Raw genomic sequence first — 144179 nt, forward strand, 5'->3', positions numbered from 1 at the left:
TTTTAGGCATTGTGTATCTCAAATCACACATGCTCCATCTAGAACCTAGTGGAAAAGAGAAGTCTTGGAGTCCCAGGCAAGAGCAGTGATTCTGGAAGCCTATGCCAGACACTGCATCAAGCACTTTGTATACCTGGTCTCATAGGATCTTCTCAGCAAGCAATATGAAGTGAATTCCACAATGTATATTTTACAAGTAAGAATGGTGGGACTTCTAAATAGGTCAGGAAAGATGCGATTTAAGCTCAAATGTACCTTTTTGCAAAACCTAGGCTCTCATCTGTCATGCTTCTCATAGCTTCTGAGCATCAAGTGAATACCGGGTGATTGTGACATACACACAACTTCCTCCTTCCCCTGTGGAGAATCTACACCAGTAAATGTGTTGACTCAGCCTCCCTTCAGATTTTCATTTCCTCAAGATGGAGAGTAAAATGCACCAGTCTGCGCTGTCTTTCACAAGTTCTACAGCCTTGGGTAAGTCATTTTACCTTGTGGATCACAGGATAGAGATTAGGAGGGTCTGTGAAGTATAGAGGTTGATAGGGGTCACTTCCAGATCTTTAATGGGATTTGGTGCTATTTTCACTGGCCCCCAAGTGCCAGTGTAATGATATTATAGGGCAAAGACTTCAATCCCTCTCTCACAAATGACACAAGACAAGCTCAGTATGTCTATTGACTTTCAAAATAATTTGAGGAATGGATCTCCCGTGACATGTTAGATGCCTTCTTGACCTTTGCTTTCTGCTCAAAGTTTCGAACACCAGCCCTTCCTCTCCTGATTTTCTCAATAAAGTGAAATGAGCCTTAGTTAAGTGAATGAGTACCCATTTAATATATGTGATTTAATTAAGCAATAAAGAACCAGGAACTGAAGATAATTCTTAGTTAAAACTGGGAAAGAACCCTCAAATTAATGGGTTGTTGCAGGCATGTAATAACCTGAGAACTTTGCTCCTGTGTATTTCATGCTTGGGAAAGCAGCCCCGTGATGTCCTGCCAGCCACAAAAAGAGACTCTAACCAGGCCATAAAGCACAGAGGGGTTGGTTTGACCCAGAAAAGAAGGGACTGAGACATGGCCAGTAGATGATGAGTCTCCTGCTTTGTGCTCATTCCATTTCACAGCACCTTTAGAGACTGAGAGAGCAGATCTGATCAGCTGTAAAGCAAAGTCTTCGTTTGGAGCCCACAGTGGCAAGGGGGTGGGAAGTTGAAGAACTCTGGTTTTCAGGTAACTTTCTCTCTTCCTTCCTTCACTCTGTTTTTGTCTCTCCCTTGTTCCTTCCCTCTCTGCCTTTCCTTCCTTCTTCCTTTAAAAATTTTGATTATAAAAGTAGCAAATACATAAAGGAGCCAAACTGCATATAATTGGGAGAGGCATAAAATATAAGCCTTTGATCTCCACTCTTCCTTTCTTTTTCTTCTCCTTTTCTTCTTTATTTCAATGTTAAAAACTAATGAGAGCGAAAAGAATTATTGAGAGCAATGGATGCCAATTGTAGGATAATGAAATAATATAGAATCATTGGAAATTTAAAGGATGTTTATTTAATTCTCATTCATCCTTCCCATCTCTTTCTTCATCTTCTTTCCCATTTTCTCTCCTTTCCCCACCTTCCTTCAATTTATAAAAAATAGATACAATTTGAAAATATCTAAACATTTAAAAATATGTAAATCACATAATCACTGTAAATGGATCAAGCGGTATAGATTGAAATGCTGTATACAGGAAAAGCCCTCAGCTTGCACCTGCTGCTTCAACTCACCTTGCCATTCTTGGTATAACTATTTTACTCGTATCAATGGCTATCTAGTATTCTGCTGGTAAATGACTCATGATTTATTTATTGAATGCCACGTAAGTAAGTTTCTGAAATATATCTTGGGATTTTTATAAAAGTTTTGAAAAAGTGAAACAAAGATAAAAATTAGATTGTTATTGCAAATTCCATTTTATAGGCAGTGATCATATCCATTTCTACAGCACTTAATACTTTGAAAATTGTCTTTGAACTATCATCTCATTTGATCTGCTTCTAGAGCAGCTCTGGGAAATAGGAAGATTGTTATCTCCATTTTTACACATAAGGAAACTGAGGCCCAGGGAAATGAAAGAACAGAAATACACATGTTCTCATGGCTAGTGAGGGTTCTCAGGCTGGACCACTTAGAACACTATAAATTTAAGTTGCATTTAATGCTGCCAATCATGAGAGATTTAGCCATCTCCTTAATTTCTGTGCTTGTACTTTAGAAAATCCATCCAGGTCATACAAATTCCCCTATTATTTTAATGGAAATGACAGTGGAACACTTGGTAAATAGGAAGAGCTTGATTAATGGCTGGTGCTCATAGCAAGCCAGAGTCACAATTGATTTTCTAATTGGATTCAAGTTACATTAACTGCAACGTGAGTATTTTCACTCAAAATCCCACTTGAAAATTGAAAACAAAACAAAACAAAACAAAACTATCATGCTGCTTTATCCTATAGAAAAAGGGATGCTTAAATCGCTAGTAAATCTTTCAGGAGTATATTTTATTTAAAATCAGAAAATGCCCATTGACACCCTGCTGCCCAGTTTTTGTAATATGTTTCATTATGATTTGTGTCTATAATACCATTTTGCTTGGAGAAAAGGGATATTTTCAAGTGTTTCCCAAATAAAAGGCTTTACTTGAAATTAATTAAGGGAAGAAGCTGGATGACTGTAATGAGATGTGGTCAGGTTTCTCTAAACAGAACAGCTTTAAAAATAGGAATGAGTTGATGAGTTACTTTGGTTAATAAGATGTTGCACAGTGTTCTTTCAATCCTGATTTGATTATTACACCATGTTTGCATTTATGAAAATATCACATTGCACCCTACAAATATGTACAATTATTATGTGTTGATTAAAAAACTAAAAAGGTAAAGTTTAGACTCATTAAAACTGCAAGTAGCTGGGCTAAACTTATGTAAGTTAAAGTTGAACTCATGAAATTTTTGGAATACCACATTTGATGTCTGTCTTTCTTGCTGGGCTAACTGCCCCACAAGGTCTCTGCCTTGTCTTCCCAATGCTTCCTTCCCCATGAGTCACATAGTGTCTGGCGCATACTAGGAATCCAGTGGCATTTACTGAGTATACGGATAAATGTATCCTTGATATTGCAGCCAGACTGGGTAACTCAGGCAGACAGCTGATACAGGATTGCCTGACCTGGCTTTAAGTTTAGGAGTGATGTGAAGAGGAAATGTGATCAAAGGGAGCTTTGAAAAGTTTAGGGAAAGTGGAATTAAAACATTAATTTGTTTTGGTTCAATTTAAATTACTCATAATTATCCCGAGAAATCTGCATTTCTGTGAACCTTTTAAAAAAGATTTATTTATTTGAAAGGCATATCTATCATCTATCTATCTATCTATCTATCTATCTATCAAAAGGGAGAGAGAGAGAGAGAGAGAGAACAGAATGTTCTTTCATCTGCGGTTAACTCCTCAAGTGGCTGCAATGGTCAGAGTTTGCCAGACTGGAGCCAGGAGCCAGGAGCTTCATCCGTCTTTCCCAAGTTATGCATCCAGCTTTGCTGCTCCCTCAGGCACATTAGCATAGAACTGGATTGGAAGTGGAGCAGCCAGGACTTGAACTAGTGTCAATATGGATGCCAGCTTTGCATATGGTTACTTAATATACTATGCTACAATACTGGCTCCTCTCCAAACTTGTTAAGGTACTCTTGTATACATGGTTTTAAAATGTTTTTCACAAATTTAAGTTTGCCCTTTAACTACATTTTACATGAACGTTTGGAAATAATTTTTACACTCAAATTGTTCTGCATCTGACTTGGACATATTTTGGACTTTTTTTTAAACACAGATGGAGACAATGGAACGGCACATCACTTGTCAGAGCCTTTATGGACTGATTCTCGTGTTGAATTTTTTCTTTCTCTCAGGTAAGAAAATGTATTTTTATTTTATGTGTTTTATTTTATTTTATTTTCAATGTCTCAAAAATAAACTGAAGAATATTACTAGTAGAGCTTCGCTGGGCTGGTTCTCAGTAACCTCTGTTTATTATGAAGTAGGAAAAGCTCCAGCAAACAGTTTTCAATATTATTTTGATGGTTAGCTGACTGACTTGGACTTGAACTACTCTACTGACTTGGGCATTTCTTTCTGCAACTCTGAAATGACCTTTTGCACACCTGACAGAGGACTTGGATTTTGTGGCTTTTTCCTGTCATACAGAGTGCTGTATTGATACCATTATGATATCTTTCTTTTTTAAGGTCAATTATTTATTTGAAAGGCAAGGTTAGAGACAGACAGAAGAGAGATCTGCTGGTTCACTTTCCAACTGGCCTCAATTCATGGGGCTGGGGCCATCCAAACAGGAGCCAGGAGCTTCTTCTGGGTCTCCCACATGGGTGCAGGGGCCAAGGACCTGGCTACCCTCTGCTGCATTCCCAGGCACGTTAGCATGGAGCTGGATCAGTAGAAGAGCAGCTGGGACTCAAATCAGTGCTCGTATGGATGTTGGTGCTGTAGATGAAGGCCTAACCAACTACACCGCAGCACCATGAGATCATCTTTCTGTCTCCATCATAACGATATTGGCAAGGATCATAGAATACGGAGGGAGAGCTGCTAACTGATTCATAACAACAACCAGGCATACATTCTGGAAAGACCCAGATCTTGCCTAGATTCTGTGATAAGGATGGAGATAGAATCGTTGCTTCCGTATCACAGGGAACAGAAGATTAAGACAGCTCACTGAAGTACTTAATTATTTGGAGATTTAAAGAGAAGCTTGTCTTCGAGAACTGCAGTGTTGCCCGTATTAAACTAAATTTGCTCATTGAATATATCCGTCTTTGGTTAAAAGGTCTTACATGTGAATGAGCTATAATTTTTGATGAAATTGACCTGGGATTTAATTTGACTATTCCTCTGATTTGAGAGCAAATCTGGAAAAATGCTAAGTCATCAAAGTCATCCATAGCAAACACTGAGTTCTCACTATGTTCAGGCCTGATCAGAAACTATGATTCTTACAATACAGGTTGAAGTAGGGTCTTATAGGGCACACTAACATCTCTATGACTTGGCCTTGCCTACCTGCTGAGATGTTGATTTATCTTTCCCTTGCCTGTTTCCTCACAGGCAGGAAGCTGTTTTCTCTATCTCTTGATCAAAAACATCCAATGTAAATATTAACACAGAGGTTAGGAACTCAGTATACTACATATGCTGATTTAATACATCAACACAATTTGAAATTATAAAATTGAACATGTGTAGTGATGATGTATATGACACAAGTCTAACGGAGTTTTTTATTTGTGTATGCATGTGTGTGTGAAGGGTCAGAGCACAGAACAGAGTGACATAAGAGTTGAAGGATATAGAGGTTTAGCACAGTTGTGGGGTAAAAGAAGAGTGTGTAGTATGTTAAAGCTTGGATGGGTTTTGTGAGGAGTCTTTGGTCATAAAAAATATATTACATAGATTTTAAATCAGCAGAGGTTACTTTAAAGCAATTACAAGAGTTTCCAGACTGGTTAAGGTTCATATTGTGAGTCAAGGCAAAAATTCTTTTATATTATAGAACAATTAATGATTAAGCATAATTGTTACTCAGTTGGTGAGAAACTCATCACTTTCTTCCTGGAAATAGACAATTTTCTCCTCGAAGGAGTGGTATAACTAACGTTCAGTCCCCCTTCAGGCTCCAGATGAGTCACCACTCTTCCAACTGTAGGGGTCACTGTGGGGGAGAGAGTAACTCCAGATCAGATCAAGCAGGGCTGACTCAGAAATGCCCCCAACTGGATAGAACTAGCGTGAGAAGGAAAACCATGGTCACAGAGGAATACCAAAGGAGAAATCAATCTGTCATCCCACCCAAGGGACCAGAGCAAAGCCATCAAGAACAGATGAGGACTGGGCTCAGGAACTGAGTAACTGTTGAATGGAGCAGGAGGTAAAAAATAAAGTAGAAACAAGTGGAGTAAGCCTACAACTTAGTTCTGGGTAGAAGCTTAATTTCCTCATTCTCTGTCTTAACCTGCTTGGGCCACCATAGGGAAGTGCCACAGACTGGGTGGGTTAAATAATAGGCATTGATTTATCACAGAGAGGTCCAAGATCAAAGTGCCAGTTGATTCCTGATGAGTACCCTCTTTTTCTAGGAATAGTAGATGGGAGAGGGAGAGAGGAAGGGAAGAGAAAAGGTAAAGAGGAAAAGAAAGAGAGAAAGATAAAACGGCTTTCTTCCCCTTATTATAAGGGCACTAAATCTCATAATGGGGTCTCCACCTTTATGACTTCATGTAACCCTGATTATCTGCTGAAGTCCACACCTCCTAATACCATCATAGTAAGAATCAGAGGGCCAATATATTAACTTTGCGAAGAGATATAGTTAATCCATAACATATTCCTTACTGGTGCATGAATGCTGCCTAATAGTTGGCTGAGTCTGGCTTCATGTAACAGAGCTAGAATAATTGTGCTAAAGTCTCTTCCATAACATGATGCATATGTGCACAGGCGCACACACATGCATGCGCACCTCATATACCAAGTGAAGTAGGACTGGTTTTGCTAGGAGAAAGAGTGTAACATGTTTCTGGACATTCCTGACATGGGAGGCTAGAGTATTGTGACATATAATCCTAGGGGTTCTGAAGCAGCCTCTGAAGTGAGTTCCTGTAGGGAAGACTTTGGTCAGAAGTTCTTTCATATGCAGGGAAAACTTGACCAGGAATCTTTTTAACAAAGGCGATGATTCAGAAGCCACCTCAGGAAATCTGTCCTTATGCTATAGAGATCTGTTTGGTCAGGGTCAGTCTGGATACCCTAATAGTGGAGCTGTAAAAGTTATCTCAGACGTGTGTGTAGCCAGAGGGCCAGGAAAAGCCTCATTTTTCTTTCTGAGGAAGTAATTTTTGAGAGATGAACCTTAAGCAGAAATTCCAAATTTTTGAATTAACTCTACAACTGAACTGTTCAGTGTGGAAATGCCTCATACTCCACAGTACGCCTTAATTCACAGAAATAAAATAAAGGGGTCAGTGCCATCATGCAGTAGGTTAAGCCCGCATCTACGGTGCTGGCATCCCATGTGGCTGCCGGTTGGAATTCCAGCTGCTCTACTTTTGATCCAGCTCCCTGCTAGTATGCCTGGGCAAGTAAAGGAGGTCGGCCCAAATCCTTGGGCTCTAGAACCCATGTAGGAGACCAAGATGAAACTCCTGGTTCCTGGGTTAAAAACTAACCCAGCTCTGACTGTTGTGGCCATTTGGGAAGAGAACCAGAGGATGAAAGATCTTTCTTTCTTTCTCTTTCTTTCTTTTCTTTCTTTCTTTCTTTCTTTCTTTCTTTCTTTCTTTCTTTCTTTCTTTCTTTCTTTCTTTCTCTCTCTCTCTCTCTCTCTCTCTTTCTTCCTTCCTTCCTTCCTTCCTTCCTTCCTTCCTTCCTTCCTTCCTTCCTTCCTTCCTTCCTTCCTCTCTCTCTTTCTTTCTTTCTCTCTTCCTTCCTTCTTCTTCTTTCTCTTCCTCTTCTTTCTTCACCCTCTCCTTTTTCTTCCAAATAATAATAAATGCATCTTTAAAAAAATAAAGAAGAAATTCTTGGACCCGGCAGCATGGCCTAGCGGCTAAAGTCCTCTCCTTGAAAGCCCCGGGATCCCATAGGGGCGCCGGTTCTAATCCCGGCAGCTCCACTTCCCATCCAGCTCCCTGCTTGTGGCCTGAAAAAGCAGTGGAGGACGGCCCAAAGTTTTGGGACCCTGCACCCGCGTGGGAGACCCAGAAGAGGTTCCAGGTTCCCGGCTTCGGATCGGCGCGCACCGGCCCGTTGCGGCTCACTTGGGGAGTGAGTCATCGGATGGAAGATCTTCCTCTCTGTCTCTCCTCCTCTCTGTATATCCGGCTTTCCAATAATAATAATAAAATCTTTAAAAAAAATAAAGAAGAAATTCAGTCCTTAGTCACACAAACCATATTTGAGGTGTTTAGTATACATGATGTGAATACATGAAGTGTCTGGTTGTCTTCATTTGTCTGGTTGTTACCATAATGGAAAGTTCAAATGTATAGTAGAGGCCTTAAAATTTTTGTAGAATACATGTTGTGAAAAACAACCTATATGTGGCACCAAAATACACTTACCTTTTAATTTTCATTTTGAATTTTTTTGAGCAACCTTATAAAAATTTTCATTATCACAGATTGTTTCTGCATAGTGATATTCTAGAAGTTTATGGTAATTGGCTCTTTCAGAAGACTTTAAAAAATGTTATTGTAAAGGCAGATTTACAGAGAGAAGGGGAGACAGAGAGAAATCTTGCATTGGATGGTTCTCTTCCTAAAAGGCTGTGGCAGCTGGAGTTAGGCTGATCTGAAGCCAGGAGTCATGAACTTCTTCTGGGTTTCCCATGTGGGCCTAGGGTCCAGAAAACTTGAGTCATCCTTTGCTGCTTTCCCAGGCCATAAGCAGGGAGCTGGATGGGAAGTGGAGCAGCCAAAACATGAATCAGTACCCATATGGGATGCCCGTGCACAGGTGTAGGATTAGTCAATTTAGCCATTGCTCTGCCACCTGAGAAAAGACATTTGTATAAACCAGATTCATTGAAATATGGTTTACATGCCATAAACTCCATCATTTAAAGTATACAATTAAGTGGTGTAATGTCTTTATAGAGTTGTGAAACCATCACTACAAATTTCAGTACATTTTCATCACTTCCTCTGCAAAACAAAACAAAACAAAAGCAAAAAACAAAATGAAACAAAACAAAGCAACCATATTCTGCTTTCCTAGCCCACCCAACCCTGTGCCTCAGCCTTAAGCAATCACTATTTTTTGTATGTATCAGCCTGCTCAGGAAATTTTATATAAATGGAATCATGCGATGTGGTCTTTGTGTCTGGCTTCTTTCTCTTAAGAGAATGTTTTAAAATTTACCCCAGTGTAGCAGGTGTTAGTACTTCATTTCTTTTCACTGCTGAACAATGTTAAATTATATGAATAGGCCTACCCTTTTTCTATTCTAGATTTGATGGATATTTGAGTTGTTTCCTTTATGCTATTATTAATTGTGTTATTGTCAATACTTCTGTGCAAGTTTTTACATGGGAATATGCTTTAATTTCTTTTGGGAATATAGAAGTGAGATCACTAACTCATATGGTAGCTCTATAATTGCCATTCTGAGAAGTGCACAGATGATTTTTCTGAGAACCTACGTTGTTTCATGTCAGTAGCAATGGTGTGTGAAGGTTTTTGATTTTGCTACATCCATGCCCCACACATTATTTTCTATCGTTTTGGTGATAGCCATCATAGTGCGTATGAAGTGATAACTCACTGTGATTTTTAGTTGTACTGTATTCTAACTAATGATGTTGAACATCTTTTTATGTGCAAGAACAGACATTTGTTTGGTGATACTCAGACCTCTTGGCTGGAAAATTACACCTGCCAGACTCTGACACATACATTCCTTTCCTTTAATTACTGTTTTTCAAATACATATTTCCTTAGTTGACATAACTGTGATCAACTAAGCAAAAAGACACACCAGAAAGCCTCATATGGCAACGTGCTTTTGAATGACTACCTGTCTGTTAGGTGGGTGACCTACGTCTTATATTTTGTCTCAGGTCAGTAGATTGTAGAATTTTCATTCATTCACCATGAAAGTGTTGATGGGGAATTGCATACATTGAAGAGTAGGTCTGGAATGTAGTTGCTCTTAGTATTCATCTTTCACATATAAATGGGCTTCTGAGATCCCTGGCTTGAATATTTAATTACCTATGTACTTTGGAGTTAGTCTAGAAGGCTATAGCTCAGGCAAGCTGTTAGCATCACAAGACAGAGACCTTGGTAGGGAGGCAGAAGGCCTTGTAATTTCACCAATGAGCGATAATCTGCAGTCCTTCCCCTTCTGAAAATGGAACCTCTTTAACCCAATTACCGAGCATAGAAGTTATCAGGTATACTCTTTTTTTTAAGATTTATTTATTTTTATTACAGTCAGATATACAGAGAAGAGGAGAGACAGAAAGGAAGATCTTCCATCTGGTGATTTACTCCCCAAGTGAGCCGCAAGGGCCGGTGCTGCACTGATCCGAAGTCAGGAACCAGGAACTTCTTCCAGGTCTCCCACACGGGTGCAGTGTCCCAAAGCTCTGGGCCATCCTCGACTGCTTTCCCAGGCCACAAGCAGGGAGCTGGATGGGAAGTGGAGCTGCCGGGATTAGAACCAGCGCCCATATGGGATCCCGGCACGTGCAAGGCAAGGACTTTAGCCGCTAGGCCACGTCGCCGGGCCCCAGGTATCCTGTTTCTTCCATCCTTCACAGTCAACCCATTTTTTCAGTTCTTTTCTTTCATTTTCTTACCATCTCCACTACCTGTACTATGTTCTGAACCAACATCATCTCATCTTTGATCACTTCAGTAATTTCCTAAATGGAATCCCTGCTGTCACTCCTGTTCTGCTAGTCTATGTCCAATGTGGCAACCAGAATGACACTTTAAGATGTCAAGTAAGATCGCGTCACTTTTTACTCAAAATTCTTCAATAAATTTCCATTATGATTAGAATACAATTCAACTCTTAATAATAAGAACCCCAAAGCACGGCATCATAAATTCCTTTACTGCCTCCTGGCATTTCTTCTACTCACTCCAGATATGCTGATTTCCAGCCACTCCTTGAACATGCCAAGAATAGTTCCATAACTCAGACTATTTTTTTGTCTCCAGGATTAAGCTACACTGGCTTGGTTCCAGAGGCTTCTCTAACTGTACTATAAAATGTGGGCATTCCTATCCTCCTCTTCCTTATCTTCCCATTAACGTCAGCCAGTTAATTTCTTTGAGTGCCTTATTTGGGAATAGGTTGTTGCAAATGTAATTGATTAAATGTCGTGATATTGTAATAGGATTGACATGGGTCCCTACTACAATATGAGTGAAATTCTTATCAAATGAAGAAATTTGGATTCAGACATGAACACAGGAAGATCATCATATAAGGATGAAAACAGAGATTGGAGTGATATACCCACAGGCCAAAGAGTACCATGTATTGCCAGTAAAGCACCCAAAGCCAGGAGAGAGATGTGGGACAGATTCTCTTTCATAGCTCCTAGAGGGAATCAGCTTTGCCAATACGTTGGCCTCAGACTTGTAGCTTCCAGAACTGGGAGCGATTAGTTATCTGTTCTTTAAGCCATCCAGATTGTGGTCCTTTCCAAATGCTCAACAAGCACATGAAAAGACGTTAAACATCATTAATCTTCACAGAAATGTGAATTCAAATCACAGTGAGATACTGCTCCATACCCTCGTGAATGACAATAATAGCAATTATTGTCACAATAAAAAGTAGAAACAAGTGTTGAATATGGAGAAATTGTAACCCTCCTACATTGTTGACAGGAATTCAAAATAGTATAGCTGCTGTGGAAAACAATTTGGCCATTATTCAATGCATTAAACAGAATTTTTATGATCCAGCAACTCCATTACAAGATATACTTCCCAAAGAAATGAAAACATGTGTTGAAACAAAATGAAGGTGAAGGTGTTCATTGTAGCAGTGTTCAAGAGTCATAGTTAGGCACTACCCAAATATGCATCAACGGATGGATCAACAAACAAAATGTGATTGTCTATACCAAGGAACCCAAGTGTACACTTCATGACAGTCATAGAAAATTTAATTAAAATAATTAAAAGATAATTATTTTGGTGCAACGAATTTTGAAATCCATGCATGGAAGTATTATTCAGTCACAGAAAGGAATGAAGCACTGACTGGAAAAGTTCAGACACAAAAGCACATGTATTGGATAACTATGTTTCTTTGAAATGTCCAGAATGGGCAAATTCAGAGATAAACAAGATTTTACAGGTTGCTGGGGACTCAAGGGATGGGGAAATGTGAAGTGATGGCTTAGTGAGTTTGGGATCTCCTCTGGGCTGAGGAGACTATTCTGGAGCTAGATAATGGTGATGGTTGAGTGCCATTATGGATGTGCTAAATGTCACTGATTTGTGCATTATAAAATGGTGAATTTTATGTTATGTGAGTTTTCCTGGTATCAATAAAACACCAATAAAATAGTGCTTGGTGTTTCTGGTACTATATCACAGCATTTAAGTGAGATTTGTGATAAGATTTTTCCTAGTATGGAACATAAAACCACATATATTATAATGTTTAGCAAGAAATGCAAGAAACCGAATGTGCTAAACAATATAATTTCAGCTATGAGCAAAACCTGTACGCAAAGAAAGCCAGAGGAAATAAACACAAGTGCTCTGAATGGTTGTTTCTGGCTGGTGGAATTCTCTGGATAACTTTGTTCTCATGATTTTTTTCTAGTACTTTCTAGTTTTTCAAAAAAAATAATCCATGTATAGCATCACTTTTAAGATACAAAATTGCCTCTCTTTTTTAAAGCAGAAAAAAATAATCAATGTAATTCAAAGTCAAAGAAAATGATCACAAGATAGTGGTGAGGAAGTATCAGAAAACATGCTTTGGGGCACAGTCTTATCATTTGGACTTGAGAATTGCCAGAAAGCAGATGGCAGTATCCCAGCAGACATCTGCAATGGATAGCAAAATTGTATGCATGGACCCAAGTGGCCCCTGAAGCAGGCTTGGAGAGGTCCAGAATAGAAGTCAGTCCGCTGGCCAGGCAAAAGGAGCAAGTCTCTCCCCGCCTCGTCCTAGTCCCACTTCCTCAGAGCCCAGTCCGGAGATGTAGGAGAGCTAAGGTAAGTACAGATGTGCTTGCATGTGTGATGGTACAAAAGAGGTAGTGGCAGAAGGAAGGAGCTGCTTATAATGACTTTGGCCCACAGTGCAGCTGACATTCCCATGTCACTTGACAGTTTATAATTATTGTCACATACATAACCTGCATGTTGGTTGGTATGGCCTCACTTGTTATATTAGCCATGTGAGGTAGTCAATTATTATCATCAGTTTATCATGGAAGAACAAGGCATAGAGAAGTGGCATCAGTTTGTTTTAACATTTATGTTGTGCCCAGCATCTGCCAGACACCATCTTTAGAGTTTCACATGCATTAATTGCTCACATTTACGCAGCTAATAGTGGCAGAACTGATTCTCAAATCCAGCTATTAGAGTCCACCACATTACATTTGTGCTCATGTCTAAGCAGAATTTCTAGCAAAATTCATCTCTGAAGGTCGCCAGTGATTCTGTCCATATGTCCATCTGTCCAATCATCTATCTTTATTTCTCTCATTATAAATTTAACATATAAAAATATTGCCTAACAAATAATATAGAAGGTAAAAGTCCTCCTAGGTCCCAATCTAAAGATAATATTTTTAAATCTAAAGATAATTTTAAATATTATTTTAAAAGTAAATAATTAAATTTAAAGATAATATTTTATACATATTTAAAGATCACATTTTTGTTGTGTATTCTTCCAAATGTTTTCTATGTGCCAACATACATTTTGCTCATTTTAAATATAAGGTAATGAGGGAAGTTAAAAAAGCTGTGGAAAAAAATTGAAAGTTCAGTTTATTTGGTGTGAACAGTTAAAATCCATGCATACAAGGAGTATTCAAAAATTCATGAATGATATACACTATGAAAAATGTATATGTGCATTTCACACTTTAATTTGATTTTCCCATTAACTTTCTAAAGTAATTTTATATCGTAATTATACTTTTGTGACTCTGATTTCACATAATATTAAGCCTTGAAAATCTCTCCATGACTCTGTAGATCTACCTTGTTTTAATATTATATTATATGGAAGTAGTAATTTTCATAACCAGACACTTCTTCATATGCATACGTATTTTTCAATCTTTCTTATTAGAAACAATGCTTCAATAAATATCCTTCTACTTGGATTTTTGTATGCATGTCTGTCTAATTGTTAGAAATGGAATTTATGGGTCAAAAATGAACACACAATTAAAATTGTCATAGAAACGAGTAAATTGTTCTTCCCAAAATAATACTTAGTTGACACTCTCACCCTAAGTATGTGAATGAGCTTGCTAAAACTGGGTATTCTGACCACTAAAATGTTATTAATCTAGTAGACACAAACGGTATCATTATTGTTTCATTTTTTTGTTTATAAAGCATGAGATGGCAACTTTTATATTACTGGCCTTTATATTTCTGATTTTGTTAATTGCTCATTTCTATCCTTGGACAACTGGCTTTATGCTAGCATATTGTAGAGAGGAGAGGCTCTTGTAGAACCTATAATAATATGATACATTGTCTTTCAGAGATGAATAAGTTCTGGAAATTATGTTTGCCATAAAACCTGTTCTTAAATGTATTTCACATCACTCTGGAGGGCTGAACTAAAACGTCGAGGTAACCAACAATAATTAAAGCTTGGGTTTCATAGCACTTATCATCACGTGGGATTAACTATTGATTTATAAACCACACAAAAGATGACAAGCTGATATAATTGCAACACCCAGGAGCAGAAATAAGCATCAGTTTAGCCACCATGGCCAGTTCAAAAATAACTCCCTGGCAGGTGTGCAGCATGAGTTCCTTCATTATGGTTGTGCATATTTGTGTGTACTGACGAGTCTGTATATGAGTGTGTGGGCGGGCATGTGTATTTGCTTGTTTGCTTTTGGAAGACGACCAGTAGAATAATGGAGAAGGCACTTTATGGCCATACAATCTCTGGGAACTTTAATTTGGAGACTATCCCTTAGAAAAAGGGAAGCATTTCATATATAATTTCTTTGGTATTTTCATTTCCTCTTTTCCAAATGTGGACAGATACACTTTCACTAAAAGGAAAGAAGCTGGATTTTTACGGAAGAGCAGAGAAATATGTAAGCGTGATCAACATTATTTCTGAACTCAGACGATTCACAGCATGCACTGATTTGGTATTAACGGAGCATCAGTTAAGTTATTGGATGGCCTTCTCCTATGTTACTAACAACACTCACTTGGTCAGGGAAGACATAGATCTTGGACTTATGGGAGACCACCAGAAGCTAATATTATATATCTTCAGCAAGAACTTTTATATCTATTACCAGTTGACTCCATTTCAATGGCACACAATATGCTTGATACGGGATGGTGTGAAGGGCAGATTAGAGCTACTTTTCACTTGTTCCAGGATCCAATTCTGGATCATACTCGACCATTGGTTATCATGTTTCTTTAGATTTGAATCTGAAATAGATCCTCAGCCTTTTCTCATCCTGCACAACCCAGATATTTTTAATGTACAGTCAAGTTCCTTTTTACAATGTCCCTCCATATGTGCTGTTTTTTTTCCTTAGTGCATCACATCAGTGACAGATTCATGGTGGAAACTTGTCCCTTGTTCTTGCAGATAGCTTTGAGTCTGGAGGTCTAGGCCTGATTTTTCCCATTCCTTTAATTTCTGGGGAGGTGTTTTCATGTTATATGAATGTTTTCTTCTCACATTTTCACCAAAAAATTTTACATGTATTGATGGCAAAGTGATTTTTAAAAAAAACTGTTATCTTTCTACATGTGTTAGTTAACATTTTTATTTTTAATTACATTAATTTATCATTCCACGATACAGTTCCACAGGCTCCAGGATTTCCCTTTCCCCTACCCTTAAGTCCCACCCCCCCATCGATTTCCCACATAGCATCACAATAGCATAGTCCTTCACAATCAGTCATAAGTCCATTATTCTGCTATTTAAGTGTATACTTACATTGTAGGAATAGACAATGACATTTCATTGTAAGAAATTACTTTCTTCCTCATTCATTCATTCATTCATTTGTGGGTTTACTCATATGACCATGAACTCATGGATTCTAATTATATTCAACAATCTGGTCAAATTGGGTCCAGATTCAGTCAATGGAAGCCATCTAATCACACTCTTATATCCTTTTGGCATATTTCCAATATTCTTTGAGCTTTTCCTTACTTTCTCCCAAAAGATGCTTCAGGCTCATCTTGTACTTTTTCTTAGTCCAAGAATGAACAATTTTATTAAGGAGCCCTGGTTCCTTTTAGCACAGCATGGTGTTTACAAATGAAATCATTTTTTTTCTTATTAGAACATTGTTTTTATTAGAGAACCATTTGGAATGAAACTTTTGCAAGAAAATTGGCTTCTTGAGATTACTTACGTAGGCTTCTCTATCTTGTTGAGAAGGAACTATAAGGTTGTTTTTTTTTCTGCACAACACCACTCTTCCCTTAATTCCAAGCTTCTTCACCATCATGAGCAGCAACTGTCCTGTAGCATGGGTATGGTGTGGCAATAGCATCAAGATAGGTTTGCTTTCTCATCTCCTGGAATATTTGTTTTTTAGTAGAAGGTCTTATTACCGTTCTTAGATTTGCTTGTGAGGGGTGATTAGGGTGTGAGTGAGAGCTAGTTCCATGCCTCGGAGGGCTCTCACAGACTACAGGGATATGTCCCCACCAATAGAACAATGTTTGAGTTCATGTCAGAACTGCATCACAGAGGACTTCTGCGTCTTTGTGGTCAGAACAATGCAAAGTAATCAGGAAGTGAGTTTCTGGTGTTGCTACCTGCAAGAATTTGAGGTTTTTTTTTTTTTTTTCTGACGTACTGAAAGTAAAAGATTAGTAGTTATAGCTGGCTGTAATTGCAAACTTTAGCTAGGAACTAGGAGGCTAAATTTGAATAGTTCACCAAAAGAAGGCAGAAGAAACTTCATCTTCAATCTAAGGAATCAAAAGTATGGCCCTATTAAATCCATGGGCTTAGCGGCGATCTTTGAAAATCTCATCTGGTTAGCTAATGGCCATGGCCCTCCCTTCCACTTTGCTGGTAAATAGTTAAATCTAGCTGATGTGTTAAATAGCTAGACAACCCTTACTTATTTTTCTCTTTTGAACATTTTCAGTGTGTGGTCCAACTAGTTGGTCTGATTGACTTCTTGTGGGAATAATACACATAACAATCCAATGCAACAGACAAAATAGCAAGGGAGAGAATGGAAATTGAAATAGCAAGGGAGAGAATGTTCTCTGTTCTATTCAGGTTTCTTCAAGTGTTCTTTCTAAATATCAGAACAGGATTTCATAACCTGAGGGCCAGAATGGATTGAAAGAATTGACAAAGCCTTTAAAATTGTGTGTACAGCTTAAAAAAATGAAGAGGATTTCTTTCTGAGGACAGTCTATAGTTTTCATCACAGTATGATAGCTGCCTCCTTTAACTAAATTCTTGCTGTGTGCCAGACATTTTATAGATGAGAAGTGACTCAGGGCTTAAGTTGATAGCCTATAGTTAGTTGCCAATAAAATAAGTAGTGGACTTTTTTCTGGATTACACATCTCATGTTATTTTTATCTCCATACAACTCAGGAGTATTTCAAAATGATCTGTGATTCCAATGGGTTGTGAGCCACTGTCTTAGAAGCTTCCTTGGAAGGGAATTTCTAGTGGCAGCAACCCATCTGGGGAAATGAGGCTATCAACTGCTTGTTGCTAACCTTACCACAGAAGGATCTGTGATACCATGGGATTTGCCCTACTTTTGTTTTGGCTGTATAATATCTAGGAAAAGGCAGAAACATGAATACATGTGAATGATTACAACATGTCTAGCTTTAGCTTTTGCCTAATAAATTGGTATTTATTGTCCAGAGAATGATTATGACCTTTAAAAATAAATTTTAATGAACTCATTGCTAGGTTACTAATCTCAATAAACCTATTTACAGATGAATTTTAGATATACAAGAACAAGGCTTTTGGGGGAACATTCACTGAAAAACATGACCCATATATTGGCTTAATAAATAAGCATTCACTATAGCTGAAGGTGTCTTAGGTATACTTAAAAAGCACAGTGATAATAACAGTAAAGTTCTTAGTCATTAGAAATTTAGTTTAGAATTTGTTTTTATGCTTTTTTTTCCAATTATTTACTCTTGTGAATTAGATGGATTTAAACCATACAAAAGTATGTGAAGTATAAATTAAGACCTACATCTACACTGTTCTCCCCATAGAAGTACCCGTGTTTAAAAGTTTTCTTTTCTCCTATGGGTTTATGATAAGTGTGTGTGTGTGTGTGTGTGTGTGTGTGTGTCTGTACATGACTGTATGGTTGAGCAAAGCAGGAATAATATATATACAAACATAGATATTGTTCTAAATTTTAATTTATTTCAACTTAATATTATCATGGACAAATAGGTACATTTAGGTATGATTTCAATGATGCCTATATTGCATTATGTAGATGTAATATAATTTATCTAACCCACCATTAATGGGCATTTAAGTTGCTTCCAATTGTTGCAGTTACAAATAATACTATAATAAATTCCTTTATCTTAATATTGGCTTTCAGTATCATAGGAGACTTCCTTAAGAGCAGAATTTATCAATAACTTATTGATACATCAAAATGATTTTTTCTGTTAAAGTAAAATTAATATATAAAATAGAATATATATAGCAAAAAAGGTTTAAAGAAATAGTATGTAACTCAAAAGGAAAAGTATCCTTTTACTTTAATTTTTTACCCCAAGCATCCTGCACAAAAGTAATGATTATTAACAATTTCTTATATCCTTGAGGAAACAATTTGTAATTTTGTGTAATTATAATTTTTAATTTCATAGCTGGAATAATTACATTATTAATAATTATATTATTATATATACTTTCATATAATATAGCAGCAATCTGATTCTTTTGGGAGGGGAGTAAGGGTATAATGTAATTTATTCAAGAAATCCCATTTGAAGGACTTCGAAGTTGTATGCAGTTTTGTGTTGTGACAGACGTCTACCACACGTTAGAAGGAATGAATGGTGACATAAATGTCTTAAATCAATCATTAAGGCCTATGCCTCCTCTCTGAGTGTGAGGAGCACAATTTTCAAACAAAAGACTTGTTCTAATTTGCAAATGTATGAAGATGAAGAGTGTTCTAAAGATATGTGGATTAAAACTAGCTATACATTTTTTAAAATTTAGTCGCATTATTTAAAAAATATTAAACTGTTAGTCTTAAAGAGAGAAAATATCTCGCTCCAATGCCCAAAAGCAAACAGCCAGACCAGCCTGAAGCTGTAAACTCCGAATTTCCTGAAGGTCTTCTGTGTGGGTGGCAGCGCTACAAATACTTGAGAATTCTGCTGCTGCCAGGGGTATACATTAGGAGGAATCTGGAATTAGAAAAAAGTCCAGAACTAGGAATTCTAATTTGTACCAGAACAAAGGGTTCCTGTGTCTATGGGATCATTGATTTTCTGGGGTTCATTAATTGATTTAATATTCCAAAGGATTTGAATTCCTCCAGAAATTAGCTATTGCAAAAATATTCAGACATGGACTGTATACTTTATGTACTTTTTAAAGGTCTTTTTTTGGTCCTCTATTAATCCCTCTTTTCTTTTTTTTTTTTTTTTAAAGATTTTATTATTATTGGAAAGCCGGATATACAGAGAGGAGGAGAGACAGAGAGGAAGATCTTCCGTCCGATGTTTCACTCCCCAAGTGAGCCACAACGGCCGATGCTATGCCGATCCGAAGCCAGGAACCAGGAACCTCTTCCAGGTCTCCCATGCAGGTGCAGGGTCCCAAAGCATTGGGCCGTCCTCGACTGCTTTCCCAGGCCACAAGCAGGGAGCTGGATGGGAAGTGGAGCTGCTGGGATTAGAACCGGCCCCCCTATGGGATCCTGGGGCTTTCAAGGCGAGGACTTTAGCCGCTAGGTCATGCCGCCGGGCCCAATCCCTCTTTTCAATTATCAGCTCTGATAGAAAGAATTGCATAGCTCTACTAGCTAAAAGACAATTTGGCCATGCCCTTGTACATCAATTTTCTGTGCTATTCTCGCTTTTCATAGTGAAATATAAGCATGAACTGCTCTGTGGTTTGCTCAAAGCCTGCTTATTGGTATTTTCACACACAGGTGACATTCTTCTGTAGAATCTAAGATGGAAGCTCTAGCCTCTCTCTTGATCACAGAGTTCATTTTTCATGTCCTTTCCTGGAGACTGAATGCAGACACCGTTTTGAAAAATCTTTCCCCTCACCATCTTAAAGATACTCATTACACATCGTTTTTTAAACTCTACAGACAGATCTGTTTGTGTCAGGTTCCGGTCACCATCGTCTCTCAGAAATCTGATCAACATACTGAGTTATATTTACAGAAGTCATGATTGAAAAAAATAGGTATGATAAGTTGACTAGAACAACATAGAGATTTAATATGAGGTGATATATACGCAACTCACAACTAGCATTTGGTACATTAGTAAGTGCTCTGCTTAATATGCTATTGGCAGGTACATCTGCGACAAAATACTTCATAAATATTCAGCTATTCTATACTTCTGTTCTCCAACTCCCAATGATTATAATAATGCAATTTTGTCCGCATTGGAAGAGCAAATGGTAATTAAATTCACAGGCCCACTGTGAATTAACATGGACTATCCCCTGTTTTACTGCACAGGGACAACAGTCCTCATGTAAATCACTTTGGAAGTGATCACTTGTTCACAAACGGGAGGCAGTAAATGTGGCAAACATGTCTGCATGCTCTCTTATAATGGAGGTTGAGCATACTGCTGCTGCTGTTTCCCCAGTACAAATGGAAATTTGATTATTGCTCAGCTTCCTGTACAGTGTGCACTCTGACCAATGCTATTTTAAATTGATCTTTATTGAAATAATTAGTCTTACATGCAGTCACAGATCCCTGGTACACTTTGTACAATTTCTTCCAGTGGAAACATTTTGTAAAGATGTGGTACAAGAGTACTTCAAAAAGTTCCCAAATAAGAGGATTAAAAGTTTAAGTTCACCTTGGCACAAAGAAAACTTTGAAATCCAAGGATTGTTTCTCAAAATACACATTTCTATAAACGTTTCAAATTACACTTCTATAAAAACCAGAATATTGATATTGAGATGTAACTTGTCAATTTTATTCAGATTACTCCAGTTTTATTTTGTTTCATAACCACATCCACCTCCTTGCTGCACTTTCCCCCTACTCTGCTCCATTCTCGCATACCGCTATCAACTACTAATCTGTTCTTCATTTCTAGTTTTTTCTCATTTCATCAAGTTACAGAAATGCATTCACACTGTCTGCAGCCGTTATGGTATAGGGTTTTTATTTTTCCTTTGTTTTGTGTATCAGTAGCTTTTTTTTCCCATTTGTTTGCTGAGTTCCTGGTTTTGCTTAGGCATATACCTGTTGAAAGACATATTGCACTTGTTCCTATTTTTAGCTATTATACAGAAATGCTGTTAGAAACATTTGTGTCTGGGTTGCTGTGTAAACATACATTTTCATTTTCCAGGAGTAAATAGTGAAGATAGTAGTGCATTACCTGGCCTTTGTGGCAGTTGCATGTTTGCTTTTATAAGACTACCAGACTGTTATCGCAAGTGACTGCATGGTTTTATATTCCCACTAGCAATAAGTGACCCAGTTTCTCTGCATGGTTGCCAGTATTTTCTGTTGTCACTACTTTTTAAAAAAAATTTGTCATTCTTGTGACTGTGTTGTGGTATTTCATCATGGTTTTAATTTGCATTTTGCTGGGAACTGGTGATGTTGAACATTTTTTCCTGCCTATTTGCAATCTGTGTATCTTCATCAGTGAAATTACTGTTCAAGTTTTTATTTCTTGAGATAATTAAATTGCTTTATTTTTGAGTTTTGAAAATCATTTATATATTGTAGTCCCTTGTTGTGTATGACTTGTGTAAATATTTTTCCCAATGTGGACTTTTGGTACCACCTGACAAATAGTTTCTTCTTTTGCTTGTTTTTGCTCCCCCATAGATTGAGAACATAAACTAGTTGTCTTGTATCTGGCTTATTTTACTTGACATGATTCCCTCTCAGCCCAGGGCAGTGGTTCAACTGACTAATCCTCCACCTTTAAGTGCCAGCATCCCAAATAGGTGCCAGTTCATGTCCTGGTTACTCCACTTCCCAACCAGCTTCCTGCATGTGGCCTGGGAAAGCAATAGAGAATGGCTCAAAGCCTTGGGACTCTGCACATGCAGGTTGACCCAAACGAAGTTCCTGGCTCCTGGTTTAGCTTCATCTGTTGCAGTCATTTGGGGAGTGAACTATTGGAAGTAAGGCCTTTCTGTGTCTTCTTCTCACTGTAAATCTACCTTCCCAGTAACAATAAATAAATCTTTTAAAAAATGCAATGTCATCCAGTTTCATGGATTTTGATGGAAATGGGAGAATTTCATCTTTTTAACAGTTGAATAATATTCTATTGTGTGTACACACATGTATCTCCTTTACTTTCATTCATCTGATGAGGACCATCGTGGTTGATTTCATATTTTGGCTATTGTGAACAGTGCAGTTATAGACACGGTGGTGCATGTAACTGTCTGATAAAACATGTTCATGTCTTTTAGGTACATATCCAGTAGTGGAATTACTAAATCATGTGACAAGACTATAAGTACATAGAAAATCTCTACACTGTTTCCACAGTGGCATAATTTACATCCTAACCAATACTGTGTAAGTGTTCCTCTTCCTCCATATCCTCACTGGATGGATTTAGCCGTTCTGACAGTGGAGAGATAACTCATTGTGGTTCTGATGTGCATTTCACTGATGAGTAGTGCTGTGGAGTATTTTTTCATTTACTTGTTGGTCATTTGTAACTATTTTTTTTTAGTAATGTCTATTGGAGTCCTTCACCATTTCTCAACTTGATTGGTTCTTTTATTTTGTTGTTGAGTTTTTTTGTTTTTTTTTTTTTTGTCGCTGACATAGTTGGGCACTTTGTAGAAATTCAATTGGCTATTGGTTTTGATGCCAAGTACCATGGTTTTCTAATGACTATAGTTTTCCGTATACTTTGAAGTCAGGTACTGTGAGGCCTTCATCTTGATTACTACTACTACTATGACTAGTATTAGTTTCTATTACTTTTGGTTAGGATTCCTTTACCTATTTTAATTTTTTTTACGAGTTTGTATTTTTTGCATGGACTTCTACATATTTACTATGTCATGTGCAAGAAGCTTTCATTTAGCTCAAGATCACAAATATTTAAAACTTTTTTTCCTTAAATGTTTCGTATTTTAAAGTCTTATATTTTGAGGTAATTTTTGTAGAGAAGACTGCTTCAATACTATTTGTTTAAAAGGTCATCCTTCCTTTATTGAACTGATTTTTGCCTTGGTCGTTTCAGTTGAGCATATTTGTGTGGATCTGTTTCTCTGTTTTCTGTTTCATGCACATGCATATTTATTTCTCTGCTAGTATCAAACTTCCTGATAGTTGTAGCTATGTGGATAAACCTTAATTTTGGGCAGAGCATTTCCTCTCATATTATTCTTAGTAAAAATAGACCTAGGTATTCTATGCCTTTTACATTTTGTGAAAATTTTAGAATCATCCTGTCTTTGCATAAAACTTGTTTGAAATTTTTATAAATATTGCATTATATTTGCATATCAATTTTGGGAGAGTTAATGACATATTCATTATGCTGAATTTTCTAACCCATGAACATAGTGGGTCTCTGCCTCTTTTTTAGTGTATTATTTATTTCATTCATTAGTATTTCATGATTTTCAGCATGCACATGTTTTGTTAGGTGTATTGCTAAACATTCTATTTTCACTGGAGAAATTATGAATCACATTGTGCTTTTTATTTTATTTTCTGCATGTTCCTTTAAATTTTTTCTAACTATCTTGTAGAATTTTACTTTATTATTCAATGATACAGTTTGATAGGCCCTGGCATTTCTATTCCCCTCCCAAATCCCTTCCTTCTCTCACTGATTTCCCCTGTATTATTATAATAGTATAGTCTTTCATAAACAGTCCTAGGTCCATCATTCTGCTATTTAGGTGCATTTTGACATTGTAGGCATGGACAATGATAGAGAGTCCAGCATACTACTGTCAAGATACAGTCAACAGCTTCTTTGGGAGCCCATTTTTGATTTGCAAGTAGAGATGCACACCGCATTGTATCTTCACATCTGGATATGATAGTCTCTGTGATGCAGTTACTATACATCCCCTTAAATGAAAATACATAAAGCAAAATCAACAACCGGGAGAAAATTTAAGATGCCATGAAGTTAAGTAACATGCTACTGAAAGACCAAAGTGTTGCTGAAGAAGAAAAAAAAGAAAATTGATACCTTCCTGAAGTAAAAGACACTATTGTGAAGTGAGGAAATTAATAAGAAAAACAAACACGTATTTTGAATGAATTATAAACAATAATAACAACCCCCTGAGATGTAGTAAAAACAGTATTGAAAGGGCTATTGGTCTTTTTTTTTTCATTTTATGACACAATTCCATAGGCTCTGGGATTCCCCCAACCCCTTTCCAAGCCCCCCCCGCATACTGATTTCCTCCATATTATTACAGCAGTACAACTCATAGCCAGTCATGATTCCATCATTGCGGGCATGGACCATGCAAAGAGTCCAGCATCTTATTGTCCAGATAAATGCAACAGTTTCATTGGGAGAACATCTTTGGTCTGAAAGTAGAGCTGGCAGAGTATCATTCCCTCGAATGAAAAGCCATTACACAACTTCAACACCAGTAAGAAGCATGGAAATTTACAACATCATGAAGTTAATTGACATGGTACTGATTCTTACATTTTACTTGAAGGTTGCCCTGTATCTGAGAGAACATAGATATTTGTCCTTTGGGATTGACTTATTTCACTGAGTAGAATGGTCTCTAGTTGGGACTATTTGGGTGCAAATGGTAGAATTTCATTCTTTTTAATGACTGAGTAGTATTCCATGAAGTCAATGTACCAGAGTTTTATTAGCAGCTCCTTTATGGGCAGGCATCTGGATGGTTTCCATGTCCTTGTTATTGTAAATTGTGCTGCTGTAAATATAGGATTACAGATGCCCTTTCCATATGCAGACTTCATCTATTTCAGATATATTCCCAGAAGTGGGATAGCTGGGTCATGTTGCAGGTTTATTTGGCGTTCTCTAAGCACTCTTCATACTGGCTTCCTTAGTGGTTGTACTCGCCTACACTCCCACATCCATGTTAGCAGATGTTAGTAGAGTTCTGATTGTAGGCCAGTCTCACTGGGAGTTAGGTGGAACCTCAATTTTACTGAAGGAAAATGTTACATATTTGGGGTTACATATTATGCTTCAATACGTCTATAGTTTTTGTAATGTCCAAGTAAGGTAAACATGTCTGCCTCTTTATCACTTACATGATGAGAATATTAAGGATTTTTTTTTTACTATTTTGAAAAAAATACAGTATGTACTATGTTATCATTACCTGTTGTAGTGATAACTCATCCTTGTAAAGCATCATTTCGACTGTAAGTTAGTATCCGTTAAACAACCTACTACAATCTCTCTCTCCACCCTAATTTCCCGATTGTCTGGTAATCACCACTATAGTAAAAATGAGTAAAATTATATAGCACTTATTCTTATGTTCTTGACCTATTTCACTTATAATTACAACCCATAGTACCATACACATTATTGAAAATGACACTGTTGCATCCTTTATGGCTTAATTGTATTTCATAGGCATATACATTACATTTTGTTTATGCTTTGATACACTGATGGACACTGTGGTCGATTTTCTACTTTGGCTATGTAAATACTGCTGTAATAAACATTGGAATTAACAGATTTCTTTCATATGTTGATTTTGCTTCCTTTGAATATAAATTCTAAATTGAGATAGCTGGGTCATATGCTATTTTTACTTCTACTCTTTTTTGGAGGAACCTCTATAGTGGCTTTGCTAATTTGAATTATCACCAATAGTATGTAAAGTTTCCTTTTTATCTACAATCTTACCAGAATTATGTTTCATCTTTTTGCTAACAGTCATTCTAACTGGAGTAAGATGATTTGCATTTCCCTGCTGGCTAATTATATTGAGAATTTTTTCATTTGTTTATTGAGCATTTGTATTTCTTCTGAGAAATGTTTCTTTAGATTCTTTGTCTGTTTTTTTTTTATTTTTAATTATATGACAGTTTCATAGGCTTTGGGAATCCCCCTCCCCCTCCCCCTCCCCTCCCCCCTGGTGGATTCCTCCACCTTGATGCAGCATTACAGTTCAAATTCAATCAAGATTCTTTCCTTGCAAACATAGCTGGACTCCATGATTCTTTGTCTGTTTTAAAGTGTGTTGTTTGCATTTTAGTTTCTGAGATTTTTTTTTAGTTCCTTAGATATCCTGGGCATTACTCCTCCGTTTGACACATAACTCACAAATAGATTCTCCTCTTCTGTCAGTCATCTATTCATTCCACTGGGGATTTTCTATGCAAAACCATTAATATGGCCCTAATTCTCTGCTTTTGAGTTAGTTGCCTGTGCTTTGGCGGTCTTATCTCTCCCCCAAATATTGCCTATGTCAATCATTTGCAGTATTTCCTTATGTTTTCCTCTAGTACTTTGGTTTCTTATATTTTGCTTTTTCACTTCTGGAATCTTTATTCTGTTCCATTGGTCTAGGTGTCTTTTTGTGTGTGTCAGTGACATGCATTTTTTTGTAGGTATAATTCTGTAATATGTCCTGAAAGGAGATGTTGTGATGATTGTAACTATGTTCTTTTGGTTTGATACTTCTTTGACTATTTGGCATCTTTTGTTCCCAAATGGATTATTTGTCTCTAGTTTCCATGATGAATGGCATTGATATTTTGATAGAAATTTTGTTGAATCTGTGAATTGGTTTGGTAAATATGAACACTTTAATAATATTACTTCCTTCAATCCATGACATGAAAATGCCTCCCATTGTGCTTTATGTCTTCTTTGATTTCTTCTATTAATAGTTTAATGTAGGTGAGAAGATTCCTGGGGAATTGAAAACGAGTAGTCTTTTCTACAAATTTCTATTCAGCTTGTGTCTTCTGCGGGGGTTGAGAGACTCAGATCTGTTGAGGAAGGAGAGAGATCCCTTTGGCTGCTTCTTTTGAGCAATCTCCATCAATCCTCCTTACTGATGCTGTCAGGATTGATGTCAGCAGGATCCCCATTTGATCTGGAAGAAGAATTAGTCCATTTGGATTGTATTCTATTACTCAGTTGAACATTGGGAGACTTAGAACCCGAGCTTTTCTTTTATGCTGAGCCAGGAGAAGCAAAATTCCCGTAACTATGCCACTGCTCTGCTAGGGAAGGGTCTCAAATCAGTTTGCTTTCTTCTACCCAGCATCTTTTATGGTTCTTTGCTTGACTGTTATGTAATTCTCACGATTTTTAGTTGTACATATTGGAGAGATAAAAAAGAAAGATGAATCTAAACTCTCTGGCTCAGGCTAGAAGTCTGTATTGAGGTGTAATATCACTTCTTGAGCAATGGAAACTTCTGAATGTTCATGTGTGCGTGGACAAATAGTATTCAGAAAAATGATGGGCATTATATGGCTGGCACTGGAGCGAGCATAGAACATTTTGTTTTCTAAGCAAACATGCATAAAGTCAATGGAGATAAAAACATCACTTAGGAACCCTCCCCACACAAAATTTCCCACCTCATATGGAGAAAATAGAAAAATTGATGTGTCAGAAGCTTAGTGAATCTCATTCATTAGAAATGATGGGTGCACAGAAAGTCTGAATTATTGAAACCAGGGAAAAAAGATTTCAGGTAGATGAAGACAAAAATGACACTCATAAATAAATTGTCCAAATTTTGTGTGAGGATATATTTAAAATTAAATAATGAGCATATACTGAGCAAAATTTTTGAAATCCATGCATAATTTCTTTGGAAGATATGATACATGCCTCCATGAAGTTTCTGAAGACCATCTCATGCTCATTATCTGGTTAAATGACACGCTAAGTGTTTTGGACATGCTTGTTAACCCATTGTAAATTGTTCTAGACTTAGGGTTTCAAGGTATCTTTAATTCTACTGATCTTGATTTTGAAAACTTACTGATGTTTGGTTGGATTGTCTTTGTGATATGAGCAGATTTTATAGGCTGTGATTTGCTAATTGAGCCGTTAAGGTCAATGTAGAAGTTTCTATTTAGCATTATGTTTCCTGCTAGGTTTATGTCTCAGTGTTTTGGAAGATTGCTGTTTTGTATACTGTTCAGCACTTGTAAAATTGGCTTACAGCATTTGAATTTGTTTCTGCTTAGTTCTTTTGAGGATATTCTCTTCATTTTTTCCTAACGGGCTTTGAAGGCTTTCATGTAAACTGAGGTCATGTACATATGGGTGATGAATCCTGAGGTATTACCACATACTCTATTCCTTCTCTAGATGTTTCATTAATGAAAAAAATGTCATCTCAACACTGACCTTCTCTTAATTTCATCCGTTAATAACAAGACTGAATATACCTGGTTTAATAAATGAAGACGTGAGTTTCATTCAGAAATATGATTGAGGAAAAATTAGATACAGCAGCTCTTTTAGAAAGAAAGCTTGCATTTGAACTCTTCAGTGGGAAGTTTGTTGAAATGCACAAATCCAGGTTTTAGGCTAAAATGGAACTATTTGAGATGCACTATTTTCGGTGAAATAGCTGGTACTTTAAAAGTACCTGTTTGGAAATTTTGTTCAGTTGTGTTGTTTTTATTTTACAAAATCGTATGGCTTTTTGAAAGGGCTATTGAAAGTGTTAATAAGTGCTGTATCTATAGTTAGACAATTTCTGATAAAAATATTATGTTTAATTCCCATTTCATGCCTTCTAAAAGCGTTTCCCATCACTTGTTATGTATTATTTCTATTTGTGGTCTTTGCACGCTGTATCAAAGAAGATAACCTAGTCTTTAATATTTAGTGATTCATTGTTTCCTAAAAAGTGAATATAGCTGAATCATTAAAGGAGTGGGACCTTCTCTCAACAACTGGTTGCCCTATTCTTCAAATGTGTTGGAAGCGACATGTTAACAGAGGTTTGGTAAGCCAATTGGCTGGAGTAAATCCATCTTCAAAAATGGAAACTGAAATTATGACAATGCTTTTACTTATTTTTATGCAAAATTTGTAAGGAATGAGGTTGAAATAAATATTATGCTGCCAAAATACATATCCTTCTTTTAAGGTCTAACAGAATGTGAATTTCTGATCAGTTGAATACTGTGTTAAAAAGTTGTTAATGTAGCTGTTTTTTCCTTTTAAAATATGTGCACATTATCAAGTTATGTACAGAGTCAGTTGCAGGTTTCTGATTGTTGCTCATTCTATTTGTTCATAACCAGAAACTCCTAAAGAACGTCCTTCACACATCTTAGGATTTCTAGATTGGCAAGTTTAAAGTAATCTTAATGCTCAAGACAGTGAAACATTAATAGATTGCCTACTACTACAGTTATTCCTATATCATAGGCAATATACTTGTCAGGTGTATAAATCAAAATTCTGATTTCCCTTAAGTAAATATGTGTGATTTCACTTCGAGTATTCGAATCAGAGATAGATTGTGATTCAGCCTTGAATTTTACTATGCACCATTCTTGTTTTACCACTCTGCCACCACTACAAATTCCACTTATTTAAGTTGAATTTGACATTTTATACTAAGTAATGCTCCCTTTCCAATTTTCTTATTTCCGGTGAATATCACTACTATTCTGTGAGTTGCCAAAAGCAAAATTTGAGTTCTCTTAAATTTCTCAGTTGTTTTATTTTCTACTTTTAAGGTTCATTTTTATTATAATTGGAAAGGCAAATTTACAGCGGAGGAGAGATGAGAAAAAAATCATTCATCCACTGGTTCCTTCCCCAAATTGCTGCCACCATTGGAATTGAGCTGATCCAAAACCAGGCGTCCGGAGCCTCTTCTGGGTCTCCCACGCGGGTGCAAGACCTCAAGTTCCTGGACTGTCCTCGACTGCTTTCCCAGGCTGCAAACAGGGAGCTTGATGGGAAGTGGAGTAACCAGGACATGAACTGGCACCCATACGGGATCCCAGCACTTGCAAGGAGATTAGCCAGTGGAGCCATTATGCCACGTCCCTCTGTTGTATTAAATCTCTTTATTTCCACACACTGTTAATTTGTACTTTCCAACAACAAAAATTTGTAGGTTTAGGGATCTTAACATTGTGTTCACTTTGTAAGACATCATTATGTTTTACTTATTAAGTTAGCTTACAGGTATATACTCAACATCTACTGTGTGGCAGGCACTACATTAGACACTGAAGAGAGCAAGTAGATGTTGAGTACTTTATGAGAAATGAAGTCTGTTTGGTTCATGATTTTGGCATCCAGAAGCGCAGTATCAGTATCTGTTTGGCATCTGGTGAAGGCCTCATGTCCCTCTACACATGGGAAGCATAGGGAATGGCAAGTAGGTACCTGTAGAAGTGATCACAAGGTAAGAGAGTGAGCTGAGGAAGCTTAACTCTCCTTATAGTAACTTGAGCTCATGTTAATTCACTCTAATGGAGCTACATTAATCTCTGTGATAATGGAAACCTCATGGCAAGGGAAAAAAAGGCCTTTTCAATACTGCATTACTGTAAATACAGAAAATCAAATTCATCATGAGTTTTGGTGGGGGTGGCAGCAAACCTCCTAAAGAGTCTCTTTGTTTTCAGTTTCCTGCCACTCCAAAACATTCTGTACATTGCAATGAAAATCATTTTCATTAACAAATGCTTTTCTTTTTTCTAAGATTTATTTATTTATTTTTTTAAAGATTTATTTATTTTATTACAGTCAGATATACAGAGAGGAGGAGAGACAGAGAGGAAGATCCTCCGTCCAATGATTCACTCCCCAAGTGAGCCGCAACGGCCAGTGCTGCGTGCCGATCTGAAGCTGGGAACCTGGAACCTCTTCCGGGTCTCCCATGCGGGTGCAGGGTCCCAAAGCATTGGGCCGTCCTCCACTGCTTTCCCAGGCCACAAGCAGGGAGCTGGATGGGAAGTGGAGCAGCCGGGATTAGAACCGGCGCCCATATGGGATCCTGGGGCTTTCAAGGCGAGGACTTTAGCCGCTAGGCCACGTCGCCGGGCCCATTTATTTATTTTTATTACAAAGTCAGATACACAGAGAGGAGGAGAGAGAGAGAGGAAGATCTTCAGTCAGATGATTCACTCCCCAAGTGAGCGCAACGGCCAGTGCTGCGCCGATCCAAAGCCAGGAACCTGGAACCTCTTCTGGGTCTCCCACGCGGGTGCAGGGTCCCAATGCATTGGGCCGTCCTCCACTGCTTTCCCAGGCCACAAGCAGGGAGCTGGATGGGAAGTGGAGCTGCCGGGATTAAAACCGGCACCCATATGGGATCCCGGGGCGTTCAAGGTGAGGACTTCAGCCGCTAGGCCACGCCGCCGGGCCCAACAACTGCTTTTCATCAACTCATTCACCTCATTCAAATATTTGCTTCCTTATAACTGATACAGTGGTTCAGAGCATAGATGATAGTCCTTGATTTGAATTTCAAGTGTGAATTTGAAAAATTCATGCAAAGTTTGTGACACTCAAACTCTATAGGTGGACTGGAGATACAGCATTCAGCACCATAGTATGTGGCTTGTAGTGATTGCTGAATGCATGGAAGCTCTTATGGTACTTTCTCTCGTCTGTCTCCCCAGCATCACCTACAGGTCCCATATTAACCTGGCATCCTTTCTACCACTTCAAAAATATCCCTGACCACTCTGAGCTAAGCTGATCTTATACTGCCCCATATTCTTTGTCACATGCCTTTGATTTTTTTCCTACTCAAGTCCTATCATTTCTCAAAGGCTTGCATCTTCTACTAGAAAGCATCCTTATCAACTTGAAGCCAGGTTTGATCTATCCCACGATGATCGTCCATTCACTTTCATTTAGAATGTCATATACTTCACTTCTCACTTTATTATAAGTCTATGTTTATTTTTAAAATGTTACTTGAATTTCTAAAAAATATTTCCAAGAACTGAAACATTTCCAATAATAATATTAATTATTTGAGGGAAGAAATAATGTCATAAACTGTGCATTTTTCACAGGACTTAAAATGGTTTTCACAATATTTGTTAAATAGTATGGGTTTGAGTCATAAATTAGGTTCCAGTGGTCTTCAAGTTATATGGTCGTATGGGATGCACTGACAATACACCACAGTGTACAGTGTGGGAAGAAAATAATGTATCTTCTATTGATATTTATTTTTTATCACATCATTTTGATATTTTATTTTAGTGTATGATCATAATGTGCATATTATAAATTCATATTGTATACACACATATACAATATACACATGATATTTGTATATACGTTTATATATGTTTACACACATATGTGCTATATACACGCATGCATATACAATTATATGTGTATATATATAATACATGTTCAAGAAGTTTTAATTATGGAATGCAAATAAATTGTTTTAATCTATAGTTTTTTTAAATTTATTCATTAATTACATTGTATTATGTGACACAGTTTTATAGGTACTGTGATTCTCCCCACCCCTCCCCTAATCCTCCCCCCATGGTGGATTCCTCCACCTTGTTGCATAACCACAGTTCAAGTTCAGTTGAGATTCCTTCATTGCAAGCATATACCAAACACAGAGTCCAGCATCTTATTGTCCAGTCAAGTTCAACAGCTTCTTAGGGAAACCTTCTCTGGTCCCAGGGGGCAGCCCACGGAGCAGCCCACGGAGCCTAGGCAGGTCCGGGAACAGCTCACCACGTGCACGTGGTAGCCGCCGTGTGTATCCAGGCATGAGATGCTCCCGGTCCTGGGCCCCCGGCAGCCTGGCGGCTGCCAGAACTCCTCTATAGTTTTTAAGTGAATTATAGGGATTTGACCAAAACAAAGTTAACTGTATTTTGAGCACTTACTGTGTTTTGGTGCTATTCTAAATATTTAATGCACAGTAACTCACTTGAGTTTCATAACAGTTTTGTAAAGCAGCTGTTATAATCCTCATGTTGTTGAAGAGCAAGTCGAAGAACAGAGAGGGTAAGTAACTAGTGCAAGTTTACATCCCGAGTCAGTGATGGAGCCAGTGTTCAGAACTACACCCATTTGAATCCAAAGCTGATTCTCTCTCTTCTGGAAGATTTTTAGTCACACAGTTCAGTTTATTTAATTGACATAGAATTATCTAATTACCTATTTCTTAAGTGATTCTTGGCGGTTGTGTATTCCAAGGAATTGTTTCTTTTCCAAAGTCAATCCTGCTAATTAGTGCATTTCTTCAGTACATGCCTATGTTCTGGAGTGCCTATACATTTTCTGGAAATGCTGTAGAATGGATGTCCTCTTACTAACAGCTTAACCAGCTTGAGATGAGAACCATGCAGAGGTTTCAGAGAGCAGAAAACCACCCTAAAAAAACCCAAAATGATCAAGTGACTTGATTATATTTGTGATAACCCTCTTAAAAATGAAAAGAAATTGCAAAGCTCGTTCTTTAAGATTCGTCCTTGATTTTTAAGGCTGAATCTAAAGTAATACTTGTTTTCTGATTTTTTCAGTTGTTTCTGAAAATATGACAATTCAAGAAACAAGTACAAGTCTTTTTCAACAAATATATTTGACAACTCTGTCCCAAATTACTGGACTAGACTCTCACTGCTCTTCAGTGAAGTCTAAAGGCTTATTTTTTGTTGCAAATGATTATATGACATCATCCTATTCCTTTATATCTTCACCTCTGGAAAGAACAACTGCACAAAAACTTAAGACATTAATGACTAAGGCAACTACATTTGCATCAAAAGTGTCATCTACTTCAGCAACCATTCCTCTACCTACCAAAAGCATGTCTATAGGCGCTACTAATAATAATTCCAGGAAAGCAACTACAGTTCCTTCCTCAGAAAACACAAGTACAACAAAAATGGTTGAAACCATGATCACTGAGACATTTCATCCAAATATGGCTACTAATTTTCCATCTACATCCAGATTTATCAAGAATTCAATTACTCAAACATCAGTATTCAAATCTCAACCAAGCATTACGAAACAAATATCTTTATCCTCATCTACTGATTCACTATTCATGCCTACAACCTCTTCACCCAGATATAGATCCACCGATAGTGGGGCACGATCTATCTCCACAGCATCCACAGCCGATGGGGCTAACCCCGTGTCCAGAGTACAACAGACTTTTTCTACAATGGCTCGGCTGGGGGCTGCATCTGCAATCCCTCCTGAGTCTGCGCTCATCTCCACATTTACTCCTGTGGTTTCTGCATTTCCTAGAAACCAAAAAGTGCCTACATTGGTAACAGCTGATACAAAAATAGCATTTACAGTTCATTTGGTGACATTCTCAATGAGGCCTAGTCAGACCATATCCTCTCTAAGAACAGCTAAGGCAAAATCAACATCTACAAATGTACAGGGTATCTCTTCATCTGGAGCCAACAATCTCATGTTTACCTCAGTGCCAGAAAACATCTCTGGGGCCCTTTCTTCTGTGATATTCCCCACATTCACTGGAACTCAGAGTCCACAGCCAGATATTAACTGTGAACCAACACACAGAACTTTAAGTCCTGGAATTGCATTTGCACCTACAGCTGGTGAACACATGATTACTCTGACTTCCATAACAGCTTCCATACCCAAGGCATCTGAGTCAGATCTCACATCTAGAACTGCCAATATGACAACTTGGACTTCCAGACCAGATCAGACATCTATGAAAATAACCACCTTGCTTACATTTATGGCTAATGAAAATTTCACATCAATATTTCATGGGGGTACTACTAATTCAGAATATTTATCTTCAGCTACTAATATTATAAACCTATCAGAAACATACACAGCGAGTGAGGCTATCACTACTACTGACACTACTGCAGGAAAATATACAATAGCTCTATCCAAATTGACATCTCCACGATCTTCTAATTTCTCTGCAGCTCCCCAAATCCAATCTGTAACTAATATGCCTAAGTTTAAACTTACGACCTTACTACTAAAAACCAACGTTATGCCTACAGTAGTTGCAAGTGAACTTTCTTCACTAACAAAGAGGACTATTATTCCAGCAGTAGGTGTAGCATCAACCCTTACTGTTAAACAAAGTTTTCCTACTAAAGAAAGCACTTCTGAGATTACACAAACAGAAACAAATGATGCAAGTGTGTTTGCAGATATAACAGTGCTTATGCCCAAATCTACAACAACAAAAAGACTCAATGTTACCATGACAAAAAAAAAAAAAAAACAACTTCCCCTTATCTTAAGGGAAAATCAGCTAAGCAGACAGTAACTGAGGTTTCTGCACTTTCAACAGTGCTGGAAACAACAGGTGAATCAGCACAAATGTTAACTTCAATCACTGATTCCCCTTTTCCTGACACAGACATGTCGACTATCCCATCAGACGATGAAAGTTCACCTACTAAAGTGGAAGGAAATTGGCTGTCAACAAAATGGGTGAGTAGTACATGTGAGAGTTCATCCAAGGTACCTACAGAAATCTTTCATTCCATCTACACCTATTCAGCACATTGGACTTCTGAAAATCCCAGGGGGAATTCTGGGAGCACACACACATTGCTAGAAGCCCTGAGTGCTTCTGCTACAAGAATATTTGGGGACAATTTCACCACCACCTCCACAGACATGCCAGCTACATCCTTGCCTGCTGGTATCTTACAGACTTCAATTACTCATTCCTCAGCACTTCTTACTCCTGTCCCCTCCATGTCCTTACTGCCAATTAATCTCTCTGCTGTTACCTCGGTGGTGATATCTGAGCACTCTACACTGATCAGGGATTTTTCCACATCTGTGCTCTCAGACATCTTGATTCTCTCATCAGCTACAGTGATCACGGCACGGGTAGCACCATTGGTTCAGACTGTTTCCATACCCAATGAGACTTCGGCTACCCATTATGACTCAGTTCATATCACTTCAAAGGCCACAGTGACCTCAGCCAGGATGACAATCACCGCACTGCTTGTTCTCACAAAAACTTCAATCCACTCACTGAGAACCCACACTCCTGTTACAAGTAAGGCTATCAGCCTTCTCCCATCACCTGCCACAGTAACTCCATTCACACAATTTAGTGTCTGCTCAAAACTTCATCCTGACAGCATTCCTACTATATCCTCTACTCCTATGACATCAACTAAGTGTGAACTGGTAGTGATTCAATTCTTATATTTGGCAGAGGAAATTTCCACCCATGCTCTAAGCTTCCTATATACTTCTAGCGCCAGTGGAGATCTGGTTACTTTGACTATTGGCACAAAAGAGAATTTTGCTACTGATAAGACCAGGCCTCTGAACACTTCTTCCCACAAGCTTACTACTTCTGTAAACATCCACATTTCTCAATCTTCCACACAAGTCTCCATCCTACTGGGGACGTCCTTCTCTTCCTTATCTTCTAACCAAAACCACATGATCACCTCCCTAGGAAAAACTCCCATCAAGAAATTCTTTCATTTTTGACTTCCAGGTTGTTTCAAACTTGGACATGATGAATGCAAGATTTTCTCGGACTCCCCAAACTTCCAGCCATAAAACAAATTCATCTGCAGAAATTCCACTTGAAACTCCACCTGTTGGGAACCCAGCTTCATCTCGCACTTCTGGGAGGCTAGTTTTCCCTTCACAAGATCTTTCAATCAGTGCTTTACTGTATCCTGACAAAGAAAGCACAAGTGCCTTTTCAGTACATACACCCAGGACTATCGAAGTTGTAGTAAGCTCCACCCTTGAGGCTCTGCCTATCTTACAGTGCCAGGATACTTCATTTGTAGACACCACAACTTCCAGGACAATTAGAATATCAAAATCTATGAACATCAACACAACTCTTTCAGACTTCCTTTCACTTAGGACTCAGCCTGGAGTGATCTTAGTTGCTTCTTCCATTTCTGAAAGCACACGTACTTTTCCCAAGCCCTTTTCTCAATCCACAATTGGACTTTCTAATAGCAACTTCATAGGCATCACTACTGATGGAGTCACTGCAGCCCTTTATATTCCAAATGCATCTACAGCAGCTGTTGGTGAGGCATCTAAGAAAACATACATTCCTACGTATCAAATGTCCTCATTGCCAGTTAATGTCACTGCCCTGATCTCTAAACAAGTTACTGACACTACTGTTATACCAATGACTAAGTCTTCTAAAATAACACATCTGGGTTGTTTGAAAAGTCCCACTACAGACACTTCTGCTGGACCCATGTCTGAAAAGACCTTGAAGTCAGTTAATGGCTCTACAGCAATTTCTCCTAATAATTCTTCAACAGGCAAGTTGTTCTCTACTTTATTGCCTTCAGTTATCCCTAGTACTACAATGACAACAAAAATATCTGCATTGGATTTCACATCTGTAGCATATGTTAGGTCTACTTCAAAAGGCACAATGGCTTCCTCTGCTTGCACTGCTTCAGAAATGACAGAGGTACCTTTCAGGATAATACCTACATCACCTTCTTCAACAGAGTCAATTTTTAACTCTGTAAAAACCATTCCAGTGTCTACTGTGGATGGGATAGTGAATGCACTTTTCAACATCACTGCATCTTCTGTACTGAGTTCTAAGAATACTGATATTTCCTCAATTCCAAAGACCAGCTTTTCAACATTCAAATCTACAATCCAATACTCATCAACAACAAATGAGACTGCAACTGAAGATACATTACCAGAGATTGTTAACAGTCCCCTATCCACTATGAGCAATGGTAGAATGACAGATAACGCAAGTACTTACTCCACGATGGCTGTTCCTGAAAATATATTTTCACCTACTGCTTCAGATAATTTCCACACTTCCTTGAATACTCAGGTTTCCCCATCTTCCCCATATTTGATTAGCTTTAACAGAACTCCAGGATCCATAAAATGTATGAAAGCTGTCATCTCTACTACAGAAAAGTTGACTTTGATAGAAAACACTTTCAAAGCCCAACTACCAAAAATTGCTACATCTATGAATACACCTATTGCATCCCATTCATTCTGTTGGGCATCATCATTTTATTCACCTCATACCACTGAGACAGAGAACTCTACTACAAAGACTTCTTTTCTTCCAACATTCCAAATGGTTGAACTCCCGTTTCTGGTGACAAGAATTACATCTTGTAAAACCCAGTCTCTGTCTATGACTTTATGGAATATACCCACAAATAAAGATTCTCAGCTTTCAGTTTCTACTACAACTCATGCACCCACATCCAGCAAAGTAGAAACAGAGATGCTATACCTTGCTACGTGGTCTTTGTCAACATTCACAGACTCTGAAATGGGCCCAATATCTATAGATGTTAAGGAAACACCATCAATTATTACACCACGAATTTTTCCTCCTTTTGGGTTTTCTGATGACCTCTCTTTAGCAACATCTTCAAGAACTAACCCTACCACATTGGCTGATTTTAAGAACACATTTGAGAAAATAACCACATCTGGAACTCCTGGGACTGCACCCTTCTCAAATTCTTTTGGTACCATTGCAGGATCTATAAACTCAAAGGTTACCACTTCCTCTGCGCTGGCTTCGATTTTGTTTAGTTTCTCTTCAGCTTCCTCTCTGACAACTGTATTTAATGCTCTTCATGTTATGACTTCCAAGATAATAGAGGGGTTAAAATCCACATTTAGGACTTCTGAAATGATACCAACATACTCATTCAATAACTTTACAACACTACCCTTTGTTAGAGCTAGCAAAATGATTCCTACACCTACAATGGATGGTATCGCTACTGGCCTCCCAGTTTCTCTCCTTATGCTTATGAAAGTCACAAATGACAGTGTATTCATTCCCACATCCCCTGAAACATCCTCCAGAACCACTGAGACTGCCAATTCCAGGACTTTGTCTGAATTTCCGTTCATTAGTGGAAAGAGTATATCATCATCTGTCATTGACTACACCCTTTCTATTGGTTCCAAACATTTGCCTAGCCCCACAATCACACCTGCATGGAGCAGAATTCCAGCTGTATCAGCATCTCTGATTTTAATTCTTCCTAAGTTCACACTGGATTCTCCTATAAACATAGCCACTATCATATCCACTGCTATTGGACCCGCATTTCCACTCATATCCACTGGAGTGACACATAATTCCATACCAACGGTGTCTCCAATAGTCTCTCCTTCTTTTGGGACAACTTGGATGGACTCCATGCCTTCTTCTCCATCTACAGAAGCATTGATTTCACCTCTTGGCAACACAGGTACAGACACTGTTCCATTATGCAATGTGTCCCTAACAGAATGCATGCCATGTATCCTTGAAAGTGGCCAATTCTCTGAAAGCAGAAAAAATGCAAGTGTTCCTTACCTTCCCAAGTGGGAGAACCTTATCCAAACAGAATCCTCTGGCCATATTTTTATTTTTGGTTTTGTTGAAATACAATCAAAATATGTTTTTTCACTCAATAAGAGTTTTTTAAACTTATTCACTTATTTATTCGTATGGCAGGTGACAGAGGGACAGAGGGAAAGAGGTAGAGTCAAGTAAATGTCTTGAACATTCAAAGAAGGACCAGGCTGAAGCCAGGGGCTAGAAACTCCATCTAGATCTCTCACATGCATGGCAGGGCCGAAATACTTTACCCAGCTTCCACTTTCTTCCCATGTACATTAGTAGGAACCTGTGTTCACAACAGAAGAGCCAGTACTCAAAACAGTACTTGGGATGTGGGTGTTACAGCTGGAAGTTAACCTCCAATGCCACAATGCCTGTCCCTTAATATATTTCTTAGCCTCCTTTGCATTTGTTTTGTTCTTAGTGTTCTGATTACAGCGCTGCCACTAAGAACATGGGACTGGAATCTCATGCCTCAGCATATATTCTTAAGGGTGACAAGGTTGGTCACACATCAGAAAATAGCAGAAGTTACGCTGTCCAGCTATTTGAATTCTTCTTGTGCAGGTGTTAACCTTCTAAAATTCCCACCTCAAGCTGGCATGGAATGTTTATTTGGCCAGGAAGTATTTGGCTTCCACAGTGTTCAAATTCTCAATATTCCTTCAACTTTCAGCATTCCAAAATAGAAACTTAATAGGCTATACAAAAGAATGAAGAAAATAAGAAGATAAAAATATGAAACAAAAGACCTAGGATGAGAAAAAAGTTTTCCTTCAAACAAATGATCTTGTAACACTGTATTCAGCTGATTCATGAATGGATTAGGAATCTGATGGACAACGAAAATAGAAAAGTTGGGAGATTTGTAGAATGCCCATCAGGTGTAGAACTCAGGTGACTTCCCAAAAATGAGATAATAACATCTTATTTTATTTTTTCTTGGTTACAGAGCCAAAATATTTGGTTCTTGACGTGGAGTTAAAGTTCAGGAATAAGCTATCATTATCTAGTTTGCTTTAAAACAGAAAGAACCTTTGATTAAATTTACAAAACTTAAACTTCTTGGAAGAAATGAATTATATTAACCTTTCATGTTTAATTACAGTTTCCTTCTACAACGTTGGAATGAGATTCTCTCTCTTTGATGAAAAGCCAAGGATCTTTGTTACCACTTTTATTCATGAAATTGCAGAAGACTGGGTAAAATATTTTGAATATTTATGATACATATAAATATATGTGAATATGTATATGTATATGACAAATATTGAGTCAATTAAACCTAGGCTTTACTTTTTATCAGTAATCCGTTTCACAGCTAGTTAGATTTAATTTCACTGTAAACCTGTTCTGTAAGTAATACCATGGGAATATATGCAATTCCTCTCAAGGAAGCAATGTGGAACTATTTTACAAAATGTTATTATCCGAACTTGTTAATATCTGTACATTTCCCTACAGTGACACAAATTCTGAAATTTTGCCAAATTTTCATATTTTGAGAAAGTGAACAGCAATGATAATTAAGTTATTATGTTATCACATTAAGCATTTTTGCTTTCTGCTTTTAATTTTTATATGACAATGAATACTTTATTCATCCTTATGTTATTCTGATAGTAAAACTAACACACATTCTGTAGCAAATTAGATAATAGTATTTAAAACAGAAAGTAAATATCCTCTATAATACTGCTCCTGGCATTTTCTCCTCTTAATGGTATAAGGTACATTGTTTTGGATTTATCTGTACTTGTTATAACACCCATGCATATGTGTTCTTTCACAAAATAGTTGGACTTAATTCCGCTATTCTTCAACTTGCTTTATTCCCACACTTAAGTATGTATCTTTTAGAATATTCATGTTGGTAATTATTAATTTACCTCATATACTTTAATAGATGCTTAGGACTTTACTACCTTTTGTAATGTAGTTTTCTTTTCTAATCAAAATATCTATAGTTGAACATATAGTTGTTTTTGTTTTCTATATATTTATAAAGAATGCTAAAAATAATGCTCTTGTAGTACATTGAGTGGCACTTGAATATTTGTACATGATAAATTCCTATAGTGGAATTGCAAGATCAAATAACATGAACACTTTAATAGCTTTCATTGAATAGTCTCTCAGCTAGCTGACAATAGGTTTTAGATCCCAAGGTCAATGATCATATCTGCTTCCATTCTACCTTTATTATCACTTACTTTCAAGTGTACATGGCGTTTTCATGTACTGGAAAATGAGTTAGTGCTACAACAATACACTGCAGATTAAATGACTTGAAGACCAGATATTTGGGTGTTTTTTGTTATTTTATTGTTATTGTTATTCTTCTGAAAACGTTTTGTAGACACAGGAATTCCTTTGCCACCTCCTCTTCTTTCCAATTCTTTTCCCCACCATTTTCCCCATATTATTACAATAATATTGTCCTTCATTAACAGTCACAAGTCCAACACTCTGCCATTTAAGTGTATCATGGCATTGTAGGTATAGACAATGGTAGTAATGTATTTTCAAGGTGTATTTAACTCTGTCACTGGGGGTTCTCCTTTTACTTGGGAATAGAAATGCATACTGAAGTGTACCTTCACTTCACAGCATGCTTGTCTCCATTATACAGTTCTTCTAGAGAAATATGTGAATATACATGCTTACCTATATATCTATTGATCATATATTTCTCATGTAGGTTGCCTTGTATCAGAGAGAACATATGGTATTTGTCCTATTGGGAATAACTTATTTCAGTGAGCATAATGGGTTCCAGTTGAGACCCTTTTGTTGCAAATGGTATTATTTCATTTTTCTTAATGACTGAGTAATATTCCACAGAGTAGATGTACCAGTTTTCTTATGCATTTTTCTTTTAATGAACATCTGAGTTGTTTTCATGTCTTCACTATTGTGGATGGTTCTGCTATGAATACACACACGCAAATCACGTTCCATAAGCAGATTTCACTTCCTTCGGATATATTCCCAGAAGTGGGATAGCTTGGTTGCATGGTAGATCAATTTTCAGTACTCTGAAAATTCTCCATACTGCACAACCTACACTCCCACCAGCATGGGATAGGGTATTTTTTCCTCACATCCTCACCAGCAGGTGTTTATAGATTTCTGAACGTAGATTAATCTCACTGGAATTAGGTAGAACCTCAATGTGATTTTTATTTATATTTTCCTGACAGCTAGAGAGTCTAAGCATTTTCATGTCTATTAGTCATTTAAATCTGTTTTTTAAAATACCTGCTCAATTTCCTTCACCCATTTCCTCACAAGGTTGTTTGTTTTATTGCTGTTGAGTTTCTGAAGCTCTTTGTAAATCCTGGATATTAGTCCCCTATTGGTTGTATAGTGGGCAATGATTTTGCTTCTTCAGTTTGTTGGTCATTTCCTTTGCTGTACAGAAGCTTTTGGTTTGGTGAAGTCCCATTTGTTTATTTTGACTTCTACTGCCTATGCTTTTGGTGACTTTTCTAAGAAGTCTATACATCTTTCAGAATGCTTCCTATGTTTTATTCTAATAGTTTGATGATTTTGGTGCAGAAATGTTGGTCCTTGATTCATTTAGAGCTGATTGTTGCAGAATGTGAGAAGTGGGAGTCTTATTTCTTACTTCTGCAAGCTGGCATCCAATTGTCCCAAAAACATTAATTGAAGAGACCAAACTTTTTCCATGTTTTTTCCTAGTTCCTTTGTCAGATTAGTTGGGTATACATGTGTGGGCTATCTTCTGAAGTTTCTGTTCTGTTCAATTGATCTTCTCTGTTTTAGTACCAGTACCAGACTGTTTTGATGACCACTTCCCTTTACTATGTCTTGAGATCTGGAATTGTGATTCCCCCAGCTCTATTTTTATTTTTCAGGATATCCTTGCCTTATTCAAGGTCTCTTGTGTTTCCAAATGAAGTTTTGTAATATCTTTTCTATTTATGGAAAGAATGTTGTTGGGATTTTTAGTGGGGTTTTATTTTATCTGTACATGACTTTTCGTAATATGGACATTTTGATGATGTTTATTCTACCAATCCAGGAACATGGTAAATTTCTCCATCTGTTAATCCCAAAGTTAACAGAAAAAATAAATAATAAAAAGAAATGAGAAAACAAACCAAATCGAGACCAAAGAATAATACATAAGATAAATTAATCAAACAGCTAGTTCTTTGAGAAAATCAGAAAATATTTTCTCCACTAACAGAACTAACAAAAAAATGGAGGGAGAAGATATGAATCAATAGAATCAGAGAAAAAAGTAACAATGAATTTTCAGACATACAGAATATTCAGGAACTATTACAACACCTATACCCCCAAAAATTTGAAGATCTAGAAGAAATGGATAGACTTAAGAACACATACAATCTACCAGAATGAAATCATGAGGTAATAAAAATCTCAATAGACCTATAACCAGGAGAGAGATTCAATTGTTAATTAAATCCCTCTCAACAAAGAACAATCCAAGACCAGATGCCTTCACTGCTGAATTCTACCAAATGTTTCAAGAGTTTACCTCAATCCTGCCCAAACCATTCAAAGCAATATAGTCAATTTTTCCAAATTCTTCCTATGAAGTCAACATTACCTTAATAGCAAAGCCAGATAAAGACACAACAAAGAAAGAGAACTACATACAGACTTAAGTCCCTTATGAGCATGGGTGTAAAAATCCTCAGCAAAGTACTAGTCAACAGAATCCAACAATAAATTCATCAAACAGATCATGAATTTCATCCAAAGAAGGTAGAATTTGTACCTGGCATGTAGGGATGGTTTAACATATGCAAATAAATAGTGTGATACACTACATCAACAAACTAAAGAATAAAATCCATAAAAGAGTTTGGTAGAGTAGCAAGGTACAAAATCAATTAACATAAATTGATGGCGATAGTATACACAAATAACTCCATGGCTGAGAAACAATTTGTATGTACAGTCTCCTTTAAAATAGTGCAGAAGAAACTTAAATACCCTAGAATAAACCTAACCAAAAACGTGAAAGACCTCTAGGATGAAAACTGCAAGACATTAAAAAAGATAAAGGAGACACTAAAAGACAGAGAAATTTAATGTGTTCCTGGATCAGATATTTGTTTTCTTATAGTTATAGAGGCTGTAAGTCCTAGATCAAGATGTTTACAGAGTTGGTTCTTGGAGAGGTCTCTATGCTTGAGATGCAGACTGTTTTTTTCTCCCTGTGCTATAATACAGCCCTTTCTGTGTGCTCATACATCTTTTGTTGGACACTGGTCCTAGTAGATTATGGCCTTCACCATTTTGACTTCCTGATGGCCTTACCTACAAATATAATAACATGGGTAGGTGTCAGCATTTGAATTTGCAGGGAGGGCACAATTCAGTTTATAACACTTGGTAAAATGTAAACTGAAAAACTGAGTGGAGCAGATGGAAATGTTAGGTCAACTGAAATAATGAATGCAGCTTAAAGATCATGTCATCCCAGGTGACTCTCCTGGCTTAAAATAGAGAAGTTGGAACAACAAAATGAATTTTTTTCTTTTACAGCTGAATTCTGTATTTCAAGACAGTGGAATTTCTCCTGCTAATTTGGCTAGCCAAATAAAAGACAGGTATGTGAATGTCGACTACTTGTGGTTCAAATAGCAAGCCGGGTACATTCCATGATTTTTCCTGTCCAGAGGGGTTTTCTTTGTTTACATCACTGGAAAATAAGGACCTGTCACATTTATGTAATTTTATTTATATTGAAAAGGCAGATTTACAGAAAGATGAGAAAGACAGAGAAAGACTTTCCATTTGCTGGTTCATTCCCAAATGGTCAAAGTGGCCAGAGTTGAACCAGTTCAAAGCCAAGAGCTTCTTCCAGGTGTCCCACCTGGACGCAGGGTCCCAAGGCTTTGAGCTGTTCTCCACTGCTTTCCCAGGACACAGGCAGGGAATTGGAAGGGAAGTGGAGCAGATGGAACATGAATCAGTGCCCATATGGCATCCCAGCACTTGCAAGGGGAGGATTAGCCAACTGAGTCTTTGTGTCTGGCCTGTAAATTCCCTTTGGGATCAGGAAAAAATATTTGTTAGTACTGCAGCATATAACACCAGCTGGAGAACTAAATTGAAGAAAATTAGTAGAGAAAGAAGTAGAATTTTATTGAATGAACTCTATTACTCCCTTAATCTATAAAATTTTATAATTGCGTAATGTAGAATAAACTTCCTTAAGAGGATGAAGAGTCAGGAACAGCTAATGCATGAGGATTCTAAAGGACCGCTGGTCAAATAGAAAGTTTGAAGGGAACTTGAATGTACAATGGAAAGAATGCTGACTAGTTCAAGATTTGTTGGGGACATGCTTTTCTGAAGGTGAGGACAGTGAGATGAGCAGGTACCAAATAATTTCAAGGAAGCCATGGAAAAGACAATTGGTCATCTGAGAAATAGCTCCTTTGCTCTTGCTCTACATGTATCAGGAGACTTCAAAAACTTTGAAAGACATAGAATTAAAACATAGGCTTAATTTAGTGTAGAAACATTTGAAATCCGTGCATAGTTTTTCATATTATGCATTTTCAATAACTTTTTGTGGAGCCCTCTTCTATCAAAGGGATACCCCGAAAACGCTGTTTGAAAAGCAGTATAATTCTGTTAAGGCATAGCAAGATGAATTGTCCAATAATACATAAATAAGGAATAAAGAAATAAACCCTCTGAACACTGAGAATTTCATTTCTTTTACATATTCAAATATAGATAGGCTCAATATAAGAGTTTATATAAATGGATGGAAGACACTTTATTGTCTAGTAGCTTTAGCTAACTTTATTATTGTAAAACTGAGTGGCTATGAAGTCCAGGTGGTAACATTGTTGGGTCCTGGCAAGTGTCTTGTGGCAGACAGCAGAGAGAGAGGAAGCTCTGAGTCTCTGTTTATAAACGTGACAATTCTGTTCCTGAGGGCTCAGCCCTCATGACCTAATCGCCTCCAATGGCTCCCTCCACTTCCTAATACATCACATTTGGAATGAGGCTTCAACATACAAAGTTTGAGTGGACACATACACACAGTCCATAATGGTCCAATTCCAAGGGGAATTGGAAATTCCTAGGGTATATACAATATTCTTTCAAAAATTGTATCTGTGGGGTTGGTCATTTGACCTAGCAGTTAAGATGCTGTATGGACAGCTCACAGTTTGTATTGGAACTCCTGACTTGGAGTTCTGACACTGTTTGCAATGATGGCTTCCTACTGATGCACACCCTGAGAGGTATCAAGTGATGATTCAGATACTTGAATCCTTGCCACCCACATGGCGAATCCAGATTGAGTTACTGATTCCTTGCTTCAGCTCTGGCTATTACAAGCAACTGAAAGATATCTTCCTCTCTGTCTTTCAACTAAATATGATAAAATAAATTTAAAAATCGTGTTTGTTGATTATCTCATTATGAAAGTAATATATGATCATTTTGCAAAATCTTGAGGCTTCATAGAAATATAATCACATACATAGTGAAATTCTCCCATAATCTCCTATCCCCAACCCTCCAGCAACTCTTGTTCACAGTTTATTTAAATATTCCTCCAGATCTGTTTTCATACATTTATAAAGAGAATGAGATCCTATTCTACAGATTACATCTTTCTTTCCATGTTTTCTTACACATCATGTATATCTTTTCTAGCTCATGCAAGCTGATCTAGTTAATTCATTTTAATTTCTTAGGATGTATGTGTCCAACTATCTAATGTATATTTGAATAATTTCCATCCTTGTTTGTAGATTTGTATGCACCCTTGCTGGTTCCATTACAGAACAGAATTCTGAAAGATGCATTCAATGAGTGCATCTTGGGGCCCTGATAATAAATTAAAATTTTAAGCTTTGAGAATATGACAAGATAAGGTCCATTAGTCTGTATAAGTTCAGATTGTCCTTTTCCTGAGCTTTGATACTGTGTTTCACTGTTTCATTTTCCATAATTTTTTGGTGCTTTTGATACAGAAACACTTCTGAGGAAGAAATGGCCATATACAAAACTATTGTAAGTAATTTTTCAAAATGAATGTAATTATGACCATATTATACTTGATTAGATATAAGTAAATAGCTTTTCCTCCCCATGTGTTTGGCAAATCTTGGTTATGAAAACTGAGGGTCAAATATATTACTTCCTTTGGGATTGGTACCAAAGTTCATCAAGAACACCATCCTTTGCTTTTCTGAACTGTCCACCTGAGGCACATTTTGTGGTCTGTAGGAATGTTGAAAGATAGGGAATTGGAATTTTGGGGTTATAGACATGTTGCAAAAAAGCCTTGAGGCACTGGTTTGTAAGATTGGCATCACACACACACACACGCACGCGCAGGCACACACACACATAATCCACTTTTATTTGTATGGATTTAAACTCCATGAGTGACAAAATTATTTCTTGATATCACCACCCTAATTCTTAGCACTGCTTCCAGTGCCTATGCCTTTATAATTGTATACCCTGAAATGATTAGTAAGCTCATGACTTTCAAGGTATTTAAATATGAAATAAATGTTTTAAGTATAAAAAAAATGCAATCAAGCTCGCAGTGCCTTCCAAATTAATTCCATCATTTATTTTTTTGGGTAAGTATTTGAGTCACAATTTTACATTTTAACACATTGTAGATACACACTATAACTAAAATTCATCTCAAGCAATAAATGTGAAGGCTTTTTGTCGATACTGTGGTCAGGCTGCCTGAGCTGGAATCCCTTTTGTTCCAATTTCAGACATACAATTTAATTAATTTATGTCAGCAATTTGATTAATCTCATTGTGCCTCAATTTCCTCACGTGTGCAATGAAGGCTGCCGGAAAGTGAGGAGGAGATAACTTGTGTTAAGTGCTTAGCCTATTAACACAGTTAAAAACCTAATTAACACTTTATGATGTTTTCTATGATTAACACCATGTTGATATCCAGATATTCTGAATCTTCTCTTAGTGCTCTAAGTTTTCAGAGACTCAGTTTCTTCATCTAGAAAATGCAATAATTATCCTTGCATCATTCACCCTACAGTGCAGGCACGAGAATTAAAGTACATTGCTATTTTGCAATTGGTTTACCAATGGCATTGGGATACATAAATGTTAAGCAAACTTGTTATTGCTGTTGTTAGCAGTAAGTCTTGTACTCATTTGTGATGTTTCTTTAAAGATTTCAGTGACCATGTATTTTTCTTTTGCATTATTTGGAACAGAGAGAAGCACAAGGAATGGCTACGGTTTCCCATGTACCATACAGGTAGGAGATGAGTTTATTCATAGCTGGTACATTAAGGTCTGAATTATTTCCATTTAATTACATATGTGCAGCTGTTTGGTCAGAGTTGTCAAAAGAAGATAAAAGTACCTTGTGGCTATATTATAGATGTTGTAATTGGCTCTTTCCTTCCAGAAGAAGGTTGATTTCAGTTGCTCATGGCTCAGCCTGGTAGCGTTCCTACTGTTTCTTTGTGGTGAAGAGGAAATGGGTCCAAAGTGATTACAACTGGAGATGGAGAGATGAAGTGCTTTATTCAACAAGCTCCATGAATTACTTAGCCTGAAAATTGAAAAATTATATGGAACCATACCCCATTCTGTTCATAATTGTGATTGGTGAAGCTCCTTCCAGGATCCTCATTCTTCTTCTTCTTATTGTTATTAGCATGCTTAATGTACATCATGAAGAACATAGAGGTCATTGAAATGTTCAGGGTGTTGCAACAGAACATCTATTAACAGCAAGAGAAGAGAATTCAGAAGGAGTCCTTCTCTGTCTTGGACTCTGTAAAATGAGAAGAGATAGACTTCAAAGGTAATGTGCAGCATGAGCAGAAACATCGCCCAATAAAGGTCAGGACATGAGGGGGTCTTGCCTAGACCGGACATAGCAATTTAGAGTGAGCACAGTTAAATCTAGCTTTCAACTCAGCAGACGTATTTTTAAAAGCTACAAATGGAAATGGAACAAAAGGCATAGGTAAGTTTATGAATCTGATATGTGTTTCCTGATGCAATATTACAGAATTTACAATGTTTGAGGACCTTGCTAAAAAGGCTGGTGTCAAGGATAATTCTATTTTTTATATCCTTTAGCTGACAGAAGTATTAGGTAGGTATGAAATACTAGGTGACCATGTAAAATGTTTTCTTCCCTACAGCTCAGCTATTTCTTCTGTACACTGGGACTAGGGATTGTTCTACCTTATAAGATTGTTAAAAGGATAAAAGTGAATCAAAACATGTGGAGCAAGAACTCCAAATGTGTTCGCTATCATTATCATTATTACTATTCTCTTATAGGAATAGGCCTTCTGCAGAACACAACTTTGTAGACTAATTGAGGATACACCTAGCTGCCTTATTTTAGTAAAGAAGAGTAAATTGTAGACCAGAAGGATAAAGTGCTTCCCCTGAAATAATAAATGCTGAGTATTCTGCCTTCTCTAATAATTACTTCAGAACTCCTATAAAAATCACTCTTTAGTCAATTTCAAAGTAACATCAATTTGTTGAACAGTCTTTTGAAAACAAGTTTTGAGCTGTCTGATTTGGATACAAGAAAAATCTATCAGAGGGTTTCAAAATACCATCCTCTATCACTTAAACTTTGCCACTTGGTAACTAAAAAGTTTGACATCTGTGTAGTAGCAATCTAGACACCTGTACTGGGGATTTGTTCTGCTGGCCAAATTACACTGTTGTGATATGACTGCAACTTTTTTCTTATGTGTTCTGCTTTCTAGCTGTGTTTGTCATGCCATGGTAAAAGCCAACGCTTCTCCAACACTCAGGGAATTGATTGGCAGGATCAGAGGTAAAATACATGTCAACCTCACTTGTGGAAACTTCACGCAAGATAAACCGACATTGTTAGTGAAGTCAGAAGACGTTGCAGTGAAACAACTAGGTAATACGTGGAAGGGAAGTATTTCACTTTGAATTTAGTTCCCTTATAAAACTCATAATATATACACAGTATAGGATGCTGAATTCCAAAAGAGAAAAGTCATTTTCTCATTCTTTTTTTTTAAAGATTTATTTATTTTTATTACAAAGTCAGATATACAGAGAGGAGGAGACAGAGAGGAAGATCTTCCATCCGGTGATTCACTCCCCAAGTGACTGCAATGGCTGGTGATGTGCCTAACCGAAGCCAGCAGCCAGGAACTTCCTCCAGGTCTCCCACGTGGGTGCAGGGTCCCAAGGCTTTGGGCCGTCCTCGACCGTTTTCCCAGGCCACAAGCATGGAGCTGGATGGGAAGTGGAGCAGCCGGGATTAGAACCGGCACCCATATGGGATCCTGACATGTTCAAGGCGAGGACTTTAGCCGCTAGCCCACGCCACCGGGCCCTTCTCATTCTTTTTTATAGAGGTACCTAAAAGATCCATGGGAAAAAATATTAAGGGTATTTTGCATGCATGTATAGCGTTTTCCTAATACATTTTTCCCATGAACTTTCTGAAGAGCTCCACATGCGTGCTCTGTACTCACTTGCTCAGGTGATCCTTTTCCTTTGAAGAGCTTCTGGGAGAATGGAATGCTGCAGTGTTTTGCCAGAGACAATTGGTGAGCCCTGGGTATTAGCAGTGACCACTCTGTCCACCAAGTGGGGGAACTGACTTTCTTGCATAAATCCCCAGAAACCTGGAGAGCTTTTGTAGTGCACAAAAGAGATGCCCAAAAGATATGTGTTTGTTTATTGATTAATTCAGTCACCCTATTCATCTTGGCAAGTGATCTGGGAACTGGTCCAGATTTCTGTCGCAGGCATTTCTTCTTATGAGTTGATCTGTAATGGTAAAAGAGAAAGGCTACTGGGCCACCTATCAGCTTTCTATCTTTGCCCCAATAAAAAGTTTAGCATTAACACAGATAACACAGTTTCATTAGACAGCACAATCCTTCACAGCAAACTGATAAGGTAGTTTGAGGGCAGGTTTTAAGTGCTTGAACGCATGTGAGGCGGAAGGTAAAGGGGCATAGCAGCTGCTGTGCACTGGATGCTGGTGAACTTGTTTTACGCATGGACATTAAGGTGCTTTTGCTCTTCACTCAGGGGAGGCTGGGCTGTGACACTGTACAGGCCACTCTGTTGACACTGTCTTGGCCAGAGTTATGGCCCAGGGCTCAGTTACCAGTTGGTCAGTAAAAAGTGGGAGCTTAGTTCATGGACTTAGTACGGGTCACATCTTCCTTAAGTTGACAATACCTGACAGTTCAGTCTTACCATAATAGTTCCCCATGGTGGAGATAGTCCATTCCCTCATGACCATCATCAGAAACAGAGCTCTCCATGCCTAGGCATGGTAGCTACACAAAGTATCTCCAATCCAAACCCACCCCGAGTCAAGTCAGTAGGGTGAGACTATCCTGAAGAAATCAGTGTGCAGTGTCCTGCCTGCACACATCAAATTGCTAACAGTGGGTACCTTGGAAAAGAGGGACAATCGGCTGGGGGAGGCTTTCTCTTTTGCACTTTAATACTTCTTCATGTGACTTAATTTTTTTGCTAATGTAAATGGACCATTTAAAACAAAACAAAAATACATCTCCTGTCAATTGATGGTTTTAATGGAGAGCATGAAACATGAAGTTTTACGGGGCTGCTTATTTAAAACTAAGACTCCATTTAATGTTATTTTCAGTGAAGTCTGCTTTAAATGGCTTGGCAGGGAAAGTTTTCTCTTTTATTTTTGAAGCTTATGTGAAGGCTAATAATGATGGGTCGTAATGGATGTTCATGCTACCTTTAAGTGCTTGTTGCCCTTTAAAATGTGCATACATTTTCTGTGTAGAGTTGGCAAAGTGCAAAGCTGAGGAAACAGCCTCGAGATACAAAGGGACATGTAAGTGGCTATTAACCAACCCTACTGAGACAGCCCACAGTAAATGCATCAAAAATGAGGATGAGCATGCCACTAGAAGCTGGTATGTACGGCCATGTTCTAATTGCTCAAGCCCATACACAAAAACATGAGAAATAATCAAGGGTGATTATCTGTCATTTGCCTGAGCATGCTAACTCCCTTCAGCTACTCTCGGCCACTTTCCCTCCTTCCATCTTTTGGACTTGCACACAACATAATAACGATTTTCCAGAAAACAAAAGAGAAGACAAGGCCCTGAACCCCACCACCTGAATACAGCTGTGTTTAGGTGAAATACTTTTTTTGTATCTTTTTTCCTATGAATGGCTTTCAACTTTATTGTGGTTCTAATCACTATCCTATCAGTCACATAATTTATCCTTTCATTCAATGGTTTATCAAACATTGGCCATGTTTTACATTCAACTCCTTAATGATTATTTCACAAATCAGCCTCAGAAGCTATCTCATGGACGTGCCATGATCATTTACTAAATCACTCTTCTACTGTTGACTTTATCATTTCCCTTTTCAAAATCATCAGCCCTCTTTTCTTACTTTCTATCATTAATGTTGTATGCCATTTACTTAAGTGGACAAGACCAGAGGAGCCCCAGGTTTTGAACAGAGGCTTAAAAGCAGCCTTTCAGACAGCACCAGGTCCCACTGCACGCTACCTTACTCTCCCTGCTGCTCAGCAGTCAACAAGGCAGGCTACTTTTACAGCCCTAGAATTCACAGTTAACCTCTCTTTTCCAACCCCACCCCTCATACCCGTACCCTACCCAAGCCACTTTCCTGCTCCAATCCCTTTACTGTCTCTTGCTTATTATGACAACATTGTTCCTGGCTTTCTCTCTGCTACTTTCCAGCTCTGTTTAGCATGTTGTTGCCATTGTGATTTCCCAGCAATTCGACTGCTACCATCCCATAAATGAAGTCTCACCCCATAAATATGGTCTGCATGACTGCAGGCTCCCGCTTCTACTACCTCCTCCTTGCTACCCTTCTTCTTTTTGCTATGAACTCTAGCCAAAAGCCATTTGCAATTGTGGGCAATAAGGAGCACTTCCGGTGTTTTGTCTGCTTGTACTATTTACTGCTTGTGTGGGAGGTGTTTCTCTCCATCTGTGTCCTTATAGTGCCCCCAAAGCTCCAGTGTGGACAATAAACCTTCCTTTCTTGGTGTTTTGAGATTCAGCTTTGTTCATTGAGCTTTTCATGTCATATTTGGTCTATCAAACCATAAAATTTAGAGTTCCTCTGGGGAAGGACAATAGCCCATTCTGTTTTGCCTGTGTTACTAGTTTTCATCCTTGGAATGTACTGAGTGCTCAATGAATGCATTAGTTGAATTGAAATGAACTGGATTGAACAAGATAAAGCATGGGGTAGGAGCAGATGAGGAGGGCTAATGAGCTACAGAGGGCCCTACCCTAATTTTCTTGAGTAAATAAGTATGCTGAGATAGAGGCAGAATTGCAACAGGAATTTCCTTTTAGAATAGAGATAAGAAGTGAAAACAAGGGTAACAAGTCATGTCTAAAGGGGCAGTGCCTTGGCTTTGACATTTCATCAGCTGGACATTGTCATGCCCCATCCCTGGTTCTCTTGCTTGTTTATTCTTCCAAGTGCTGACACTATATTCATTTGTTTCCTGAGAACAAAATTTTCTTCACTTTACAAAGAAACACAGGGCTCCCACCTTTGTTGTCTTGACTGAGAGATCAGGGATGAACGAGGGGAAGCATGCCAAAGACACACCTGGTCCTTCACCATTTGCATTAACAGTATCCCTGCCCCATCCTCCAAGGACAAAGTTGGATAATGCCTTTGCACTCCTCTTCCCCTGCACCCCCCGCCCTCGTTTTTTTTTTTTTTTTTCAGCTCATTTGGCATCAACACAGGCAAATCTCGGTGGGATAAACTGAAGTTTAAACAATGCGAGTTGATTCAAGGACTTCCTGATAAAATTTTGGATCTTGCTAATATCACCGTAACAGATGGTAAGATTGTGCTGCAGTCGTTGAAGAAATAATAGAATCCTAGGTAGTTCGCCTCTTTTCCTTTAAACTAGAAAGAGCAAAGGCAAATCTTGTGTAAGAAAATCTACCTTACAATTATCCCATCTCAGAAACTAGATAGTTGGAGTGAGCATTTGATGGAGTAGTTGAGTTGTTTGCTTGGGACGCCAGCATCCCATTTCAAAATGCCTGGTTTGATCCTGATTCTGTTCTACATTCCAGTTTCCTGGAACTGCACATTTTGGGAGGCTGCAAGTGATAGACTAAGTACTTGGGTCCATATCGTTCATGTGGGAAACTTGTAGGGAGTTCTGGTCTTCTAGCTTCATCCTGATCCAATCTTGGCTGTTGCAAGCATTCGGGGAAGTGAACCAGTAGATAGAAGGTCTCTCTCCATCTGTCTCTGTCTCTCTACCTTTCAAATAAATAAAATTAAAATTTAAAAGTGAAACTAGGTAGCTAATGATGCTAAAGCTAGTGATGTGCCATGAGACATTAGGACTATCATTGTTGTAGTTTTATAATTTTTGCTAATTATTATTTTGTTTTATTTTAGTATCTAAATAGTTTTAATATACAATATGCCCCCAATGGCTTAATATTTAGAAAGCAAAAGATGAAAATACATGGAAACATACCCTTGTAATGTTGACCCTAGCCTTCCAGTGATTCTCTATAGAGACAATGTATGCTCCCTAATGAAATATGCAAATACACACATATCTCCTTCCATTTTTGTAGAGTGGCTAGAGCAGGCTATATGCACTCTGCTCTATGCCCTGCTCTTTTCTCTTAACATCTTTCAGAGCTTATCATATATGTAGAGAAAGAGCTTCCTCACTCCCCTTCCCATTGCATTATAATACATGGGAGAAATGTATCACAATTTATTTTGTCTCTTCTTATGTTGTTAATAACATTTTGCTGTAAGAACCCATCTGTAAAACTAATTTTACCTGTTTGTGCATTTTTATTATTAAAGGGGGGCACTGTGACACACTTAAAAAAAACCCCACATTTCTGAAGGTATCTAAAACGTTTCAGAACTGGTATTCTCTAGGCAGCTAACAAGAAGTTGCATTTCTTCCAAAAATTCATTCATAGATTACATTAACTTTCATTGTTTTCTGACCCTTTGTTACCGCATTCCATAGTGGTAGGTAAACCAAGTTTTCAATGTGAGGCATACCTCTTTAAAGCCATGCACTACTGGGCCCAGCATGGTGGCCTAGTGGCTAAATCCTTGCCTTGAACGCTCCAGATTTCCATATGGGTGCTGGTTCTAATTCCGGCAGCCCCGCTTCCCATCCAGCTCTCTGTTTGTGGCCTGGGAAAGCAGTCAAGGATGGCACAAAGCCTTGGGACCCTACACTCGTGTGGGAGACTCAGAAGAGGCTCCTGGCTTCTGGCTTCAGATTGATGCAGCTCCAGCCATTGCAGTCACTTGGGGAGTGAATCATCAGATGGATGATCTTCCTCTCTATCTCTCCTCCTCTCTCTATATATCTGACTTTGCAATAAAAATAAATAAATCTTTAAAAAAAACCCAAGCACTAATATAATGGATACCACACATATGTCACAATTTTACACAAGTAGAGCTCCTATAAAACATAAATTTCAGAAAGTCAAATTGTTAGTTTCATCGTGTTTTTATTGGTGACAAATTGCTCTCTGTAATGGCTGCACCAGTTTATTCTCTCACTTGCAAGATATGAAAGTTCCTGCTTTGGGACACCTTCATCCACAGACTTGGGAGTCTTTGGTGATTTAATTAGAAAAAATTGATATCACAATAGGACACTTTTTTTGTAAAAAAAAAAATCATTCATTTGTTTGAGAAGCAGAGAGAGGAAGACAGAGAAAGAGAACTTCCATTCATTGGTTCATATCCAAATGCCTGCAATGACTATCAGTACATTGGGCTGGGGACCAGGACTCAATCCAAGTTTCCCATATAGGTTGCAGGAACCTAATTACTTGGGCCATTACCAGGGTCTCTAATAGTATGCATTATGAAGAAAGAGGAGTCAGGAGCTAGAACTAAATAGTGAACTCAGGGTTAGGATATAGATGGACATTCTCACTGACATTTTAACTGCTAGGGTAAGCACCTGCCCCTACAAGCATTCTAATGGAGATATTCACATATCATAACATTCGTCCCTATAATGTACACAATTCAGTGGAATTTTTTGTGCATTCATGAATCTGTGCAGCTGTCATCAATAATTCCCTTTGTCTTCTTCCACAGTTTATCCATTTTGCCCTCTTTTCAACTCCTGGAAACCACTGATCAATGTTTTATCTTTACGAATTTTACCTACCTTGGGAATTTGATAAAACTTCTGAGGTTTATTCATGTTGTAGTATATGTCAGTACCGTATGTCTTTTTCTGACTAGATGACTGAATAGTATTCCATGTGTACACCATATTTCACTCACTCATTCAACTTGATAAGCATTTGTTCATCGCTATCTTTTGGCTATTCTTAGTAATCTGATTGTTAATATTGTTAACATTCATTTATAAAATTTTGTGTAGACATGCTTTCTTTCCAATTCTCTTGGAGATATTATATATAGAATGCATTGTTAATATTATAGAGAGTGCATTACTAAATATATGTGTGTATATATGTATATATATGTTTGTGTGTATAGAAAGCGCAATTGGCAGGTCACTTAGTAACATGTGATTAGCTTTCTGAAAACCTGCCAAACTTGTTTCCACAGCACTGCACCATGTTACATCTCTGCCAGCACCATGAAGAGCTCAAGTTTTTTACATCTTCTTAAATACATCCTATTCTCCATCTGTTAGATTATGTTGATAGTAACAGTCCCACTCCCACACATGTGCTCTTCCATTCCTGAATTTTTAAAATAATTTATGGATTCTTTTTAAATCTTGACCAGTCTAGTTAAAAGTTTTCCAACTTTGTTGATTTTAAAATAGACTATCTTTGAAACAGGCTTGGGATCACAGCAAAATTGAGCAGAAAATAGAGTTCTATACTTGTTTTCTGTTGCATGTGTAACCTACTCCACTTTCTACATGCCATATTAAAATGTCCTTTTGTTACAAGTAACACATTTAAAAATATTTGAAAAACAGAGAGAGAGAGAGAGAGAGAGAGAGAGAGAGAGAGAGAGAATTCTTCTAGCTGCTGCTCCATCCCCTCAATGCTTATAACAGCCTGGGCTATGCTGGGCTAAGCCAGGAACTTAGACCTCAATCCAGGTCTATCGTCTCTTCCTACCAGAGTCTACATTAACAGCAAGCTGTAAGCAGGAGTTGGGACCAGGAATAATTAAATCCAGGTTCTCCAATGTGGGACTTGGGCATCCTAATTGGCATCCTGCATACCGGGACAAATGTCTATCCTACATTTGTTATAACTGTTACAACTACATTGACACATGATTATCTACCAAAGTCCATGGTCAAAATTAGTGTTGAATCTTGATCTTATATATTCAATGGTTTTGGACAAATATATGAGATGTATTCACTAATTCAGTATCATACAGAATCATTTCCCTGCTATAAAAGTGCTCTTTGCTCTGCCTTTTCGTACCTCTCTCCCTCTTCATTCCTAGGAACCATTGATTTAAAAAAAAAAACTATTGTTTTATTTGAAAGACATAGCTGGAAAGGAGGAATCACAGAGATTTCCATCTACTGATTCACTCCAAAGATGGCTGCAATGGCCAAGGCAGCGCCAGATTGAAGCTAGGAGATTTTTGCACATGAATGGTGTGGGCCCAAGCACTTTAGCCATCCTCTACTCCTTTTTCCAGCCCATTAGAAAGGAAACCACCAGAATATGAACTGGCAACCATATAGGATGCTGCATTGCAGGCAACAGCTCCACTCATTGACATTTTTACTGTCTCTGTTTTTGCCCTCTCCTGATGTCATGCCATTAATCATATAGTATGTAGTCTTTTCAAGGTTGTCTTTTTTCACTTAGGAACAGACATTTAATATTTCTCTGTGACTTATCATGGATCACTGCTCTATAGCACTGGATAAATATTCCATCACTTCATTGTAACAGATGTCTGTTCACTTACTGCAGAGCACATTGGTTGTTTCCAGATCTGAGCAATTACAAAGCTACTATTAGTATATGTGTACAAGGGTTATTTTTGGTATGGACATAGATTTTGAGCTCACATAGCTAGACACCCAGGAACATGATTGTTTTGTTGTATAGCAGCACTGTGTTCAATTTTGTAGGAAATTATGAAAGTGTCTTCCAAAGTGGCTGTAATATTTTGCACTCCTACAAGAAATCAATAATATTTTCTGTTCCACATCCATACCAGCATCTGTTGTTGTCTGTCTTTGGGGTTTTGTTTAAATGGATAATTGTATCTAATGGCTGTTTTAATTTACAATTCCCCAATGACATATGCTGTTGATTACCTTTTCATATACTTTTAAAAAAGATTTATTTACTTTTATTGGAAAGGCAGATATACAGAGAGGAGAGACAGAGAGGAAGATCTTCTGTCTGATGGTTCATTCCCCAAGTGACCACAACAGCTGGAGCCAGGAGCTCTTCCGAAGCCAGGAGCCAGGAGCTCTTCCAGATCTTCCACACAGGTGCAGGATCCCAAGGCTTTGGGCCGTCCTCGACTACTTTCCCAGGCCACAAGCAGAGAGCTGGATGGGAAGTGGAGCCGCCGGGATTAGAACCAGCGACCATATGGGATCCCGGCACATGCAAGGCGAGGACTTTAACCATTATGCTTTCGCGCCGGGCCCCATATACTTTTTTATATATCTTCTTTGGTGAGGTATCTGCTATAGGTTGAGCATTTGTGGCTTCCCCCAGTCATAAGTCAAATGTTGAATCCTAACACCAGCCGGATGCTTTTAAGAGGTGATTAGGTCTTTGGGAGGTTATTAGGCAAAAAGTAGAACCTTCATGAATGTAGATCGAAGCCCTTCTAGAGAGGCCCCAGAGAGTTTTGTGATCCCTTCTTCTTTGTAAAGTTACAGCAAAACACACACTCACACACACATGCACACACACACACACACACACACAACTAAAAGCATATATATAATGCAGGAAGTGTGCTCTCACTGGAAATCAAATTTGTTTTCATAAAGAAAAATTAGTTTCTACATAACTTGATAGGTGTGGTTCTAGTGCACCAAGTGGGCTCCTTCCATAATGAATTGTTAGAAATTAAGTCACAAGCATTCCAGTGTCTTGCACAGGGCGAGGGAATTGGACTTGTCATCTCTGCGGAATATGCAAATATAATATCAGGAAATAGCTAGAATAATGAGAAAAGCAAGCATAGCTTTGATGGTTCCTTGATCTGCAATCATGAGTCAGGGCAATAGGGAAAGTTTGCACCTTCAAGTGAGTGGGTGGAAATACAGAGAGGTCTGTGTTTCATGCTGACCTCCCTCCCTCTGAGTGACACTTTTTGTTTAGACACGCTAATAGAATTTTCTCTTGTGGAAGAAAAAGCTAACAAACCTCCATAACAACAACAAAACCACTGCAGTTGGTTGTGATTTTTAGAAAACTGACTGTCAGAAGTCACTTTACAAAAAATACTGTGGAGAAAGAGGACAGTTAAGTGTTGATTTAGATATATAAAAAGTTGAAAAGTAAACTATCAAGTTTATTGGCTCTGGAGAAATCTCTCTCCTGTCCTTATAAATTAGGAGCTTACGGAACAATGAGTACTATGTGATCTAAAGGAAAGAAAAATGCCTGTATTTAAAATGATCTATTTTATTTTAGCTTTCAAGCTTACTGACAAGCATTAGATAGCTTGGTTAGAGACTCTTCAGTTCTTTCATATAAATGCTTATTTATCTGAGCTTCTGAATACCACTTAGAAAATATTCCCTTATTTCAAAGTTCATTGAGTTCTTTCCTGTGCTCGATTTTGTTTACTTCCAAGATACGGAAGATGCATCAGGGTTTAGTGAAGTTGGGTGTAATTTTCTCTGCAACAATCTCCCATTTCTGTCCATCGCATCATCAGGACAGGGCGATGAGTGAATAAGAGAGAACAATGTGATACCTAGGAGGTCAGGTAGGAAGACTGCCGACACAGTGGTCCCCATGTCTAGCACTACTGAAGAGAGGGATAAAGGCACAGACGCTGGATGCAAAAAGTGATAACAAAGAGCTCAGCCTCTGGAGTCAGAACTGGGCTAGAATCACCCAGCTTCCTGACTTCTGAATCTGTATGTGGGAGATAATAAAAATTGCTTATCACACAGGGTTTTGGGACGATGATAAAAATGCATGTGTAATGCCTTGATTTTACATGTTGTTTCCAAAACGCCATTCTCTCCTTGTCAACTGGCAATTGAATTAGGACTGGCTGGTAACTGACTCAGGTTAGCCAAATGTAGCACTAAAGACACTGTCAACTGAAGTACTTCTCAAGAGGACAGGAAGTTTCTTCATCCTTTCTCTTGGTATACTCTTATGTCATATGCTTCCTCATAGAATCCAGACATCAGACTATAAGAAGCCTGAACACTGATGTGTGGGAAATATTTAATAGTCAACTCTCTCCTAAAATGGCACTGATGTAGCACTTACCAGTTTATATGATGGCTTCCAAACCACAATGTGTAGTCACTGAACTATGGATTTGGTAAGAGATGAGCACACAGCTTTGGTAGAGGTAAATGTCACAGGAACATGGAGTAGTAAAATGTAGCAAGAAAATGAAAGAGAGATGAGTGCAGCATCACGGCTGTTTTAGTATAATTGATTTGATTATAAATGTAGCTAATTTAATTTCTGATATTGGCTGTATTTTGAACAGCAAGCTCACAAAATATTTCACAATTGAATAATTGATTCTCATACTCTGGAATAAGCTGCTTCCAGTGCCTTATAAGCTGGATCCAGCACAACACTGAGTCCTTCTATAGGGAGTGTAGTCAGTCAACAGTTTTCTTAGTCCATGGTCATAATCAACTATCTATCATGTGAATGAGTAATTTTTAACTTGTAGCCCAGTGTAGCCTTTAAATATGTCATCGCTGGGTGTTTTCTAACTGCAACTGCATGAGAAACTCCCTAAACGATATGTGGCTAGCCGCATCTAGTTAACATCCAGAATGTTGAATTTTGGGGTGGTTTGTTATGCAGCAGGAGATAAGTAGAACACTAGCTCATAATAATTGTTAAGTAAATAACAGCTATTATTGTAGTTTTGTTGTTGTAATTCCTGGTGGATTTACTCTAACATTATTTCAAGCAATGTATATTTATTTACTCAGTTTTGATTCTTTAGATCTATTTATTCTACAGTAATAAAGAAGCACTCCTTTTGTTTTTGCTTGGGCTTAGGAACTCAGAATTTTTTTCACAATGAGACCAACTTGTCTTGATTTTCCTTAAAAAACATATAACTCCAGATAAAGATCCTGTGATTACTTTCCACAATATAGTTAGTCCCTCATTGCATTGTTGTTTACTTAATTCTGCCACAGCAGGGACAGAACAAAGTGAAGTCTCACCACTGAAATCCAAGGAGTCATGACAAGACTATTCTGGCTGTTCCATTTTCAGCAAACAAAGCAGGAACAATTTAATAAAGGCAGAAGAAAGATCCACGAGTTAACTCATGGTCTTTTTTTCCCCTCAGTTTCTCTAACTGCGCAAAAGATATGGACATAGGGACATAGACAAAATATTAATCCGGAAAAAGTTACAAGATTAGTAAATTGCAAACTGCTTCCCTTTCTTCCATCTCCCAGGGGGAGAACCCTTTCCTTGCCAAATCAGTTCCCATGTTAGCCAATTTTTAAGGCAGATTAGGGAAATGGTTAGTCAGGGAGGGGGATGAGACTTAGAGGAGCTGTGTTAAGATTGCTTAATTTATATTGATGAGAACCAAAAGTTGTTAGCAGGAAAAGAAACAAAAAAGGAATCAAGCAAGAAAATGAAAGGGAAAGAAGAAAATAGACTCTAGGTTTTATTAGAAGTGGGGAATTTGGAGGCAGGCAAGAGATTTGGGGGTACAGTGACAGACACACACACAGTTTTATGCTGCACTATTTTGCTTTCACAAAGTTGGTTATTTGCCATATAACCTGAGTTAAGTATGTTATGAACACAATCCCCTCTCTGGATTTTTTTAGCAGATTGCATTTGTTATATTATTTTTCTTTATGTTTTGTTTATGGGACTTGAATGTGAGTCTTAAATTAGTGAGAAACCACAAGGAATCTCAGCTTTATATGGGTTAATTACATTGATCTAAAGTCTAATTTGTGTTGTATTTGTTTAACAAAGCTCCAAACTTGATGATTCACACAAAAGGATATTAACACTTACTGGATATTTGTTGATCTTGAATATTATCTCTAGCTTTAAAATTCAATTTTAATTTACTTGCTATTGTGGTTATGATAATTTTAGGAATGCATACTGAAGTGTGTATGGATGAGATGGTATGATGTTTGAGATTTGCTCTAAAGATAATCTGGAGCTGGGACAAAGATGGATGGGAATGTAGATGAAATAAAATTCACTGATACTTGTTGAAGTTGGATGATTCATGATGTACATAGAGATTCATTAATACTATTCTTTTGCTTTTGTGCATGCCTACAAATTTCCATACTAAGAAGTGAAGAAAATAGGTGGACGAGTTAATATCCATTGTTCTTACTCTCTAGAAAATCTAAAATAATTGCTTTTTTGGTCACATGATTTTTATTTGCTTTTTTCTCCGGGTTTATGAACCTTGTCTGGAAAATGTAATTATCACCGTTGATTATGAAAACATAGACTGAATATTTGCTGATATTTGAACATAGTTGGGATCTACTTAACTGAATCCGGTACTCAAAAAGTCTCAATTTAATTAGAGTCAAATTTCAAGATAATTTTTCAGTGGCAAAATGAATTCCCTGGTGCACTTACAAAAGGATTGAATGAATAAAAGCTTCACTTACATGCTACTTCCTGGAACTGTATCTATTGCAGAACTTGAAGTCTAACCTTCTCCCTCTGTAATCTTTGCTATTTTGGTAGGCATTTCTAGTTCACTGCCTTTAGTTTTTTAAAGTGAAGGAAACATAGCCCTAAACTACCGAATGTAGGTTGTACATTCCAACTTTATTTCCCCAGAGAATGCAAATGAAGTTGCAGAGCACATTTTAAATTTGATACATGAATCTCCACCTCTGGATGAAGAAGAGACAAAGGTTATTGTTTCTAAAGTATCTGATATTTCACTATGTGATGAAATTAGCGTCAGCCTAACTCAGATTGTGTTACAAATCGTCAATGCTGTTATGGAGAAGCAAAATGATTCGACCTTTGATCTTCATGAAGTAAGCAATGAGTAAGTATGAAAACTTAGGAAAAAGATTAAATTAAATGGTATTAATTTCTTAGCATACAGTCACGCACCATTTAAAGGTCAAGCGGGTAGGCATTGAAAGTACAGTTAGTTCAATGCGATGAGAACATTTTATTCAAATACCAGTGAAAGAACACATTCAAATTTGAGTTGTATCTTAGTGATATCAACTTTCCAAATACACAGTCACTCTAAATCAAAGCCTCAAGTTTTTCCTCAGTTTTGGTGTAACTCTGATGTTCTTCATTTTTAAGAAATGCGTTCAAACACTGAAACATTTATTTTAAAACTATTTTTTAATACTAGGTACTAGTATTAAAATAGTACTAGGCACCTCCCTTTAGCTCACAATCAATCATTAACTAACTCTTGTGTGAGGCACTATAAATGCATTTTGTAGTCTCCTATGTGTTCTACTGGGATCCATCTGCTTCTATCCATCTCCACCACACCCCTACCCTAAGGTCCATTTCCTCTTACCTGACCACCTACAGTATATTAACTGGTCTCCTTGCGTTGACTCTTGACCCTGTAAGGTCCATCTCCTACACTGAAGTCACCGTGATTTTTGGAAGTATGTAAGAAGTCAATTCAAAATGTTCATAGATGCATAGTCTCCATTATTCAGATAATCTATGAGAATACATGTATATACACATTTACCCACATATCTGTAAATCTTGTATTTTGCATGGAGGTTGCTTTATATCAGAGAGAACATATAATATTTGTCCTTCTGGGATTGGATTCGTTCACTGATTATAATAGCCTATAGTTGGGACCGTATTGTTGCAAGTGGTAGAATTTCATTTTTTTTACCGACAGTAGTATTCTATGGAGTAGATTTACTACAGTTTCTTTAACCATTCCTCTTTTGACTGGCATCCGAGTTATTTTCATGATTGTTACTGAGGACTATATTATTGAAAAAATATGGGGAAAAAAAGTTGAGGGAAAGGCATTGGGAGCACAAGGGGGAATTCCTATCCACATGAAACCATACCATGGGAAAAATAGTTATAACAAAAAGTTCATAGAGCATGCATCTTTAAGAATATTACACATTTCCCCAAAACTTTTTGACAACCCTCCATATATTCATAGATTACATTTTTTGTATCTAAATAAGCTTATATGTTAATACCATCTGTTATATTTTTGAAGCCGCCTAATATCAGGTCATATTCTCTTGCTTTAAAAATTGATCAGTAGCATCCCCTTACATGTTGATTAAGCTATAACCTTCTTATAAGCGCCTGTGAAACCTTCAGGATCTGATTTTATGCACAGCCATTTTATTTTTAAAAATCTTTTTAGATGTGTGTTAGTATAATTCCTATTTTTCAAGTGAGGAAACAGAAGTGCACTGATGTTATTTAATTTGCCTGCATGATTAGAAGTTAAGAGAAGCTAAGATTTAGTTTTGGACCTGATTTAAAACCAGTACTCTTACGTAATAATTTTTAAGTAACATAAACATGGTGATTAAAGCTTAGAACCAGTTGATTAAAGCTCAGGACCAATCTTACAATGAATAAATCCTTATTTTTTAAAATGCCTTTTTTATTTGAATGTTACACAAGAGAGGGAAAGACTGGGATCCTTTATCCATGGTTCACTCTCCAAATGGCTGCAACGACTATGGCTAGGCTAGACTGAAGTCTGGAGCCAGCAGCTCTATCCAGGATTCCCATGTGAGTGCCAGATCCAAGCAGTTGGGCCATCCTTCATTGATTTTCCCAGGGCATTAGCAGGAAGCTGGACGGAAGTAAAGCAGCCAGAATTTCAAGCAGTGCCCGTACGGGATGCTGGTTGCAGGCAGCAGCTTTAACTGCTAGCACCACAATGATGGCCTCTGAAGAAGCCTTTTAAGGATGCTGAACTTTAAGTTAAAAAGATGAGAAATAAGGGCTGGCCTTGTGGAATAGCACATTAAGTTTCCGCTTGCTATTCTGGCTTTCCTACCAGTGTACCAGTTCCAGTAGCAGCTACTCTCCTTTCCAATCCAGCTTCCTGCTAATACACCTGGAAGGCAGCAGATGAAGGCCCAAGTATCTGAGTTCCTGCTACCCATGTACGAAACCCAAATGGACTTCCTGGCTCCTGGCATCAACCTGGCTAGCATTGACTGTTGAAGGCGTTTGGGTAGTGAACCATCAGAGAGAAGCTCTCTCTCTTCCTCTGTCTCTCTCTCTCTAATAAATACAGAAATCTTAAAAGCATAAAAGAACAATAAAAAGGGAGGAACACTCTTCTCCACCTGTGGTTTCTTACAGGATTCTGAGACTAATCGAGCGTGTTGGTCACAAGATAGAGTTTCAGGGGAGGACTGAGAATCTGAGCACGGCCAGCCTGGCTTTGGCTGTGGTGAAGGTGGGCCGCAAGTTTGAAGGTCTGACCTTCAGCATTCATTCCCACACAAATGGCACAGACCCGGAGGTAAGTGCTGCTTGGGGAACAGAGCTACTCAGCCAAGCACTGGTCCCTGTCTTCATTCATTTACATTTAGGTCTCATTTTAAGGAAAATTCTGAAAAATTACAGCTTATCACTCTATTAGGTAAAAAAAGTAAACAACTAGTAATAAGTAGGAAAAAATACGTGGTTTCTCATTAGTATAGACAAAGGGTGTATACAATAATCAAATCTTAAAATGTCAGATTTATTTATATAGATTATATTTTTTGTACTCCATGTAATAATTATAATAGATCAGAGAAAACATGATATTTCTTTTTGGGGACTGGTTCATTTCACTAAGCATAATAGTTTACAGTTGAATTGATTTTGTTACCAAAAGACAGGAGTTCATTCTTTTTTTATTTTTGAGTAGTATTTCATAGTGTATATATACCACATTTTCTTTCACATTGATTCCATATCTGAGCTCTTGTAAATTGAACTGCAATAAACATGGATGTGCAAATAACTCTCTTGAATGCTGATTTCATTTCATTTGGGTAGATTCCCAGGAATAGAATGGTTGAGTCCTATGATAGACCTATTTTCAGACCTTTGACTAATTACTGTACTGTTTTAGAAAGTGGTTGTTTTAGTTTATTTTCCCGCCAACAGATACCTTTTTCTCCACATCCTCAACAACATTTTTGGATGATAGCTATTCTTACTGAAGTGAGGTGAAACCATATTTTGGTTTATTTTTTTGTTTGTTTGTTTATTTTTGCATTTCACTGTTGGTTAGTGACCCCACGTGTTTTTTCATGTGTCTGTTGCCCATTTGTGTTTCCTCCTTTGAAAATTGCCTGCTTATGCTCTTTGACCATTTCTTAACTGGATTGTTTCTTTTGATGTTGTTGGGCTTCTTGAGCTCTTCATAGGTCCTGGATATTAGTTCTCTATGAGTTTCATAAATTACACATATTTTCTCCCATTCTGTTGGTTGCATCATAACTTTGTTGATGATTTCTTTTGTGGCAGTGCTGAAGCTCCTTAGCTTGATATAATTCCATTTCTTTATGATTGCTTTAATTGCCTGTGCTTTTGGGGTCTTTTCCCAAGAATTATTTTCCTATGCCTATGTCTTGAAGACTTTCCCTGATATTTTCCTCTGTTAATTTGTTGGTTTCAGATCATAAGTTTAGATCCTTGATCTATTTTAAATTGATTATTCTGTGAAGTGTAAGGTAGGGGGTTTCATTTTTATATTTCTGCACACTTAGATACAATTTTTTCCCAGTGCAATTTGTTGAAGCGACTGTCATATCTCCCAGACTTGATTTCAGTTCACTTGTCGGAAATTAGTTGGCTGTAGATGTATGTGTTTATATCTGGGATTTCTATTCTGTTCCACTGAGCTCTGTGTCTGTTTTTGTGCCAATACTGTGTTGTTTTGTACATCTTGAAGTCTAGTATTCTGATAGTTTGTTTTAGTTATAAGATTGCTTTAGCTATTTCAGGTATCTTGTGTTTCCACATTTATTTTAACGTTTATTTTCTATATCTGAAAAGAATGTCATAGGTATGTTGAAGATGATTGTATTGAATCTAAATTGCTTTTGGCAGTATGGACATTTTGATGATATTAATTCTATCAATCCATGTGCAGGGGTCCGGCAGGGTCTGGGTCAACTGACCCTCTTTCCTTTCCCTCCCCTCCCTTTCACTCATCTTCTTCCCTCCCCTTCCTATCCCTCTTCTCTTCTCCTCTTCTTTTTATCCTATCATCCCCTCCTTCATCTTCCACCCTCCTGTATCTTCTGGATGGTAGATCAAATCTCAGTTAAGCTCCGTTATCCTTACTAGGCATGTATGATGACCGAGACAGGCAGAGGTTTGCACTGAGTTTATGCTCACAATGTGTTCCCTCCTTTTCTCTCTCCATCCCAGATGTTTCCCTCACCACTAACTCCCAGTGATTGCTGTTCCCCTGAGGTTTGTTTCTGTGTTCTGCTGACTGGAAAGTCTGTGCAAATTTTCCATCAGTTACAGATGTCCTTCACAGTATTAGTTTGAGCCAGCTAGCAGGCTAAACACTGTAAAAACAGGAAAAAAAGATGTTATCTTTTTCCAAGTATCAAATCTTCTGAATCTGCCTGCCTTTGTTCCTTTGCCAGCATCTTCAGTTCACTGTTACTTTGTGTAGTTGTTATATACAAGAGAGTCGAATGAATTAGCAGCTACTTACCCAAAATGGAAGCAGATATTGTCTTTCTATTGCATTTTGTTTCTATTTAGAGTTTTTTTTAAAAAAATTATAAGTCTTAGTGGAGTAACCATCAAATTCAAGCACATTGATGTCTCTGCTTACATGTTCAAGTGAAATCACGACTGTTCTGTGGTGCTTGGTTGATGTTGCAGAGTCAATTTGTGCCAGAACAGCCACATGGCTTTGAGTTCACAAGTCATTTTTTTAAAATAAAAATGTTCATTACCTGTTTTACATCCAACTGGATAATAACTCTCTGAAGGGATGGATAATGAAAAAAAAGTGATCAAAATCACATCTGTGTTTTTTCAGTCACATGCAAGCTATGTGACCTTAGATAAATCACTGACCCTCCCTGAACCTCCATTTTCTGATAAATGGGTTCACTGAGGGCTTGAGAGGATGCAGGTAAGGATGCTCATGTTCCTTGATTTGCTTGAGAGAGTTTCAGCTCAGGACTATTCATTGTCAAAACTATTGCAATAACTATTAAACACAATCATCCGTCTTAGTGAATCTGCAGCAGAATTTCTAGCTAATGCTTCAGTTCCCTGCACAATTTTTTTTTAACAAAATATTGCTCCATAAATTATGGGTCCCATGCTCTGATGTCCTTGTTCTGTGTTGTGCTGCTGTTTTAGTTTCCACTTTCAGAAATATATAGGGGACAAGGGGATTCATTTCCAAGACTGGCTTTCATTACTGGGAATCAGGGTGAAGTACTTAATATGTACTACCCTATCCACTTCTAATGTTATTCAAGTGGAAGCAGGTTGAGGACAAAGAATCACAGAGCCAGCCTTAGAATGGAAATGGGAGTGTTTGGAAGGGGGTGAGATAATTCACGCACATGCACCAGGATCATATCTTGGCCTGTGATTCTGAGTGTGTGTGTGCTTGCATGTGTGTTACAGGTATTTCATATCTTCAGGAGCTAGTGCCCACTCCTCAGCCCTCTGTGTGATATTCTGGGGTTGGGCCACTGTGATGGGTAAAGATTACAGTTTTCATTTGCTGACATTTCTTGGCAGATTTCCATAGCTGATATCCATCTGGGGAGAATTTTGGCTTCTATATATTTGCCTAAGTCACTGAAGAAGAGACTTTCTCCCAATAACTTACAGACCATCTTGTTCAATTTCTTCGGACAAACTTCCCTCTTTAAGGTAAGTTTTTGCCTCTGGTAACTGTCATGAACTGACATACGGTGGTTGACTCATTGTAATTATGAATCCCTGCTATTTTCATTATGTTCTGTTTATTTTAGAATATGCTGTTTGATTGATTCTACAAGTTTTCCAGCACAACCCTTGGCCCTCCACATGATTCAACATCTACTTTAATGATGTTCCACAGTTTTTAATTTCACAGTTTCTCAGCTTGGGAAGGGACCTTAAGGCTTCTTTGGTGACCAAGCAGAGGCCCCTGGATTTTTCCAAGTCAGAAAAGAACATCGTGTACCTCCGATGAAATGCCCTTACAGCTCGCTAGTGTTTTCTTCTGCTGTCTCCGCTGGCTCCTCACAGCCAACGTGCCCACTCCTTAGCGTGGTTTCAGGTGGTTTCTGGCAGGACACCTGCCTGTGAGCATTTGCCTCTCTTTCTTACCACCCACACAGAACCTTCTTATAAAATGCTTTATTTCTTAGGATACTAGTTTTAGTTTTCCCTTTTTAAATTTTAAAAATTCACTTCTCAAATGGCCACAATGGCCGAGACTGAGTTAATCTGAAGCCAAGATCCAGCAACTTCATCCAGGTTTTCCACGTGGGTGCAGGAGCCTAGGGATTTGGGTCATCCTCTGCTGCTTTCTCAGACACATTAACAGGGAACTGGAACAGAAGTGGAGAGGCTTGGACTCAAACCAGTGCCCACCTGGGACACTGGCATTGCAGGTGGCAGTTTAATTCACTGCACCACAGCTCCAACTTCTCAGGCCTTTTTTTTTTTGAAGTCTCTGGTCCTCACTCACTATAAAGTTGAGGTAATATGATGGGATGAGGAAGAACATGGTCCTAATGGAATTTCAAGTAAATTTTGCCATATTCTACCTGTGTGACTACAGGCATGTTAATCAACCTCCTGTACCTTAGTTTTCTCCCCTGTGAAAGGGGTCACAACATGATTTCACAGAGCCTTTGAAAGAAGGAAGAAACGAATGCATGCCCAGTACAGGATATTGCCCTGTACATAATAAGTACCACACCAGTCAGTCTGTGCATTGCTGCTTTAATCACTACCTTCTCTTGGATATCTCTACCTTTCAAAAGGCCCATTACTTCAGGACGCTTATTTTCATATGGTTGTATGGAAGACAACAATCAGAAATTGAACAAAGTTGATGATGATGAACACTATTAATTGTCAATATTTATAGTTATTATTTCATCCACTGTAATCAAGACTTAAAGAAGGAAAAAAAGACCCAAAGAAATTATGCAGTTTTGCTCAAGGTCTTATTGCCAGGAAGTGGTATATCTGGAGCTCAAACGAGGTTGTCTGACTCCAAGATTCTTGTATTTAAGAGGTCAAAGTATTAAATTGCCTGGTGTGCTTGTGTTTCTGAAGAGGTTATCCAAAGGAATGAATGTCTGATGGTTAATGATTCACAAAATTATTTTGGTAAAGATTAAACTGGGCCAATTCAAAATAGACTGTATGTCCATGCCATACGACTACATATTCATGAAATCATTCCATCTGTAACAACTTTATTTAAATATATTTATTGATAACAATACAGATATAAAATTCTGCTTAATAATTTAAGATACACAACCTTGCCTTGGGATAAGGTTCTTTCAAATTTACTTTAATTGTTCTTTTGTATACTTTTACTTAAGGTGATGAAACAATTAAGTACAGATTTTTTCCTGCAGTATAGAAGCCATCATAATAAATTCCTAATAAGTGAAAAAATGAAACAAAAATGTTTATTAATGTGAAAAATAGAGTTACAGAGAAAGAGAGAGGCACGGAGAGAGCTTGAGAGAGATCTTACATGTTCTGGTTCCCTACCCAGGTGGCCACCAATAATCAAGACTGAGGCAAGTGGAAGTCAGGAGCCAAGAGCTTCATCTGGGTCTCCCACATATATAGTTTTTAAAGCACTTGGGCCATCTTTCACTGCTTTCCCAGGCACATTAACAGGGAGCGGCATCAGAAGTGGACCAGATCAAACTTGAATGTGCATTCATATTGGATGATGGTGTTGCAGGCAGCAGCTTAACTGGCTATGCCACCACTTGACTGTGTACCTGAAAGACTGTTTAACAATCCTGAAGCTCTCCATCCACTTTCTCTTTACCTAAATCCAATTTGTTCCTGTGATCTTACTCTAAATCTTATGCAGGATACCTGCCTGCAGCCAATTCCAGCTTCCCAGCTTATCTTCTGGCTAAAAAATAGTCATATATATATATATATATATATGAATTTAAAATGTAGCTGGTAGGATTGTGCCCCTTTTGGTAGACTTTGTCACATTGCTGTGTCCTTTAAGATGTCATTTTTTTAAGTTTCAGTTCTCACCTTTTTTCAGAGGGATATGATTTTTTTTTCTCTTACAAGAGAAAAACTTGTTTTGCCTAGATTTCATGCTTAATAAGTCTTTTTTATTCACTAACACCTTCCCCTGGGAGGGACTAAAGATTTTTGTGACAATTCGCTTCCCAACGTCATTGTGCCACTTGAAGGCAGATTGGAAAACTCAGAGCAGTCAAGTTCAGAGCTAAATGGGCATTCCACCCTTGGCAGGGTCCCACTGCCTCATTTTTTAATGAGGACGTTAACATCCCGAGAAGGGGCAGGATCTGCTGCTGGTGCAAACAGGTTTGTTTGTTTGTTCCCTTAATCATGTCTTCATTGAGCAAGTACTTCTGCAGTCCCTTGTCTGAATCAACTGATGCTGAGCACTAGGGACACAATGCTGAGCAAGGACATCGCGCATGCTCCCACTGGGTGAGAAGGAAGACGTACAGATCTTAGCTACCAGCAGAATGCGAGGCTGTGCTCTGGGAGACGGCTTGCTGTGGACTGCGTGCTCAGGAGGGCTGTGGGCCTTCTGTTCCCTCCTGCCCAAGGCTCTGAGTCTCACAGCCGTGCTTTCACACTTGCTTTCCCTAAAATCTTTTTACTCCAATCTGGACAGTCAAGGCAACAGTTTGCTGCTAGAAACTATTAATAAGACATCTCATTTTTCCCTCCTTAAAGAAAACAAAAAAACACTATTTTATTTGTATAAGGTGAACAAATTTAATGTATTTCATATACAGATTTAAGATCATAAAGTGATACTTCCTACCTCCCTCCCACCCACGCTCCTACCTTCCTTCTCCTTCCTTTTTTCTCTCTCAATTTTTATAATGACATGCTTTCAGTTTATTTGATAATCACAAGCGTAACCCTCCACTGAATAAAGAAATCAGCAAGCAGCAGGTAGGAAACCCACTGTTTTTCCAGAGTATAGAAAGGGGCTATAAACAAGAGTCAAATCTCAAAATGTCAATTTCACTCATATATGTCACAGGGTTGTTTTTTTGTTTTTTTTTTTGTACTCTGTATATTGCCACACACCAGGGAAAGCATAGGATATTTGTTTTTTCAGGACCAGCTTGTTTGGACAGTGTATGCCTTGCTCTCCAGTCCTCCATCAGCTGCTGCCTCTCAGCCAGGGACAACGACAGCAGGCTAGGGCAAGCAGCAAAGGCACCATGGGAACATGGAACAGCATTTCCTGCTTCCCATGGGTGGTCAGCAAAGGCCTAGTGCAAGAGGAGTTTCAGGGGCTGGTGCCATGGCGTAGTACGCTAATACTCTCCTTTGCCTGCAATGCCAGCATCCCATTTGCAGTTCCTGCTGTTCTACTTCCAATCCAGCTCCCTGCTTGTGGCCTGGGAAAGTAGTGGAGGATGACCCAAGTCCTTGGTCCCCTGTACCCACGTGGGAGACCTGGAAGAGGCTCCTGTCTCCTGGAATCTGCTGCCTGGCTCAGCTCTGGCTGTTGCCATTTGCAGAGTAAACCAGCAGATGGAAGATCTCTCTCTCTCTCTCTGTCTCTCATCTCTTGGCAAATCTGCCTTTCAATAAGAATAAAAAATTATGCACACACAGAGACGTCTCAGCTGAGACCTGATGGTGAGCTAGCAGATGGAGGATGGAGAGGATGGCGGGGGGAGGATTTCAGGCAGAGGGAGCAGGTCTAGTGGTGAAGCAGGGAAAGTAGAGCCTAGATCACACAGAGCGGAGGGGTGAGGAAGGACCTGTTTCCTTTGCACGCATGGCCACTGTTTTGTGGGAAAGGGAAATGGAACCTGAAAAGTGAAGTCCCAGGTCATTGTGCATATCCTCCTTTGGAATTGGAGCCTAAGCAAAGGGTCTCTGATGCTAAGTAGAGAGACCTTTAGATATCATTTCTCTTCCCCTTTTTCCTTGCATTCCACACACTGGAGAGGCTTTCAAGCAGCAAGAAGGGCAGGCTAGTGCTTGGTGTTTGAAGTGTCAGCCAGGGACTTGTGCACTGCACCTGGCTGTGGACCCACCTCCAGATCAGGTACCCTGGGGATTCTGCTGGTGAGGGCACCCGGAGTCCCAAAGTTGGCTTCGCAGGACTGAAGTGAGTCAGCACAAGGAAGTGAATCACTTCCAAATAGACTCCAGGCTGCCTTTCCTGCTGACTTCCATGCCAGAGTCAGCAGAGTTCAGAAGGGGTAGGAAAAGTGGGCTCTGCACCATTTCTTCAGAAATGTGAAGGCCTGGCATCTTCTTAAAGAGGCTCCGCAGGCTCTGCAAGGGCTACCATTTGGGCTCACATCTTCTGTTCTTTCTTAGCAAGTTCTCAGGTGGCTTGTTCGCCCGCCTTGCTGCTTGTAATTAGCTCCATGGCTTATCTCACTGGTGCCTGATAGGAGCAGCCGCTCAGATGACTGAACTCTTGCTCTCTTGCAGGGATTTTGCCTCTGCTAATCAGTAATTCCCACACCTCAGGAGCCACAAACAAATCACTTCCAAGTAGATCTTTGTTCCTGTTGGCATTGAACCTCCCCAAGCCTCAGTTTGTCTGAAAATGTTCGTATAATTTCATGAAGGACCGAAGACAGTATGCATGTAACTGATTCACATACACCTGGTATCAAATACCTCTTGCTGTACTGCTCATGCCCAGATAAGGAACACGAGGATCCATAATAGCTGCCCTGTGGCTGCAGAGCTCACAAGCCCCTCAGGGAGGAGAGACATCGGCAGAGTTTTGTTCCACTAGGCTACTGCACCAGGCTCTGCTACCATTTTTTAAATGATGGAGTACAAAATTACTTACAACTAGATACTTATTAACATGATGGGGTTGTTTTCTTCTAAGGAAGAACTCCCTAGACCTAAGTATGGTTGGTTGAAGATTACAACTAAGATAAGGTTTTTAAATGCCAAGGGCAAGAGAGTTCTCAAAGTAGGCAATAGTTTCATTTGTTTCTACTGCAGCAATGAGTGTTTGCTGCTTGGAGTTGGATGGGATGGACGGATTAATGAAGTTTTCTCGCTTGCTGTGGTTGAGACCTTACGTAAATGCAAGAGATGAATTCAACGACCTTTGTAAGGCATTCTCAACTTGTGATTCCATGTTCTACCTTTCCGTGCCTGTGTGTTCCACCTCAAAAAGTATACACTGAGTTTTAAATTTTATTTATTCTAATTTTATTTGAAAGGTTAGGAAAAGGGGGAAGGAGGGACGAGGAAGAGAGAGAGGGAGACAGAATCTTCCAGCTACTTGTTCACTTTAAAATCTTCACAGAAACCAAGGCAAAGCAAACCAAAACAACGATCTTGGAACTGGTTTCAGATCTTCCAGGTGGCTGAATCACGAGTGTGCAGTAGCAGGAAGCTGGAACTAGAAATAGAGATAGGACTCAAGCCTGGGTATTCTGGCCCTCATTACTGCTGTGCCAAATACCTGCTTTATTAACATGAAAAAAAAAAAAAAACTTAAAACCTTGATTTCTTTTCTTGTTTCATTTACAGACCAAAAATGTCTCAAAAGCATTAACCACGTATGTTGTGAGTGCCAGCATTTCGGATCTGTCCATTCAAAACTTGGCTGACCCTGTGGTTATCACCCTGCAGCATATTGAAGGAAATCAGGTAGCAAATCCATTTTGTCTCAGAATCAGATGACCTCAAAGCCCTTCCATTATTTTAATATTAAAAATAATTGGCTAATAAACAGATGTGATTCTTTCTGTAATGAAGAAGCTTGTTTATCTTCCTGGATTTTCAAAAATATTTTTATTCATATAAAGAGAACAGATTTCACGTAGTTCGTAGATACAATTAGTTGTTACAATGATGCTCCTCTCCTTCTCTCCCTCCGTCTTTCCATCCTCCTCCCTTTCTTTGCTTTTAATTTATGTAATAGCATATTTTAACTTGTCTTATAGTCAAAGGCTTTATGTTCCACTAAAGAGTGACAAGTAAGGGTAGAAAAACACTGTTAAGCAGGAATATGGATTAATGCAGTAAATAATAAACAAATCCCATCATGTGATTCTAAGGTATAATGAAGATTGTCTACTTGCGAGTAGCAGAGGTGTATTGTATTTGGGACCTTTTAGAAACAATGTCTTATCCTAAAGGCACAGTGAATGGTGGCTATTCCAGCACTGTGACAGATTGAAAGGGCAGTGACTCAAGGCAGGTGGATCTCTTGGTTGTCTTGTCACACTGACATTTAATTCCATCTAGTTTTGAGTGAAATAAACAACTTCATTCAAAATAATTCTGCATTTGCATTATTTGAATTCCCACAAAGAGCATTAAAATATGTATCATCAAACGATAAAAACTGTAGTCATATGGCATACCATAAGGTATATATTACTAAATGATCAAATTTAGCCTTAGTATAATAAAAAATTACTATTTCATTCTTTGATGTTAATGTGTGTCCAGTGTGAAGCCTGAATAGCTCCCTTCACTCCCAATCTAAGAGACCATATAGCACAACATATTTTTTACTAGTCTTGATTCTAGAAGGGAAGAGAGAGAGTAGGAAAATGAATTTTTAAAAAGTCACCAAATAAAACATATAAAATAGATAATCTCTCAACTTGGGTTGGGAGAACAATTAGCCGAGCATCTGCAATACATAGTCTTGTTTGCTTCTGGTTTACTGAAAATGGTCAGAGCTGGTGAGGTCTTTGGGCTGCACCACAAACTCCATGAGAAGTCTGTTTAACATTGTATCCATAAAACTTGAGTTCAGCTCCAAGCCTCAGATTCCAACCACAGATCGGTCCTGTGCTAACCATACACAGTCCCCTCCTGAACCTTGTACTAGAATTAAGGTATGGAAAATTCCATCGCTATCAAATATTTTAAAAGATGAGAACCAGGTCTCCATGCAGTGACATGCTGTTCTCTCACCTGTCAAACAGGATTATTTAGGGCAAGTCTTAAAACCAATTCACATATGTGCCAAATGTATGTGTATATTTACTGTTTGCAAAGATATCGAGAGGAAATAAATTATGTATTATAAGAAAAATGCTCACCTCAGATTTCTTTTCTTTTTCCAGAATTATGATCCAGTTCACTGTGTTTTTTGGGATTTTGAGAAAAACAGTAAGCATTTTTTTACAAACCTTGATTTTGCGCCAGACCGTTTTCTATTTGGCAGCTAGAGGAGAGGCAGTAGTGATGAGGTTTCTGTCTCATAGGACCCCACAGAAACCTCTGTATGACCAACACATACGATATAATTTCCAAATCATATTTGTGTGTGGGAATTAAAAACTTTCCTTTTTAAAAAAATGATCTTACTTAGTTGATTAGGGTACAAAAGGTCAAGGGCTACAGGGTGAAAGTGGGTAATACCATTGTTTCCACACTAATACCATTTTTTCTGTGTGTCTGGGGTCAGGGGAGAAACACATGGAGAAGCCCCACCCAGCCTCCCACCCATCCTAGGTCCCCAACATGAGGCATGCTCCAAGGGTCCTGCTCAAGCAATTTTGATAGTTCCACAGGTCTGAATTGCTGCCAATCTCGCCATTCCAATCGCGATGAAACCTATTCAGAATCCACTGGCTGACATAGTCTCTTCATGGCTGGGGTTCTGAGATCAGCAGTTCAGTTGGAGGGATTTCCAAAGAAACTTCATCTGAGGTGATCCCAGACCTGATTCTTATGTGAATTTGCTAGTACAGGGTCTGGCACCGTCTGTTGCCCCAGTCAGCTTATGCCCGTGCTGGTCATTGCAATTGCTGGATCAGTTCTGCCTCCAGCCCTGTCTTCCACAGAAACCAATGGGTGTTGTAGTCCAGCTCGATCCTGCCCACTTCATACTTGGTCCTCACGCAAACCAGTGGAAGCTGCAGCCCAGCCGGGTTGACTCCCCATAACCCCCACCAGGCCTGCCCCCTACCCTGGTTCCCATGCATGCCAGTATGTATCGCAGGCTTGTTCAGTCTGTCCCACATCCCATTTAGCTCTCCTACATGTCAATGGGCATTGAAGCCTAGTTCAATCCAACCACCCTACTATCCAACCCACACACATACTGGCAGGTGCCTTTCTGTCTAGCCACCCCTACTCTTGTCCTAGTTTTCGTGCTCTCCAATGGGAGTGGTTACCCAGGAGGGAGGTGCCCACTATCTCCCTACTAGGCCACTCCCACTCCCAGGTTATGCACTCTTCAGGTGGTTCTGGCATTTGACTTAACAGAATTGGCTCCCAGTGCCAGCCTCTGCCAACTGATGTGGCTAGAAATTTGTCAACAAGATAAAAGGCTCCAACTGCTTGAGAATTTGACTTCGGTACGAAGTGCTTAAGACCTTTTGCATTCTGTGTTGAACTTGTTTTAACAGAGTCTGTGCCAATCCTGCCAATTGGGCTCAAATGTCACCCTGTATGTCAGAGGTCCATGTCTTTCAAAAAGCTCTAGCTTTGCCTATTTCATATTGTTGGATACTTTAAAAAAGTCATCCTGGCTCTGACACTACTACAGCATGATGGCAGTGCTGCTGTTCAGACCCGGAGTCTGTCCTAAAACTGTAAAAGTACGATTTAAAAAAAAATAGAATACTGAGAGCCAAAGAAGTTATGCAATTTGCCAAGTCCCCCAAAAGTCGATTTAGCTTATTAGACTTAATTTAATTTCAATGTTCAATTATACCTCTATCTTGCCGTCTTAACAAACAATGCTAATTTTAACACACATTCGCATGGTGCATATAATGAGATGTTAAACATTTGTGAGAAAAACAAAATTGCATTCAAATTCCCTTCTGTCTCTTGCAGATGGCCTAGGTGGATGGAATTCATCAGGCTGTAAAGTAAAGGAGACAAACGTAAATTACACAATCTGTCAGTGTGACCACCTCACTCACTTTGGAGTTTTAGTGGTGAGTTGTGTCTTCATCAATCTTCAATAGAATTTTGTGTGAATTATATTAATATCAGTAATATTATATCAGTAAATTACAGTGTATATTATATTAATATCACTAATATATGTGTGAACTAAGTTATGTAAAAATACAATGCAAATGCAAGCTCCCCACACCTTTGTCCATCTAGAGTGAGTTGAAACAGATGTTTATTTTTCTCCTTATAAAACTAATGCTTGCTTCTAAAATTTCAAACAGTACATACAGGAATTCTATGATCTCCTCTGCAGAAAATACCACCTTTAATAGGCATCTGTGTATACAGTTAGAATGTATGTGTATTAATGTATAAGCACATTAATATATATTCTTATTTGCAAAATTGGATAGAATTAGTCATAGTATTTTATTACTTTTTTCCACCTAGCAATATATAGGACAACTTTCTGCCAAATATGTACCTATCTAGTTTAGTTTTTAGCAGCTTTATAGTATGTCTTTTGTGGGTGTAACACAACGAATTAATGAGTCCCTCTAGGTGGACTTTTTAGCTATTACTGGTTTTTTTCTCAAACATGAAAATCACTATAATATACATTCTTATTAATTTATCTTGTGACACTAGTATAAATATTTCTGGAGGACAAATTGACACAGTAGAATAGCTGGGCTAGAGGATACGATCATTAAAATTTTGAAGGTTTAATAGTCGTTATCAAATTATAGTGTATGAAAGATGTAGTGTTTATATACTTATTATGGTCAGTTCATTTCCCAGGCTTACAGCCTCAGAATCATCATTAACTCTTTCATTCCCTTACTCCCTCTGATCCTTCCTAATATCAAGAGTTGCTGATTTTTCCTTTTAAATGGGTCCCAGAGTATACATTTTCTCTACCCATACCTGAATACTTTCATAGTTCTCTTAAGTTACTATTATGTGAATATGTCTGAGTTGGCTTCTCCAGCAACTAATGGTAAACCTTTTAGGGTCTGAATGTCTGCTTTATGTTTCTGGCATTTTAAAAGAAAAAATACTATTCAGTAAATAAGAGAGGCTGAATTGAGGTGTATTCAATTGTAAGAATTTTGCATGGCTCTTTCCAAATAAGCCAGAGCATTATAGCAGGATTCAAATGACTGGTGTTCATATCCTAGCTTTGTTAGTAAATTCTGTGATCCTGTTTCACTCATGTGGACCTTAATTTTGTCTTTTGACATAAGTAAAGTTGATTAGAGCCCCTAAACTTTTGCCCTATCGATATTCTGGCCAAATAAGTTTATTTTGGGGAGCTGTTCTGTGTATTGTGAGATGTTGAGCAGCATCCTGGTTTCTACCCATTGAATGCCAGCAGCAATCCCCATCCCCACTCCTCCTCATGCTGTAAATACCAACATATCTGCAGACACTGCCAAATGAACCAGTGAGAAGGGAAGAAATAACTCCCTGTTGAGAATAAAGCATAGCATTGTTTCTTAAACACGTGAGTCCTGGATCTCTATAACCATCTGATAAAAGCTATTGTAATTTCTTCTCAATTGAGTGCACATATGTAGTAACATTTTTTGCTTGTCATTTCAGGTCTTTTATCATCCTCAGATTAAGAAATTAATTATGTAATCTCTATGGTCCATTTTTTCTTAATTTTGTGAAAATTTGTGAAGGTCTCAGAAAAAGGAACATTTTTGATGTTCCATGTAGTGTTTTGGAGCACTGAGTGGAGACAATGATTCATTTTGCATCACAAATTCACATCTATTGATTTAGTTATATTTCAAGTGTGGAACATATTAATGATAATGAAATTAAGGACTTAGTGTTTTTTCAATATTGTTAACGACTCTCCATGTCTTGTACATGGTAAAATACTGTAAGAGTTCTCAACAAAACTTAAGTGAGTATATCATAAATCCATCCATATAATGTGGTTTTATAAGAACTATAACAGATATGTTATATATTCTAGGAACTTCCGGTGAGTGCTGAAAGTAGTTTGTCACAAACTTCCTCTAGAAAATGTATAAAATGCCACATATTACATTCCCTAGGATTTATCGAGGTCTACAGTGGATACAGTGAATGAACGGATATTGGTGCTCATAACACACACTGGATGTGGAATCTCCTCCATTTTTCTGGGAATTGCAATGATGACATACATAGTTTTTCAGTAAGTTGATGCATCCTTATTTTAATTTTTTTGTTTGATAAATACCATTGTCATTGGAACCTTGTTAATGTCACCAAAAATCATAGTAAGAAGAGGTCAAATCCATTAGATTATGGATTAATAATAATAAATTATTATTTATTATTAATAATAAATTAATAATAAAATTATTAATAAAACAAATCAGAGCAACCAAATGTCCTCTAGACAAAACAGGTTAGTTGACTTTTAAAATCAAAGAGTTTGAGAAAGTAAAAGTTTTCTGTACCAGGGTGTGAGAACATTAGCCATACAGACAGTTGATAAAGTGGATATCATTAAAGATTTTCATTAAAACTTTCCCCACAACTGCAAAATTTAAATCAATAAACATTTCAAGGAAAGGCGAAATTATCAAAGACCTGTGTGTATATTCTAATTTAGAACATACTTTTAATTATCACTAAAAGTCCTTTCATCACAATTGAATGAAAAAGCCAATCACAGACTAGTAGACAATGTTGCAATGTATATACCTCCCAAACGAGTTGCACATAGAATAAAAAACTCCTACAGTTAAAAAGCAAATGCAGGGCCCGGCGGCGTGGCCTAGCAGCTAAAGTCCTCACCTTGAAAGCCCCGGGATCCCATATGGGCTCCAGTTCTAATCCCGGCAGTTCCACTTCCCATCCAGCTCCCTGCTTGTGGCCTGGGAAAGCAGTCGAGGACGGCCCAATGCTTTGGGACCCTGCACCCACCTGGGAGACCCGGAAGAGGTTCCTGGTTCCCGGCATTGGATTGGCGCGTACCAGCCCATTGCGGCTCACTTGGGGAGTGAATCATCGGACGGAAGATCTTCCTCTCTGTCTCTCCTCCTCTCTGTATATCTGGCTTTCCAATAATAATAAAATCTTAAAAAAAAAAAAAAAAAAGCAAATGTAGACAATACAGTTTTGAAATGAGCAAAAGACTTGAATAAACACTACAAAAGGGTATCTATCCCCAAATCTTACTCAAATGGCTAGTAAACGTATGATAGTTATTAACATAATTTATCATTAGCAAAATGCTAATTAAAACCACAATCATATACAAGGGTGTCTCAAAAACTTCATGTAATCAAGATAATGTATTTTTTTATAAGCACTTTGAAGTGGCCTCTACCTAAAACAAAAATGTATATTTATTTATTTCACTTGGAAGTCAGAATTACAGAGAAGGGGAAAGACAGAGAGATCTTTCATCTGCTGGTTCACTCCCCAAATGTCTACCACAGCCAGAGCTGAACTAGTCCAAAGCTGGGAGCCAGGAGTTCTTCTGGGTCTCCCTCATGGGTACAGGGCCCCTAGGACTTAAGCTATGCTCCATTGGTTTTCCAAGCCATTAGCACGGAGCTGGATTGTAAGTGGAGCAGCTGGGACTCCAAATGGCACCTATATAGGGTTCTAGCACCACAGACAGAGGAGTATCGTGATATGCCACCATGCTGGCCCCAGTACCCTGTACTTCTATTCACCCATTAGAATGGTTAAAATTACTGTTGACAATAGCAAGTGTCAGCAATTATGTATAACAACTGCTGGTTGGAATATAAAATGGAGTACATACTTTCAGAAATTGTTTAGCAATGCCTGCTAAAAGAGAGTGATTAACCCTGAAATTTCACTCTTAGGTGTATATTCAAGAGAAACAAGTGCATATGTCCACTGAATTTTTTGTATAAGCATATTCACAGCAGTTAACCCCAATGCATATTAACAATTGACTGAATGAGTAATGGTAGATTTATAGAAGTGAAATTCTATACAGCAGTAAAGAATGAATAACTTCTATATAATACAATATGATATCTAAATAATACTAAAATAGAACTAAGCAAATCATGCTAGTGAAAGAAAACAGCACACAATATGTTTTCATCATACGAAGTTCCAAGTACAAGAAAAACAGAATCTATGGGAATATAAATTGTAATATTGATCACTTCTTGTGAGGAGTATTAAATTGTAGAATTGTGAAGGAATTTTCTCAGGTGTGCAAAATAATCTACCTTTTAATTGGGGTGGAAGTTCCACAACTGTATACATTTTTAAAGATTTATTAGGGTGCATTCTTAAGAATTGTAAATTTTACAATTTTACTTAATTTTTAAAACATGCACAAAGTAAAAACTGCAAAATTTAAATCAATAAACATTTAACACAAGGTAAAAGAATCCAAGAGAATACACACATGCATGTATGTGTATAAATACATATATGTGTTTATATTTATATATATATATATATATATATATATATATATATATATTTCAGATTTGGAAAATACCACATCAATTTCCACAAAGTAAGACTGTGCTCACTCAGCAAAACTTACAACATTTGTTGTTGTGATACCAAATGTTGGCCTCCTTGGAAATATGCAAGTAATTGTAACTAGTAAAAGTTGCCGTAGCCAATGCATAGATCCAGCTCGCCAAAGTGCTGATGAAGTAATCTTAATATGCAGGAAACTCCTTCCTTCATTCTTTCAAAAAAATAAATAAAGTGAAAAGGGGCCACCTAATTGAGAGAGACTATTTTTTTCCTGTTAGTGAAAGTCATGATATTTGGGATACGTGACTCCGCTGGAAAGAGGAAGAGAGCTCTAAAATATATATATATGTATATATATAAAGTAATAATTTTAACAGAAAATTCTTTTTTATTATGGAGAAAAATTGTGGCAATGCTTAAGCAAGAAGGGATTCTATCTAACCTAGCCTACTTTTCTTTTAGCAAACTTCGAAAAGATTTCCCTTCCAAAATCCTTATCAACCTGTGCACAGCACTACTGATGTTAAACCTGGCATTTCTGGCCAATTCCTGGTTGTCCTCATTTCAGAAAGCAGGGATCTGTATCACAGCTGCGGTGGCACTTCATTATTTCCTGCTTGCTTCTTTGTCTTGGATGGGCCTGGAGGCAGTTCACATGTATTTTGCTCTAGTCAAAGTCTTCAACATATACATTCGTAATTATATCCTTAAATTTTGCCTAGTTGGTTGGGGTAAGTATATTTGCCATTGTTCTTGATGCTTCTGTTTTAAACCTGTATGTCTCTACAATTCCAGCTCTATCTCAGTCCATTTGTTCTGCTAGAACTGAATGTCACAGACAATTTTATGTTTTAAAGATGTATTCATTTAATTGTATTTGAAAGGCGGAGAGAACCATCCAATGATTCACTCCTCCAACTCTTACAACAACTTTAGCCAGGTCGATAGGCTGCCAGGAGCCCAGAACTCAGTCTGAGTCTCCCATGTGGGTAGTAGACACCCAGGAACTTGAGCCATGATCTGCTGCTTTCTAGAATATGCATAATCAGGAAGCTGGATCAGAAGTGATACCAGGAGATGTGGTTGTGAGGTAGCCTGTAAAGCTACCACTTACAGTATCAACATCCTATCTGAGCATCAGTTTGTGTCCCAGATGCTCCAGTTCTTATCCAGCTCCCTGCTAATGTGCCTGGGAAAGCAGTGGAGGATGGCCCACGTGTTTGGGCCCCCAATCCCACATTGGGGATCTGAAAAAAAATTCCTGGCTTGTAGCTCCTGGCTTTTGACTGGCCCAGCTTCGGCTGTTTTGGTCAACTGGGGAGTGAATCAGTAGATGGAATCATATATATCCACAACTGGAACCCAGACCCTTAGATCTAGGATGTGGATATCTCAAATGGTATCTGCCTCATATCAATGAACATTTGCCTCCAAGGGCCACATTCAAAATCATAGGAAAGTCCACTGGAAAAATTACTCAGTACCAACTTCTATTAATGTCATAAGTAACAAATTAAGGATTGGCTCACTAATGTTTGTTTGTTTTTTAGTATCTTTCTCTACTTATTTTCTCTATACACTCAATTCATAACATTTATTATGGGAAGCTGGTACAAAAATATTTATTGAGCCCTTGTTTGTGTGCTGGACTAAATGCTGGATCTACAACAGTAAGCCTGTCCCACTTTATCCCTTCATCTAACAGAAGCTATGGTCACAACAGATACTGATATGACTATTGACAATTAAGCATCACTTAAGTGTTGTCAAACACTATTCTAGGTGCTTTATGTACACTTTTAATTTTCACACTATTGCTCTGGGATAGGTTTCATCATTGTTCCAATCTAATGGATGAGAATACAAGGCACAGAGAAATTAAGTAATTTGCCAAATGCTCACATCTGATAACTGGCAGAACTGGAGTCTATCTCCACAATGTGGATTGTTAAACCTACATAGTTTACTGTATTGTTAAAGGAATAGGGAATGGAATTGAAACAGGTGAAAGAGTCAGTCTTGATCTGACCTACTGCACTTCGTGACTGTGACCATCTCAACTGTCGCTGGAAGATGACAAAAATGAAATTCAGCATGTGTATTTCCTAATATTAATGCCATTTGATTGATTTCTTTTTCTAGATTTCTAACTGACAGGACTAGTGCAGTTCTTTTCTCCCATTCCCCTTTTTTATTAAAGGAGATTGGGTTCAAAAAAATGTGGTGGATGTATAGAAAATATATGCTATTACACAGAAGATACATAAGAAGATATATTTTATCTCACCGCCTTTGTGAAGACAATAGTTTGCTAATTAGCTGCTCATCCTTTTAATGAATTCATTACCATAATACATGCTTTCACTGGATACTCAGCACTATTATCTGTGCTAATGTGGGGAGCAGAGATGGGCAAATATTAAACAAGGCATAATCTAAAAAATTATTTTAATACATTTTGGAATCCATCAGAAACACAGAGCCAAAAACAGTCAATCTACTTCTCCCTGTGCCTGCCCACCTCTCATTTTGATTCTTCCAGAGGACTGACAACATTGTGGAGAGGTTCCATGAATAATCTAAAAAGCAGATAATGTACAATATGGTTAATTGTGAATGTCAAGTCCACACACAAATCAATGCCAAACCTTGGCTGACTTGGAAAGTAAAGACAGATACGAGAAACCATTCTTAAATTCAGCTTATTGCTTACATTACAGTGAGGGGAACAGTGGCCAAAAAGGACAGCTCCCAAGTTCTTGTCCTATGGTATAAAAAGAACAACAAAAACAGAAGGCAGCAGATGACCACAGCCTGAGTTGTGGCATTGCCTGCCACTGGGGAGTGGTTCTGGACATAGCTATGTGATTTTCTATCCCGTAGCTCTGTCCACAGCAGGGCAGGATACAAAGACAGCTCCAAACCACTGTAGAACCCTGGCAGGTGAGGGGAAATTGTCTCCTGACAGCCTCCCAGAGGAGACTGACAGGAGGATAGAAGATGGCATGGAAGTAACTCCTCACAAGCCTCCTGTCTTCTGGCATTAAAGAAAGACCACAGGCACTCCAGCAAAACTCAGATAAGCTACAGTGCAAATGCTGGCCTGCGAGGCTTAGATAGACACATCCTAGGTTGTGACAGAGTCACTGCTAAGCCTCTCTAGAGAGCTTCAGAGCACCTACATATGTTAGACAAATGAAATCGACCTTAAGGAAAGCAAATATTAGCCTCTGTGTATGTCAGAAGCTCTCCCTTCCTAATACCCAAGCAACTCAAGCAACTTACTACCAAGATTTTTCCTTGATTTAAAATGCTGTCCAGTAGTTTGGTATACATTTTTCAAAACACACCCCCACTGCCCTCTCCCTCACATATAAGTCAGGATAAACACAGCTTGAGGACTACCACACAGATTCCAAACTCAAGGTGAGGCCTCCCTTCAACCTTTCATTTCAGACTCGAATGGGATATATATTTTTTTAAATCTGCAGCACACTAGGCATGGTGCTAGCTGCCAGCTGTAAAATGAGAAAAGATGACCCTGTTTATCACAGAATAGGGAAGTGGAAGGGTTTTTAGGATGCTTGGCACACTGAGGTTTGGCACAGATTTGGAAGGTATCTTAGAAAACTCCTAACATGTGTGTGGGCAGATGCTCTTAATTTAGGAGAAATAATGCACCCTTTGAACTAAAGACATCATTTAAGTTTTACAAATGTACATTAAACTGGATTTTAAAATCTTTTGTCTTTATTCACATCACGTTGGCCATTTTGACTGAACTGATTGCTTTATTATAGTCTAACTGAATGCACTGGTCGTTAACTGGTCGATCTAGTCAAAATGTCAAACTAGTAACGAGTGTGGAAACAGCTTTTCTGTCAAACAAGACCTGCAGGCTGCAACTGATTGCTTGTGCCTTTCCTTCAAGGTGACCCAGACCAAAAGACACTGGGACAATATTGAAAGGGAGAAAAACTATTGGCGGCCCATCAGTGGAGAAGGAATGCTTGATGGGAATTTGCATTCTGATAAGCTAGCCAATTCCTTTGCTAAGCTGATTTTTTTTTTAGGGGGAGGGAGAACTAGAGCTAATTTTAATAACCTGTGGGTGTTGTATTTGAGCTATTGGCATGTTGTTTAATTTAGTGGATTGGAGAACTCCTAGAAATGTTTAACACTGAAAAATTTACATTTTGCAAATAATGGTATTTGGTGCCTGCACATCTGTGGCTCATTTGAACAGTGTCAATATATCAGCATCCATATCATTGATCAGGCTTCCTCCTGAAGGACCTGACAAGATGTTTTGGCCTTGCTTTCTCACTCTAGGAACTCCAGCCATCATAGTGGCAATCACACTCAGTGTGAGAAAAAACCCATATGGAACTCTGAGCCCAGAGACTCCTTTGTAAGTATTGGTATCTCTGCTTCTCACCAGTTTGGTGGGGCCCTGGCCCACCAGGATACAATAGGGTGTTCCTGGTCTGGGGTTTAGTCTTGGTGCTGGCTGCAGTATTGGCCTGAGCATTTCTGCTGTAAACATAGTCATGGCCACATTTATGTAATGAGTAGGTGCCTAAACTCTTCTAGAGCTTTGGACAAGTTACCTTACCTTTCACTTCCATTTGTGCCACTGGAAAATTGGAATAAGAGTTAAAATGACAGTGTGTATGTAAAGTGCTCAGCATGGTGCATGTTTCACAGTAAGTGCTGTGTAGTTAGCTCCTGTTGTGATGTTCAATACCATAGACTGTTATAAGGTTAGTGACTTCTAGAAGGAAGTCCAGAGATGAGTCAGGAGACATTTTCCAATTTCCAACAATAGAGCTCTTCCCTGAAGAAGAGCACAACCCTTCGTTGTCAACTGGATCAGCTTTGTTGTCTTGTTTTTTTTTTTTACTTGATATGTGGGCTCATATTTTTAGTTTTCTCAACCACAGTCACAAGAGAGTACACACTCCCTTCATTCCACCTCTCTAGAACCTTCTTTAATTGGCTTGTAAATAGTTACTCTGTGATCCTTTTACTATATACTCTCATTTTATACCCTCTAATTGTTTTCTACATATTATCATCACTGTCACTGTCTTTTGTTCACTGTTCACCTTCAACTTCTTGTCCACTGTAGAGTTCTTCTCCCACTGAGCTGGAATCAAATAAAGAGGGCTTGCTCCCTTTCATATTCAGATGACAGCTTTCAGAGGATCAAAATTATATTGCCCTTTGCAGCTGATGTTTTCTAATTAAAAATCCTCATTATCCATTCTTTCTCTCCCCTTTTTCTACTCTTCCTCCTTATCACCCCCTCTATCCCTGCTCCATGACTGTTTTTGACTGTTATGGTCCCCAGTGACTACCTAATGACAATTCTTCAAATATCAAGGTAAACACATAGCTAGAGCATCAACTCTACTATTCCCTGCAAAAAACCTTTTCATATGTGAATTGGTCAGTAAGAGGTAGAGTTCCCTAACGCTATTTAAACATTAGATTTTGGATATATAATTCATCTACGGCCATACCACCCTAAACGTGCCCGATCTTGTCTGATCTCGGAAGCTAAGCAGGATCGGGCCTGGTTAGTACTTGGATGGGAGATTTTGGATATATAATTCATATACACAGTACAAAATACAAATGTACAGAAGGGTAGAAGAGGAGAGTAAGCCATACCCCTAATCCCAGCTACTCAGTTCTACCATTGGAAGTAACTTAGTACCACTTTGTTACTAGCAACTTAATTTGTATAGATATTTTCTTGCATTTTATTTGGTTGTTAAGTTTTATTTTATTTTTTAAAAATGATTTATTTGTTTGGACGTAGAGTTACAGAAAGAGAAAGAGAAAGACAGAGAGAGAGACAGCAATAGAAAGAGAGATTTTCTGTCTGCCAGTTCACTGCCCAGATGGCAGTAATGACTAGAATTGGGCCAAGCTGGAGATAGAAGCCAGGAGCTTCACCCAGGTCTCCCATGTGTGCACAGGCATCCAGGCGCTTGGACCATTTTTATTTCTTTTTTTCCATCTTCTGTTTCTTTCTCAGGCACATTAACAGGTCTGGAAGTAAAGCAGTCAGGATTTGAACCACCACCCCTACGAGATGTCTACATGGCAGGTGTGCCATGGTACCAGTTCCATGTTTTATTTTATTTTTAGTTGACACTATTAATTTATATGTTTATTAGGAAAAGTGTGATATTTTGATAACATGTTTAAATTATGTAACAATGAAGTTAAGACATTCAGCATGTCCACTGTCTTAAGGAAGCATTTCTTTGTGGTGAGAGCATTTAAAGAAATCTCTTCCAACTATTTTGAAGTATGTAATATAATATTGTTGAATGTATTCAACCTACTCTTCAGTCTGACATGAGAACTTATTTCTCCTTTTTCCCCAGTGTTCAACCCACTCTCTTCTTCCCTTTGTCACCTCTACAATGTCCCCGCCAAACTCCTGGTAACCACCATTCTGCTCTCTCTTGCTATGACACTAAGTTTTGAAAAATTCATGTATGAATGATCTCCAGCATACTTTGTTACCTAAGTGATAGTAGTACACCATTTGGCACCTTGATATTTTCACTTAACAATATATGTTTCAGGTGATTGTCAATCCAAGCACATATTTTATTAATTTTCTATAATCTCTTTCAAAGCTAAAGATAACCTTGGAACCCAACATATTAAGCCATAATAGGGAAATTAAATTGCTTTCTTCACACCATCACAACACATACACACACATACACACACACACACATTCACAAATACGTGGAAGTATCCGGAGTAATATGAATAATATGTCCAAAACAGACTTTCCTGGTTTTGTAAAAGAGGTCTCAGTTAAACTGACACACAGCTAAATAAGTCGAGCTTGTCTGTTTTTGAAAATCAGAAGCAATTCCTCTAGTGATTAGAAATGGTTTTAAATAAGGCATCTGTCCATTTGAGCCCTTGTGTATTTCTTCTTTAATAGAAACTATAAAGTCATTTGTAGTCCAAGTGCAATACAAGTAGAGCTGTCCCTTTTCTGTTGCATTTTCATTAACTGATAATTTCATCATTGTTTGAGCTAGCATTCAAAAAAGTTACTCAAAAAAAGTACGTCCTTTTACTGTGATATTTATCATGCAAAGTAGAATTTATCCTGCAAATAAAAGCTCAGGTGTAAGGGTGAAAGGAGGAGAACCATGTTGTAGGAAAACACATAATTTGTTTGTCTACTGTTAAGAAAGAGAAAAATCTCCTGGAGGAATTGGACTAGGAGCTCCCTTATACGTGGGGCAGAATCATCCTCTAGGATTTCCGATGTGGCATTGGAAAGATCTGTGAATTGGGGCACAGGAAACTGAGTCGAGTGGCCTCCACTGGGTGTCAGTGAACTCTTGTCAAATCAGTTCACTTACCTAGGTCTAGGTCTGTTCTTACATGGAATGAAACTGACTCGCTGATCCTCAGTCTACAAAACAGAAGTTTATGCTTTGATGTCTCCTTCCTTCTCTCATCTCATCTTCGTTTCTTGCAGTTGTTGGATTAAAGATGATTCCATCTTTTATGTCTCCGTGGTGGGTTATTTTTGCCTTATATTTCTCGTGAATTTCTTCATGTTCTGCGCTGTTCTGGCTCAGCTGAATTCTGTGAAACTCCAGAGTCGGAAGACTCGGCGGAAGACGACCCTGCGTGACTTCAAAGGCACAACAAGCCTGATGTTCTTACTTGGCCTCACTTGGGGCTTTGCTTTTTTTGCCTGGGGACCTGTGAGGATCTTTTTCTTGTACCTTTTTGCCACTTTTAACACGTTTCAAGGTCAGTGCTCCTTCTGAGTCCTTTTTGTGCTAGCTAGATCTGCACCAAGCAGCTCGCTGCTGCTTAGACAACTTCTCTCATTTGTTGGAGGCTGAAAGGAGAACAGAATACCCCAAGAAGCCTCTGCTCTCAGGGAGTTGCCAGGCAGCCTCTAGAGACATGAGCTAAATGTTAGCTTCATTCAGTGAACGTACAGCTCACTTTCTCACCCAGGGAGATGGGAAGATGCCAAGATAACTAACCTAACTCTAACTAGTCTGCAATGTCTATATCAAACACCAATCAACAATAGTTCTTGTAGTAGCCACTGCACTAACACATTGTACTAATGAATGTACATATTCACACTCATGTTGACATTTTGAAGTAGACAATCTAGTTGAACATACTAATTACTGAATAGTAGGAACACTGTGTTTTGAGCTCATAGGTTGTCTGCATCAGATATTCTGATGTTTTGGGGAAAAACCATGCTAGGAAATTGTACAATCATACAAAAATGATGACTAAGAGCTGCGGGCCAGGGCAGCAAGTCAAGGTGCTAGTCTTGGTTTTTGCCACAAACTGACCATAAATCACCAAACTGGTTAGATTAGATGATGATAAGCTAAGGGTCCTGCAGCTTTTTAGTCTAATTTTCTTATATTCTGGTAAGAGCAAAAAGTGATCAAATAAGTAGCTAAATGTTAGACAAAAGATAACATGAAAAAATCTAGTAAAATCTGAGCATTAATTGATATTTTTTCCAAATTAATTTTTACAAGTTAAAAAATCTTGAGGGTGATGTGCATGATTGTTTCCATGAGAATGTCAAACTCCACCCCATACGCTTTAACCCTCAACTTTGGTTCAGTCAGTTTGGACTAATCAAACTGGGGTTTCAGTGAGTCTTCCTTTTATTGCCCTCCATCGAAAAAAACTTCATTCAAAAAACTTCCTTTTCCAAAGTGCACTACACTGGAAGTTCCATAGTATTTTCCATCAGCAAAGGAGCTTTACGGTCAAAGAGGCATTGGGAAATGTGGCAAAGTACTTTCCCATATTGTTAGAATAATACGATACACATCAGCATGGTAAAGATTCTGAAAAACTGTTAAAAAACAATCGTTAAACTGTTGACATATGCCTTGTTAGAATTATAAGCCAGTTTAAACTATCCTAAAATCTGCCAAGTTCAGCAAAATTATGCTTCAACACTATAAACTGCTAAATACTAAAATGAAAATAGACACGAGACAGCCATTTTAAGGTGTATAGAAGCTGGCTGTATATAAACTAAAATTGAAATGCCAATAAAGTAGTCACAGGATGTGATTAAGAACTTGCATTTTTTAAACTTATTGGTTACTCAATACCATGTCAATTAATTCCATAATGTTGTAAATTGATGTTGATGTTGTGTTGGGGCTTTTAATTGATCGGGATGATATTCTGCCAGCTCTGCTTTCAGACCAGAGATGGTCTCCCCAAGAAACCGTTGAATTTATCTGGACAATAAGATGCTGGACTCTATGCTTGCAATGAAAGAATCTTGACTGAATTTGAACTGTAATACTGCAACAAGGTGGAGGAATCCACCATGGGGGCAGGGTACGGGGAGGGGTTGGGGGAGTCCTAGAGCCTATGAAACTGTGTCACATAATGCAATGTAATTAATAGAAAAAAAGTTACTCTAAGTTCATAACCATTTGTTGTAATGGTTTTTAACCCCTTAGAAGCCCTGGATAACCTGATTTGACAAGATTTTACCCACTATGTGTAATAATTCATGAAACCATCTCATTCCAACATAACAAAAGTAAATTTCCTTAAAGATTCTGTCCCACCAAATTTTGCATTTTTGTACAGTAATCATCCTTATCCACAGTTTTATCTTCTACAGTACTAGCTACCTCTCTCTGAAAATATTAAGTAGAAAAGTTCAGAAATTCATGAGTTTTAAATAATCTGCATTATACCACAGTGCTGCAATTGTTCTGTTGTTGTTTAGTGATGCTAATCTCTTAAAGGGGCTAATTTATACATAAGACTTTTTGTGGGTGGGTATACATGTATAAGGACAAATAGTATTTATAGGGTTTGGTACTGTCTGTGGTTTGGTACTGTCCACTGAGGGTCTTGGAACATATTCTCCTTGTCTAAGGGGGACTACTATACAACCATATGCTGACAGAGATGTGATAAGACACAAAAGGCACTGTTGTTATTCCACATGCCACTTTCATCACTTTTAGGTGTTAGGAGTAGACATTTGAGGAGCTTTTCACTCCACTCACATTTGGTTCTCTTTGAGGATTTTAGCCCTTAATTTCATGCTAGATTGCTCACTGAAGGAAGTCCTGATGATGATCCCACAGACGGAATTCCCAGACCCAGACTTAGATATTCTAACTCAATACTCTAGCAAAATGCTTAAACCTCATGGACCAGCCACCCTTGGCATAGAATTCCACAGAAGTGGGTTAAGAACAGAAGACTATGAAGACCATTTTCTCAGTGCTGACTCCAGGCTACTCTTTGGATCATTAGACCTGCAGATAAATGTATTCAGCCTATGAAGAGAAAGATTAAAGGAAAGCTGACAACAGCATAAGAAAGCACTATCTATCTATCTATCTATCTATCTATCTATCTATCTATCTATCATTTATTTATTTATTTCAGAGAGGGAGAGAAGAGGGTAGCGAGAAATGGAGAGAGTGAGAGCAAGAGTGAGCCAGAGAGAGACCTCAAATGGCTACATCAGCAAGAGCCAGGACAGGCTGAAACCAAGAACCTGGAACTCTACCTGGGTCTCCCATAAGGGTGTAGGAGCCAAGGTACTTGCACCACCTGTGATTGCTTTCCCAGCTGCATTAGCAGGGAGCTAGATTGGAATTGGGATAGTTTGAACTTGAACTAGCATATATATGAGATGCCAGAGCTGAAAGAGAGAGATTTTTTTAAAAATTAATTATATTATTCCATAATACAGTTCCATACACCCCTGGATTTCCCCTCCCCTCCCAAATCCCCTTCACCCACTGACTTTCCCTACATTATTGCAATAATATAGTCATTTGAAAACAGCCCTAAGTCCATCATTCTGCTATTTAGGTGTATCCTAACATTGTTGGCTTGGAAAATGACGGAGTCCAGCATGCTATTGTCAAGATACATCCAACAGTTTCATTGGGAGTCTGTCTTTATTTTGCAAGTAGAGACGCATACTGCATTGTATCTTCACATTTGGATATGATAGTCTCTATGACACAGTTACTATACATTCCCTTAAATGAAAAGCCATAAAACAAAATCAACAACAGAGAAAAAAATAAAAAATGTACAATACTATTAAATTAAATAACATGCTACTTAATGACCAATGTGTTGCTGGAGAAATTAAAAAAAAAATCAAAGACCTTCCTGAAGCAAGTGATGTTATTGTGTGACCTAGAAGTCATTGAGGAAATTAATAAGGAACATAAAAACCTATTTTGAATGAATGAAAATAAAAACAAAAATATCAAACCCTCTGAGATGTAGCGAAAACAGCATTGAACTTGCTATGCCACAACACCAACTCCTAATTACATGTTTTTGTAGAATGATTTATTTGTTTGTTGTAGTTTTGAGAGAGAGAGAGAGAGAGAGAGAGAGAGAGAGAGAGAGAAAGAGAGATTTCCTCTCATTTATTCACTCCCCAAATAATTGAAACAGCTGAATCTGGATCAGGCTGAAGCCAGAAGCTCTGGACTCAATCTGGATATTGATAGGGGTTGCAGGGACTCAAGTACATGAGCGGTCACCTTCTGCCTTCCAGGATGTGCATTTTGAGGCCCCTAGAATGAAAAGCAGAGCTGGGACCTGAAACCAGGCACTGTGACATGGGTTGCAGGCCGTCTAAACAGTTCTTAACTGTGGCACCAACCTTTAACTCCTGAGTATTTTTTATTTTTATTTTTATTGGTTATGAGTATTTCTTGAAGGTTAAAACAAATCAGATCCAAGCTGTATCTGTCTGTAAAGATATGCTTTATACCAACCAAGATCCAGGTCTGACTAGTTCTGCCTATAAGATAGAATGTGCCTACCTGTAGCAAGGTGGTTTTCAGAGTGCTGTTTCAAACTCAACTTACACACACACACACGCGCGCACGCACATAACTTCAAAACAGGAATTTAGTAAAACAAATGAATGAAGCAGTCATTCCAGTGATAACCTTGCAATTCCAGCTGAAAGGGGTTGCCCTGTTGTCAAGGGAGAAAATCATAGTGCCGGGAATGAGCCTTTTTTTGTGAAGATGGAGTGCACAAATAGAGATGCAGGTGGCAAAACCTCCGCTGTCCCATCATGCCTGTGGTCTAGTGAGTAAGCAAATCAATGTATTATTAGGAAGAAAAAAGAAGGCTGTAAGGCAGAAAGGGAGAACTGGCAGCCAGTTCATTGGAACTGACACAATAACCTTTAAGTTGGAGAACTAATCAGACTGCATGCAGGAAATTAGACCAGTAATAGGTGCTTGATGTCACTGTGACCCCTTGTTCATACTGAAGATGAAGGGATTTTACCTGCTCTGAGACTGGACTTTGCTCTCATGTGGATGTTACACCACCTTCTAGGTGGTTGCTACTCAGAAAAACAGTGAATGCTGCTGAATTCATTGCCCCTCGGTTGTTTGGTTGCCAATAGAATGGAAGTCCTTAAAAGAGCTAGTGAGACATGCCATTCTGTTTAGGTTACAGATTTCTGCCTCCCACCTGGAATCGTAGTCTCAGAGCTGGGGCCAGGGAACCAAAATTTTTTCACTGCAGCTCTCCTGAAACTTTCAAGGGACAGAGAGCTCACCATTGCATAAAGAAGAGCATTTAACTTCTAATCAACTCTGATTCTTACACCTGTTTTCTTCAACTGAAGGTAGCATAGCACAGTGGTTAAGACCTTCGGCTGCGCAGTCAGACTGCCAGTCCAATTTTAGCTCTGTAATTTGGATCAAGTCATTGCTTAATAAACACTAGCTGTGATTTGTTTTTACATAGATGCTCAGTAGCATCCCCCACCTGCTCCTGGTTCTAAACTGGTATCCACATGCAACAGACCTAATTTGTCCTTCTTCATGATTTTTCTTTCAGATATCTGACTGTTGCTACCACTTATTTTTTTTCACTCTGTGTTTTTCTCACTTCAAAATTGCTTCTTAACCAGAAACAGCATCCCAGTTCTGTCATTTTCCCTCAAGTTCATCACTTTGATGCATTTTTGACTACTTTGTTGTCATCATCTCTTCAAATAAAATCTCTCAAAACAAGCATTGAACATTATACTGATGGGAGGTATGGTCAAACACTCTGGGAAGACACATCCATCCACCTTAAGATGTTTTTCTTCCAACAAGGTCCTAATCAAACTTAGATTTAGAGGCATTTTCTACTGACATACGCTCAGTTTACAATGGATTAAGACCACTTCACTACTTTTGCTACCTTCAAGACAGCCAATGTGGAGACTAGACCAACACTGTATGGACAAGAAAGTTTTGCAACATGCACTTAAGGCAAAATAAATACTTTGAGGACCATGCAGGTATTGTTAAGGTTGCAGGAGCATTTACGAGCTTATGGATTGAGTGCTTGGAGTTAAAATCAACAAACATCTATTGTGCTCCCACATGTTGCACTGGAAACAAAAGGAAGGTGATGCAACAATGAAAAGGAAACACGCTTCAGCCTTCCCAAGACTTGACAGGGATTACTTCTGCTAATTTCACACTCAAGTTCAGGAAACCCAATTGCACCTTGGAGAATTGGTAATTAGGACAATCTTAAACATGATTTTCATATCTCAAGGAGACACAGTAGCAGAGAGTGCTGATAGGTACTTTGAGAATATCCCTCCCAAAAGAAGTGTGTTCATCTTCTCAAAATTGCACTGATGAAATACATAAAATCTCTTTCTTTTTTTTTTTTAATTTTATTTTAAATTCATTAATTACATTGTATTATGTGACACAGTTTCAGAGGTACTGGAATTCTCCCCACCCCTCCCCAAACCCTCCCACCATGGTGGATTCCTCCACCTTGTTGCATAACCACAGTTCAAGTTCAGTTGAGATTCCCCCATTGCAAGCATATACCAAACATAGAGTCCAGCATCTTATTGTCCAGTCAAGTTCAACGGCTTCTTAGGTATACACTCTCTGGTCTGAAGACAAAGCCAGCAGACTATCATCCCGATCAATTAAAAGCTCCAACATACCATCAGCAAAAATTTACATCACCATGGAATTAATTGACATAGTAATGAGTAACCAATATGTTAAAAGTAAATGCGAGTTCCCAGCCACCTTCTGTGACCACCTCATTGACATTTCAATTTTAGTTTATACACAACCTATAACATTCAAAACATAACATGTTATACATAAGATCATATCATCTTAAATTAAGGCAAACATGTGGTATTTAACCTTTTGGGATTGGCTCATTTCCCTTAGCATTATGGTTTCCAGTTTGGCCCATTTGGCCACAAAGAACTGCATTTTGTTTTTTTTAATAGCTGAGTAGTATTCCATGGAGTAGATGAACCATAGCTTTCTTATCCAATCCTCTGTTGATGGGCATTTTGGCTGCTTCCATGTTTTTGCAATTACTGATTGTGCTGCTATGAACATAGGAGTGCATGTTGGTTTCTCATAAAACAAGTGTTCTGGATATATTCCTAGGAGTGCTATTGCCGGGTCATACGGTATGTTGTATTTGAGTTGTTTGAATGTTCTCCATACTGATTTCCATAGAGGCTGTACCAGCCTGCAGCCCCACCAGCAGTGGAGTAGGGTTCCCTTTTCCCCGCAACCTCGCCAACAAGTGTCGTTGGTGCTTTTATTCATGTGGGCCAGTCTTACTGGCGTTAGGTGGTACCTCATTGATGTTTTAATTTGGATTTCCCTTATTGCCAGGGAACTTGAGCATTTTTTCATATGTTTGTTTGCCATTTGGGTTTGTTCCTTTGTGAAGTGTTTGCCCATTTCCCATGCCCATTTCTTGAGTGGCTTGTTTGTTTTGACATTTTGGTTGTTTTGTAGCTCTTTGTATATTCTGGAGATCAGCCCTCTATCACCTAAGTCGTGTGCGAAGATCTTCTCCCATTCTGTGGGTTGCCTTTTTACTTTGTTGATTGTTTCTCTAGCTGTACAGAAGCTTCTTAGTTTGATGAGGTCCCAATTGTTTATTTTGGTCTTGATTTCTACTGCATTTGGAGTCTTTTTTAGGAAGTGAGGGCCTACCCCTAAGTGTTGCAGTGTGTTTCCAACATTTTCTTCCAAAAGTTTGAAGGTTTCTGGATGTAGGTTTAAATCTTTTATCCATTTGGATTTGATCTTAGTATATGGTGAAAGATGTGGGTCTTTTTGTTTCTGCAGGCTATCAACCAGTTGTCCCAACAGCATTTATTGAACAGACCTTCCCATTTGCCTGGGTTGTCGTTTGTCTTTTTGTCAAAGATTATTTGGCTGTATTTCTGTGGGTTCCCATCTGGTGTTTCTATTCTGCTCCATTGATCTTCTTCTCTATTTTTTTGCCAGTACCAGGCTGTTTTGATAACCACTGCCCTATAGTATGTCCAGAGGTCCGGAACTGTGATTCCCCCTGCTAACTTCCTGTTCTTGAGAATGGTTCTAGCTATTCGTGGTTTTTTGTGTTTCCAGATGAACCTTTGAATCATTGTTTCCAGATCTGTGAAGAATGTTTTGGGCAATTTGATTGGGATTGCGTTGAATGTATATATTGCTTTTGGCAATATAGACATTTTAATGATATTGATTTTACCTATCCAGGAGCATGGGATGTTACTCCATCTTTCTAGATCTTGTTCAATTTCTTTTTTAAGTAGTTTGTAGTTTTCTTCAAATAGGTCTCCTACATTTTTGGTTAGGTTAATTCCCAGATACTTCATGCTTTCCTTTGTTACTTTGAATGGTATCTTGCTGGTTAGATCTTTTTCCAACTTGGGGCTGTTAGCATACACTATGGCTGATTTTTGTTCATTAATTTTGTATCCTGCCACTCTACCGAACTCTCGTATAAGTTCTAGTAGTCTCTGTGTTGAGCCTTTTGGCTCTTCCATATAAAGAATCATGTCATCTGCATATAGTGAAAGCTTGACTTCTTCATTTCCCATTTGGATTCCTTTGATTTCTTTTTCTTGTCTTATGGCCTCAGCGAGTACCTCTAGAACTATGTTGAATAGCAGCGGAGAAAGCGGACATCCCTGTCTTGTTCCAGATCTCAGTGGGAAGGGTTCCAGTTTTTCTCCATTCAGTATGATGCTGGCGTTGGGTTTTTCATATATGGCTTTGATTATGTTGTGGATTTTTCCATCTATGCCTACCTTGGTTAGAGTCTTTAGCAGGAAGTTGTGCTGAATTTTGTCGAAAGCTTTTTCTGCATCTATTGATACTATTATGTGATTCTTGTTTTTCAGTTTTTGGATGTGGTGTATCACATTTATGGATTTCCGAATGTTGAACCATCCCTGCATTCCAGGGATGAATCCTACTTGATCTGGATGAATGATCTGTCTGATGTGTTTTTGAATTCTGTTGGCTAGGATTTTGTTGAGAATCTTAGCATCAATGTTCATCAAAGAGATAGGTCTGTAGTTTTCTTTCTCTGTAGGATCTCTGCCCGGTTTTGGGATTAAGGTAATGTTGGCTTCATAGAATGAGTTTGGAAGGGTTGCTTCCTTTTCTATTGTTTTGAAGAGTTTGTAGAGGATTGGGGTTAGTTCTGTTCGGAATGTTTTGTAGAATTCTGGAGTGAAGCCGTCTGGGCCTGGGCTTTTCTTTGTTGGGAGGTCTTTAATCACTGATTCAACCTCTGCTTCAGTTATGGGTTTGTTCAGGTTGATTGTTGCCTCTGGGCTAAGTTTTGGCAGGTTGTGTGAGTCTAAGAACTTTTCCATTTCTTGGTGGTCTTCTGATTTGTTGGAGTACAGTGCTTTGTAGTAATTTCTGATTATGTTCTTAATGGTTGTAATGTCTGTTGTTATGTTGCCTTTTTCATCTTTGATGCTGTTAATTCTTGCTTTCTCTTGTTTTTTCTTTGTCAGACGGGCCAGCGGGGTGTCTATTTTGTTTATCTTTTCAAAAAACCAGCTTTTTGATTCGTTGATTTTGTGTATGGTTTTTTTTATTTCTATCTGGTTGATTTCCTCCCTTGTTTTGATGATTTCTTGTTTCCTGTTGTGTGGGGGGCTCATCTGCTGCTGCTTTTCCAATTCCTGGAGGTGTGTGGTTAGTTCCTGTATTTGGCGACTTTCTTGGGCCTTGACATAAATGTATATTTGTATATTTATATATATAAATATGAAATATATATATGAAAAATATTTCCCCCTCCCTCTTATAGGACAACATCAAGGCTAGCAATGGAAATTAAGGGCAACGAAAACATGCTTTCCACACAATATAATTTTTTCAGAGAGTGCATGTCTTCATTGTTCTGCTGTGTAATAATATCCCCAGCTTAAAACAACAAACATTTATTATGTTACACACTGTTAGAGGGTTAGGAATGCAGGAGTAGCTTAGCTGTGTTTTTCTCATTCAGGGAAGGACACTCATGAAGTTGAAGTCATGCAGGGCTGCCACAATCTACAGGTTAGACTCACACTGGGCAATCTGCTTCAAGGAAGGCTCATTGACATGGTTGTGGTCTGGGAGCCTTAGTTCCTCACCACGCAGGCTCCTTCACAGAGGTGCTAGAATGTTCTCAAGAGAGAATACTTGGCTTCCTTTATAGTAAGTGAGGAGTGATGAGAGAGAGAAAGAGAGAGAGAGAGAGAATCTTTTTCTACCCTGGTATCAGAATTGACATTCCATCCTTCCTCCATGCTTTATTGGTATAATGCAGAAGGAAATCATAGGACAAGAATGCCAGGATGTGAAGCTCATTGACAGCCATCTCAGAGACTGGATACCAGACTGAATAGCTGACCTTATCTCTCATACACTACAATGAGTAGAAAAGACCCTAGAGAGAAAAAAGTGAAGGCTGGCCTATACTTTTATGCCATCACCATATTTGTGATGGAGGCTAGAAAAATGACATCAGAAAACCAGTAATGACAACAGGGTTCTGAAAAGGACTGATTTTTTTTCCTCCTTGCCTAGGTTTTCTCATTTTTATATTTTACTGTATAATGAAAGAGAGTGTACGAGAGCAGTGGCAGATGCACCTCTGCAATGGGAGATGGCGACTGGATAACTTTTTTGGTAAGATGCCAGTTTGGGTAAGATTTTGAATTTGATGTGGTTAACAAAATCTATCTGATGAACTTGCCTCTTCATTGAATTCATATAGTATCAGCATAGAAATGAAGATTATTTTGTGCTATGAAAATCGTTTGTGCTTTTGAGCTGAGATGAATGAAGTAGAGAATGTGATTCTGTGTGTGTTTTAGCCTAAGGAAGCTTTGTTGCAGCACGGATTCTTTGGTTTGCTGTGCTTGCTGTCACCTTGCCTTTGATTCAATTAAAAGAATATTGGTTGTCTGCTGTGGTCTAGGTACCGGGTTGCAGGGATTTCCGTCCAATGGGCTACATGGGGTTACGTAGGCAGGGAAGCAAGCAGTTATAGTGGATATGACCCCCCCCAAAAAAAAACCCCAAACAAACAAACAAACAACAACAACAACAAAACTTGTTGACATACCTGTAGCTGCCTGGCCAGTTGACTACCTGGGGGACTGAAGGCTTTTCTGTAGTGGATTTTGATGTTGCTTGTTGAAAGTCGTGTTTCCCTTGAGAATGTTTCCCGTGAAGGCAAGCTGATTAGGCAACGTCTCTCAGTCTTAGTACATAGCACAGTCCACTTCCCTTAGAGAAAGTAGTGCTTGAATGCTGATATTCTATAAGCAACACAGTTTCTCCTATTTTTTTCCTGGGCATGTCAGTAACTTGCTGGCCCTTGGTCTGTAGGTAAGGCAGGCAACCTCAGCAGATGCACTGGCCTTTCATATATTTATAATCTTGAATTCTTTCTCTCAACTTCATAGAAAAGCTGACTTTGAAAGAACACTGTGTGTGTTGAGTGTGATACTTAGCAGGATTATTGAGGTATAGTTTGTATACCATGAAGTTCAGGTATAGACTTTTTAAGTATAAAATTGATGAGTTGTATATATATATATATTTTTTTAATTGTTTATTATTTAACTTCAGTAATTACATTGTATTATGTGACACAATTACATAGATACTTGGGTTCTCCCCACCCCTCCCCAAACCCCCCCACCATGGTGGATTCCTCCACCTAGTTGCATAACCACAGCTCAAGTTCAGTTGAGATTCCCCCATTGCAAGCATATACCAAACATAGAGTCCAGCATCTTATTGTCCAGTCAAGTTCAACGGCTTCTTAGGTATACCCTCTCTGGTCTGAAGACAGAGCCAGCAGAGTATCATCCCAGTCAATTGAAAGCTCCAACATACCATCAGCAAAAATTTACATCATTATGGAATTAATTTACATAGTAATGAGTTGTATATATTTTTTTAAAAAATTATATGTTATTGCAGATGGCAGCAACAGGCTTGGGATAAATATTAAGTATAAGCACAAGAGAGTGAAGAAAATCTTGAAACAGAGATTAATGACAGCATCCGTCAACTCAACTGCAAGTAGTTCTACTTTCAAATCTTTGGACTCTGCACAAGGCCCTCCTTCAGAAATAAGTTTCCCAAGTGGTGAGAAAAAAAAACTGTGTTGTTTACACTTATATGAGAAGCTAATGCATTGATATAGGATCCTGCACTGCGTCTTGGATAGTATTTTCTCTTTAAAGCTAAATGCATGTGTGTTAGCATACACCTGAGCTCGCTCTTGACTAAGAACGTACAAAGAAGTGCCTACATAATTTAATATGACAAATTTATGGGTGATTGAGAGGAGAGAAAAGATTCATTGTTGAAACACAGGCTACTGCAAAAATTAAGAGAACGGAAGGAGGAGAAGGGCTGGAAAGGAGGGAGACAAGTATTGCTATGTTCTTAACATCATGAGCCTCTCCAAAAGACATGAAATCTGTTCTTTTTGTATTAACAAAAAATAAAATAAAAACTAAAATCTGAGTGTACTTAAAAGCAATTGTCAGAGACTGCTGAAACCAAAAGGAAAATTGGACATTGTCTAAGCCAAACTTGTCATTTTTATAAAAAAGGAATCTTAATCATGTAAGAAGATAATGCCTTGGGAACAGCTCTCCAGCCCATCAGAGGCAGAGCTGCAGCCTTTGTTCAGGATTTCTGGCTCTCACCTACTGAGATTACTCTGAGCAACTTCCATGGAAAATTATATTTATAGGTAGAGAAAGATATGGAGATGTTAGTAGAGTGATGAGAAAGTGCAGGAAAAAGGTTGTTCCATAGACTCAAAGCAAGGACAACTTCAGAACAAGTTGATGCTGTGGTGACTCTGTGTTCTTTACTTCAAGTTGGATTATGTGCAGTGTGTGTGTGTGTGTGTGTGTGTGTGTGTGTGTGTGTGTGTGTATGTGCAGGCTCTAGCCAACATATACATATGTTTAGGTGCTTGTGATGAAGGTGCTAGGAACCATGACACAGAAATCATGGGTTCTAGGAACTGTGCCAGGGCTCAACAGGCTAATCCTCCACCTCTGGGCACCTCTGGGCACTGGTTTGTGGCCCCGTTGCTCCATTCTCATCCAGCTTCCCACTTTTTCCTTTAAAAGGAGAAAAGAAGAGGGGTGTGTAATGGCCTAGTGGCTAAATCCTTGCCTCATACATGCCCAGCATCCCATGTGGGTGCTGGTTTGTGTCCTGGCTATTCCACTTCCCATTTATCTCCCTGCTTAAAGACTGGGAAAGCAATAGAGGATGGCTCAAAGCCTTGGGCCCCTGTACCTGTGTGGGAGACCCAGAGGAAGCTCTTGGTTCCTGCCTTCGGATCTGCTCAGCTCCAGCCCTTGCAGCCACTTGGGAAGAATAGACAGAAGATCTTTCTGTCTCTCCTCTCAGTAAATCTGCCTTTGAAGCTAAATAAATACATAAATATTTTTTAGAAAAAGAAAAAATAAAGAAATCGTGGGTGGTTATGGTAGTCCCTTAGCATACAATGGCTAAGGCTGAGTGGGAAATATTTTTACAAAAGGGTCTATTGTTTGGATTTCCCTGCTGTCCCTAGGGAAAAATACAAAATGGCAGGTCCAGGATTTTAATGATCTCGTACCAAGCAACAGCTTTGAGAGTCAGTGAACCTAGAACATGTGGTAACATTTTTAGATACTTCTATTATGTACAATGTTGGTCTATGTAGTCAGCTAGTCTCAACGGATGCCCCAACTGAAAATGCTCTTTTTCTTTAATGCAGGTGAATTTGGTGAAGATCACTATGGTTGTGAAGTTGTGCCTAGTTGTGTGAAAAGAATATTGCCTGCGGACCTCAAAGTGAATTCTAGTCATGAAGAAAGATGTTTTTCAATAAATCCTGGAATGGATATCCGCTTTCCCCCAACCCTAAACTTGGGGAAAGTATTGAAATGGTGAAGCAATTTTCTCTAACCTCATAAGTGAAATATTATTTTGGAAGGGGCAAAATGGGATGGCATTTAGTGAATGTAGGAATTAATCTACTCGTTGTGGTTGTGCCCCCTTTTTTGGATAGACTGGAGCTTATAATTATCATATATAAAGAAACTTCAAAACCTTTGTGGAAAATATAATTAAAATATGTTTTGGGTTTGGTGAAATGAATCAACAGGTGAAGTTGCTGCTTGTGTCATCAGCATTCTGTATTTGGAGTGCCAATTCCAGACTTTAATGCTCCACATCCAACCTGGCTGTCAGCTAATGCACTTGTGGAGGCAGAAGATGGTCCAAGTCATCAGGTTCCTGCCACTTGTGCGGAAGGCCCATATAGAGATTCTGGCTCCTGCCTTCAGCATGGCCTGGTCCTGGTCTTTGTGAGCATTTGACAGATGATCGCTCAGGGAACAGCAAACAGTGTCCTTAGCAATACAACAGGAGAGAACAGCCTGAATGAAAAGGGCAGATCAGGGCTGAGCTGAACCGTAGAGAGAGGGAGGCCAGAGGACTCCACCAGAGGCAATAGGGTGATGCGTTGCTCACTTGAATGATGCCAGTTTTGCTTTTAAGGATTAAGCATGAAGGGACACCTTAAGTCCTTCCCAAATATTTCCACTGAGATTTCCCAGCCAGACATGTTGCTTAAATTTGGCATCTGGAAGGATTTACAAGCAACTGGTTTTAGTGGCTTCACCGATCCTTCTGCTTCAAGGGCAAGAACTACGTAAGTGGGAACAAGGGAGGAAGGGAGACTTACTTATTTACCCTGTATCTTTTTGTATTTTTGAATCTTGTACTGAATACTATACGGTTATATTATTTCATTAAGCAGTAAATAAATGAAAACATAATCAGAAACTTTCAGTGAAAAAGAAAAACTCTTGAGTTTCAATTACACACATTGTTTTCCACCGTGCAATGGACTGTGGAGAGAGCAGAAATAAGTTCAAATCCCAGATGTGTCATTTCTTTAATGGAGAAGTCATAATTATTTATACATCACAGTGAGGTTTTAATAAAATGAGGCCTAAATATTTTCTAACACAGTGAAACACAGTACACTTTAAACTCCTTTCTCTTTCTACCCCTTATCTGCTTACCATGCATCCTCTCATGAACCCACTCACCATGTCTGTCCCATTAAAGATACAACCCTAGATATTTCAAACAAAATTTAGCACTGCTAAACCAACTAGAGTTGATGCTAGCCACTGGTAAAAAACAAACAAACAAACAAAAAACCAAAAAACTTCTTAGTCCCTCTTGCCTCACCTGTCAACTCACACAGATACACACACACACACACACACACACACACACACACACACACACAAGAATAGGTAGGTCCTTGACCTTTGAGTCAGTCCTCTTGTCTACGAAATTTTGTCCTGAAGAAATAGCACATTGTTCCCACATGGCTCCACATGTACCTTTTTTTATAGGGGAAGGTGGGGTGTGTGTGTGTGTGTGTTTCTGTGAAGGAATGAGCCTAAATGATGGCAAAAGTCATGAATGCTATGTACATTTGAGCTGACAATATGATCATCTGTACTCAGAAGTAAGATTTAAGGACAGAAATGTAATGGGCAAATGTATGTATTTTGCAAGGGGTTCAACTTGGGGAATCATTTTGACTGCTACAGTGCCCATAATTTGTACATATTTTCAGCAAGCAATAGGACCCGGATTGTGCTTCTGCTGGAGTGATGGATGGAAGGCTCGTTTCTAATGACCTGACATGCTGTCAAGAACAGAATGCTATTTATTGGAAAAGTTCATGATTCCTGTCATGACTCCTCTTACTAATTAGTAAAATGTGAGGTTTTTTTCCTGCAAATTAGATGACAGCTTGAAACTGCAGGGAAAACACTGATTAAAGATTTTTTAGGTATGCTTTGATTTGCTCTTTCTGGGCCTACAAAATGGCTGACACGTGCAGATAGACCCAAGTAATTAGGGAAGTGGGACCATAAGACTCATGAACTGCTTTCAATCCACAGTCATCTCCCAAGTATTAATAGAGCCCTGACATGGAGGGACAGATATGAACTTATTACATTTAAACCTCTACTTCTAACAGTTTGCTATTTATCATCAGCTACACACTGGAATGGTGAATGATTAAAGCAAGGGCATGGAGGAAGAACAGGGACATGTTTTATAGGTAGGAAACGGTGCAGGATTAAATCTGGCTGATAGTGCAATATTACTGATTGAGTTATCAGATGTAGGGGTGAGCAGCTTGAGTAGGACTAGTCTCCATGCATCAATACCTCAAGCAAATCACCTTTATTTTTAAAATATTACTTATTTACTTATTTATTTATTTATTTATTTATGTAATAAGCAGAGTCACAAGGTGGGCAGGATGCAGGGGAGGATAGCTTTCATTACCTGCTTCACTCTCCAAATGGCTATAATAGCCAGAACTGGGCCAAAGTGAAGCCACGAACTCCATCTGGGTCTCCCACATGAGTGGAAGGGGCCAAAGAACTTAGACCATCTTCCATTGTTCTCCTGGGTGCATCTTGTCAGAAGTGCAACAGTTGGAACTCAGCTGGCACTCATATGAGATGCTGACATTACGGTCAGTGCCTTAATCATTACGCCAAAACTCTGGCCACCCAAATGCTTTTTATGAAGCTCTTTGACAAATTCACAGAGGCCCGTAGAGTTTTGTGTCATGGGCTTTGCCTATTTCATTTTCTGCTGTGCCCAATTTTCCTCGAGCAAATTGACAGACACTGAATCGTGCTGAATGCCCAGTGAGGCAAGTCTGAGGAGCCTCCTGCCTCTACTCTTTACTGGTTTTTTTTTTTTTTCAGAAGCCCCATCAGTAATTGTTTATAGCAACAAATCTTTTTGGTTCCAGGGTATGGGAAGTTGAGGGAAGAGCAAGAGGATAAAAGATAAAACTTATATCTTCAAGAGCTCTGACCTAAGGTTAATTGGTGGATTTCTGGCTTTGGTCTCCAAGCATTTGAGGCACACAGCAAATTTGGAGTGATGGAGGAAGCATCTAGTTATATATTTCTCTGCTAGCTAAGTAAAAGAACTGAAATGGATTAAATTCATGCTTACAATGTCTGACACCACAAAATAGTTCATAAAGGCCACATGCAGCAGTTCATGGATGCTTTAAATACATACATATATGAAAATTATAGCTGGCTTTTCCTAATCTTTAGTTTCTTAGTGCTGAACCAACCTGAAGCCAGGAGCCAGGAGACTCTTCTGGGTCTTGCACGCAGGTGCAGGGTCCCAAGGCTTTGGGCCTTCCTCGACTGCTTTCCCAGGCCACAAGCAGAGAGCTGGATGGGAAGTGGAGCTTCCGGGATTAGAACCGGCGCCCATATGGGATCCCGGGGCGTTGAAGGCGAGGACTTTAGCAATGGGTTGTTAATTGTTTTAGTCTTCTGTCGTTATTTTACTGGGATGTTCTCCACATTTGTCTGCTTTTGGTGGGTGCTATTTCTTTTCTCTGTCAAGAGAATATCTTTAAGTATCATTTGTAGGGCAGGTCTGGAAGAGATGTATTCTATGATTTTTTTTTCTTAACCATGGAGGAATTTCATTTCATTTTCAAAGACAATGGAAAACTTTGCTGGGTGAGTTATTCTGAGCTGACAATGTTTTTCTCTTTAAAATATTGAATATGGGGCCCAGTGCGGTAGCCTAGCAGTTAAAATCCTTGCTTTGCATGCACCAGAATCCCACATGGGCGCTGGCATGCCCTGGCAGCCCTGCTTCCCATCCAGCTCCCTGCTTGTGGCCTGGGAAAGCAGTCGAGGATGGCCCAATGCATTGGGACCCTGCACCCGCGTGGGAGACCCGGAAGAGGTTCCTGGCTCCTGGCATCGGATAGGCGCGCACCAGCCCGTTGCGGCTCACTTGAGGAGTGAATCATCGGACGGAAGATCTTCCTCTCTGTCTCTCCTCTCTGTATATCTGACTTTGTAATAAAATAAGTAAATCTTAAAAAAAAAACCCATTGCTAAAATGACAGGATAGAATTACCACCTATTCATATTAACCTTGAATGTAAATGGCTTAAACTCATCAATCAAACGTCATAGATTTGTGGACTTGGTCAAAAAGCAAAATCCATCTATCTATTGCCTACAGAAGACATATCTCACCAACAAAGAGCAATGGAAACTATAGCTCATGGATTTTGATGTTTTTATTTTTACTTTTATTTCTTCAAAAAAGCTTTTTCTCTAATTTAAAATTCTTCATTGACTCATAGGTCATACATTAGCAATATTTTCTTCGAAAAAGGTTCTTGATTTTCTTTTTCATTTCTTCAGCAACATATTAGCCATTCAGCAGTACGTTTTTTAACTTCATGGCAGTCTAAATTTTCTATTTTTCTTCCTGTTGTTATTTTTTTTCTTAAATTTTCATTTAAGGGAATGTATAGAACTGAACATAGAGATGATCTTATCCAGATGTGAGGACACAATGCACTATGCATCTCTACTTCCAAATCAAAAATGGACTCTCAATGAAACTGTTGACAGTATCTTGACAATAGAAAGCTGGACTGCCTGCTATTGTCAATTTCTGCAATATCGGGATACACTTAAATAGCAGAATGATGGACTTAGGACTGTCTATGAACTATACTGTTGTAATAATACAAGGGAAATCAGTGGAGGGTGGCAGAGGGATTTGGGAAGGGGGCAAGGGAAATCCCAGAACCCATGGAACAGTATCACAAAATAATAATAAAATGAAAACAAAAATCAAGGGGAGACAGATGGCACTCAGGGCTCTACATTGGAATATATGTGTCAGAACTGGAACTCCTCAGTGGCTTAGATGGAGCAGTGGACAGCAAATCCAGATGTAAATGGAGGATTTGGCAGTACACTGGAGCCTGCAGAGGACACCTGGCACCATAACAGAGGACAGAGGACAGAACAAATCGATCAACTACCCCAGCCATATGTTAGCAGTGAAAAACTGTACGAATGGAGACTCAAAGGTGTACTATGTCAGCTGGTGTATTCTGGAGAGATTTCGTCATGAGTGGAGTGACAATATTGGCAGCAATACAGAACTGTTGAACTATCAAAACCATTTGAGCAGGACCCTCAGAGCATGCTCCACATTGGGGATCCTGGTATGGTTGGGAAGCTAGGTGTAGCTTCTCCGCTTATCTCTCCCCTTCCCCCAGATGCAGGAAGGAAAAAAGAGAATGTAAAAACAATGATCTCATCCACTTTCCTCTAGCCCTTGACCCTTCGCACCCTTATCAAATATGTAAAAAGTATGAAAAGTAAAATTTATAAAATAAAAAGGACCCAAAAGAAATCAATAAGTGGTAGGTTAAATATTATAAAGGCATTTTAAATTTTAAACATTAAATATTTAAATTTATAAATATTGTACAATCACATCTCTTCTAAATGCATAAAACGATACAGTGCCATGCAAATGATTGTGTTAATTTAGCAGAATGTTGGGACTGTCAAATTCTCATGCTTCCAACATTTACTTATGTTATCCTAATATTCATCATAGACACAAACTTGAGAATTTTGCTTAAATCCTATACCACTTAGATTTGAGGAGAGGTCAGATGGAGGGACATACTACATTAATAGTGTGAAGGCACTCAAGTCAGTGGATGAACTAGATAGATGGTTAGATAAGTAGATAAATAGTTTTCACCTTCAAATTGTTACCCAACTCATCCATCATGCTCAGTTGATTGTGGGCAGCAATGGGACTAGAAATGGAAATGAATCCGAGTTGCAGTGAATTTTGATGAAGGCCCAGTTCATGCAAGATTGTTTTGACTCCTCAGCCACAAATTCTCAGAGGAAGGGAAAACTTTTGAGGCAGTTGCAATGGAAGAATAAAGATCTATCCTAAAAGACTATATCAATTATTCAGACATTAGTCATTTCAGAAGTACAGACATAAAGGTAGACACTACAATGGATCAAACTTCCTCAGCCTCTCTAGATCTGCAATGGACGTAAAAAAATTGAGTTGTGAACTTGAGATTGGAAAATATTTCCTGTTGGATCTTCTGGCTGTGCAGCTAGTGAAGCGTTTCCTCTCTCGTCAGTTGTCTTCTTTAGATCTCAGTCCAGCCATGTGAGCAGGTAAAAGTTTCAGAGAAATCCGGCATTCTTTTAATCTCTTACCTAACCATGCTGGCTGTTACACGCAATTTCTCTGTCGCCAGTCCTATTCAAGTACCAATAGATGATACATTGTGGTCAAAGCCACAGTTCTATCCACAATGAATTATGATTGTTCTTGGAATAATAAAACATCCACATGAAACTCTTCCAGTTTTGTAGTACAGACCTTTGGGAATGATAAATAGAAGCTATTTAATTGCTAATTCAATTTCACAAATCCTTATTTAGTATTCACAATGTTTGAGGTATTGAATAAAGACATACATGCTTTCTATAATTGTCTGGGGAGACAATTAAACATGTAGTAGCAATATTGTGTGTGAACTCTCATATATTGTTACTAGAGGTAAAAATTTATACAACTGATTGGAAGATAAATGAACATAGCCTGTTTGGAAAACTGTTTCATAGTTTCTAATAAAAGTAGGTTACCCGATGACCAGCAATTTGACTCCATGGTGTTTACCCTAAAGAAATGCAAATGCTTGGCCACAAAATTATACATAAATATTCATAAATGTTTAAAGCATAACAGTTAAAAAGTGGAAACTAATCAAGCTTCCATTAAAATAAGGGATATACGAAGTATAGAACATTCATGTAATGGAATACTACGTAACAGTATGAAAGACTGAACTATGGAAACATAAAAATATGTTGAGAAACAGGCATTAATTCTAATAGTTAAGATGCTGGTCAAAACTACTGTATTCCACATTGGGGCAGTTGTATTAATTCTCTGAATTGGTGCCTGATCTCAGATTCCTGCTAATGCAGACCCTCAGAAACAACAGCTTTTGGTCTCAAATGTTTGAGTTCCTGCCACCCACTTGGGAGACCTGGGTTAAATTCTTGGTTTCTGTCTCTGGCCTGGTATAGCCTGGCCACTGTAAGCATTTGGAGAGTGAGCCAGTGAATAGGAGATTCATTCTATCTCTCTTCCCACCCTCTTGTAATAAATGAATACAAATTTTTAAAAATATGTTTAATCAAGGAATCCAGGCACAAAATCATATATACTGTATGATTCCATTTAGATAAACATACAAAAATAATTGATGCTAATACAGTGGAATAGTGGCAATGTCATAGGGAGAGACCTATACTGGCAAGGTGTAAGAGGAAGGTTTCCAGGGTGATGAAAATGATACTCATTTTTCTTTTTAGATAATTTTTATTATTTTCCATGATATAGTTTTGTAGGTATAGGGTTTTTCTCCCATCCAAGTACTAACCAGGCCCAACCCTGCTTAGCTTCCGAGATCAGAAGAAATCGGGCGTGTTCAGGGTGGTATGGCTGTAGACAGTATGGGGTTTTTCTTCCACCTTCTCCCTCCTCACCTTCTACCCGACTGTTGTTCCCCATATTATTATGGATGTATAGTTCTCCAGCACCAGTTACAAGTTCAGTATTCTGCTACCCATGTGAAATAGTATGTATTTTTAAAGACATTTTTGTAAAGATTAGAGCGACAGAGAGTACTAGAAAAAAGGAGATAAAGAGGTCTTCAACTTGCTGATCCACTCTACAACAGTCAGACTGGACCTGACCAAAGCCACTAGGCAGGAACTCCACTTGCACTTCCCATGTGAGTGGAAGGAACCCAAGTACTTGGGTCACCTCTGAAACCTCCCAGATGCCTTAGTAAGAAGGAACCAGAACTTGAACTGATACTGATACAGAATGCAGACATCACAAGAAATGGCATGACTTGCTACACCAGAGCATCTGCACAGGAAATGGTATATATCTTAATAGTAATGGTAATTCACAAGTGTGTGCACAGAACTTAAAACTTCACCCATTTGCCCACATATGAAAGTCCACTCAGTTAAGCATTTAAAATAATTTCCTTCATGTATTTCACAAATACATGTATTATAATCTCTCATTTGAAAAGTCAAAGGAAAAAATCTATGCAGGTGTTTTGAGGATAATTTAGCATTAAATATTAAACTGTGTATCTACTTCCCTTTTAAATCCTGCTTTTAGGGCAAGCCCTGAGCATAGTATATAACACCACCATTCAATGGTGGCACCAACTTGAGTCCTGGCTGCTCCACTATGAATCTGGCCCCTGCAAATGTGCCTAACAGGGTAGCAGAAGATGATCTAAATGTTTGAGCCCCTGCACCCACATGGGAGCTTTGGAGGAAGCTCCTGGATCCAAGATTCAACTGCTCCAGTTCCTGCCGTTACAGCCTTCAGCCATTTGGGGAGTGACCCACAGCATGGAGGTTATCTCTCTCCCTGTCTCTGTATCTCTTCTTTTAAGTAAAGATAAGAGACAGAAAGAAAGCCAGAATATGAGATGGCATATAAGTTAAGAAAAACAGGATTTCACAATAAGTAACAGAAGTAATAGTGACAGAGACTGCTGAGAATTTAAAGTTCATAAGAAAAAAGAAATGTCTCTTGTTAATGTAGTGACAAAGGAATGTTGGTGAAGTCTGAGATGTAGTGAGGAGTAATGAGAGGGCAAACCTAGCTCTTTCAGTAAATTTAGTCACTAATTTTCAAGAGTTGGCAAGCTGGCAGACAGGGTGTCATTGAAGGAGTTTAGGGTTGAAATATTTTAAAAATACAGTACCAATATCAAATAGATTGAACACATTTGCATGGCTATGGGAAGGAGCTAGCAGAAATATAGAAGTTGGAGTATGGAATGGTGATATAATTTAGCCAATAGAGCAAGGAAGAAGGGGATGGAACCAACAATACAGATGGAAGAACTCTTCTTAGAAGGTGGGGCACTGGGGTTTGGGCCAGGGGTTTGGGCAAAAACAGCTCCCTGCACTGTGATGGCTGTGGGGGGTTCCCCAGCCAGGCTGGACCCAATGCTGGGGACTCAGGCCAAAGTCACTGCCGAAAGGTGGTGTCTGAGTCCTAGGCTTTCGGCAGCCAGCGCACGAAGTGGTGCCAGGCTCTGCCTGCTGCCCACCTGGCGGCAAACTCTGAGGTTTTTAGGATATGTAATTGCTGCCTAGGGACACCCATGAATAAAGTCAGTGTTAGTGTTGGTGAGAGATGAATTTTGGGTGATTCCCAGCAATGGGGTCACAGAACATTCTGGCAAGCCTGAGGACTGAGACCTGGTGGTTTGGAGGGGAGTGTCCACAAGATCTATTTGGGCCAGACTGATTCACCAGCCCAATTGGGAATCCTGAGATGGGCTGTTAGCATAGAACATTACTGACTGCCACACACCAGTCCAAATAAAAGCTATGGATGGGGGCATGTCTGGCAGGGCTAGGTACCAGTACCTGACTGGGTGGTGGAATAGTGGACTAGTCACACTTGGCATGGTCAAGACACTAACCAGCCCACGAGAGAACTAGGTCTGGGGGTAGACTCTGTGGGGGAAGTGTGGGTCCAACCCTGTGGAAATACAAGTCCCTCTGGTTAGCTCGCAAGCTTTAGTGGTGATGGGCTGAGCTAGGTGTGACCATGGAACCTGCCATCACTTACGGGCAAAGGAACCAACAACAGTCTGGGCAGGTCAAGGCAGCAGCACCTGAATGTGCATCCTAAAATAGGATGTGGGCTGGCCAAGCTGCAACTGGAAGGGAGCAGATCGGGCAGGGCCAAGTAAACCTCAACTCACAAGGAAGAATAGAAATTAGGATGGAGCACAGGTCATGCTGAACCAGGCTCTTACACCGACTGGTCTGCAGGAGCCAGGGATACTAGGCTACAGCATCAAAAGCAAAGGCTGAGACAGGTGAGGAGCTAAACCAACTGGGTCAGAGCGTAATCTAGGGCTGGGAATAGGCTCGGTTGGGGAGCTGTGAGAGTACACCCTTGCTGGGTTGGGGTTTCCACAGAAGAGTGAGGGAGCTGGAGTGGGGTCTGTGTTCTGGTCTGGATATGGCTGCAATCCCCCTTGACACAAGTGTGGACTGGGGCTGGGTACACCTAATCAGACTAGACGCTAGCACCATCTGGTGCTTTGGAGAACCTGGGTAGATGTAGGACAGACTAGGCTAGGTCTCTGCCCCTACTGAGCCATGTGTGAACAGTGTCTGGGTATGGATAAGCCTTGACTGGGCTGAAACGTCCAACAGTAAAAACTGGAATGGATTGAAAACCAGCAAAAAGGGCAGGCCCATGGAATCACTACTACATTCAAGATCTGGCATAGGAAAAGGTTCTGATGGAGGAGCTTGGGAAACTGCTCTGTCAGGACACAGTCCCTGCAGATGAGCGCAAGAACCACGATAGGGAGCAACTCAGACCAGGCCAGAGAAAGATATCCACCAGCATACATTTGGCATAGGTGGGGGGTAGACCAAGCTACACCCATTCACATCACCCACTGGTCAATCTGAGCACCAGAACAGAGTATGGGTTGGGCCAGGTTCGGTTGCAACACAAACCAGTGCACATTACGGAAAGCCACGGTGAGATGAGCCTTACCAGATGTGGCCACAGAGCCCAAACAGCACACGTGAGAACCAGGGAGGGAGGGGGCAAAGCCAGCAGGGGGAATGTGGGCTCCCCTGCTGGACAACCACTACCCCTGGAGAGCGTGAGCTGGGATGGGGCCAGACCAGACCAGGCAGGGCTACAACACCTGTGAGCCTCATGTGAGCTGGGTCAAGGAGGAGCCAGGTTGGGCTGTCTGTTCTGACTGATGCAAACAAAAGTTAGAGTGGGTGAGGGTTGGTTGGGCTTTGCCGCAGTATCAGCTAGCAGAGGCTGGCACGAGGGGGGTGGGGGGGCAGGGGTTAAATCTGTCAAGTTAAACTCCAGAACCACCTGGAGAGTGCACAATCCGGGAGTGGGAGTGGCCTAGGAGGGAAATAGTGGGCACCTTCCTCTTGGGTTACCATTCCCACTGGAGAGCACGAAAACCAGGACAGGGGAAGGGGTGGCTAGACAGAAAGGCACCTGCCAGTATGTGTGTGGGCTGGACAATAGGGCAGGTTGGGTTGAACTAGGCTTCAATGCCCATTGACATGTAGGAGAGCTAAATGGGATGTGGGACAGACTGAACAAGCCTGCGATACATACTGGCATGCATGGGAACCAGGGTAGGGGGCAGGCCTGGTGGGGGTTATGGGGAGTCAACCCGGCTGGGCTGCAGCTCCCACTGGTTTGCGTGAGGACCAAGTATGAAGTGGGCAGGATCGAGCTGGACTACAACACCCATTGGTTTCTGTGGAAGACAGGGCTGGAGGCAGAACTGACCCAGCAATTGCAATGACCAGCACGGGCATAAGCTGACTGGGGCGACAGATGGTGCCAGACCCTGTACTAGCAAATTCACATAAGAATCAGGTCTGGGATCACCTCAGATGAAGTTTCTTTGGAAATCCCTCCAACTGAACTGCTGATCTCAGAACCCCAGCCATGAAGAGACTATGTCAGCCAGTGGATTCTGAATAGATTTCATCGCAGTTGGAACAACGAGATTGGCAGCAATTCAGAACTATTGAACTATCAAAACTGCTTGAGCAGGACCTTAGGGGCATGCCTCACACTGGGGACCTGGGATGGGTGGGAGGCTGGATGGGGCTTCTTCTCCATGTGTTTCTCCCCTGACCCCAGAAACAGGGGAAAAATGATGATATTAGTGTGGAAACAATGGTATTACCCACTTTCCTTTACCCCTTGACTCTTTGTACCCTAATCAATTAAGCAAGATTATACATTAAAAAAAAAAGAACCTGTGGCACTCCATCATAACAGGAAGGAACGGGGCAAGGGTAAGACTGGGTGCAGCGAATGTATAGATTTGCTTTTTTTAAAAAACAAAGAGGATTTAATGGAGGGCTCATGTGATAACTTCTATTTTCCCTTTGAAGTAGGAGGTGAGGCAACCTGATGAGAGTAGGGAAGAAAAGCAGGTGTAGAATAGCTGCCATGGTGAGCAGGAAGGAAAACTAAGTAGGGAAACAAAATTCTCCTGGCCTCTGTGAAAATCTACTTAAGGTTGGAAACCATGGTTTGGAGAATTTGATACTATTGTGGGACATTCTCCTGGAAGTTTTGCCAGGGATGGAGTATCTACAGAATGTCAAATTCCCTAGTCAACAGATTCAATTTACTTATACTACCAGTCAAATCAGTGGAAAAGATTCTAATAAAATTACTCAGCCGCACAAGATCCCAAATCCTAACTATTACCCCAGTTGAAGCATTTGGATTTAATTTTCCCATCCAGGATTCTATAGCATGCTGGGAAAAAAAGGTGACCCCAGCAGCAATATTTCATCATTTAGTCACAGCTCAGAAGCAGCTCCCTATTCACACCCTCACCTGCAATTTTTTTCTAAATTGGAGTGCTTCTCATTGCAGCATTATTTATGGTGACAGGGAGTTGGAAGCAAGCCGGCATGCATCATTAAGAGAGTGGAAAGGCAAAATGTGGTGGACGGTCATTTTGAAGTCCTTTGCAGCATTTGCATGCAACGGATTACTCATACATAGAGCAACATGCACAGACTTTTAAAACATACTGATGCTACAAAACAAGAGGAAGAAGCAGAATTTGATTCTATCTCACACACAGTCACACACACACACACACGTACTTCACAAAGTAATTTCCTGCAAAATAAAAATATGATAATGAAGTTTCAGCCAACTATTTGAAGTAGCCTTATTGATATATCTTTTGCAATGCAACAATATGTAATTTACAGAAATTAAAAAGGCATTCACTCAAAATTGTAATACACATTCTTAAGAACATATGCAAACACAATATCATAATTGAACTGAAGAGAATAGTTGCTAATGAGGAAGGGAGAGCGCTTGAGTGAGGTGGGGGGATGACAGGGAATAAATAAATTAAACAAGGTACTGATGATGATAAATGTGCTAAGGGCTGAGTTTTATTAACTCTGCATTTAAGGCACTAACTAAATATGGAAATAAATGAATGGCTCATAAAGCTTTCTTAACCTCTTCTACACTGTCTCAAGGCAACACCTTCATCTTCAATTCATAATAATGGACTCACTCAGAATAGTGCTGGAGGAGAATTGTACAGGTCAGCTAGGGCTGTCCCTTACTGTAGCACTTATTATTTCCCTGCTTTAGAAAAATACAACTGACAAAAATGATACCTATTTAGTGTTTGCAATATGATATTCTGACACAGGTATTGATTGTGATATAATCGCCACATTGAAGCTTCTTAGCATACCCATCATTTCACATGATTTCCTTTTGATGCATGGTAAGAGCTCTTAAAGTATATTCTACTACCAAGCTTTATATCCAATACAGTATAATAATACTGTACCAATAGGCCATGGTCCTAACATTGCACTTTTGATCACATGAACTTATTTATCTTTTGATGGTCTGTTGGCAGTCACTGACCAATGTCCCCCCATTATCCTATCCCTCTTCTCTCCTCAAGGCTTGGTTTATTTTACTGGTAATTTCTTTGAGATCAGCTTTATTAGTTTCCACACCTAAGTAGACATAATGAAGCATTTGTCCTCCCATCTCTGGCTTATTTAGCTTAATATAATACCCTCCATGGTCATGCATGTTGTCTCATTCTTTTTTAATATAGTTTGTTCTCCACTTTTTAAAAATTAGTTTATCTTATTATTCCATGATACAGTTCCATAGGTTGTGGGATTTTCCCTCCCCCTTCCCAAATTCCTGTACCCCTTCCCTCCACTGATTTCCCCCATATGATTACAATAGTATAGTACTCATAAACAGCCCTAAGTCCATCATTCTGCTATTTAAGTGTATCCTGTCATTGTAGGCATGGACAATGGCAGACAGTCCAACATCCTATTGTCAAGATACAGTCAACAGTTTCCTTGGGAGTCCATTTTTAATTTGCAAGTAGAGATGCACACTGCATTTTATCTTCACATCTGGATAAGATAGTCTCTATGACACAGTTACTACACATCCCCTTAGATGAAAAGTCATAAAACAAAATCAACAACAGAGAGAAAAATAGAAAATTTAAACTGTCATGAAGTTAAATAACATGCTACTTAATGACTAATGCGTTGGTGAAGAAATGAAAAAGGAAAAATCAAAACCTTCCTGAAGTAAACAATGCTATTGTGTGACCTATGAGTCAGTGAGAAAATGAATAAGAAAAATAAAACCTGCTGGCATGGATGTGGGGAGAAACATAACCTCCTTTACTGTTAAGAATGCAGGCTAGTACAACCACTATGGAAGTCAGTATGGAGAATGCTTAGAAAACTCCAAATAAACCTGCCATATGACCCAGTTATCCTACTTCTGGGAGTATATCTGAAAGAAATGAAGTCTACATATGAGAAAGAGATCTGTAATTCCATATTTACAGCAGCACAGTCTACGATAGCAAAGACATGGAAACAACTCAGATGCCTGTCCAAAGAGGAGTGGATAAAGAAACCGTGGTACATCAATTCCATGAATACTACTCAGCCACTAAAAAGAATGAAATTCTACCATTTGCAACCAAATGATCCCAACTGGAGACAATTATCCTCCATGAAACAAATCAAACGCAGAAGGACAAATATCATATGTTTTCTCTGATATAGGGGAAACTTCATGAAAAATATAAGATCAATAACCCTTTCAATAGTAGCTTTTGCTACACGTCAAGGGGTTTGATGTTTTTATTTTCATTCGTTTTCAAGACTGAATAACACAAGGGGGCTCTTGAATATTAGGTAGCATTTCAAGCAATTGGGGTCCAGTAGTTAACAATACATACAAAAATTAATGCCTGTATGAGCCTTATGTTAAAATAATGGGAATAGATTAGCACTATAATAAATAATTAGAGTGTATGATGTGTTAGGAGATGACAAATACCAAAAACTAAACAAAATGTCTAGCAGGCTATTCGCACATAGGATTATAGCAGTAAGTACAGTACAGTAAGTACAGTAAGTACTGTGGTCAGGATAAGCCTTGTTGAGAGGTGATATTTGAACAAAAACGGAAGCACTAGTAACATGGATCATTTGGTTGGCAGAAGCATTAGTGATGCTAAGGAACACAACTGAAGTGGTGAGAAATTCTTGAATTTTGGATATATTTTGGAGATGGGTTCCAAGATTATTTAATAAATGATTGGGTGTGGCAAATGAGAAAATGGGATATGTGAAGAATAACACTATGGTTTTTCACCTGAACAACCAGAAGCATGAAAATGCTACCCATAATTGAAAAACTTGTGAAGTTTGAAGTAGATTTTCTTTCTCTTATTACCTTTTCTAAAAATGTCTTTCCTTGGATTTTTAATTGAGAAATTCTGAGGCTCAAAGTGAGATGATATACATAGCCAATGCTTTCTTACCTTTGTACTGTGAGCATATTAGGAAACATGTTAAAAATTTTGTGAGGATAATGTGGAGGGGGAAGTTGAACATACAACTCTGAAATTCAAGGCAGAATTCCAAGCTGAAGACATAAATTTGAGAGCGAGTATAGTGAGAATGCATAATGTCATGAGACCAGATGCGTTCACCTGGGAAGTGGCAGAGATAGAAAAGAGATCCAAGGACTGGGTGTGAAGGTCTCGCCACAATAAGGGAAAGATAGGAAGGTACCTCCAGAAGAAGAGACAAGGTGTGGTCAGTGAAGAAATGAAATGAAGTGTAGTGTTCTGAACTCTAAAGCAAGGAAGTAGATATCAGAAAAATCAAGCACGGTCCTAAATGTTGTTGGGTAATGCAGGGTTATGACTGAGATCGACCTATGGATTGGGAAACTGGAGGTAAGTAGTGACTTAGCAGGCATAGTTTTTTATTTTATTTTTGATGATGCTTACATAGTTGAGAAGACGCATGCCCATGTGGACCACTTATTAGGCTGGTAAGTGTCGAGGAATAGGGGGAAGTGGATGAGACCATTGTTTCCAATTTTCTTTTTCTTCTTTCTGTATCTGGGGGAAACTGGAAGAGAAGGGTAGAGGCTGCACCCAGCTTCCTAACTGCATTAGTACCTGGGGACATGGAACAGCCACTCAATGTCATCCCAGGGCCCCTGATGTGGAGCATGCTCCAAGGGTTCCACTCAAGTGGTTTTGACAGTTTTGCAATGCTGTAGATTTTATTGCTTCAAGGGTGAGGAAATCCTTCCAAGGTCCATTGGCTGACATAGTCTAAATTAGAGTCTCCATTAGCCCAGATGCTTGGCTGGGAGAGTTGTCCAATTTGTTCTACCCTCCACCATCTGTTATGGTCTTGGACATCCTTTTCAGGTTCCAATGGACTGCTATATCCCCCATGTGCATCTGGGCAAGCTGTCCACTGCACCATCTTCAGCAACTGAGGAGGCCCAGTTCTGACTCATGTGCTCCATAGTCAGACCACAGATCCTGTGATTCTCCCTATGGTTGTAATTCTGAGTCCAGAAGTTCAGTTGGAGGAGCTTCTTAAAGAAACCTCATTTGAGGTGACCCCAGACCTGATTCTTGCATGTGATAGTATAGGGTTGGACTTAGTCTGTTCTTATGCAGATCAATAGATGTTGTGGCCCAGCCCAAACCTGCCCACCACACATTCAACTCTCACGTATAGCAATAGGAACTGCAGCCCAGTTGTAGTGACCCTCAATAACACCCAACAGGCCCGCCCCCAGCCCTGGTTTTTGCTCATGATTATATGTGCAGCAGACTGGTCCAGTCTGTCCTACATCCCATTTGACTTTTATAACACTTCTGTGGGTGCTGCAGCCTAACTCAGCCCAACCAACTCACCTATCCTGCCCACCCTTATGCTGGTGACTCTTACTGCCTATCCAGCCAGGTCTACCCCTAGCCCTGGATTTTATGCTCACTGATGGGATCTACAGCCCATCAGAGAGGTGCCCACAATTCTGCTACTAGGCTCACTCCCAGCCCTGGATCTTTCACTTTCCAGGTGATTCTACAGTCTAGCTTGACAAAACTTGCCAGCTGATGCTGCAGCAAAGCTTGACCAGCTTACACTTAATCTGGCTCATACATGCATCCGTGGACACAGTCCATTATCCCAGCCTGGCTATACCTCTAACTCAGCTCACATGCAGGTCAATGGGTTTTGTAATATTGCCCAGCCTGATCTGCTTCTGGTCCCAGTTCTCATGCTCACCAGTGAAAATAGTGGCTCAGCAGGGGAGTCCTCGCAGCCCCTCTATCAAGCTTGTCCCCCTTCCCCTTGGTCTTAACATGTGGTGGTGGGTGCTGCGGCCTAGTTCTGGCATGGTCTGCCTCACCTCGGCATTTGTCAGTGGGTGCTACAGCCAAGTCCAACCCAGCCAACCCACAGTCCCAGCCCTAATGTGAACTAGCTTGGTGCTGCAGTGTAACTTGTCCTGTCCTTCAGCCTGTCCTGATTCTCACATTTACCAGTGTGTGTTGTAAACTGGCTCATCCCGGCCTGCGCCCAGACCTGACCCACATGTATGCTATATACCGGTGGGTACTATAACCTGGTCTAGTTTTGATTTTTGCACTCGCCTGCCGAGACTTGATTCCTGACAGAGGATTTCTACAAGGTCACCTCCAAGTAGCAGATCTCGTGCAAACTGGTGGGTCCTTGGCCTATCCTGACTGGCGTACCACCTGTCCTGGCAGGAACATTGGCCTTGTCCAACCGGCCCACACCTGTTCTGGCCACACCTGGTCCACACCCAGACCCAGCTCTCAAGTGGTTCAGTAGGTGCCAAACAAGCACCAGTGGGTGCTGGAGTATATCCCAGACTGCTATACTGCTGGAGTATATTCCAGACCCAGCCCACACCCATGCTGAGGGATGCTACAGTCATGTCCAGCCCAATTCGGCGCTCCCATTCTGACTTTCACGTTCACATTGCAAACACAGCCCAGCCGGAGTATCCCTTTAGTTCCCCAACCAGGTCTGCTCCCAGACACAGATCTTGTGCATGCTGGTGGTTGCTTTGACCCAGCATGGCATAACACTTTACCTATCTTGTCCTTTGCCATCAGATGCTACAGCCTAGCCTGGCCTGGCCAGCCCCCAGTCCCAACTCTTGCTGGTGAGTGCTTTGGCCTAGCTATGCCCAGTCTGCCCTCATCCCTGACTTTCATGCAAACTTGTTTATGTGAGAGACTAGCCTAAGCCAGCATGGCCTGCACCCTATCCTGGCTCCTATGCATGCCAATGTGCTACTGCCTGGCCCAACCCTGCCTGATCCTCCCCGATCCCGGGCCAGCCCAGGAGCAGTTTTTGTGGATGAGAGAACTCAAGATCCTGACTGGAGTGATGCTAAGAAAAAACTGGAGAAAGGGAGTGGTTGTAACTCTACTGATAAGTGCTGCAAATGGAACTGAAGGAGTGGTGTGATAGTTGGCAGATAAAGCTTCACTTTTCACCTCTGTTGAGAAGGAATTGATGGTTTTGCTATCTCTTGGGTTTAAGAGTTTTGAAGACCCAATGAAATTTTAATAAAATACATGTCAAGTCTATAACATCCAACAATGATAAGGATGACATTATAATGCTTGCGCTAGAATTTTTAAAAATTATATGTTGGTATCTTTTAAAAACATGAACTTTAATGTCTTGGACCAGCAGAGGAGTCATTGTGTGGAGGAACACAAAAGCTCAGAGTAAGTATTGCTGTAGTGCACATCAAACCACTTTCATACAGTGACCTCCAAAGAACATACCTGCTGAGTTTTCATCGTATTCGTGTTCCCTAGGATGTAGTAATTATATGTTACTACCAGAAGCCTAGGAAAAAAAAAGCCTCTTTCAAAACATGATCTTCTCTCAAAATGAAGCAAGCATCTCCTTTAGCAAGCACATCACTTGAATGTGACAAGTCCATAATATTGTCCTCTTTTTTCCCCTCATTCATACATTTTTTTCCTCTCTCATCTCCTAATTGCCAAGTTCAATGGCATGGAAATAAACTCACATCTGAGCACTTTCTTTTTTCCCCAGTAATGCTTCTTCCACAATTTTTTTAGATGGTGAACAAAAAATATTACAGAAGTTGCAACTTGGGAATGTTGAGCAGACCTAAATACAGTTTAGTGGCGAAATAAAGCACTATTTAAAATGAACTGGATGTGACGGTATGTATTTGTTTCCAAAATTTTTAGGGAGCTGTATGTTAATGAGGGGTAAGTGAGAAGTCATTGTCATGAATGATTCAAATTGGTTGATCTTTTTTTTATTAAATTTATTCATTAATTACATTGTGTTGTAATTACATAGAATCTGGGATTCTCCCCCCCACCCTCCCCCCATGGTGGGTTCCTCCACCCCGCTGCATAATCATAGTTCAAGTTCAGTTGAAATTCCCTAAATTGGTTGATCTTTTAGACCAGTAAGCCTGATTGGATTTTTTCTCTTCCTTAATTTTCCAGACACTAATGTTTCTAGTAAGAATGAGGATGTTTTCCAAAATATCACTTTTTGCTTGTTTATTTGTTTATTATTAATATCTTCATACTTCATTAAAATAATATTTATTTACTTGGGAGGCCGAGATATATAGAGAGAAGATTAAGAGGGAAACAGAGAAAGAAAAAGATCTACCATTGGCTGGCTCACTACCCAAATGATTGCAATGACCAGAGCTCAGCCAGGCCAAAAACTAGGCACCAAGAGCTTCCTCTGTGGGTGCAAGGCTCTAAGGACTTGGGCCATCCTCTGCTATTTTCCCAGGTCAAAAGCAGGGAGCTGAATCAGAAGTGGGATTCAGGAGTGTAACTGGCACATAGTATGGCTGGCACTACAGGCAGGTGCCTAACCAACCAGAAGGCACAGCACCAGCCCCTCCTTCTTGTTTCAAGCAAAAACCTGCTCTGACTTTCTAAAATGTATCCTCTGGCACCACCTTCAGTGCTCACTTCCATCATGTGCCTCTCTGTTCAGCATGCTCACACCCCTGGTGTACTTGAAGTCCTTACCTGGTGTCTGCCTCTGCCGCTAGTCACCACCCATTCTTCTTCCAGTCCTCACGATCTGCAGGCTCATTTTGCAGACATTCTTCTCTCCCTGCAATGGAGATCTTTCTTTGCATGCACCACTCAAATTGTTTTCGCTAAGCATGTTGATTAACAAGGACTTATTGCTTGATCTATCAGTTGCACAATATGATGATTTCTTCTCCTCAGTTAACCTCTATAACCTCTAAAGCATCCTAGGATTTTTTTTAACATTTATTTATTTTTGTTGGAAAGACAAATTTACGGAGAGAAGGAGAGACAGAGAGAAAGATCTTCTGTCCACTGGTTCACTCTCCAAGCAGCTGCAATGGCTGGAGCTGAGCTGATCCGAAGTCAGGAGCCAGGAACCTCCTCCAGGTCTCCCATGCTGGTACAGGGTCCCAAGGCTTTGGGCTGTCCTCTACTGCTTTACTAGGTCACAAACAGGGAACTGGAAGGGGAGTAGTGTAGATGGGATAAAAACCAGCACCTATATGGGGTCCTGGCACACGCAAGGTGGGGACTTTAGCCACTAGGCTACCGTGCCAGGCTCCCTAGGGTTTTTATAACTTCACTGTCCTGAAATCATACCCTTTCCCAGGGTTCTCTCCTGATTTTCTTCTCTTTCCCTCTGTGTATTCTCCCTAGGAGAGAGAATTAACTTCCCTGGTTTTCCTTACTAATATACTTCTAACTGCCATCTTGTATCTCCAAGCCCAAATCTCTCTCCACTGAACTTGCGCCCCTTGTGCCTCTTATATTTCTGCACTTAAATGATCCTTAAACACCTCCCACTCAATGTGTTCATACTCATACTCATTGTCTTCAGCTCCTTGGCCCCAGCCTTATGACACCTGCCTAAACTAGACTCAGTCTTTTCTACCCACAATCAAATTATTTCTCCATTCTGAAGTGCTTCTAGAATTCTTATGCTCCACTTTTTATCCATGTATCATGCCTTGGTTCAGGGTATCCATATCTGCTCCACGAAGTTCTGCTTCTCCTTGCCACTCTGCCTCCATCAGCTCTGCTGATCTCATCCACACTAAACTCCTTTGCATTCATTGAATGCCCAAATTTATGCTCTAAGGAGCAAAGTATGACTTACATTTCTGAAACATACTTTGTTTATTGTAGAAATACCACTTGTATCCAACTTATAATACATGCAGGATCCAAGCCAATCAAGCTACATAACTGAATATTCAGTGCAGGGAGACCCTAGGTCTCTGACAGTTGCAATGTGCTTTGTTGCACTAACAGGACCCAGATCGAGCCTATTGGGTCCCTGGTTCACTGGCCTGTGAACATCCTTCTTCTGCCCCTCACTGGCCATATTATGTAGATTATAAAAGACAGATTAATGATTGGATTTCATTTAAGGAACTCCTGCCTTCTTCTGTAAAATGAAGATATATAAGAGGGAAATGGCCATTCTCTGACCAACAGCAAAATGGAACCCTATGGTGGGCTGGAAAATTCCTTTCACTCAGCCCATTGGAACAGAATGGATCTGACTGCAGGTTTGCTCAGCGTATTAGGTTATTCAGATTTCACAAAGTTGTATTTTTAAATGTCTCTGTCTCATTCTTACAGTTTTTTTTCTTTCAGACAAGACGTGTTAGCATAGTATAGCATTTCTTAGATCTTTCTCTCATTTCTCCAGCCATAGCCCAAGCTATAGATCTTGTTCACAACATCTTTGGGCAATTACAGGATCTTTCCACCTCCTGTGTTAATCTGCATAATTTTTTCCCCAAAGCCATTCACTTATTTTTTTCAGTCAGCCTGTCAGTTTGCTTATCAGTTAACAGAGTGCAGGCTGTGCATTGGTCATAGTGCGAGGCACTGAGACAGAGGAAGAGGAGAGAGATGGGAACTAAGTTGGATTCCCACAAAAGGCACACAGAGTAACAGGGGAGTTAAACACCCTGCCTGGAGAAATACCCTTCTCTTTTTCTCTGTGCTCATAATACCCTGTCCTCAACAGCTGATTCAACTATCAGACACAGATCTGTGTGCTGCTCCTCTGTGCTATGGATAAATCTTCACTGGGATAATTGAAGCATTGCACTAAGGAGTCTCAGTCATCTCTAAATAGTGACCTCCTTGACAAAATGTACATTGACATGCTAAGCCTTAAATGTGAAGGGCTTGGTGTATCAAAGATGTCTGTTGGATCAGGTAACACAGGGAATGCCAACGCAGAACTCATTGGCATGTACTGGGACTAGAGCTGGGCCACAGCATCTGCCAGCACACGTGAAATCCAGGGCAGGGAGAGGGCCTGGTATGGGGAACTTTGGGGAATCCTCTACTAGGCTGCAGCACCCGCTGGTGACCATGAGAGGTGGGACTTGGAGTAGGCCAGGCCAAACAAGGCTGCAGCACAAATCAGCATATGTGCGAGCTAGGTCTTGGAGTGAGCTGGGCTGGACCAGACCCAGAACACACTGGCACATGAAAGTGCCAAGACTGGGGACAGACAATGTCAAGCTGGGCCACAGCACCTGCCATCAGGCACAAGATCCAGGGCTGGAAGTGGACCTGGATCTGGAACTTGTGGAACTCTCCTGCTAGGCTGCAGCTCCCATTGGTCAGTATGAAGGTACTCTTACTCTAAGGGTCTTGCAGGCCAGCCTGGCTGGTGGCTGTACCTCTCAGCAAACACAAAAACGGAGACTGAGGAAAGGCCTGGACAGGGATTTTCCTGGCCACAGCACTTTCCAGTGTGCGTGAGAACCATGCCTGGGGTGAGCTAGGCTGGGCTACACCACAGCCCTCGCTGGTTCACATGCGAGACAGAGCTGGAGGCAGAACTGATGAGGCACCTTACATCCACAAGTAAGTACATTGGCTAGTGCTGGAGATGGACTGAACCTGACTTTGCACTAACTGGTGCACACAGGGGTCAAGTCTGAGAAATTTCCAGGTGAAGTTTCTTGGGAAACTCCCTGACTAGGCCACTGAACTGAAACCACAACCTCAGGAAAAACCACAAGATAAGTGGTCCAAATTTGGAGTGCATGTATTAGGACTGAGTCTCCTCAGTTGCTGATGCCTGTGCTATAGACAGCATGTCCAGATGCACATAGAGGACATGACAGTTCATCTAAGCCAGCAGAGGACATCGAGTACCTTGTCAGAAAATGGAAAGCAGAATAGGTTGGCAACTTTCCTGGAAAGCTTTGCAGCAAGTGTCTGGGTATATGGATACACTGAGGTAGACTTGGTCAGTCAATAGACCTTGGAAGAAGTTCCTCAGCTCTGGAACAACAAAGCCAACAGCGTAATACCATTAGAACATTTCTTCCCCACATTGGCATCTTTATGCTGTCATCAAATGACCATCCCCTATTCCCAGGTGATGACGTAGTTTGACAGGAAAGGGTAATCCCCCCACTCTCTTCCCCTCCAATGTGGACATTGGAGAAAGAAAAAGAACTGAGACATTTATCTAATTCACCTTCCTCCACATGTCAACCCCCCTCACCCTGATCAGAGGCACACATAGTTTTGCACCCCTCTCAACTATGTAATCCATATTTAAAAACTTTCAATAAAGGAAAAAAAAAGGTCAAAGTTGACTGTAAACCTTTTCAGGCAGAGTGTGCTTGGAAGGTATGCAGTTTGCTCTGAGTGTCCCTTGTCCAGCCAGGGAGAAGTGCTGGCCATTCTATGCATAACCACTGATTGACCCTTCTTCATCTCCCAGAAATCATGCTGTTGAACTATTGAACTATCTCTTGTTTGTAGCCCAAGGGATCTTATTAAAATGCAAATTTTCTGTTAGGAGATTTGGCAGTAGATCTAAAGATCTAACAAGCTCCTGGGCAATGCTTGTCCAAGAACCACACTTTAAGTGTCTAAGATTCTAACTTTCCCTATTCTCAGGCTTTATAGTCACTTCAGGACCACAATGCATGTGTGAATGCCTGGTAGATATAAAGACACCAAGTAAAGGAAAACAGTGATGATTGGACTTTAAGCCATGCTCTCCAAACCCTGCAGTCAAATATTGGTCACAATTTCCGGGTGGATGGAAATGTCACAGTTTTCCTCTATCTGCTTCCCACAAAAGTTCTATAAACTCCCCAGCTGTAGGCAATTGCCTAAGTTGTCTTGTACCTAGGCAAGTGTTACACTGCTGGGAGAAAAGCAAACAAAAGATGGTGGGCATTCTGGGCCTGGTTAGTGCCAAATTTGTGTTAATTATGCCAGTATGCCAGCATAATTGCTTATTATTTTAATTCTTTTCCTTTCTTTTTTTTTTCTTTTTAGCAATAGTGGGTTACGCAGGGAATTCCAGTTTGGGACATGCCACCCTGGCCCCCAGGTAGGGTTGCCAATTGCCTGGGGAATGGGGCCTGGGGATGTGTTGAAGTAGGAGCAGCTGAGGGAATGCTTGACAGGGAAGGAATTTCTATGGATCAAGCCACTGCACTTGCAGGTAGGCAAGGGACTGAGACAGAGTGGTTTAGAGAGAGGAAACCAGAAGGCATATGTGAGTCAGGCCAATGCACCTACCCACATGGGCTATGCTAAATAACATCAGCTGCTGCCAGCTGGCATTCTCAAAAGCTGGAGCTTGTGGCTAGGCCACAATGCTCATCCATGCATGTCAGAGCAGAGAGCAGAGCATGGCAGTCTGAGACACAACACCCACCAGAATTTAAGACAGCAAGATCTGGGGGCAGATTCTTTAAGGGACTTATGGGTTCACCTCTGTGGAACTGCAGCATCTGATGGGCTACATGGAGAGCTGGGGAGGTTATGAGCTGAGTCAGACTCGACCATGGAACTCACCTGACAGGAACTCACCTGACACTTGCAGGGACTGGGGCTGGGAGAAGGCCAGGTGGGGCTAGGCTGCAGCACCCATCAATGCATGCAAGTGTTGGGACTGAGGGCAGACCATGCCAAGCAAGGCCATTGCCCCCACTAGCACATGTAAAATCCAGGGCTGGGAGCAGATGTGGTGGGAGAACATAAGGAACTCCCTTACTAGGACACAGCCCACTGGGGAACACAGGAGTCACGGCTGGGGACAGGCTAGGCCAGGCAGGTTTTTAGCACGTGTTGCCATTTATGTGGATCAGGTCTATGGGCAGGTCAGTCTGGGCTAGGTCTTAGCATCTGCTGGCATGCACAAGAGCCAGGACAAGGTATGGGGCATGTCCAGCTAGGCTGGGCTACAACATATGCCAGTGAGAGCTGAGACTGTGGGTGGGCCATGTCAGGCTAGATCAAGGCACCTGACAGCATGTGCTAGATTCAGGGCTGAGAACAGGCCTACTAGGGGAACTGTGGGGACTCACCTGCTGGGCTGCAGCTCCCACTGGTAATTGTGAGGGCTGGGGCTGTGGGTGGAACAGGCTGGGCCAGGCTGAAGCACCATCAGCATGCATGTGGGCTGGGTCTGGATGTGGGCCAAACTGAACTGGGCTCCTGCATCCAGTGGTGTTCACAAGAGCCAGGACGTGTGTGGAACAGGCCAGACTAGGCTGCAGCACCTGCCAAGTCACATGATAACCAGATCTGAGGATAGGTCAGGCTGGGCTAGGCTGTAGTGCCCATCGGTGAGAGCCACAATGGGTGTGGGGCAGTTGGGATAGACGATAGTACCCACCAACTGATGCCAGAACTGGGGACTGGCCCTGTCAGTCTGGGCAGCAGCACCTGTCAGAACACACAAGATTTATTGCTAGGGGCAGGCCTGGTAGGTGGGCTTGGGGAACTCCACTGCTAGGGACAGCTCCTGCTGGTGAACGTTAGAGCCAGGGCTGGGAACATGCTAGACCAGGATAGGCTGCAACATTCACTGGCACATGTGTGAGCAAAGTTTTAGAGGCAGGTTAGTTCAGGGTCAGTTCACATCCTGGCATGAGTGAGAGCCAGGAGAAGGTGCAGGCCAGGCCAGGTTGGATCACAACATCTGCCAGTTCACATGAGGACTGGGAGTGGGCCAGGCTGGGCTAAGTTGTTGTACCTGCCAGAGTGAGCTGGGACTGGGGGCAAGTCAGGCTAAGTGAGGCTATAGCATCTGCTTGGCGAAATCCAAGATTGGGGACAGGTCATCTTAGATTGAGCCATAGTACTAGCTGACACTCAAGACCTGGGGCTGGAAGTGGGTTGAGTAGGGGAACTTCAAAGACTCCCTTGCTGGATTGAAGCTCACACTGGTGAGCATGAAAGCTGGAACCTGGGATAGGATGGTCTTGGGGTGGGCCAGCCTAGGCTAGGCTGCCGCACCTGCTGCCAAGCACGAGAGGCAGAATGGCTGTGGATCAGCTGAGTGAGGCTGCAGCACCAGCTGGCAAGTGCCTGGACTGGCTGTGACACATGTCAGGCTGGACCACAGTAACCCCTGGCAGGCACAAGATCCAGTGTTGAGAACATGGCTGACAAGAGAATGGTGGGCACTCCCCTTCTAAGCTGGACCTACCACTGGTGAGCATGAGAACCAGAACTAGGGGCAGGCCAGACTGGACATGACAGCAGCACCTACCTATTGGCATATGTGATGGCTGGGTCTGGGGGCAGGTTGGGCTAAGCTAAGCCATAGTACCCATGGGTGTGCATAAGAGCCAGATGGGATGTGGTGTGGGCCATTGCCAGACTGTAGCAGGGGCTGGCAAGCACAAAAAAGCAGGGCTGAGTGTGGCCCTGGTGGGATTATTGGGGATCTCTCCAACTAGTCTGTGGCACCCACTGGTATGCATGAGGACCAGGTCTGTGGCAGGCAGGCTGGGCTGGGCTGGGCTGGGTTGCAGCATCGTCAGTTCATTTGAGATATGGGGCTGAAGCAGCTTGATCCAACTGTACTCACCAATATGTGTATTGGCTGGTGCAGATGAAAAATCATACCTGACTCTGCACTTATGGTACAGATAAGAGTAAATTCTGAGGTCATCCCAGGTGAGGTTTCTTGAAGGATTCTGTGACTGGACTGCTGGACTCAGAATCTGGCCACAGGGAAAATAACAGAACATGTGATCTGATCTTGGGGTGCACATGTCAGGCCAGAACCTCCTAGGTTGCTGATGCCTGTGCAGTAGACAGTATGTCCAGATACACACAGAGAATATGATGGCCAACTAACCTAGAGCACCTGCCTCGTCAGAGGATTAGACAATTTTCCTGGCCAAGCTTCGTTGCATGTTGCTGAGTTTGTGAATACACTGGGGTGAAATTTGTTGGCTAGTGGACCTTGGAAGGATTTTCTCAACCCTGGAGCAACAAAACCAACAACTTCTCAGAACTATCAGAACCACGAAAGTAATGTCCTTGGAACGTGCTTCTCTGCATCAGGGTGTCTATGGTGTCATCAAAGGACCCTCCCTCTCTTCCCTTGTGGACAAAGGAGGGGAAAAAAAAAAGACTGAAGCGTGTGACCCACCTACCTTCCTCCATGCCAGACCCTCCCCACCCTAACTGAAGGTCCACATGGGTATACATCCCTCTCAACTATGTAAGCAATATCAAAATTTTAAAAGTGCCCCAGTATGTACAGTGCACTTTAAAAGTTTTTTTAAAAAAATTCTATAAACTCCATGCACTCTCAAGAGTCCATTCATCAGAAGCAGGTAGTTGGTTTCCAGCTCACACAAAGGTATCCTCTGGTCTTGAAAACTTGCACTGACCCTCTAAACTACCCCACCATTTATCCTTTGCTCCTCTCTGAGAGATCACTAAGATGAATGGTTCTGTATACGATTTGATTCTGCTCCTTCTCTTTTATATGTGTCCATATGTGTTAGGTGAGAAGTAATAGGATGCAAGCAGAGCCCCACTACCCTATCAAAGGACTTGGACTTTATATATGGCTTCCTGTTTTTGTTTTTGTTTTACTAACTTCATGGCTGAAGGCAAGGCACATAAACCCTCTGAACCTTGGTTTCTTCATCTATCAAATAAGAATTGGTAAGATCTACTTTACTGGCTTCTCTGGGTTATTGTGAGGATAAAAGTGATAACCTAGGGGAAAGCCCTTTGTAAATTGTAAGATTCTGTACAAATGTTAAGGATTATTAGGAAGGGGTTAGGTGGCATATCTTTAAATCCATTTGTAATTCTTCCCAGCTCCCAGGCACAGTGCTCGGCATGTGGTGGCTTCAGAGCATACTACAGCTTGACCCATTGCAGAACAGAGCACTCTGAATTCTTTCTGACAAAGCTCAGCTTACCTTGCTGAACAGCACTGTGTGCGAACTTTTGTACAAACTGTAACCCCACGCCATCAGTTCGCACAATCAGCAAGATGGTGACATCCCTAACATAATCACAATGGATAACTGGGGATTAGTATAGAAACAGCAGAGGAAAGACACCAAGTTATAAGTGCATGATTTCAAGAGGAATCTTTCCCTGATTATTTTTCACTTCAGAGAGTTGATTCACCTGTTTATGTGCTAAAAAGGACCTCCTTGTTTTGATTTCTGAACACTTTCTCCCCTAGTAGTCAAACTTAGCATGGAATAAAACATTTTGATAATTGCTTCTTAATATGATGAAAGGTGGGAACCTTTCCCAGTGACGAGGAAATGGGGGGATATAATGGAATGATGTCTTGTAATTTTTATAACTTCCAGATAGCAAATGAAAATCACTCATTTATTCCCTGAAGTTTCCTTCCAGAATCACAGAATTACTCCTACACAGCAATTAGAAGAGGAAGATGATGTTTAAGTGTTCACTGTAACTTGTCTTTCTTGGGAGGAGTGGACTCATTTTAAGCTGTTAGCAATGAGAAAAGTTCATTAACAAACAGAAGGATTTATGTTTTGCTTCCCTATAGTCTGGAAATTTTTTCTAAATTGAGAAATTAAATAAGCTATCACTGTAATTTTCAAAAGTTTTCCTTAAAAAATGGAGCCAAGGTAAATAATGTAAATGTTTGTACTTTAAATGGTAAATCTTTGCTTTAAAACATTTGGTTCTTTTCAAGGAGAGCTTATGCATGTATCACTTTTTCGAATTCTGTGGCTGGGCAGCTCAGCGGATTGTTGAGAGCTAACAATGCCGGATTTTCAGTGCCTTATAAGCTACTCAGCTTCCCGCCAATCCAAGGTCACAGTCAACCCTGCCAGTGTGTACCACAGCTCACAAAAGGTACCGGCCAAGAGAATGAAGGGGCCGCCCAACAGAAGTCATTCTCCCTCCTGGGGAAATAGCTCAGAGTTGATGAGCTACATTTTCTTTACACAAAGTGAGATTTGTAGTCCATCAGAATTTATTTTCTTGATTGGCAGAAAGGCCAGAACCAATTTCAGTATTCAGTTTCAGTGACTTCTTTATTTCAGCCCCTAATCCATTCATGTTCCCCCTTTTCATATGGAGTTGCTGATTTTTCTTTGTTATCTTCTCTTTAATTCATCTGGGTCTATTCTCTCTCCTTGTTTCTCTACATTTTACCTAGCTGTTATCTTCATCTCTCTACTTCTGTCACTTACAGTAAGCCCCTTCAAATCCATCTTGGAAATTGGTGGTTTTGTTAGATTTGAGGACAGCTGGCTCACTTAACAGAATATCTCAGTGGGCAAAGGTTATTCCATTTTTTTACCTTGAAAATTTATTTCTTTTTGACACTTCTCTTCTTCCCTACCACTTGACATTTTTTCTCACTGATGTCCTTTACTGAGTAGTTTTGAGAAAAGATTAATAAAAATTAATGGGAAAGGACAACATGCCTGTTGGTAGCCTGTATTTTTGAGCTTTTCCAAGAGCATCATTGTTTTTCTGGGGGTTGTAGACATCTGCTCAAATGACAAAGAAGAAAATGAATTTTCGAAGATGTATTTTGTTTCTTATGACTTTAATGATCTTAACAACAAAACCATCCCCTGATGGTCCTTTTCACTGATCTGCCTAATCCAAATATACATGATTTTCAAGCCACACCAACCAAATTATTTTTGAAAAAAATGGCGGAGAGGGGTATGTAAATAAAACAATGGTTTTTTGCATTGTCTATAGTTTTAGTGTTTCACATGCTGTGGTTTGTCTCCATCACTCAGCCATGAACTCTTTGTTCAACAATCATAAAATTACTAAATGTTTATTAAGATCCTTATTTTCCTCTGGGTTCTTCGGTGGACTCTGAGGACACAGCTAAATAGAGCCAAGATTGAAATGCCCTGTCCTGAATAAACTGGGGTATAAGGGAGAAACAAACTGTTCTAAAAGAGTTTGCACATTAGCAAGAGACATAACCAATACAAATAACTACAATATACTTTATTAGCTGTGTTCTGTGAAGGATGCAAACAAAGTTTGTGATTCTGCAGAGAACATACTGGTTAATTGATTCTAAGTTGGGAAGAATGAGAAAGATTTCAAAAAGGAGGTAGGTTTTATGCTGATCCATAAAAATGAATTGATTTTTCTGAATCAGGGCCTGGGTATGCAGTATAAAGTATACCAACAAACAGCAGTATATGAAAACTTTAGAGGATGAAAGAAGTTGCTGTGTTTATGTGAATAAGCCAGGGGAGGATGGTTAGAAAGAAAACTGGAGCAACTCAAAAGGTCATGCTAAAGTTTGCAAGCATCCTCAGCATTCAGGAAACTGCTCAACTGATTTTCAGCTTTCTCTCCAACCTGTCCCACTTTTTGCCTCACTTCGTTGTTAGGCTATAGTGACTTGATCATTTCCCATAGCTTCATTCTCAGCATGGCAAGGATGTGTACTTTCTTGTCTTCCTGCTGCTAATTGCCTTGAATCCTTCCCCATCTTGGCCTCTAAGGCTCCAAAGCCAACCACCTTTAGCCTATGTCCTGGAAAATTCTCTGCTACTATTCCTGACTCCTGTATTCGCAAAGAGCTGAGAGGACCAATGTGTTCAGACAGAGTGTCTGCTACTAATAGGGAACAGAGGAACTATCACTATTGTTGTCTACCTTGCTGTTGCTGAAGGCTGCATGAGTTCTTGCACCAAAGGCCACTCCAAGAACCGGAATAAAAATGAAATAAATTTGATGTTTTAGAAAATAGATTTTGAAACTTCAAAATCACAATAGCATGATACCAGTTGCTTCATGGAAAAGAAAACAGGAAAATGTGAATAATTAAGGAGCAGAAAAGATGGGCTTATTTCCATCTGGATCATATTTCTTTCTCCTGAGTGATTTCATGATATTGGGTGGGAGCAAAAGTGTGAAGGCACAGAATTGATATCCTTGGGAATTTTAGTGTGAAAGTTATTTACATGCATATATACGCACAATAAACACACATATACATACATGTGTGTATATATTTGTATGTATGTGTATATACATATATGTATATGTGTGTGTAAAATTTAGTTGCACAAAGTGAATTAATTTCCTAAATTCCATAATAGAGATTCAGGATCACACTGATCCTCCCAAACTACCCTTCTCTCCTGCGCATATGTGCCACCTACCCTCCACCCTTATTTCTTATTTTTCTTTTTTTCTTCTATTTTATTTTTAATTCTATGGTATAATTTCATAGTATATGGGATTTCCCTACCCCTCCCCAAATTCCCTCTCCACAACAGGTTTTCCTTATATTATTATAATAGTATAGTCCTTCATAAGCAACCACAAGTCCATCATTCTGTTATTTAAGTGCATCCTGGCACTGTTGGTACAGACAATGGCAGACAACACAGCATCCTATTCTCAAGAGTTACCCAATAGCTTCATTGGGAGTCCATCTTTGATTTGGAAGCAGAGATGCATACTGTGTTGAATCTTCACATCTGGATATGATAGTCTCTATTATGTCGTTACAATACATTCCCTTAAATGAGAAGCCATGAAACAAAGTCAACAAGAATAAGGTAAAAACGAAAAATTTGCAGCACCATGGAGTTAATTAATATGCTACTTAATAACCAATGTGTCGAAGGTGGCTGGGAACTCGTATTTACTTTCAACATGTTGGTTACTCATTACTATGTCAATTAATTCCATAATGATGTAAATTTTTGCTGATGGTATGATGGAGCTTTCAATTGACTGGGATAATACTCTGCTAGCTCTGTCTTCAGACCAGAGAGGGTATACCTAAGAAGCCGTTGAACTTGACTGGACAATAAGATGCTGGACTCTATGTTTGGTGTATGCTTGCAATGGGGGAATCTCAACTGAACTTGAGCTGTGGTTATGCAACAAGGTGGAGGAATCCACCATGGTGGGAGGGTTTGGGGAGGGGTGGGAGAACCCAAGTATCTATGTAACTGTGTCACATAATACAATGTAATTAATGAAGTTAAATAAAAAAAAATAACCAATGTGTCAATGAAGAAATGAAAAAGAAAACAAAAATCCTTCTTGGAGAAATGATGCTACTGTGTAATCTTTAAGTCAGTCAATAATTTAGTAAGAGAAAAAAAACTACTTTGAAGCAATGAAAATAAAAGGAAAAATATCAAAACCCATGAGATGTGGCAAAGAACAGTACTGAAAGGGCTATTGATCTTGTGTTTTGCAAGGAGATTGCCTTATATCAAAGAGAAAGTATTATATTTGTCATTTTGGGATTGGCTTATTTCACTGGGCATAATGGTATCTAGTCAGAATCATTTGGTTCCAAATGGTAGAATTTCACTGTGTTTGATGGCTGAGTAGTATTCCACGCAGTAGGAATTCTTTATCCACTCCTCTTTGGATGGGCATCTGAGCGTTTTCCATGTCTTTGCTATTGTAGATTGTGCTGCTGTAAAAATAGGGTTATGGGTCACATTCTCATATGCAGACTTCATTTCTTTCAGATATATACGATATATAAGAGCATGATAGCTGGCTCATATGGCAGGTTGGTTTGGAGTTCTCTAAGCACTCTTCATACTGATTTCCTTATTAGTTGTGCTAGCCTATACGCCTAACAGAGAAGGAGGATAGCTTTCTCCTCACATCTATGCCAGCAGGTGTTGCTAGTGTAATTCTGAATGTAGGCAAACCTCACTGGAGTAAGGTGGAATTTCAATGTAGTTTTTATTTGTATCTCCCCAACAGCTAGGGAGCCTGAGCATCTTTTCATATGTCTGAGCTCATTTGAATTAGCTCTTTTGAAAAATGTCTGTTCATTTGTTTGGACTATAAGATGCTGGACTTTATGTTTAGTATATGCTTGCAAAGAGGGAATCTCAGGTAAACTTGAACTGTGGTAATGCAATAAGGTGGGGGAATCCATCATGGGGGAAGGGTGTAGGGAGGGGTGGGGAGAATCCCAGTATCTATGTAACTGTGTCACATAATACAATGTAATTAATGAATAAAAAAAGTCTGTTCATTTCTTTCACCCATTTCTTCACAGAGTTGTTCATTTTGCTATCATTGAGTTTCTGAAGCTCTTTGTAGACCCTGGATATTAGTCCCCTATCAGTTGTGTAGTATGCAAAGATTTTCTTCCATTCTGTTAGCTGCTTTTTCACTTTGTTGATCATTTCCTTTGCTTTTTAGTTGGATGTACTGCTATTTATTTATTTGTTTATTTATTTATTTATTTAGGCTTTGACTGCTTGTGCTTTTGGTGTCTTTTTCAAGAAGCCTTTCCCCATTCCTACATCTTGGAGAGTGCTTCCTATGTTTTCCTTTAATAGTGTGATGATATCTGGGTGTGGATTTAGGTCCTTGATCCATTTAGAGCTGATTTTTGTGTAAGGTGACAGGTGGGGGTCTTGCTTCTTACCTCTACAGGCTGCTATCCACTGTCCCAACAGCATTTGTTGAAGAGACCAGACGTTTCTCTGGATTGTTTTCAGCTTTCTTGTCAAAGATTAGTTGGCTATACATCTGTGGGCTCCCTTCTGGGGCGTCTATTGTGTTCCATTGATCTTCTCTGATTCTGTACCATTACCCAAATGTTTCAATGACCACTGCTCTCTATTATGTCTTTATGTAAGGAATTATGATTCCTCCAGCTTGATTTTTATTCTTCAGGATTGCTTTGGCTATTTGTGGTCTCTTATGTTTCCACATGAACTTTTGTATCATCTTTTGTATTTCTGAGAAGATTTTTGTTGGGATTTTGATTGGGATTGCGTTAAATTTGTGTATTACTTTTGATAATATGGGCATTTTGATGATGTTGATCCTGCCAATCCAGAAACATAAGTTTTTTCAAATCTTCTTCTATTCTTTTTTTAAATGTTTTATACTTTTATCATAAAGGTCTTCTACATATTTGTTTCGATTAATTCTTAAGTGTTTAAGATTCCTCTGCATCATTTTAAAGGGCACTATACTTACAATTCTAAAGCAAGCTCATTGTAACTGTAAGCCATTCAGTGAACTGGTTATATAATTCTGACAGAGTAAGTTAGTAGAACATGAAATAGCACACAAATTCTAAAAATGTTTGTCATTGCATTACTTGTATTGTACAAGGACTACATGAAAAGTCATTACCACTGTTTTGTATATTTCTGCATCCCCAATGCCTGGAATATTCCCTGGCACCTTGTAAGCACTCCACGATTTTTTCCTTGCGTGAGTAAACAGTTAGTCTCATATTGTTCCTTGCAATCTTTTCAATTAGTTACATGCAAATATCTATTAATATCAAGAATCCTAGAATACTGTGATTGGATGAATCTGAGAGATTGAAGTCAACATTTTCATTTTATGTCAAATAGTTAAGAGCCCAATGGATTGGCTCACAGCCTAACTACGTAGATTCACATTTCTAATCATTTACTAGCTGTATAATTTGGACAAGTTGATTTGCTTCTGTGTACCTCAGTTTCCTTATGTGTAGAGATGATCGCAGTCCCTAGCTGACAGGTTGTTATGAGCATTAGTCAAATACATTTAAGTGTCCTTCATGTAATCAATGTATGTATTAGCTATTATCATTATTATTATTAGTTTCAGAGTTAGAAATGTTTCATTTTTTAGTTCAATGCTTGCTGAATGATTGGGTCAGGGATATCTCAGCTGAGTGACTGACACTGTTTTAGGTTTCCACAAATATCTAAGTACCTCTGTGAAAGAGCAGATCAGTCTACCTCAGTTCTCTGTGGTATGACAAGTGGCTTTTCACCCTAAAATTTAGAATTCAAATGTGGTATTATTGACCTTGTCATCTGTAATGAAATTGGATAGGTTTCTTAGAGCCAAGAGTATGTTCTGTGTAAGCGTTATTGGTATCTTTACAGTATTTTTAAACTTCCTCATGCCCTCACATGATAGTTTTAGTTACATGTGACTTTCTTGCTGTTTGTTGAACAAATATATGCTTCTTTGGCTCCTTTTTCCTACATTCACACAGAGCCAGAGGGAACCAGTATACCCCTTCTGTTGCAGGCCCCGGAGTAAATATTCTACATTTGTGGACCAAACACTATTCAACCAGACAACTCTTCAACCATGCTCTGAAAGCAGCCACAGACAATACACGAAAAATTAATGGGACTACATTCTTATAAAATTTTATCTAGGTCCCAGCACAGTAGCCTAGTGGCTGAAGTCTCTGCCTTGCATGCGCTGGGATTCCATAGGGTTGCTGGTTCATATCCCGGCGGCCCCAGTTCCCATCCAGTTCCCTTCTTGTGGCCTGGGAAAGCAGTCGTGGATGGCCCAAAACCCTGCACCTGCATGGGAGACCCAGAAGAGGCTCTTGGTTCCTGGCTTTGCATTGGCATAGCTTGGACCATTGCAGTCGCTTGGGGAATGAATCATCGGATGGAAGATCTTCCTCTCTGTCTTTCTTCCTCTCTGTATATCTGACTTTCCACTACAAATAAAATAAATCTTTAAAAAAAAGGTATCTAGTAAAATCAGCCACTGGAGTCAGCATTTGTTCTAGTACTTGAGATGCTGGTTAAGACACTCAAATTTCACATTGGAGCGCCTGAGTTCTGCACTTGCTTGCAGCTCCTAATTCTACTCCTGCCAATGAAGACCCTGAGAGGAAGCAGTAACGACGTAAGTACCTGGAATCCTGCCACCCATGTGGGAGTTCCCAACTTCTGGACTCAGCCCCAACCCAGCCCCTGATGTACTAGACATTTGAGGAGAAAATCAGCAGGTGTAAACTAAGCTGGCTGTGTGTTTTTTTCTGTGGGTATCGCTGCTTCTCTAGCTCTCTCTTCCTGTCTCTCAAATTAAAAAAAAAAGTGGCAAGTCCCTGTGCCATAGGGCAAAAGACAACAATGAATAAAAGCAATAAATCTAGTTAGAAGCATAACCTCAAATGTATTGAAAGCATTTAATTTTCATTTCAACTAATGAGGAGAGTTTTAAACCACAGGCAAATTAACCTAAGCTTTTGTATTGGCTGTTGTCTGGTTTCATTTTTACCTATATTGGCAAACAATTAAGGCAGCAAGCACCAAAACAAAATCAGTAAGCAATAAGGTAATATGAAGATCAAAGTTGCAGTGGTGTAGGCTTAGTGCCTACTTATTCTTTTTACTTCAGAGATAATTGGCCTCAGTATCAAAGAATTCCACATTGGAGGATTCAACCAACTGTAGATACGACCAACTGAAAGTGCAGAATAGGCTTGAATGAACATGAATAGGTATTCTTTCTGATAATTATCACCTAAATAATGCAGTATGACAGTTATGTACATAGCATTTACATTGCATTAGGTATTCTATGTAATTTAGAGATCATTTAAAAGTATGAATAGAAATGAATGAATTGTAAATAAGGCACAACTTTATATAAGGGGTCTAAGTATTCACAGATTTTCTTTTCCATAAAAGCCATAGTACCAATTCTCTGTAAATAGCAAAAGACAATTCTACCTACTTTCCTTTTCACGCTGGAAATTGTAGACAACACAGATTTCAGGTCCAGCTGGCCAGTGAGCTTCGTAGGGCGAGCAAAGAACTGCTGGGATTCTTTCTCACCCTCTGCCTCTTACTTCTATCCCAAAACCTAAATGATTGACTTTTTAAATGGTCCCGCTTTGAACAGCATAGCAGAAAATAACAGGAAAGGGCATTTATTCATGCACCCACCCAGCAATTGACTGATACTTTTTCTATCCTCATGTTGATGGGAACTTAGAGAAGGAAGCTATAAAGGTTTAAACACACACACACACACACACACACACACACACACACACACACACACACACACACACACCATCCATTCCAGTTCTACAGAACTCTGAAGCTTATAATGTTGACCGGCCAACAAACACACATTTACACTTCCAAATCAGTGTGGAATTCTTACCGACATTGGGCTAGGATTGACTAGTCCTAGAATTTTAAAATTCTATGGCATATTATTTGGACATTGGAGACTTATAACTGAAACTAGAGGAAGTACAAATGAGGTAGTTAGTGCAAGTGAAATGCATTAGTTACAGTTAATTGTGTATGCACACAGACATGCTTTAATTAAATCTCATTCCTAGAAAGAATGCCCGTCTCCAGAGGACAACGATTCTCTTAATTTTGTGAGATTATGAAATAGTCATTAATGGTCCCAATTAGCCTTGACATGTGCGGAGAAAGTTTGCCTGGAAACAAGTGGCAAATCAAAAACCCTCTGGGGAGAGTTAGAGACCTTTATTCTCTCCTGCTCAATGTGAGACTGCGCAAAGTGGGGCCAGAAAATAAGGAGAAATATCACTTGATATAAATATGTGTCATGGCTAAATTCTATCTTATGTATTTGGCGTAAGAGAATAAGTTGAACTTCTATTTATGATCCGGTTTAGTACATCTGTTTTCGAAACTAATGATTCAGTCTAAGTGAAGGCTTTGCCTGTGTTCATTAGCACCATTGCCTGTGTCTAAATTAAAATGTGGATTTCCATAAATCTTGTTTTTCATAACAAATTCCCAGACTCTGTCAGTTTTTATGGGCCCCAAATTTCTTTTTCTTGTGTTACTTTTTTTTAAAATTATTTTTGACAATCTTGACATAATTAGGGTAAAAAGGTTCAAGCACTACGGGAAGATGGGCAAGACAATTAGTTCCATATTGTTTCCTTAATATATCTGATGTAAAAGGGGATTTTAAGGGAGAAGCCCCACCCAGTCTCCCACCCACCCCAGGTCCCAGATGTGGGGCATGCTCTGAGGGTCTTGCTCAAGTGGTTTTGATAGTTCAACAGTTCTGAATTGCTGCCACTCTCACCACTCCAAGAACGATGCGGTCGTTGGAGAATCCACTGATTGACATAGTCCATCATAGTCTCCGTTTGCTCAGTATTTTCATTGCCAACATATAGCTGAGGTGGTTGATTGACTTGTTCTGTCCTCTGTCATTTGATGGTTAGCGTTCTGAGTCCGAAAGCTCGATTGGGGGGATCCCCAAAGAAACTTTGTCTGAGGTGTTCCCAGACCAGAATTTTGTATGTACTAGCAAGCACAGGGCCTGGCACAGTCCATCGCCCCGATCAGCTGGTGGTTGCAGTTGCTGGGTTGGTTCTGTTTCCATCCCTGTCTTCCACTGGAACCAATCGTTGTTTGCAGTCCAGCCTGGTTCTGCCCAGCACATACTCGGCCCTCACATAAACCAATGGGAGCTGCCGCCCAGCCAGAGTGACCCACAATAACCCCAACTAGGTCTACCCCCTACCCTGGTTTGCCAGTATGTGTGGCAGACTAGTCCAGTCTGTCCCACATCCTCTTCTCCTCTCATACATGTCAATGGGTATTAAAACCTTGTTCCATCTGACCAGCTCAACTATCCAGCCTTCACGGATGTTGTTGGGTGTCTGTCTAGCCAACCAAGCCCCTGTCCTAGTTTTCATGTTCTCCTGTGGTAGTGGTAACCCAAGAGGGAGGAGCCCACTATTTTCCTCTCAGGCTACTCCCACTCCCAGATTATGCACTCTCCAGGTGGTTCTGTGGTTTAACTTGACAAAACTAGCCCCCAGTGCCAGCTTCTGCCAGCTGATGCTGTGGCTAAGCCCCAACAACCCTCACCCACTCTAATTGTAGATTGCACCAGTAGGAATAATCAGCCCAGCCAGGCTTTTCCCTGATCTGGTACACATGAGGCAAACAGGTGCTGTAGCCCTGCCTAGTCTGGTCTACCCCCATCCCAGCTCACGCTCTCCAGTGGGAGTAGCTGTTCAGCAAGGGAACCACCCCTTATTCCCCTGCTGGTTCTGCCCTCTCCTTCCTGGTTCTCACGTGTGCTGGTTGGGTGCTACGGTCACATCTGGCACAGGCAACCTCACCTTGGCATTCTGTGTTGTTTACTGCTTTTGTCGCGACCAAACCTGGCTCGACCCACACTCTGTTCTGGCATTTGGATTTGCCAGTGGATGACGTGAACTGATTCAGCCTGGTCTGCCCCCGACCCATGTCAAATGTATGCCGGTGGGACAGTTTCCATGACCTCTTGGCTGTTTCCTTCCATGATTTTTGCGCTTACCTGCAGGGTCTGTGTCCTGCCAGAGGAGTTGCCCAGGCTGCTCCATCAGAACCCCTCCAAGTGCCAGATTTCGTGCATACCAGGGGGTCCATGAGCCAGCACTACTCAGTTCACCTCCTGTCCTAGCAGGAACAGTGGCTTTTCCTAACTGGCTTTCAACCCAATCTGGTTCTTGCTCTTGGACGTTTCAGCCCAGCCACGGCTCGTCCATACCCACATATAGCTTATATATGGCTCAGTTGGGGTTGAGACCTAGCCTAGTCCGTCCTACATCTACC

At 39.5% G+C, this 144179-nt stretch overlaps 1 protein-coding gene across 1 annotated transcript; it reads left to right on the plus strand.

Moving 5' to 3' along the window:
* The first annotated feature begins 14836 nt into the window (after positions 1–14836).
* Positions 14837–104501, plus strand: ADGRG4 (adhesion G protein-coupled receptor G4). The gene is given in 25 exon segments (XM_058659176.1): positions 14837–15307; positions 32966–32987; positions 33506–35202; positions 35205–36430; positions 36432–39208; positions 40451–40545; positions 44890–44954; positions 47349–47388; positions 48552–48631; positions 50118–50281; positions 52172–52304; positions 54131–54249; positions 63409–63625; positions 65920–66082; positions 69340–69474; positions 75322–75441; positions 76875–76920; positions 78598–78701; positions 80736–80857; positions 83614–83882; positions 87484–87562; positions 90680–90960; positions 101109–101210; positions 102516–102683; positions 104326–104501. Coding segments are annotated over 25 exon segments (8871 nt in total).
* The last annotated feature ends 39678 nt before the right edge of the window (positions 104502–144179 follow it).

The sequence above is a fragment of the Ochotona princeps genome, chromosome X (assembly GCF_030435755.1).
Source record: "Ochotona princeps isolate mOchPri1 chromosome X, mOchPri1.hap1, whole genome shotgun sequence".
Lineage (NCBI taxonomy): Eukaryota > Metazoa > Chordata > Mammalia > Lagomorpha > Ochotonidae > Ochotona > Ochotona princeps.